Source organism: Primulina tabacum, chromosome 9, assembly GCF_025594145.1.
Source record: "Primulina tabacum isolate GXHZ01 chromosome 9, ASM2559414v2, whole genome shotgun sequence".
Classification (NCBI taxonomy): Eukaryota; Viridiplantae; Streptophyta; class Magnoliopsida; order Lamiales; family Gesneriaceae; genus Primulina; species Primulina tabacum.
The window spans coordinates 27,102,168-27,246,346 of NC_134558.1; the positions used below are offsets into that span (position 1 = coordinate 27,102,168).

The 144,179-nt window shown below is 36.0% G+C and overlaps 6 protein-coding genes and 1 non-coding gene across 15 annotated transcripts; 4 read left to right on the forward strand and 3 right to left on the reverse strand.

The window, feature by feature from the left end:
• Positions 1 to 2,550: 2,550 nt before the first annotated feature.
• On the forward strand, positions 2,551 to 11,913 carry LOC142555063 (uracil-DNA glycosylase, mitochondrial-like). Its single transcript, XM_075665713.1, is given in 8 exon segments — positions 2,551 to 2,942; positions 3,066 to 3,283; positions 3,748 to 3,906; positions 4,420 to 4,450; positions 8,269 to 8,297; positions 8,299 to 8,405; positions 10,394 to 10,477; positions 11,497 to 11,913. Coding segments are annotated over 8 exon segments (981 nt in total). The 5' UTR covers positions 2,551 to 2,656; the 3' UTR covers positions 11,564 to 11,913.
• A 4,771-nt stretch (positions 11,914 to 16,684) lies between these two features.
• On the reverse strand, positions 16,685 to 18,373 carry LOC142504569 (uncharacterized). Its single transcript, XM_075617426.1, has 3 exons — positions 18,238 to 18,373; positions 16,890 to 18,110; positions 16,685 to 16,809 (listed from the first exon to the last, which is right to left on the reverse strand). The coding sequence occupies exons 1-2, from the start codon at positions 18,323 to 18,325 to the stop codon at positions 17,479 to 17,481; spliced, it is 720 nt and encodes a 239-aa protein (XP_075473541.1). The 5' UTR covers positions 18,326 to 18,373; the 3' UTR covers positions 16,685 to 16,809; positions 16,890 to 17,478.
• Positions 18,374 to 48,791: 30,418 nt separating this feature from the next.
• Positions 48,792 to 62,002, forward strand: LOC142555065 (uncharacterized). 8 transcript variants are annotated; one of them, XR_012822316.1, is made up of 7 exons: positions 48,792 to 48,935; positions 49,020 to 49,289; positions 49,994 to 50,137; positions 50,456 to 50,512; positions 54,005 to 54,139; positions 61,471 to 61,587; positions 61,710 to 62,002. XR_012822316.1 is itself a non-coding variant. In XM_075665714.1 (6 exons), exons 1-6 carry the CDS (start codon positions 48,873 to 48,875, stop codon positions 61,534 to 61,536), a joined length of 735 nt encoding a protein of 244 aa, XP_075521829.1. In that variant the 5' UTR covers positions 48,792 to 48,872; the 3' UTR covers positions 61,537 to 62,002. The 8 variants fall into 8 exon arrangements, 6 of the variants coding, with proteins under 6 accessions (XP_075521829.1, XP_075521830.1, XP_075521834.1 ...); XR_012822317.1 differs by lacking the exon at positions 54,005 to 54,139; XM_075665714.1 differs by having other exon boundaries at positions 61,471 to 62,002.
• A 24,138-nt stretch (positions 62,003 to 86,140) lies between these two features.
• On the forward strand, positions 86,141 to 86,548 carry LOC142504343 (uncharacterized). The gene has a single exon (XM_075617220.1). It carries the CDS (start codon positions 86,141 to 86,143, stop codon positions 86,546 to 86,548), a length of 408 nt encoding a protein of 135 aa, XP_075473335.1.
• Positions 86,549 to 88,096: 1,548 nt separating this feature from the next.
• Positions 88,097 to 99,362, forward strand: LOC142555066 (uncharacterized). Of its 2 annotated transcripts, XR_012822318.1 has the most exons (13): positions 88,097 to 88,649; positions 89,714 to 89,830; positions 89,940 to 90,126; positions 90,310 to 90,476; positions 90,567 to 90,741; positions 91,226 to 91,287; positions 95,201 to 95,282; positions 96,738 to 96,795; positions 96,984 to 97,084; positions 97,438 to 97,521; positions 97,598 to 97,668; positions 98,951 to 99,282; positions 99,319 to 99,362. XR_012822318.1 is itself a non-coding variant. In XM_075665721.1 (12 exons), exons 1-12 carry the CDS (start codon positions 88,318 to 88,320, stop codon positions 99,075 to 99,077), a joined length of 1,563 nt encoding a protein of 520 aa, XP_075521836.1. In that variant the 5' UTR covers positions 88,097 to 88,317; the 3' UTR covers positions 99,078 to 99,362. The 2 variants fall into 2 exon arrangements, 1 of the variants encoding a protein (XP_075521836.1); XM_075665721.1 differs by having other exon boundaries at positions 98,951 to 99,362.
• Positions 99,363 to 100,296: 934 nt separating this feature from the next.
• LOC142555067 (uncharacterized) lies at positions 100,297 to 111,399 on the reverse strand. Its single transcript, XM_075665722.1, has 3 exons — positions 109,899 to 111,399; positions 102,342 to 102,781; positions 100,297 to 102,032 (listed from the first exon to the last, which is right to left on the reverse strand). The coding sequence occupies exons 1-3, from the start codon at positions 111,348 to 111,350 to the stop codon at positions 100,562 to 100,564; spliced, it is 3,363 nt and encodes a 1,120-aa protein (XP_075521837.1). The 5' UTR covers positions 111,351 to 111,399; the 3' UTR covers positions 100,297 to 100,561.
• Positions 111,400 to 142,438: 31,039 nt separating this feature from the next.
• Positions 142,439 to 142,544, reverse strand: LOC142504671 (small nucleolar RNA R71). The gene has a single exon (XR_012804296.1). It is a non-coding gene; the product is annotated as a small nucleolar RNA R71 (small nucleolar RNA).
• Between the last annotated feature and the right edge of the window lie 1,635 nt (positions 142,545 to 144,179).

Here is a 144,179-nt window from a genome sequence, read left to right on the forward strand (position 1 = left end):
CCCTTTTTTTTAAACAATAATGCTAATTTTTTTTTACAATAATGCAAATTATTAATGGAAATGTGCAAATTATCAAAAAAATAATAAGGGAAGTCACTTCTTTACAAAAATTAGTAATGACTAAAAAATCACATAATTATTAAAATTGAAAAAAAAAATTAAATAATACTACAAAATTAGTCTAATATAAATAATAATTTCATTTAAAAATTTAATATTTAAAATAATAATTTATGTTAATATACATACCTTAATATAAGTTGGAACTAAAATGAACCTGCAAAACAAAAAAAAATTAATAAAAATCTGCAAAAAGTGAAAAAATAAATTCAAACATTTACGAGAACTTACCGATGAAAAATATGAAAAGAATGAATAAAATGAGAGAATCAAGTATTCAATTTATAGAAGAAAATTTATAATATTGCAATGAATTCGAAATTATTAAAATTATGTTGTTGCAGCTTTTAATACATGTGTTGAGGTCGCGTGCAACTCTGAAATAATCAAAGTTCACAAGTGTATTTTGTTTTTTTTTTTAAAGGTAAAAGTAAGTTAGTTACTTTAAAAAAAATTTATAGACGGCGTGCAACTCTTAAATAATTAAAATTCACAAGTATATTATTTTTTAAAAAAAAAAGTAAAAGCAAGTCACGCCTGTTGAATAGGCGTGACTTACTTTAAAAAAAAAAATTATTACGCAAATAATTTTTTTTTTAAAAAAAATAGGCAAGTCACGCCATCGATTTGCATTTAAAAAAAAATATATGTAAGTCAGAAACGTTAGTTTGTCATATATTTTTTTTTACTTTATTTTATAAAAATATTAATGTGCGGTAAACGGTTAAAAAACGGTTCAGTTCGATGCTAGCTAAGGGGGCAATGCATCATTCCATTAATTTCTTGACACATGTCAATTCATTTTTTTTAATTGCACAAACCTTCTCAACCCCTTCCATTAATATTTTGACACGTGTCAATTAAATTTTTTTTATTCCACAAACCATGGTTGAGTAATTTCAAATCTTGACTATTCTCTCCCTCTCTCAACCGTGCTTTTTCATTTCGAAATCTTCAATTCTTCTCTCTTCCCCTCTTCTATCTCGGCGTCTACTGTTCATCTTTCACAGTAGGGAATTGAGCTCCTCTCATTGAATCAGGCAAGATGAGGTTTTTCACGCCACTGCACAGTTGTTTTTATATAATGGAGATAAATGTGTTTGTTTATTGTAATATGGGATTTGGTGCTTCTTATTTATGTGAAATTCAAGATATATGTGTTTGTTCATGGTAATATGGGATTTGGTGCTTCTTATATCTTGAATTTCACAGAAATAAGAAGCACCAAATCCCATATTACAAGAAACAAACACATTTATATCCATTATACAAAAACAAATGTGCAGTTGTTATGTCTCTTTGTTACTTTCAACTTCAGATGTTCTATGTGATAAGTATTGTTCTGATTCTGTGTTTGAAATTTTTAGGTGTGGTCTCTGCCAGTTTGTGGTTCCTGTTGTAGAACAAGTCAGCTCTGAAATGGAGGGTAAGATCCTAGTGGTGAAAATTGACTCAGAGAAATATTCCAGCCTTTCAAATGAGAAAAGTATAAAGGCGTTACCAACTTTCATTCTGTTTGTGAATGGAAAACCAGTTGATCGCTTTGTATGTAGCATTTTAGTTACCTTAATATTCTTCAAATATTTGCTTGATGCTTGCAAGATTCAGCTCTGTCTTATTATATTATTGAATTTTGACTAAGCCAGAGAAGACATTTCCACATTTTCACATTTTCGAGTCAAATAATAAAATCTTTAGGCAAAACAAAATAAGAATCATTTTCCATTATCTTGAATTTCACAGAAATAAGAAGCACCAAATCCCAGTATTACAAGAAACAAACACATTTATCTCCATTATACAAAAACAACTGCGCAGTGGCGTGAAAAACTTCATCTTGCCTGATTCAATGAGAGGAGCTCGTTTCCCTGCTGTGAAAGATGAACAGTAGACGCCGAGATAGAAGAGGGGAAGGGAGAAGAATTGAAGATTTCGAAATGAAAAAACACGGTTGAGAGAGGGAGAGAATAGCCAAGATTTGAAATTACTCAATCATGGTTTGTGGAATAAAAAAAATTTAATTGACACGTGTCAAAATATTAACTGGAAGGGGTTGAGAAGGTTTGTGCAATTAAAAAAAGTGAATTGATATGTGTCAAGAAATTAATGGAATGAGGCATTGCCCCCTTAGCTATCATCGACCGAACCTTAAATAACCCTCATATTCAGTATCTGACTTGTGAGTCAGAAGATACGTAAGGACGAGCTCGGTCCAAGTCGAAAATTCATAGCATGGGTCAGCTTAAATTATCGAAAAAAAGAATGTCTGATTTCAGTGAATATCAATTAGCGTCGTGAAAAATAACTAAAAATTATATAAAAAAATAGAAATTTAATATAAAAATAATAATAAAGAGACGAATATATAAAGAAGAACTTTGCAATTTTTTATTTTAAATGTGTGAACGGTTCATGTTACCGTATGGTAGGATGTATTGCAATAAAGGTTCTATTTTGTACTTAAATCCCTCAAAAATTTCGATGGTGGAGGGAAAATGATGACCGTTTATATCTTCTCCCGCCTTTTCGATTTATTATGCTCAATTCATTATTGGTGATTGGGAAATCCATTGGACCGCAGCAAAAAATGGCAGCTTCTGCGAAAACCCTGATGGATTTTCTTCAGCAACCAGTGGCGAAGCGAATCAGGAGAGCCTCCTCCTCATCGCCCCCCCTTATCCGGCCAGTTTCATCCCTAGACGACGCCACCGCCTCCATTTCCCCTGATCAGAAGCTCAGAATGGACTTCAACAAAGCCCTTGCCAGATCCAAGCGAAACCTCAAACTGTGCTTGGATAAAGTCTCCAAAGCTATTGACGCAGGTCATTTCCCTGCTCCCTTTCTTCTTCTCTTCTTTCTCTATCCTTATTGCCTTCGGTTATCTTGAATCAAATTTTTATACGTGTGAATGTGTGTTTAAAACCCTGTGAATATGTGTGCCTAAGGAACGAGATATGTGGAGCTGGAGGAACTTTTAGTGGAGGAGACATGGTTGGAAGTGCTACCAGGGGAGTTGCAGAAGCCTTATGCAAAGAAACTGTGTGAATTTGTGGAGAAAGAAATTTGCCATGGCTGCATGCCAGTTTACCCTCCTCAACATCTTATTTTCAACGCACTCAACACAACCCCATTTGACCAGGTTAAAGCTGTTATTATTGGACAGGTAAACACTTGTTTACATTGAAATGGAACCTCACGTCATTAATTTGTATCCCATCGGCCGTGTAATGTTATATGAGTGGGTAAACAGCTTTGATTTTATACTCAAATGTGTTGTTTTGCAGATGGCATGTACATGAAATGAAATGCACTGTTGAATAGTTGTTATTATTTCTGTATCTTATTATCGTTGTCATTTTTTCACCATGGCTATCTAAATTCTGGGGAAATTAGCTCGTGGGAATTATCTTTCGTACATATGTATTTAAAATTTCTCTATAAGCTTTGTCTACTTTCATAAATTTACATTATTCCTGTTCTATAAGGGGAAAAGTAATGCATGACCACCAGTTCTTGGAGTTTGTTGGACATAAACCGCAATGATGTTTTAATACTCAACTTTCTATGGTCGGGATACTGTTATCTTTCTCATCCAAGTGCACCTTAACCTTAAATTGCATTTTTCAGGACCCATATCATGGACCAGGTCAAGCAATGGGCCTTTCTTTCTCAGTGCCGAATGGTGTCAAGGTGCCTTCCAGTCTTGCAAACATATATAAAGAGATTCAACAGGACCTGGGCTGTTCAACTCCGTCTAATGGGAACCTGGAAAAGTGGGCTGTGCAGGTAACATTTGCACTCCCTCTTTTTGGTATTATGTGTTTTCCAACCCGCATTCAGGCTTGTCCAGTGGATTTGAGTTGTGGCCATTTGCACCTGATTATTTCCACTAAGTAGTTGGAACTTCATTTTGTCTTTTTTCTTCTATCCAATGCCTGCATGAAGTTGAATATTTTCAAGTGAAAGATTTTGGTAGCATAGATTGTATCTCCTCTTTGCTTTTTATGAAGTACATAGCTGATGGTAACGTGGATCTGAACAAGTAATTTTCTTCAGACAGAGGACTGAACTATTATGTGTTCTCTGAGATTTTTTGGTGTTTATTTATATTTATAGATTATGTTAGATAGAATAACCCAGAGATAATACAATATCCAATATGCATCTTAAATATAACAAACTAGATTTCATCTTGCTTCTTCTGATAGAATTCTATAGTTTGTTTCAATTGTTTAATGCAAATACCTTTGTTTGAATTTTCTCAATCTTGACAAATTAATTCCTTGTGTAATTATGCAGGGTGTTCTCTTGCTAAATACTGTTCTTACAGGTATATCACCATATCTTTCTGTGTACATGTCTAATCCGTAATTTCTCTAAATACTTGGTAACTTTTCCTACCAAATATAAATCGTAAATGTTTCAAAGACGAATGGTGGACTAGTATAACATGTTGATAAATTTCGAGTTATTTTTTTATTTATTTCATTTCTGGGAGGAGGAAAGATGGTGGCATTACGAGAATATGATGGATGATGTATACTTCATAATACGCCACAATTTGTGCTACATCCCTTTCACTCATTCTAATTTGGTCTGGGAAAGGTAGGGATATACTATAAACGGCAGAGAATGTCCAATTGATATTTGAATAATTATCTTTGATATTCGCTTATTCAATCAATCGTTTGAGGCCTTGCTTGATAATTCTCTTGCAACTCTAGCATACATCTTACACATCATCATCATCATCATCTTACTCGCTAGTTGCGTGGTTGGTTACATGGATATTAGTTCTCGAAACTAAGCAATTTTCCCATATATCATCTCTTAAACCAATATCTAAGATATTATCCTAACCATCTTTATCAAGTTTTCAATGGCGTACCATCTTTCTACTCTTTTCATTAACCTGTCAATCTAACATACGTCGGATTGGAGCCGTGTTTGGGAAGATTACAAACTTGTGACACTATACAGAATAGACAACCAACTCATATTCTATGTCCACAGTGGTGCATCTTGTGCAAGAAAAATGAGGAAAATCAAGATCATTTACTGATACACTGTTTTTTTATGAGACACATTTGGATCAGGGTTATGCAACACTTGGGATTCGAGTGGATTTTTCCAGCATCTTCGAGAGAGATGTTTGTCATGGAGAACGGAATTCTCAATGGAAGGGGAATTAGGATTTTCTGGTACATCATTGTTCATTGTATCTTTTGGTCGACATGGATGGAGCGCAATAACTAGAATTTTCAGCGACAAAGAAGACTCATCGGAGGAATTATGGGAGAAGATTAGATTCAGAGTAGCAAAATGGACGACTAGTGTGCCGGTGTTTCAACATTTACTTTTATCCGACCTAGTTAGGGATTGGTGTTTTATTTATTTATGAACTTCTACTATTTGATTATTCAGTGGGTGGACTGTGGATCGCTCATCCACTGGCTTTGTAAACTCATTTATTACTACTTTAATAAATTTATAGTTTCCGATCAAAAAAAAAAGATACACTTAACACAGCTCAAGTGTTTAATGTTTCGATCCCTCATTTTCGTTATCTTAAAAATATCTCTCTCTTTCTTTTGTGCCTAGTCAAACTGCTGAGTCTCTTGGCTTGTTTATATAGCTCATACGATCCCTGGTCTCTAGCTTCTTGCCAATTCTTGAACCTTATTTTCTTTTCGTTAATGGCTTGTTGCACCTCATTGTTCCACCACCATGTTTCCTTGTCCTGTCGTCCCTTCCCTTTAGCCTCTCCAAGTACTTCCCTCACCCCACTCCTTATACGGTTAGCCATGAGTTCAAATAACTCAGAGGTATCGGTTTTATTCTTACACCTTACATACTCACGTCCTTCGAGGACTATTTGATTATCTAAACTCTTATTCATAAGAGTTTGACATACATATCCCATCATAGTCCACCATTGATTCTCGGTCTAATCTGACCTTTGTTTACTTTGATTCTACTCTAAAGGCAAATATCTAAGATTAATAATATATGTTGGGCTGTCAAGTATTCTCCTGGTACGACCTTACAATTTTTACAACTACCTAGGTCTTGTCTCCTTACAAGAATGTAATTGATTTGACTTATACTATGTTCACTCCTAAAGGTTACTGAATGACTCTCACTCTTCTTATAGAAAATGTTTACTATCCCAAGATCACTAGATAAGACAAAGTCTAGAACAGAAACCCTTGTGTTATTTTGAACCTCAAAACCTTGACCTCCATAGACCCCCTCATACCCAACTCTATCTTTACCCACATGGCCATTTAAATCTCCGACTAAGAAAATTTTTTTCCACACAGGGGATTATAACTATATCTCCTAGAGAGTCCCAAAATTCCTTCTTAGTCTCATCATCTAATCCCACTTGTGGTGCATATGCCTTAAAAATATGAACAATCTATGGTTCTTAGGCTAAAGTGATGCTCATAATTCTATTTCCAAACCTCTTAGCCGCAACAACCGCATCCCTATAGGCTTTATCCAGCATTATTCCCACTCCATTTCTAGTTTTATTTGTTCCTGAATAGAAAAATTTGAAACTTTCTCCTAATTCCTTAGCGTTGCTTCCCTTCCATTTTGCAAATTGAAGATAAGCTATGTTTAGTTTCCTTCTTCGCATGACATCCACCAACTTTATTGACTTGCCCGTCAATGTTCCTATGTTCCAAGAGGCTAATCTAATCTTCCTAATCCTAGTCTGAACTAGCTTCTTTACTCACCCTCGTCCAGTAAGGTGCGATAACTCTTGCCTATTTATCACTGTAACCGGGTGCCGCTGCAGCGCGCCTAGCTTATTGACACTACACCCAAGCGTAGTTGAAGCGTGTCGCTTATAGCGGTCGACGACCTAGCATTTCACGTTAATTCTGTTATAACTAATATCCATGTGAAGAAGTGTGACACCATGCATGTATAACTTTATTTAGATGCAACACTTCTTTGATCTAATTTAAAGAATAATGCATTCATCACAATTTTGTCGAGCACACAAAGGGCAACAAAGCAATAAGCAGTATGCAAACTGGAAAGTTCAACGCCTAAATCATGATCATCAGTTCATGAGCATTCTTCATGGAAAATTCAGAAAAACAAAGTAAAAATAATATTAATCTTCTTTATTAAAGCATCCCTTATTTCTGGATTTTCTTTTTCAATTTATCCTTAAATGCCACCCACTCCAGACGCCTCGGAAGTCAATTATTAACCTATACTGTCTTTCATTCCTTAAAGACACAAGTAAACAAGGAATTGAACAATTCTTGTGAATTGGGAAAGTTGAAACCATCCCTACACCATGGAAAAGCAAAACCTTGCTCTTCACTGCCTTAGCCTATATCACTTTCCAGTTTCTTCCTGATCCTCAGTTTTCCGTCTTTTTTCTCAATGGGGGTTGTGGCAGCTCCTTTCTCCTTGCCTGGTAGTGATTGTTGCTGACGGTTTTCTTTCTTTTTCACTGCGTACTTTATTGCCTTACTCCAATTCCACCCCTTGGTCTGGTATGCAAACTGGTGTATATAAGCTTATGCAAGGGGTTGAGAGGAGAAGAGGCTACAAACTTAGGAAAACTAGAGTTATATTTTTAAAACGTGGTTTTACAGTTACTGAGAAGAATGTTGAACAAATTGGAGGGGCAAATTTGAAATTATATTGTGTTTTGTTTCTTCACCAAAAAGGAGCTGGAATTATGAAAAAAATGGTATGGACACTATTTAGAGAAACTGAAAGGTAACTTCTATCCTAGACTTAAAGAAGCCTACATTTTAAAATGGATTTATGAAACACAGTAATTGTGCTTGTTCGTTTTTGCAGGTATGTGCTAAGCTTTGTGACATGCTTGATTATGTACCCCTCAGACTGCAGAAATGTATTACATTTACTAGCAGTTGATGTGGGGGAAGATATGTTTTTATGAAGTTGGTGTCATTGAGTTTTGCAAACTATCATATTCATGCAAACATTAGTCCCTGATTACCAAATGATTGGCAACTTATACCAAAGGAAATTTATTGATGCTATCTATTTGTGTTTTGGGTAGTAATTGATGCTTTTAGAAAATTGGAGTGTTGTTTTGGAAATTCATTTGGAAGAGTTGAATTCTGAAAAGAACTGTAACTTATTTTGCAGTGAGAAAAAGTCAGGCAAATTGTCATGCAGGAAAAGGGATGGGAGCAGTTTACTGATGCGGTTATTGGAGCAATTTCACAGAAGAAAAAAGGAGTTGTTTTTATTCTTTGGGGAAATAATGCTCAAGCCAAATCTCGGTAATCTATTATTTGGTGATTTTTTAAATTATCAGCAAATGGTGTTATTCGATGACTTGTAGTTTACAATTAGAAACAGAAACGCCCATAAATTATGTGGACTAATGTTTTTGTACTTTCGCTGTTGGAATAGTTCATGTTTGACTTGCGTGATGGGAGACGATTTTTTACTAGTCGTTGTGGATGAAGCCAAAATCAATTGTGAAATTAAAGCGATCTTTTTCCCTGAAGCAACAGGTGTCGTACTGGTTTATTCTTTTCAAATGTTCCATGCTATGCTGGATTAGTTGAAAGAGCAGTGAATATGGCAGTGGAATGATCTATGAAATAGTTTGAAAATTTCTTCCTAGATCATCGTCTAAGGTGTAACTGGCGTTGAAAGATTAGCGTTGTGTAATTGTGTAAATTGAACAAGATGTAAGATAGAGAAGCACATCCCTCATCCAAAAGATTTCCTCTTCTTTATATTGTTTGCACGTCCTTGTTCTTATATATATACCTAATTCATTTACATTGTGAAGAGTTCTTCGTGATCATTTAAATTTTTTTTACGCACGTTTTTAACCTTTAATTGTATGGAAGAACGTTCATTACGAGATTTAACAATCCACAGAGAGGATTTTTCCTCTATCAGGAATCTCTAATGCAAGAGTCTCGAAGATTTCAGTTCAGGACTTTTAATTTTTATCCAACAGAATTAAATAATTTAATTAGTTTGTTTCCTATTCAACTGTGTCAACAACGGTTGTATTTTAGTTATCTTTCCTGTGTTCCAGTTGGCAATTTTGCACAGGCTTAGGGAATTTTCGTCATGATTGTGATTTTCATGTGTTATGAATTGTTTGTTTAACCGAGACAACATTTGTGTCTGAGTATTCAGAAGACTCGTCGTAAGAGGTCAGGTTACCGTAGAAAAACTCTGGTTTTGATGTTAATATCAAATTTATCTGGTATCTGAATGTTTTGTAGTACTGTGGGACTACCTTTTGCGATTGAAACAAACAGGTGCTAAACACTTGCCAGTTTATGAGAAAAAGATATCAAACTTTTTTGGATCGAAAGATTTCATTTAGGCAAGGGATTTATAGGCATTAATTTGTAATTGCTTCAGTGATAGAAAATTTGAAATGTGTTGACATATTGAAGAAGTAATATAAAATTGTAGATAAAGGTTTTGAAATCCATGAAGTTAAGAATCATTGAAAGACTATATTGTGCTTACACTAATGATTATGAATATTTGGATTTCAAATCCTTCAGTTCAAACATAATCTCAATGAATTTGCTTTTCAAGAAGAGATTTTTTATTATAATCATGTGGTGGTCTTTTTTGTTGCTGAAGTAGGACAAATAAGTCATAGAAGTCACTTAATCATCGCTCGTAATGTTTGCGGAAGTATTTTTGAATTTTCAATGGTCAGTTGTAACTAATAGTTAGAAAATAATAGATCAATTTATCTGGTTTTATTTTGTTATCAGATATTTTTGTTTTTTAAACAGACATTTTTTCATATGCGTAGATTATTAATGGTCCAGACAGGATCAATTGGGGGTCTGTTTTGTGTTACTATCTTACAATTATGTCCAAAGGCATGAGTAGCTGCAGCATGGAACATCTTGTCCATTTTTGTTATTACCTTAGTCCTTAGATTGGTTTGTTAAGAAATTTTAACATCCAGTATTTGCAACCACAAGACAAGCTTAACTTCACGACATGAAAGTTCGGTCATATTGCAGTATAATTTCCAACTCTATATAATCGAAAAGTAATTCAGAAAAACTTATCTCGTAGTTGGCAGACCAATTTTCCATGCTATGTCTGCCAAATTGCCAACATATATCTAATGACACTATAGTTTGAGCTGAAAGTTTAATTTTGTTAACTCAAAATTGTTGGAATATATGATGATGTTCACATATGGAATTATGGAATCAATACATGAATCATGATCAATTTGTTGCATGTTTCTAATGACGTCATTGTGCAGGTTGATTGATGAGACAAAGCACTACGTTCTGAAATCAGCTCATCCTTCTGGTTTATCTGCAAACAGAGGCTTCTTTGGATGCAGGTTTGTCTTAGCTTCATTGGATGATTTAAATTGTATATACCTTATTTTTCATTCAGAACTAAAAACGAAATTATGAATTGTATTTAACTTTTTTTAATTGCTCTCATAAATAATGGATCTATGAGAGTCCTCTCACTGGAAGGATCTCTTGGTAACAAAGTCACTGAATATGTCGATATGCAACACACAGAAATTGGTTGGCAAATCTTTCCGTCCCCCTTTGAGAATTTCGAAAAATCTCTAATCCGGCATTGTTATGAATAATATGACAGATAGATTCTTCTACATTTACCTTTCCAAAATTTTTTGGAGAGCGTTGACCTATGGATGGATTATGTACTTTTCAAATATATTGCTAGTCAAGTGCCATGCTTTGTTGTGCGGAAAATCAATGGCAGTTGTGCATAAATCTGTTCTAGGGCCATTCCATATCTTATGGGGATATTATCTGCTTAAACACTTTAAAATTTAATGTATGAAAGAAAAATTGAGATGATTATTGGTTCATTTACTGTATTCATTTGACTCAAGTACACAAGAATTATGGGTCACCTTTTCTAAATAAAAAATATATGTATTGAACGTGCTAATAATTCAACCACCAAATGTATCAAAGCCAAATAGTTCAACTGCATAGGGAGATTACTAGTCAGATTTTCTCTAAAAGAAATGAAGATTTGTATTCTATCCAAATGCCCAAAAAATCAAGGAATCCTTGGGTCAAATTCCAGTATGTTGTCTCATCGTGATTAATGCAATCCCTATGGCACAAGTTTGGCATATTACCCATCCTAGAGAGAAACATTTGATAACTCAAACATGATCCTGTGATTGTTTGAATTATGGATAACACATACAAGTGAGTAGTTTCTTCTGATACATTATTCTTCCTGGAAAGAGTCATTTATGTTACGGTTTGAGGAAAAAAAAGAAAGCCAAAGTTATTGAATCGAATACATATCAACCAGCTGAAGGAGCCTTTTCATGCCCTTAATCGCCACTTACAACTGTTGACGCAGGCACTTTTCTCGTACAAACGAGATCCTGGACGAAATGGGAATACCTCCTATAGATTGGCAATTATAGGACAACGGAAGGCCGCTCCCATGTTTTGTAGCTCCATCTTCGAATGTTGTTCGTGGATGTGTCTATATGCGTTGTCAGAACACTGTCAGTTGTATATAATGTGCTCGATCTATTTTGCCTGTAGTTTTGTGGCTCTAATTATCAATATCAAAGCATGCCGCTTTTGGTGATTTGGTGTATCTATCCTCTTCCACAAATACTGCAATTATGATATTGCAGCATTCATCGTGGTTGTATTCTCTATTGATTCTGATGCTGTTTCAAGTTAGACAAATTATTGATTCATGTTGTTTCCTCCATCACCCATGCAGTATTTATGTGTTCCCTCTTTTCGCCTTTCGGTAGTATTTTATAACCTTTGTATGGAACTTATTTCAGTTGTTTTGTATGTAGTGATCAACGAATGTTGTCCACCTTACGTGAAAATGTTTCTTTAGTGGAAATCAATACATTGTATTACTAAGGAGATCAATTATTTTCTTTGATGTTTTGCTTGAGTTTCTCGTTTTCTTTATTATATTTTATCCGATCTTTCATTCTTTCCAATATTCGGTTCTGCCTTTCGCCTCTTTCCAAAATAACATTTTACTTATTAAAATTACGACATTGTTGTGGCTTCCTGTAGTTTTTTTTTTTAACTTGCACTCGAACTCACGTTTCCCTCAAAAGAAAGATATTTACGTCACTTCACCAAAATTTTAGTGATGTCAATAACATTTTGTTTTTGCAACATGAGGATCGTAACTCTAGCTGTTTAGCAAATTAGACGACTTTGAATCTTTGATATTCTTTTTCTTAAAATTGAATATGTTTTTTAGTCTATTATTTCTAGAAATGTAGTTAGAAATTTCACCGTAGAGGGTGAATTGAATTTTTTAAAATAATTAATTATTAAAAGTATAAATATAGTGTATAATATTTATTCACGCAATGAGGATATTAATGATAAAAATAATCTCTAACTTATAATAATGAAAATAAGAAAATTAAGAACTATTAAATTACTAATTACTAAAAAAGAGAAATAACCATAATGTCATGTATTCAGTAGTTTAATATTTTAATCATAGCAGAGCGACTGGGGGCATTTTTCAAAAAAATATTATTATTTAAAAAACAATTAATTAAAATATTGTACAATGGAGGATGTTGTATAAATATTACAATCCTTAAGTTTCTGTGCCGGATTTTTTTTAATTTTTGCGGATTCCTATAATTCGTGACATATAGAATTCGTGACTCTTTGTCACAGATTCTAAGGAATCCGTGTACACTCCATGTCTTCTCCCTTTAAATAAAATGACATTCTCCTTGAAATAGCGTGTATTCCTTCCATTTCATCTGCCCAAAATATTCCTTCATCCGATTCATTCTCGCAGATTATTTCCTTCCTCCGATTCATATGCGTAAAATCCACATTTTCTCCTTCGACTTTGTATTAATATTATTTATTGATTTTATCATCCATTTCATTCGAAGTGATATCAAGAGGTAATGTTTAATTTCGTTGATAATATTATGATTATATATTAAGAAGTAATATTTTCTTTTGTGTAATATTTTTTTATAATACTTGTCATTTACTTTAGATATTAGCATCGTCTGTTGATATTATTACAAGTGAGAAAGTAATTTAAGTAATTTTTTTATGTTTTTTTTGTATTATTTATATTATATTAATGTAATTATAATTTTGTTCACTAACATTATATGATTAAGTATAATTTAGTTAAATAATATATTTTTAATATTAATTGCAATATTAAAAAATAGCAGGAATATTAAAAAAATAAGAAATATGATTTAATTACATTTTTGAAAATATTTCAAGGTTAGTATATTTTTAATATTAATCGCGATATTAAAGTATTTTGTTACCTTTTTTAAAATAATTTTTAAGAATTTATACTATGAAATAGTGTTAGTTACTCTATAAATTTATTCACTTTAATAGAATTTATATAATATTATAAATATGTTTATGTTAATGCAAAGTAATATAAGAAAATAATAATTTTAATTAAAATATTTTTATCCAACTATATATTTTGAAATAACTTACTTAAAAGTTTAATACAAGTAAATTATTTTTATTGTCAAATTAATTTATGTGGTTATATAGAAAACAATTTTGAAAAATATTACTTTATATCGTAAAATAAGTTTTCGTAACATATTTTTTTATCATAAATATAAACATATGTTTGAATAAATTTATTTTGTAATTAAATTGATTTGACATTATTTATTTTAATAAAATAATAGTAATTATTTAAGTGATTCTTGAAATTTAAGTCAATATAAGTTTATTATAATATATGTCTAATAAACTCATAATTAAATTTTTTTATGATTGTATGACCTTATATATTAGTTTTCGCTCCAAACATGGATACTGTGAGGACCTTACTTTACGTAAGTAGCTATGTGATTATTGAATATTGTAGTGTTTGATATAGTATCCCTGCGACCATCTCCATGAAAATACCACGATCTATTACATTTTCTCAATTGGTGAACTATGTGCATCGCATGCTGGAGATGACCCATCAAAATTCTACATAAAATTGTCAACGAAATATTCTTATAGTACTAGAAACGTCTGCTTATTCATTTTCTTAAAAAGTACTAGAAATTTTTTTTCTTTTTAAAACCTCACATAGCATCGGCCGAATTGCATACACAAACTTAAAATATTTTTGACATCATTTTAAAATAAATCAACCAACTAACATTTGAAAAGTATAGCTCATATTATAACCTCTCAAAAACCACTCATAACATAAATAAAAGTAGTAAAAATATTCTTAACATAACTTAAAATCATAAATCATAACTAGTGCGGAAAACTAGCGTCGGTCCTCGGCATGGTTCGTTGTCAGCGGTCGCGGAGATCGGAACGGATGCTACCGTTCCAGTTACAATGAAATTTCGCGGAACGATCGCGGAACGGGTATTTAAAAAAAATATTATAAATATATAAAAATTTAAAATTTTTGGAAAATATTTAGAAATAAAAAAATTAAAATAAATATCATTTAAATAGAATATTTGATGTAAATAAGAAATTTAAATATTTTTAAAATTTTATTAACAATTTATTGAACACAATTTATATCGTCATTATATTTAAAATATTTTCAATCATATCAAAAATTAAATATACTATTAAAAGTTATTTGTATTTAATTAATTAAAACATTAAAATATTTTCGATTGGATATATATAAGTTCGCACAAATTTGAATCAATTTAGAGTGATGGACTAATAATAACCATCAAATCTTATATAAAGTGATGTTACAAATTATTTAACATCAATTAAAATAGAAAAATTTTATAATTAACTTAATTTTTTTCACACTTTGTAATGAAAATTTCTCAATAGAAATAGTTGACTTGCGGTCTCTTCTTTATTAGTCTTTCATTGATGGATGCAGCGGGAAGAAGACTCAAGATTCACCATCTCACATCAACCGAGTTGCTTTGCTTTCCAATGTTCATAGTGAAATTAATGTTAAGCTTATTAAATTACTCATATCATATGATAATAAAATAACAATGAGAAATGAAATATAAGTTGATGAAAACAAACATTTATATAGAAAGGTACATGTAAATGTTATATCATCGAGACTAATACCATGAGGAATGATGTGGAGGAACAAAATCATTAGTGTATTCTTCTTCGGGATTCCGTTGAGAAAATTGATCTCCACCATATGGTTGCTGATATAAACCAGTGTTAAATTGTCCTGGTGGATATGCATTGAATAGTGTATTTGAAACTGAATGTATATGGTGTAATGAGGGAGAATTTAATAATGTATCGTCACGACGATGGTAGTCTCCAAATTCTTGATGTCCAAAAGAATTACTGGCCTCACTTGAAGATATAGAACCATGACCTTCATGTCTAATACCAGTGGCTGCTAGTGCTTGAGGATTATGATATCTATTTCGGCAACTATTAGAAAATCTCTCAAATTGATTATTCCTAGAACCATGAGAATACCCAAAGTCTGGTTCATTATATCCAATGGCACCACGACCAAAATCTTGAGAGCTCCAATGGTAATTTCTCGAATCATCTCCAAACTGAAATTGATGGTGACCCCCCAAGCCCAAATTTTTTATTTCCTCTTCCACACGCATATATGAATCTGAAGATCCACTAAAATGTTCATCATCTTCAGCACTCGAGAACCCTGTCAAACTTGCTAAAAAGCGACGTTGTTCTTCTATCCCAGGACGATACCCATGATCAGTGTCTTGTGTTGCATAATAATTCTCTTTCCCCCGTGCCCATGACATGCCAGCATCATATTGATCATCTTCACATGCTTGATCAGCGTCTCCGTGTTTTTTGCCACTTTCCCGATTGTTCCCATCACCACTATCATCATTGTCGTCACTTTTATCGTCATTGTCAGTTTCATCACTTTCATTTAATATGTTTCCTTTTCCTTTTGATAATCTTGAGGTGCCCTCATTGTTTTTGTTCTTGTTGCTCTCTTGGGCATTTGATATTTCATGACCTTGATCTAACCATTCTAAGTCATCGTCTTGCAACACAGAGGGTTCATTATCTCTAGTCCATTCATTTAAAATATCATCATCTTTGAATATGTGATCAAGATCTATAGGACTATAGTAATCATCATCTCCACTTTTTTGCATCAAATTTCTTACTCTTAACCGCATATTGTAATGGACATATACCAATTTATGCAATTTTTCAATCGCCAAACGATTGCGAAGCTTAGTATGTATTAAAGACCACTGTGCTCCAATTTCTCTCACAACTAGAAGATGAACATGTTTGACTAAGAACTTTAATTGCAAGTTTTCTTAGGTGGGGAGCTTCTTCACCATACTCATTCCACCATTCAGCCGAGAAATGAAACATATGATATATATTGTATAACTTTAATATCTATGAAAAAACATAAAGAAATTCAAACCTGGAAGACTTTTTTTAACCGCCATTTTTGCAAGTGGAGATCCAAACTCTCCAATTTGTTTAGTAAACAATTTAATCTGGGAAACATGTTTGATAAAAACTATAGTATACTGGATATAAAATATGTTAAGCAAAACTTATAAATATCATACCTCATTAATCATTGCAGCTTGTGTATTTAAATCGGGCTCTAGTCTTTTGATTACTGTCTTCAATCCTCGTCTTACTTCATCAGTGTAAACACATGTTCCAGAATATTGGAGCATTGGATTGAGAAAATATGCTAAAAACACACAAATTTAAAATTATATAACGATAACCACAACAATCGATTTATTTTTTGTAAATATAATCTAATTTTACCTGCAGCATGTAGGTGTTGGTGTAATTGATTATACCAACGCTCATCAATCACAGCCCAGTACAATTGCCAGTCTTTCACACTTTCTTTTATAGATAATTTAGCTCTATCCATTGCTTCATATATAATCGATAGCGTTGGCTTATTGTCTTGATCAACCAACTTCAAAACTTTGACGAGAGGTTCCATTGCTGTGCATATATCACGAGCCGACTTCCAAAATTTTGTGTCCAAAATGATCGCTGTAATTTTTTCGACATCTTTTCTTCTCTTGCTTGTATTGTTGTACTCACGCCACTCAACTGAAGTGCACAATCTCTTCAAATCTTGACAATACCGGATGAGACTTTCTAAAGAAATAAATTCGGTAGCAAAGCGAGTGATTCCAGATCTCAACAATTCACGATCATTTGTGTAGATTTTCATTAAGTTCACGATTTTGTCACTATTGTATATAAAACTTGTTATTTGCTTTGCTTTATCAATGCACCTCTTTACCTTTGTCATCTTACCAATATCTTCAAGCATAAGATCAATGCAGTGTGCAGCACAAGGTGACCAAAACATGTGAGGTCTTTCAATCATCAATTTCTATCCAGCAGCTTTGTTTGCACTTTCACTATCTGTAACCACATGTACAACATTTTCTTCTCCAATATCGTCAATAACATTATTCAGAAGAGATAATATAAAATCGGCTGTCTTTCTTTTGTTTGTGCAATCCACTGAACTATGAAATATTATGTTGCGATCGCAGTATATCATAAAATTAATGATAGGATGCTTGTTGCGTGTGCTCCAACCATCACACATTATTGTACATCCATATTTTGGCCATTTGGATTTTAATGTATTCAAATATATAGTGATATCTTCGACCTCCTCTTCCAGGAAAACACCACCTATTTGACGTCCCGAAGGACCTTGTACTCCAGGTCCAACATTTGCGATGGTATTAATCATTGCTTGGTAGTATGGACCACTATCTGCTGCATGAAATGGAATTGCATTGTATATAAACCATTTTGAAATAGCCTTCCCAACATCTTTGACCTTTTCAGGAGCAAACCAATTTTTTATACTCTTTCGTTTTGATGAAAATATGTAAGAATCAATCCCTTTCGATGGTAACTGAGCTCCCTCTCGTACGCTAAAGCTACGAGTCATCTGTTTTCTTAAATTGGGATTTGCACTTGGTGATGATGAACTACCACCAACATTTCCTGAAATTAAATAATATAATCTAATCAGAATTTTTATATTACTCCATTAAAATTAAGTTTTTAAAATGATACATTAATTTTGAACCATATCGGATATGCATCAACTATAAAAAAAATATTTATTTACCTGAACCATATCGGTTTTGCATATCTTCCTCAAATGCTCTTGTTCTACGACTTTCTTTCATTGCTTTTCGCAGTGCCCTATTTTCCATATCTTCTAAAGTTTTTTCATAGGTATTATCAAATTTATCATCATCTCCACTGTCATTGCAATTATCGAGTCCATGTATGCTCTGTTGAATTGCATTAATAGCAATTTCTTTCTTTTTTTTGATTAAATTTCTCTCGTTCTTAGTATCTTGAAGATGTTTTCGGAACATCAATGATATTTCTTTTAGAGTTTTAGTGCATGACTCAACATTTCCAGCAATCATGAGCAATATGTTGCTTTAATCTTGTAATTTTCCACCAGTTATAATTTTTCCACAAAGTTTGCATTGTATTGTCTTTCTATCACCTCCGATGGATTTACCAAACTCCCAACCAATATCGAGTTTTGGAGCCATTGTTCATAGGATTTACTGATTTGCACTTTAAAATAAAGAAACTGATAAATTGTATCGACAAGATGATGATAAATTGGGTAAATGTGTAAGTACATATTTTATAGTAAACAAAATTATTTTCATTATCCGTTGTACATAATAAATCGTAGATGATGATGAATAATTGGTAAATGTGATAAAGATGATTAATTAATTTTATAAATAATTAGTAATTCATAATACGTAAATAAAAAATATACTAATATTAATTAAATTTTCATTACTAAAAAATTTAAATATATATTACTTTTGTAGTGGGATGATATTATATGATAATAAAATTTAATAATATTATTTAACAATTAATAAAATAATAAGACAAATATTTAATTTACCAAAGAATTTTAATATAATACGTAAACAAACCTGTGATAAAGATGATTAAGTAATTTTATAAATAATTAGTAATTCATAATACATAATTAAACAATACACTAGTATTAATTAAATTGTCGTTACTAAAGAATTTAAATATATATTAAATACTATATATTTAAAGATTTTAAATAATTAAATTGTCAATACAACTCTAGGTTTAAAAACTAGCTCAAATAAAATTCAGTCAATAAATTTTAGTTCAATCAATCAACGAACAATAATAAATATTATGAACAAAAATAATAACGTTACCTTTTAAGATTCCTTCGTAAAATCAACAAAGAATATTATTACCTGTCAATATTAAACATTTTTATTAAAAAAATTATAAAACAGAATTATTTTAATTACAATAAAAAAATTAATACCTGTGAAATTTGGAATTACACAATATCTCCGGACCAGTAAAAATTAAAGCTGAAAAATAGCCGTGGAAAAATTGAAGCGACAAGAAACAATTCACGCAAATGAATCAAGTGTGCACTTTACTCATGCTGCATTCATCAGCGGAGAGGACGCAAAAGAAATGATTATAATGAATCAAGAACAATATTCACTCATGCTGCGGAAATGAGCAATTTCTGAAGGAGAGACGGACGCACTTTATAAGCGGATGACGGTTAAATAAAACCGTCGCTACATACATAAAACCGTCGCTAGTAGCGACGGTTCAAGACAAAACCGTCGCGAATTGCGTTCCGGTTCCGTTCCACCGTTACATCTCCGTTTTATACCGTTATATCGCCGTTTTCGGTTTACGAAACGCCGCTACAAGCCATCAACCTACCCACCCCGGAACTTTGGAACAGCAAAGGCCGTTCCCGTTCCGGTCGCAACACGGCCGTTCCGGCGAATCATGGTCCTCGGGTTATGTGCACCTCCAGTCCAGTCAGATCAACCATCAAGACCTCCATTAACATATTATCATAATCACCTGCATCAATCACACCTAGTGAGTCTAAATACTCAACACATCATATCCTTGATATCAAGTAATACGTAATACAGTTAACATATAACAGTGAAAAATACTTGTACTTAAAATACCATTTTCATGAAGATGCATAAATTTAAAACAAAACATTTTCGTAAACATTTTCATGATGCATAAACTTTAAATAAAAACATTTTCAAAAGACATAAACATATCACTTAAACATATTCATATTCATATCCATATTCGTGTCCATATTCATATTCATATTCGTGTTCATGTTCGTGTTTGTTGAATTCAGATCGTGATTGTGACTCGTATTCTTGATTGTATTGGGCGATGGATCCATCTAAAAAAACCACTGTACTGGGCAGCGGAGGACACCAGCAACACTCTCACCGGTCAACTGGGCCCTGACCTACGTATTAACATATTTGTATTCGTATCCGTATCCAAGGAAACACGATCGTCGGGCTCCCACTAAGACTATAACTCTCACGATATTTCCAACGTGTAGTAGTCACAATCCCTTCACATCCTCCAACATGTCGTATTTCTATCACTTAATAAAAACATGTATATAATATCATTTTATTTTGAAACCAAGCATGCAACATATCTTTTAAATGTCTTCCTTAAATCATAAAAATCCCATAGACATTTAAAAATCATAATTTAATCATGAACATTTTATTAACATTTAGAACGACATCTTAACCTCGAAACATTTAAAATAACATTTTGACATCTTAAATCATAAACATATAAAATTCCATAAATATTTAAAATATCATTTTAACATAAAAAAATTCCATAAACATACATAACTATAGAAAATAATCATATTAGCACATAAAACAGCATTCAGGACACTGCCATGACGTTTACTAATTTTTTGGTGTAAAAAGACCGTTTTATCACTAGATGTAAAATTCCACGTTTTTGACTTTTTCTTGAATTCATTGACTCTAACATGTCTTAAATAATTATTTAAGCCTAAATTAAAATTGCCACAATTTTATTTAGCCTAAAAACTAGGCTTTTTAAATTAATTCTTAATTAATCGTTTTGACGATGTTTTAATCCCGAAAAATCCCAAACTTTAATATAAAATCCCTAAATTCTAAATTTAGTCTTTTTATATTATTTTAGCCCTTATGAACCACGACTCGACCCCTGTGAGCCGTTTTTCAGTTTTTTTATTAGTTAAAAGGACCTGATATGACACCTAAACTTCGACCCCGAGCCATCTCTTGATTTTATCGAGTCACCACCGAGCCATGTTGATCCAAACCCTGAACAACACCCTAGAGTACCCTACTGGACCTAAGTAACTCACGGAAACCACCCCAAACAGAAAATCGAAGCCCTCACACACCTACCCTAAGCTGGCCGAGAATTGCATGTGCAAGACCCTCACGTTTTTGGTGCCTAGGACTCTAGCTCACGACTTGGCTCTCTAACCAGTCTCTACAGCCCTCGCCAAGGACCCTTAGGACGCACCTTGACCCAGCCGAGGCTCCCTGGACCGAGTCCACAAGTCTGCAACATGCACAGAACCTGCGCACATCTCCCTTGCCTTCTCTCGGGTAGGAGTCCTTGCTGTCAAGGACTCCTCCCATCCCCTTAGCTCAAGTCCTACCATGGCTAGGACTCTTCCCTTGAATCCCTTGTGACCCTGGCTAACCCCTGGAACCAACCGAACCAAGCCCAGGCATGTACCTCCCAAAACCGTGAACCAACAAGACACACAGGCCGAGTGTGGTTCCAGCTTGTTTCTATTCGTGTTGCAGCATTTTGTGTGTGATTCTAGGCCCTTAAACTTGTGTAAAACAATCCATATTACTTCCTAATCATGGCAGCCCCTTTATGCACATAAACAACACAATTTGGATCAAAATCCTACTTTAAAATTTCATGTTACATGCAAAAACGAAAAGTACATAAAGTGTCACTTGTTTTGTAAAATTTTCATGCATAAAAAAAATACTATGATGTGATGATGGTTTTGAAAGAAAGAATAGGCGTGCTTTTGCGTTTTATACGCATGAAAAACCGTTGACGACGTCGAAGAACGGAGCAAGACCTTGGCTTTGAATTCCCTTGAGCTTCTCGCTTTTTCCCCTCAATTATTGTAGATGTGTGTGTCGTGTGTTGGGGTGGGGGAGAGTTTCCGAATCTTTAATGAGTGTGGGGCATGAGTTATGAGATTTGTAGGGTTTTGGGGTGCTAATCATATATTATATAGCTTAATTAAATACTAACTAGGCTTTAGGCCTATTAAGCCCCTAAATTAAGCTCATTAGTCTTAATTAGAATTAAATAAAATATTAGCCAAGTTTGGTAAAAATAGTTTGTGAATTAAATAGCCGGATTGCCAAGAAGTTCGTATTTTTGTTGAAAAACCAACACCGATAAAATTTACGTCCCGGCGTATAAAATCACCTCAAAACTCCTTTTTTTCAAAAAATATGAAAAACCCACAATCATATCTTAAATAATTAAAAAAAATTATTTAATAAAAACATTTTTCATTTTTCAGCCATCGGTCTCCGTTCCTCGATCGCAACTTGAATAATCCTTAAAAATACAGTTTTATGCAAGATGACAATTAAATCGTATTTAGCATAAAATCATGCATGTCACACAAATAAATTTAGCAATTAAATCAATTAATTACCCATTTTCATATTTTTCCTAGATTTGCATGCAGTTGGATTACGTCGTCTTAAATTTGGACCTTACAGTATCCCTGCGACCAGGTCCATGAAAATACCACGGTCTATTACATTTTCTCAATTGGTGAATGATAAGGCCAAATCTTACAAAGATTTTAGGGATTTGATTTGATAATATTTGCCCTTATCTAGACTTTTTATCCCTAATTATGTGCTTAATTGAATAATAATTGTAGATTTGAATAAAATGTGAAAAGTGTTTAAATTGAGAGATAATATAAATTTACTAGATTTCAAAGGGAACAAAATATCAGAAGAAAGGAAATTAAATACTCTTATATTCTATTCCTTGATGATATTGAAATCTTGGAAAAATCTATGTAAATCTGTATAAATATCTTATCTACACTTTCTTTTACAGAGATAGGCTTAAAAAGGAAAGGAAGGAGGAGGCCCATTAAGAAGAATAAAAGGGCAGAAGCGTACAGAAGAAAAAAGGAGAGCAGCCGATAACAGAAGCACAGGAGCAGCAGACGGAATAGCAGAACAGCGCGGAAGAAGGAAAAGAAGAGAGGAAGACAGAAGACTTTTGTTGGAGGAATTCCTCAAACATGCTACAAATCACAGAGAATCTTTTTCCTTCCTTCTTAATCATGTTTTCTGCATTAAACTTAAACACTGATTTTGACTTTTATTTTAAGTTTATGGAATAGATTTTTATAGACTAAGGCCATGATAGGGCCGAGACATATTATTTTTGATGTTTTGAGTTTAATTCAATTAGATTATTTATTTTATTCATTGATTGATGTCGTTTATCACGTGTTCTTTTAATCTGGCCAATTAAATAGAATATTTGTTGGTTAATCTAAAACCGGAAGGCGATAGATTAATATTTGCTTCACACATCAATCAACACATGGTTAAATTGACTAGAAATAGTATTCGATTTCAGTGTGCGACTTTAGGTTGAAAAACTGGAATTTCACAGCAATCTAATGCGGTTGAATCTAATTAAATTCAGTTAGAAATAATTGGACTGTTAGATTTAATTAGGTTTATTAATTCGAGGAATCGTTTAATAAATAATTTTGGAAATTCCGTCGTGAATTAAATAATTAATTTATTGAATATGAATTTGACACGTAGATTATAAATTGTCTCGGTACCGTTGTGCGCCTTAATCGTTTTTAAATAATTTGAATTTTCGTCTAGTTTAATAATTTGGATTTTTTTTGTTTTAGTTAATTTATTTAAATTGTTTAATTTAGTTTTGATTAATCTATCTTTCCCATCATTTGAACTTTATTTAGCATAAATTAGGAAAAATAATTCATATTCTAGTAATTAAACATCGATCTCTCTGGGTACGATACCTGGACTCATCTCCAAATACTATAACTTGACCTAGTTCGCTTGCTAGATTTATTCCCAACCGAAATCGTCGGTCAAGTTTTTGACGCCGTTGCCGGGGATTGAATTGTCTAATATTAGGATTTATTATTTTCTTGAGATCAGGCTTTTATTTAATTTTGTTGATTCTACACATATTCGTACGTTTAAAGTTTGTTTATTTATTTTCAGGGATTATCTTACTGTGCATGAGCCGTGTTAGAGGAGAGACAGAATTAGAAACGTTTGATCCAGAGATTGAGAATACTTTTCGACGGAGACGTAGAGCACAAAGGGAGAAATCCTCAGACTTTGACGTGGAAGAACAATTAAAACAAGAGGAGAAAGTTGAAACAGCAGGGATGGAAGTAATGGACAACGAGGAAGATGATCGCACTGTCTATGATCTTACTAGACAAACTACTGGAGGTTATGGTTCTAGCATCACTCGCCCTACTGTGGAAGCAAATAATTTTGAGTTGAAGCCATTCATCATTCAAATGATACAATATCAAGTGAGATTTGGAGGATCGCAGACCGAGGATCCTAATGCACATCTGGAGGGATTTCTATCTATCTGTGACACAATCAAGTTCAATGGAGTGAGCACGGATGCCATAAGATTGAGACTATTCCCCTTCTCTTTGCATGGTGAAGCAGCAGAATGGCTTAGAGATCTACCAGCTGGTTCTATTACTACATGGAATGGTTTGGTGGAAATGTTCATGAATCAATATTTTCCACCCACCAAGCTAGCACAACTGCGTATGGATATATCATCTTTTCGCCAGAAGGATGGGGAGACATTACATACAGCTTGGGGAAGATTTAGAAAGATGTTGAGGAGGTGTCCTCAACATGGTTTCTCTTCATCTGAACAAGTTCAGATTTTCTATAACGGAGCAGATCCTTCTGTGCGTTCCATGCTAGATGCGGCAGCCAATGGTAGCTTATACAAGAAGACTCCACGAGTTGCACTTGAAATAATTTCAAATATGGCTTAAAATAGTGCGGGTTGGACAGATATTAAACGAGAAAAGAAGGCTGGAGTTCTTGAAATGGATGTGTTGAATGTACTTACTGCTAAGATTGATGGGTTGGCCCATCAATTCTCTCAGCTGAAATCAAATCAAGCAAATCAGGTCCAAAGAATAGTCATCGAGGAACAACCCATTTTTGATGAAGAAGCAGTGAATTTTGTGGGGAATCAATGGAGACAACAATCAAATCCATACATTTCCACATACAATCCAGGATGGAAGCATCACCCTAATTTGTCTTGGAAGAATACGGAGAATTCCCTTAATCCAACACATATTCCTCCACTGCCCATTCCTCAACAAGTGAGACAACAAGGATTATTGGTACCTGCAGCACCTCCAGGATTCAAGCAAGAAGATCAACGACCAATTTATGAGGATTTTATGATGAAACATATTGTGGGAATGGAGACGAGACTGCAGAATAATGATGCTATCTTACGAAGGTTGGATGCTCAAATGGGTCAAATAGCCAATCAATTAGCAAATTGATCCCTTGGAACACTACCAAGTGATACTGAGAAAAATCCGAAAGGAGTGAATGCAGTGAGTACAATGGTCAAGGCCGAGGAAGAGGAGCCAAAGAGGCAGAATTCTACAGATATGGAGGCAAAGAATGATGGAGGAATGAAACCAAAAATGGAAGATGCTAAGGAACAGAACACTCAGACTACACGGAAGACAGGTAAGAAAGGTAAGGAATTTGATTCTAATGATAATATTGATATTAATACACTTCCTTTTCCTCAAAGAGCAAGGCAACTACAATTGGATCAACAATTTTCGAAATTTCTTGAAGTTTTTAAGAAATTTCACATAAATATTCCTTTTTGTAGATGCTTTGGCTCAAATGCCTTCTTATGCTAAATTCTTGAAAGATATTTTGACTAAAAAAAGAAAACTTATTGATTTTGAAACTGTTAAGCTTTCTGAGGAATGTTCAGCTATTTTGAAAAATAAATTACCTCCAAAGCTTAAGGATCCAGGTAGTTTCTCCATTCCTTGCACTATAGGTAATTCTAATTTTAACAAAGCATTGTGTGATCTTGGTGCTAGCATAAGTCTTATGCCTTATTTCTGCTTTGAGAAATTGGGGATGGGAGAAGTTAAACCAACCACTATTTCCCCTTCAACTTGCTGATAGATCTATTAAATATCCTAGAGGGGTTATAGAGGATGTTGTGGTTAAGGTTGATAAATTTATATTTCCAGTTGACTTTGTTGTGCTAGACATGGAGGAGGATCGTGAGATCCCCCTAATTTTAGGTCGTCCTTTCTTAACTACTGGAATAGCTCTCATAGATGTGCAAAAAGGTGAGTTAGTTTTGAGGTTGAATGATGAGAAGGTAACTTTGAATGTTTTTCGTAGAAATATCCTGGATCTTCTGATTGTTATAGAATAGATGCTATTGAAGATATTGTTGTGTAGTGTGCAGGATACTTTTATTGAAGACCCACTGGAAAAGCTTTTGGTGAACCCAAAGTCCACGGAATCAGACAGAGAAGAGGTTGAGGAATGTATGAACTATTTGGAGGGATCAAAGCCTTTACCAAGATCGTTGAATTCGAAGATTGGGGAGCTGGGGCATATTCCAAAATCACTTAAACCTTCCATAGAAGAAGCCCCATTCCTCAAACTCAAACCATTTCCTCCTCATTTAAAATATTTATTTTTGAAGGAAGAAGAATACTTCGAGGAATTCCTATGCGAAGATGAGGCAGAAGAGAAGTTGGAGGATGTAGAAGAACACAAGTCGAAGGATTTGAACTCATACATGGTCTTAACATATATTCCACCAGCATATTATTTATTTCCATCAATGCAAACTCAAGAATATTACATCTTCTACGAGCTTTATCATAGATTAGATTGTTTTTCCCCTAATAATCAGTCTTTGCCGAGTGTTGTTGGAGCGACGAGCGTGCAATGTCAATATCATGCCAAGCCTGAGGGCACATATAATCAAGACCCATATGTAATATTGTATGATATTTACTATGGGCGGAAGCCGCTATTTGATGGATGCTTCTCCGTGGTCAAGCTATAGACAATGAATTTAGCGCTTGCTGGGAGGCAACCCAGTGATTTATTTTATTTCATTTCATTTTAATTTTTTATTTTTTTACTTTTTTACTCTATTAGGTTAATTCTCTGTGATTTTGGTGTGTGTAGGGAATATTGGAATGAAGGAATATGATTTAGATTCTGGAAAATCTAAACTGTTGAAATAAAAAATTTCCAGCACTGAAGAATTCTACCATCCCCATGTAACAGTCCATGGAATTTAAAGCAACACTGTCAGGGAAGTGTTCTCTTGCTATTCTGCATCCAACTTTTATATTCTTTTTGAATGGCATGACACTGAGGGCAGTGTAAATCTAAAGTGTGGGGGGGGGGGGGATTTGATTTGTGTTTGTTTCACGTCACCACACTTAGCATGTGCTTCAATGTTTAATCCTCGAGCATGAAATTTTTTCTGGTTATTCTTTGAGAAACTGCACTTGTGATTACATGATACACTAATTGACTTTCTAGATTTTTGATCACTCGAGAAATTACATCACACCTAGAATTGATTGAGATGATCTTTAGTTGTACCCGAAGGATTTGAGTACAAACTAGTTTTGTATCATGTTTTGAGACATCATATATACACTTTGAGTCATACTTATATGAATTAATTGTGAATTAGCAAGAAGCGAGCTCATGAAAAAAAAATGAAAAAAAAAGAGAAAGAAAAGAAACAATCTAGAACTCTTCTGATTATCTTTCGAGGCGAAAATACGGAGGAGAATGACTTAATGATGATTTAGACGATCATTGGACCGTTTGAGCCTTTCGAGCCTATCTAATCCATCATTCAAATCCCTAGTATTCCCTTTTGAGCCTAATAAATCGAATGGAGTGTGTCAAAGGCATACAATTAGCCACCATTCGTATTCCTTCAAAAGCCCACATCAACTACCCAATTTTAGCTCATACACTATTCCTCTACCTTAATTTTGAGAGAAATAAACTTTTTAGCGCTTTAAAATTTTCAATAACTCTCGTGTGCTGATTGATAATAAAAATTGGAGGAGTTTGAAAAAAAAAATCATGAAGAATGAGAAAGGAGTTGATGAAAAGATATATATATATAATTATAAAAAAATGAGGATTGAACGTTGTATGATGTGGTGATTGAAAAAACCTAAAAGGGAATGTTGTTGAAGATCGAAAAAATATGGGGGAATATGAATGAAAGTACAAGGAAGATGAAAAAGTTAGGTGGATGAATGATGAAATTCCATAAGGGAAGGAAGATAAGAGATGAAGGAGTGCGCTGTATGATTAAATTGTTTATTTTCTCTCGTTTTGAATCTCCCTACCTTTATTGTAGCCGTGAGCCGTGGCCTAACGTTATAAGCTTAAAAAGACCTATTGACCGGGTCTTATTCTTCCAACATTTAGTGGAGGAAGATATGAAAGATAAGCTTATGGAGAGTTTCTTTATATGAAAAAAAATCAGAAAATATGAGCACTCCTTGAACTAAAACACCTTTGAGGAATATGAGTTTTGACTTCCACACTACACACGTCTCATTATCTTGATCTTTTCTAGTGAATACTTGAGTTTTAAAGTTGCAACGAAAGTGAATTTTACGATTTTCGAAGTGTGATCTTTTGATTGAGTGTGACGAAATTTGGTATGTTGAAAAGTGTTGATTGTGTCATTTTGTGTGGTAAATCATTGAATATTCCTCGATTATATTTTTATTCTCTGATTTGCTCGAAGACGAACAAAGGCTTAAGTGTGGGGAGATTGATAAGGCCAAATCTTACAAAAATTTTAGGGATTTGATTTGATAATATTTGCCCTTATCTAGACTTTTTATCCCTAATTATGTGCTTAATTGAATAATAATTGTAGATTTGAATAAAATGTGAAAAGTGTTTAAATTGAGAGATAATATAAATTTACTAGATTTCAAAGGGAACAAAATATCAGAAGAAAGGAAATTAAATACTCTTATATTCTATTCCTTGATGATATTGAAATCTTGGAAAAATCTATGTAAATCTGTATAAATATCTTATCTACACTTTCTTTTACAGAGATGGGCTTAAAAAGGAAAGGAAGGAGGAGGCCCATTAAGAAGAATAAAAGGGCAGAAGCGTACAGAAGAAAAAAGGAGAGCAGCCGATAACAGAAGCACAGGAGCAGCAGACGGAATAGCAGAACAGCGCGGAAGAAGGAAAAGAAGAGAGGAAGACAGAAGACTTTTGTTGGAGGAATTCCTCACACATGCTACAAATCACAGAGAATCTTTTTCCTTCCTTCTTAATCATGTTTTCTGCATTAAATTAAACACTGATTTTGACTTTTATTTTAAGTTTATGGAGTAGATTTTTATAGACTAAGGCCATGATAGGGCCGAGACATATTATTTTTGATGTTTTGAGTTTAATTCAATTAGATTATTTATTTTATTCATTGATTGATGTCGTTTATCACGTGTTCTTTTAATCTGGCCAATTAAATAGAATATTTGTTGGTTAATCTAAAACCGGAAGGCGATAGATTAATTTTGTCTTCACACATCAATCAACACATGGTTAAATTGACTAGAAATAGTATTCGATTTCAGTGTGCGACTTTAGGTTGAAAAACTGGAATTTCACAGCAATCTAATGCGGTTGAATCTAATTAAATTCAGTTAGAAATAATTGGACTGTTAGATTTAATTAGGTTTATTAATTCGAGGAATCGTTTAATAAATAATTTTGGAAATTCCGTCGTGAATTAAATAATTAATTTATTGAATATGAATTTGACACATAGATTATAAATTGTCTCGGTACCGTTGTGCGCCTTAATCGTTTTTAAATAATTTGAATTTTCGTCTAGTTTAATAATTTGGATTTTTTTTGCTTTAGTTAATTTATTTAAATTGTTTAATTTAGTTTTGATTAATCTATCTTTCCCATCATTTGAACTTTATTTAGCCTAAATTAGGAAAAATAATTCATATTCTAGTAATTAAACATCGATCTCTGTGGGTACGATATCTGGACTCATCTCCAAATAGTATAACTTGACCTAGTCCGCTTGCTAGATTTATTCCCAACCGAAATCGTCGGTCAAGTTTTTGGCGCTGTTGCCGGGGATTGAATTGTTTAATATTAGGATTTATTATTTTCTTGAGATCAGGCTTTTATTTAATTTTGTTGATTCTACGCATATTCGTACGTTTAAAGTTTGTTTATTTATTTTCAGGGATTATCTTACTGTGATGAGCCGTGTTAGAGGAGAGACAGAATTAGAAACATTTGCAAATATTCCCACCCCAATTACAGAACACATGGCTGAGCAAGACGATTTCTTTGGGGACAGTTCTCATCATGTCATAAATAGTGATGACGATTTGTATACTACATCAATTGACAGAGAAGATGATGACCACGTTGACAATGCAAATGAAAAAACATCGTCGCGTGTCCTGATGTCTGGAGCTACCATGACAGAGAACTTTCCTAATGCCCCAGAGCAACATTTACGTGAAATTCCCTAATTTTTCAATGAAGTATATGACCAACAAATTCCAGATTCATTTAGTATTCCTTCAGCATTACTAACAAAATTCTACAATCCTGATAGGCCTGAAGCTCGCTGTGAAAATGGTTTTTAAGAGCAAAAAATATTTACTAGCTTCAGTGAAGGATTTTTCTGTACGGGTTTTGAGACGTGAATATATCGTTGTGGAATGTTCTCCGACAATTTGGAAGTTCAAATGCAAGAACGGGTCAGAAGGTGGCAATTGTGGGGGGGGGGGGGGGGGGGGGGGGGGGGGGGCTTCGAGCATCAATGAAAAAGAAATTAGGCTATTTCACGATCTCAAAATATGGTGATGAACACACATGCATATCTAGCCAAGTGGGTATAGATCACCACAACCTTGATGTCAACATGATAGCCAGTACATTTTTGGGAATCATGCGATGTGATCCCGCATACGAGATCAAGTATGTGCGAGAAAGTATTAAAAAAAATATGGATATTGTAATGCCCGGTTACTCGTACAAATGATAATAATGCGTTTATGTCGTTTATTATGTAGTTATTTAGCTCATTAGATTTCACGTGATGATTGATGTATCAATATTGAGATTGAACATGATTTTTATATTGTTCATGGTGTATTGAGAATGAATATATGTCTAAATAGTGATAGTAAGATGTGTAGGTAGAAATAGTGTAATGAAGTTGGTAGGAAATGAGATGAAAATATAGCAGTTTTTACGGGTTTTAGCATAATGATTTGAATATTGATCCAAATTGTGTGAGGTCACCACCATTAGAAAGCTAAGATATAATGCTACAACTTTTATGTTTTGGGTTTTATCCAAATCATTGTGGAAGACAAGCCAAAAGTGCCCTGAAGTGTGTCGTGTGTATCGTCATTCCTTCACTGACACATGTTGGGAGAATAAGCATAATGTTTCACTCAGACCTCCAAATGACATGAAACTAGTTGGAGATTCAAGCCAAGACATATGGCTACAACTTTTATGTTTACTACTTTTTAAATAATGAAGGGAAGAGACGTTTCGGAGCAATCTTTGATGTGACTGTGCGCAGAGCGGCGCCCGAGCGGTAAGAAATGACCGCCCGAGCGCCACTGGTTCTGGATTTTTGGTTTTAGACAGAATGTTCCGCGCTCGAGTGGTAGAAAATGACCGCCCGAGCGCCGCCTTGCATAGAAAAATATAAGTTTCGACTTCCTTGAGCCATTTTCACCATTCCTTCATTCCTTTCTTAGCAAGACTCGAGAGAAACCAAGGTAACTTCTTCCAATAGCTCCCTTCTTTATTTCCTTTCATTAGTTTGAAGTTAAAAGTTAGTTCTCCATCAGAAGAACCTTATAAGGGTGTAAGTTTTCTTCTCCTTTAGTTGTTCTACATGTAAAGGGGTAACTTTCACCTTGTATAGAAATAGTAACTGAACTATTGGTTTATTGACAGCATAGGACTGATAAATATCGTCTCAAACAAGTATTCGTATGCTTGGACTGTAAGTTGGCATGTTCTTGAAGTAATACATGAGTAATATTATGATATCAAATACTTCCCATTGATTATTGCTATATGTACCTTGTTAGTATCTTATTGTTGAAAACATTGCACCATATTCCATTGTTATGTATTAAATATGTAAGAAACTCATGAATATTGATGATGGGTGCTATGTTATGAATATGAACATGAACATGAAAGGAAAAGGACTGATTTTTACATGATATAGAGCTTGTTGACGCCATGGGTGGTTTTAAGTCCACCAAACCTATTGGCCAATATATGTTCATGAGGCGTAGGGTTGCCAAAGGTTGCTCCCTGACGTCTAACACAGTAGTAGCTATATAATAAAGCAAGCACAGTAGTACAGGTCAACTAATGAGGCTCAAGTACAAAAATGAACATGAATATACGATATGATATAACATTGTTTAAAGTTCCATTGTTGATCACGACTTGATATATATGTTCTTTCTATGCATATTGATACGTATAAGTGCCAACTTATTGAGTTTTATAAACTCACGTAGCTCATGTATTACAGGATCAGGAAATGAAGATACATAGGATGCCGATTCGCCAATAGATGCTTGTGACGTGCCTCACCTCGACAAGAACCTGGACGTCTTATTGTATAGCTTCCGCATATGTATTATAGTGGATTGTCTGTCAGGGCAGGGTTTGAAACAAGTTTCACGACGTTTATGATTATATGTATAACAATACAGTGTATGTTTGAGTATGATTATATGTATGTATAGATATTGTTGCTTGAGTTTGGATTTTACAAATTGATATCCCTTGTTTGAATTGGTTCATATTATAGGTATATCATTCAAATCCTATTTTGATTATGGTAATCATGTAAAGTATAGAATAAGGGTGTGACATTTTAGTTGGTATCAGAGCCCACAGTTCTTCGACAGGGAAGACACTGCACTTATTTCATACCTGGGGAACTCGGCAAGTAAGTATCTTTGTATCCCATAGTTTATGCTAAGTTATGTGTTTCTATGTGACCTATATGTAGGTTAAGATAAAATACCATGCCACCTAAATGCAAGGTACATGAAGGAGAGTCATCTAAGGGCAAGGCCCCAGCAGTCGAACGTGAGAGCAGTGCGCCACGACCTATAGATGATTTTGCTCAGCTGCTCCAACAACAAGCGAAAGTCCATGGGGAGCAGATACAACAATTACTTGAAATGCAGCGGACAACACATGAGTAGGCACAGGTACAAGCCATGCTACCCAGACATGTGTCTGTTCAGACAGATGTATATGATCGCTTTCGACGTCTGAATCCTCTTGAATTCATGGGAAGCACTGATCCGGCAGTAGCAGAAGAATGGATTAAATCATTGGAGTCCATCTTCTCCTACCTTCATATGGAAGATACTGACAAAGTAACTTGTGCCATTTTTTTGTTAACAAAGCATGCAAGAATATGGTGGGAGAGTGCAAGGGTGGCATTACCTGTGATACCATTGACATGGGAAACTTTCAAAACCGTGTCTTACAACAAATATTTTAGCAAAGATGTACGAGCCAAGAAAGCCAGTGATTTTCCTTAATCTGAAACAAGGAACCATGTCAATTACTGAATACATACAACAATTCGAGGCTGGAGTCCAATATGTACCATATATTGCAGAGGATGACACAAGTAAGGGCGAACACTTCATGCAGGGGACTTCGCTCTGAAATTAAACGAGATGTACGGATGTCGAAAGTTGTTACCTATGGGGAGATAGTGGAAAGAGCACTTATGGCAGAACAGGATGAACAAGATATTGACAGAGACAGACAACAGCGAAGGCAGCAGTACTTTCAAAGGAACCAAGCAACAGGACAAAGCAAAAAGACCGATAGTAAAGGTACTCGACCAGATGAACCCCGTGGTAAGGGTCCCCCTCCACGTAAAGAACAGGACAGACCACCTTGTCCTAAATGTGGCAAACTCCATGGAGGTGAATGTATGCAAGGTTCCAATGTTTGTTATCGTTGCAAAAAGCCAGGGCATCTCGTCAGGAATTGTCCAGGAAGTTCTGAGAAAGTACATGGACGCATTTTCTCCATGACCAAAGAGGAAGTGGATGCGGATACATCGATGATCACTGGTATGTTCTTGATTTCTGGTATTACTGCTATTGTTTTACTAGACTCAGGAGCCATGCATTTCTTTATTTCGAAATCGTTTGTAAGGAGACTGGGCATTACAGCAAGTACAACAGAGACACAACTCGCCATAGTCTTACCTTCTGGGCAAGACTTACAGACAGATCAGATTGTGCGAGGGTGTCCAATATATGTCCAAGGCCATCAGATGTATGACAATTTGATAGTTCTGAACATGACTGATTTTGATGTGATACTGGGAATGGATTGGCTCTCTAAGTACAGAGTTACTATTGATTGTGGCATGAATGATGATCAAGTTTGCACCAATAGGAGCTGAACCATTCACAGTAGCAAGTGCAGGTATATCCTTACCTCTTCGGATAATATCTTGTATGAAGACTTGTAAATTACTACAGAAGCGGTGTTAAGGATACTTAGCATCTGTTTTAACTATTGACCCACCTGTTCATGAATTAAAAGATACAGATGTTGTTTGTGAATTTCCAGAAGTATTTCCTGATGATGTAAGAGGCATACCCCCAGATAGAGAGATCGAATTTTTGATTGATGTTGTGACGGGAACTCATCCGATCTCAAAAGCTCCTTATCGATTAGCCCCTACAGAAATGAAAGAATTGAAAGAATAGTTACAAGAGTTACCTGATAAAGGATTTATTAGACCGAGCTTTTCACCGTGGGGTGCACCTGTTTTATTTGTGAAGATGAAAGACGGTACCCTTCGTCTATGTATTGATTATCGGGAGTTGAACAAGGTGACAATCAAAAACAGATATCCACTCCCCAGAATTGATTATTTGTTTTATCAATTACAAGGAGCTGCTATCTTTTCGAAGATTGATTTACGATCAGGCTCATCAACTAAAAGTGAAATCAGATGATATCTCAAAGACTGCCTTCCGAACCAGGTATGGGCATTATGAATTTCTTGTAATGCCATTTGGACTAACGAATGCACCAGCTGCTTTTATGGATTTAATGAACAGAATTTTCAAGCCATTTCTAGACAAGTTCGTGATTGTGTTTATATATGATATTCTCATCTACACACGAACTGTAGAGAAGCATCGAGAACATCTGAAATTAGTTCTGTCGACTTTGAAAGATAAATATTTGTATGCCAAATGGAAGAAATGAGAATTTTGGCTTGAACAAGTAGCATTCTTGGGCCACATCATCTCAAAAGAAGGCATATTAGTGGATCAAAGTAAGATTGAAGATGTTAATAACTGGCTACGACCAACTACTGTTACTGAGGTACGTAGTTTTCTTGGGTTAGCTGGTTATTACCATCGGTTTATAGCGGGATTTTCTAATATATCATTGCCTTTGACTGCTTTAACACAAAAGAATGTGAGATTTGAATGGAACGAAGCATGTGAGCATAGTTTCCAAGAGTTAAAAATAAAATTGACGTCAACACCGGTCCTTACTATAACAGAAGGACCGGGAGATTTTGTGGTATATAGTGATGCTTTCAAAACAAGGTTTAGGGGCAGCTGTTAATGCAGCACGGGAAGGTCATTGCTTATGCATCAAGACAATTGAAGGAATATGAAAAAAATTATCCCACACATGATTTAGAACTGGTAGCAGTGGTATTTGCGTTGAAAATATGGCGCTATTATCTGTATGGCGAACGATGTGAAATATATACGGACCACAAGAGTTTGAAATATTTATTCACACAAAAATAATTGAATATGCGTCAATGACGTTGGTTGGAAATAGTGAAAGATTATGATTGTGTTATTAACTATCATCCAGGTAAAGCCAATGTTGTTGCAGATGCATTAAGTCGAAAGTTCAGTTCTATTGCTGCAATGCAAGTACAATAACAAATTTTATGGGATTTACAGAATTTAAAGATTGATTTTATGCCAAAGGGCACTGCAGTCCAATTATCATCTCTCATGGTTCGACCAACACTTGCAGACAAAATTAAGGCCGAACAAAGTACAGATAATGAATTACAACAACTGAGGCAGCGAGATGAAGAAAAAGGAAATTTGAACTTTGAATTGAATGGGGAAGGAATATGGACATATCGAGTATGTGCGAGAAAGTATTAAAAAAAAATATGGATATTGTAATGCCCGGTTACTCGTACAAATAATAATAATACGTTTATGTCGTTTATTATGTAGTTATTTAGCTCATTAGATTTCACGTGATGATTGATGTATCAATATTGAGATTGAACATGATTTTTATATTGTTCATGGTGTATTGAGAATGAATATATGTCTAAATAGTGATAGTAAGATGTGTAGGTAGAAATAGTGTAATGAAGTTGGTAGAAAATGAGATGAAAATATGACAGTTTTTACGGGTTTTAGCATAATGATTTGAATATTAATCCAAATTGTGTGAGACCACCACCATTAGAAAGATAAGATATAATGCTACAACTTTCATGTTTTGGGTTTTGTCCAAATCATTGTGGAAGACAAACCAAAAGTGCCCCGAAATGTGTCGTGTGTATCGTCATTCCTTCACTGACACATATTGGGAGAATAAGTATAACGTTTTGCTCAGACATCCAAATGACATGAAACCAGTTTGGGATTTAATCCAAGACATAGGGCTACAACTTTCATGTTTATCACTTTTTTAAATAATGAAGGGAAGATATGTTTCTGGAGCAATCTTTGATGTGGCTGTGCGCAGAGCGGTAAGAAATGACCGCCCGAGCGCCACTGGTTCTGGATTTTTGGTTTTGGACAGAATGTTCCGCGCTCGAGCAGTAGAAAATGACCGCCCGAGCGCCGCCTTGCATAGAAAAAGATAAGTTTCGACTTCCTTGAGCCATTTTCACCATTCCTTCATTCATTTCTCAGCAAGACTCGAGAGAAACCAAGGAAACTTCTTCCAATAGCTCCCTTCTTCATTTCCTTTCATTAGTTTGAAGTTAAAAGTTAGTTCTCCATCAGAAGAACCTTATAAGGGTGTAAGTTTTTGTAACGTCCCCGAAAATTTAAAAGTCCACGCAAACCACATGCATGCAATTATTAAATTCTCTTGTATTTTAATTGTTTTAATTGCATAAATTAATTATGTTGTGCATGTTGACATGTTTAAAATATATTTTTCTACATGGTTGCATTAAAATATATTTTTAAAAGGTTATTCGAGTTGTGATCGAGTAACGGAGACCAAGGGCTGAAAATGGAAAATGATTTTATTAAATAATTATTTTTAATTATTTAAAATATGGGTGATGCATTTTATTATTTTTGAAAATAAGGGCTTTGGAGGTGATCTTATACGCCGGGATGTAAATTTTATCGGTATGGGTTTTTCATTTAAAATGCGAGCTTTTTGGCAACCCGGCTAATAAATTCACAAATTTATTTAAACAAAAACTTTGAAAATATTGTATTAAATTCTAATTAAGACTAATGGGCTTAATTTAGAGGCTTGATAGGCCTAAAGCCTTGTTAGTATCTAATTAGCTATTTAATATACTAATCACCTGAAACCCTACCCTCTTTTACACGCCTCCCACCTTTTAAAATTCAGAAAACTCTCCCCAAAAATCACAACACACACGGCACACTCTCACCTCAAAGTGGGAAGGGATTTTCGAAGGATTTAAGGAGAAACAAGCCAAGGTTTCGCTCCGTTCTTCGTCGTCAGTGTTATTTCGTGCATATAAAACACAAAGGCACGCCATACATCTCCTTTTCTCGTCTATCACATCATAATATCGTTTAAAACATTGTTAATATGGAAAGCATGATATTTATGTTGTTATTTTCGAAATATTATCCATGCATAATTTATACTCATGAATTGTAGTTCGAAATCTTGTTCTTTTGCGTGAAGGGGCTGCCATGATATTAAGTGATGATCAAGCAAAGTTCTTATGTGAATTAGAGTCCCACACACACACCCAACTCACGGCAGAAACAAAAGAAACAAGGGAAAAGCCGATTTGCTGTCATGGGGTTTAGGGGATCGGGTTTCATGAATAAGGGGGAGGGCTGGCCTTGGCGTGGGTTCAGGGCTGGCTAGGGGCTTGGTTGAGGCTAGATTAGAGTCCTAGCCAAGCTAGGACTCGGGTTTGAGGGCTGAGAGAAGTCCTGATACACAAGGACTCCTACCCGAGAACATGCACAGATTTCGTGCACGGAGCGCACAGCTTGCTGGGAGGGAAGGGCTCGGTCCACGGCTCAGGGTCTAGTCTAGGGCAAGTCTTTAGGGTCCTAGGTAGGTGTACTAGAGGGTGGTTCGGGTGCTGGAGCGATGTCTTGGCCCATAGGTTCACAAACTTAGAGTCCTTGCTAAGTGAAATTCTCGGCCAGCTTAGGGGAGAGTGAGGGGCTCACTGTTTTTGGGTTTTGGGGTGGTTTCTAGGTGATTTAAGGGTCCAGTAGGGTACTCTAGTATGTTGGTCAGGGTTTGGATTGACTTGGTTCGGGGGTGACTCGAGAAAATCGAAAGATGGCTCGGGGTCGAAGTTTAGGTGTCATAATAGGGTTTCTAAACTAAAATAAATTGAAAAACGGCTCACGGGGGTTCGATTCATGGTTCATAAGGGCTAAAATAATATAAAAAGACTAAATTTTGAATTTATAAATTTTACATTAAAGTTTGGGATTTTTCGGAATTAAAACACCGCCAAAACAATTAATTATAGAAAAATGAAAAAGTCTAATATTTAAGCTAAATAAAATTATGAGAAAATTAATTTTGGCTTAAATAATTATTTGGGACATGTTAGAGTCAAGGAATTCAAGAAAAAGTTAAGATCGAGGAATTTTACGTCTAGGGGTAAAACGGTCTTTTTACACCTGCTCTGAATGCTGTTTTTTATGATAATATGATTACTTTTAAATGTTTATGAAATGTTCATGATTAAATTATGATTTTTAAATATCTATGAGATTTTTATGATTTAAGGAAGACATTTAAAAGACATGTTGCATGCTTGGTTTCAAAAGGCAAAATTATATGTTATGCATGATTTTTATAAAGTAATGAGAATGTAAACGTTGAAGGAAGTGAAGTAATTGTGACTAATTCGATAATGTTGGAGATATCGTGAGGGTGACGATCCCAGTGGAGCCCGATGATCGTATTTCCATTATTACGAATATGAGGTAACGGTATGAGGTAACGGTAAGAATGAGAATGTCGTGAGGGAAAAAGGCCTCAGAGGGAGCCCATTTATGGGAAAAGGCCCCAGAAGGAGCCCCGACGATCGTATTCTATTCGAAAGAGGATAGGCCAGGGCCCAGTTGACCGGTGAGAGTGTTGCTGGTGTCCCCCGCCACCCAGTACTGCAGTTTCATGTAGATGGATACATCGACTTTTGAGGTTTAAGGAAAGTCACAATTAACGATCTGAATTCAACAAAGGAAAAGGAAAAGGAAAATGTTATGATCATGATAAAAGGTTTTATGTTATGTTTTGAGGAAAAAGAAAAAGGTTAAGGTTTATGCTATGCATGTCATGAAAATGTTTATGCTTAAAGTTGATGCATCATTATGAAAATGTTTCTATTTAAAGTTCATGCATCATAAAAAGGTTTACGAAAATGTTCATGTTTGAAATTTATGCATCTTCATGAAAACGATATTTGAAGTACAAGTATTTTTTACTGTTGCTTGTGGTTTTATACGTATTATTTGTTATAAAGATTATGGTGTGTTGAGTCTTTAGACTCACTAGGTGTGATGGATGCATGTGAATTTGAGGGAGGTCTTGATGGATGATTTGACTGGACTGAAGGTGCACACAACCCGAGGACCAGCGCTTCTACTTCTTCCGCACTTACGATTTATGATTCATGATTTACGTTAAAGATTTTAAGACTATTTATTTATGATTTTGAGAGATTTTTTAGAGGTTTAGTATGTGCTATACTTTTCAAATTTATTGCTTTTTAGGTTTGGTAAAACATGCGATGATTTCATTTTTATGACTATTTCACTTGATTTTTAAAATACTAGTTGGTTGAGGTTTTATTTAAGGGGGAAAATATTTTATATTTTCATAGGGGATATGTTTAAGGCCGAAAATTGAATGTTTTAAAAAAAAATTTCTAGTACTTTTAAAGCATTAAAAAGGGCAGACGTTTCAGTTTTCTTCTCCTTTAGTTGTTCTACATGTAAAGGGGTAACTTTCACCTTGTATAGAAATAATAATTGAACTATTGGTTTATTGACAGCATATGACTGATAAATATCGTCTCAAACAAGTATTCGTACGCTTGGACTGTAAGTTGGCATGTTCTTGAAGTAATACACGAGTAATATTATGATTTCAAATACTTCCCATTGATTATTGTTATATGTACGTTGTTAGTATCTTATTGTTGAAAACATAGCACCATATTCCATTGTTATGTATTAAATATGTAAGAAACTCATGAATATTGATGATGGGTGCTATGTTATGAATATGAACATGAACATGAAAGGAAAAAGATTGATTTTTACATGATATAGAGCTTGTTGACGCCATGGGTGGTTTTAAGTCCGCCAAACCTATTGGCCAATATATGTTCATGGGGCGTGGGGTTGCCAAAAGTTGCTCCCTGACGTCCAACACAGTAGTAGCTATATAATAAAGCAAGCACAGTAGTACAAGTCAACTAATGAGGCTCAATTACAAAAATGAACATGAATATACGGTATGATATGACATTGCTTAAAGTTGCATTGTTGATCACGACTTGATATGTATGTTCTTTCTATGCATATTGATACGTATAAGTGCCAACTTATTGAGTTTTATAAACTCACGTAGCTCATGTATTACAGAATCAGGTAATGAAGATACATAGGATGCCGATTCGCCAATGGATGCTTGTGATGTGCCTCACCTCGACAAGAACCTGGACTTCTTATTGTATAGCTTCCGCATATGTATTATAGTGGATTGTCTGTCAGGGCAGGGTTTGAAACAAGTTTCACGACGTTTATGATTATATGTATAACAATACAGTGTATGTTTGAGTATGATTATATGTATGTATAGATATTGTTGCTTGAGTTTGGATTTTACAAAATATAGGGACATCATGCCAAAAATTTTAAAAACCGTCAAATTGATATCCCTTGTTTGAATTGGTTCATACTATATGTATATCATTCAAATCCTATTTTGATTATGGTAATCATGTCAAGTATAGAGTAAGGATGTGACAGGTATGATATATCGTATGCTAAGACATGGCAGAGTTTGAAGCGCGCGGTGGAGATCGTCTATGGTACTTGGGAAAGCTCTGTAACTTTGCTTCCTAAATATATGGGTGCTTTGTCGAAATAAAATCCAGGAACTATTGTAGAGTGGAAGCACCTTCGACTGTATGACCAGCCACATAAAATTTTGAACTTTGTATTTTGGGTCTTCAAACCATGTATAGATGGTTTTTGACATTGTCGCAACATAATCAGTATAGACGGTACCCATATGTACACCAAGTATAAGCACAAAGTACTCATAGCAGCAGTTACTTTGGATGCCAATAACCAGGTCTTGCCTCTAGCATTAGCGCTTGTTGATGAAGAAAATTACGAGTCTTGGCATTGGCTCCTAAGTAATGTTGCACGACATGTTACTAGAGGGTGTAGAGGTGTGTGCCTTATATCTGATAGACATGCGGGTATAACAAATGCAGTGCAAGATCTCCCTGACTTCAAGCCTCCCCGTGGTGTTCATCGTTTTTGTTTGAGGCATGTTTGCTATAATTTCAACAGTAAGTTCAAAAACATTCATTTGAAGGACTTACGTTGGGAAGCAGGACGCAACACCAAATAACAAAAATAATGCCACAATGGAAGCAATCAGAACGAATAATGCAGCAACTTTCACTTATTTGTCAAAAATCCCAAGGGAAAAATGGTCATTGGCCCATGATGGTGGATGAAGACGAGGGATAATGACAATAGACATGTCTGAGTGTATTAATGGTGTGTTGGAAGGGGTTCGACGTCTCCCTATAACTGCAATAGTGGAGTTGACCTTACAGCGATGCGTTCACTATTTCATTCAACGCCGAACCCGAAGTAATAAAATGATAAAAAAATCAACCATGGACTGATTATGAATACTCTAAATTTGATACGTGGTCAAAAAAATCAATTGAACATCGAGTAATAAAATTTGACCAAAGGGATAAAACAGCATCCGTCGCGATAGGAGCAAGACCAGGTCGTCAGCATCACGTACAAGCTGTTAACATTTCTACACGTGATTGCACATGTGGTAAATTGACAATATTTGGAATTCCTTGTTCACATGTTATATCTGCAGCAAAATGGTTTGGATTAAATCTCACACAGCTTGTACAACCATGGATTACACTGACCGAATACGTGAACACATATGATGGAAGATTCTACCATGTTCATGATGAACAATCCTGGGATGAACCAACATTCCAATTACAACACAATAGCGTGAGGCGAGAAAGGAGGCAGGTTGGTAGAGATCGCAGGACACGCATAAGAAATGAGATGGATCAACCATCATCGAGGGAGAGACAACTGTGAGAGGTAAAAGATCTATAACAACGTATTCTTCATTATTTTTACTTTATATAATTGTTCTCCATTGAATGTAGGTGCACGTGAGAAGGTGGAGTTATGATGGCAAATACTTATGGTCGCAACGCCGATGTCGCATTTTAATAAAAGTATTAAATAAATTTTATTCTCTCGTGAGTTTCAGTGTTCAATTGTGTTATAAATATTTGGATATCAACTGTTTTGATTCATTTGCTTCATTAAGTGTTGTATTATTTTAATTTTGGTTTATGTTAAAAAATCATACCGTTTCAATATAAACTTACTATATCATGTAAAAAATCGAAGACATTTAATTTCAATTATCACAACAAGTACGAAAACTACTAACGATAGGATAAATGTGTAATCAAATCTTGCATAAAATACATCAAATTAAAATATATAAATTAGGTAGACGTACAATTAAAAGACATAAGTAATTTTGAAGCTCGAAACAATTAGTTAATGATGATGGTAACGATGCCCCCCAGTGCCGCACGAAGGTCTTCTAATAAATCTACGTCCACGACCTAACATCTCCTCAGCTTCTCCCTGTGTACGTGTTTGTGCTGCAGATGTACTGGTATCAGCAATGTTCTCACCAACCTCGTATCCTTCTGTTTCTGAATATTCTTGAAATGTTATGGGCGACGTGTTTAATGTGGGGCGACCTTCATTCATAAACGGTCGAAAGTCACTTTGTAAAAATTGTGTAAAACTACCGGTAAAGGGAGTGTGGTAACCATACTCATATGATGGAAAGGTAGAAAACACAGGCGGAGTAGTATATACAGTATTCGAAGTTGATGGTCCGGGGTCATACTCATTTTGTGTCCACATCGGTGGAGGTTGCATATGATCTGGGCGTGTCTGTGATATAGATGCATATATTATGTCAGTTATATTTAATACACAAAAATAAATATATGTACATATATAAATAAATTGAACATGTCTTACGATAAATTGTCGGTAGTTTGCATCTACATGATGATAGCCAATGACATTAGAAAGTACCACCGATGGAGAGAGAAATATATGTGAAATGCGATGATACCAACCAATATAATCCATTGTGATGCCGGGTGTACCAGGAATTACATAATCACCACTAATCACAAATATTATCTGTCATTCCACATATCTACAAAATGTTTGTGATATGTCTGTCAATCACAATTGTTCCGCCCTTGTCGCGTCAATTTATGGAAATTATCGAAGTTAGTAGCAGGTGGCGGGATACCCTGACGCATTCCAAATTGTCGAAGACACTGCTTTGGTCTATGCATCTCAACTATATAAAAATTGATCAATGCACATGCCGACCGACATAGATGAATTCTATTTCCATCAATAATTCTAGCAACCTCGGGTGACTCCATATCGTAAACGGTCCATAGAAACTGTAGCAAATAAAATAAAAAATATTATCAAGTTGATAATATAACTTTTAGATTATATTTCAAAAGCATTAAAAAATGTAAAGAACTAAATAATTTGAATACCTGCCCTTCTACCATCTTATCAAGCATATCTCTCATAATACGGACTGAATGAGGCGTCGTGTGTGTCCAAGAGAATCCATGTTTCCACCGTGCATCGTATGGTGGGAATGGTAAACCCTGAAGCACATCTCCAGCCTGCTCTACTGACATAGATAGTTGTTGCGCTCTATCAAGGCAAAGAAGAGTAATTCTAGACCATACCCAAATCTGTAATACCATACAACATAAATTGTCACATCATAAGATAAATAAAGTAGAATAAATATAATGACCGTAAAAATGCAAACATAACTGCAGTATCTGAACAGGCCCACACAGATCGACCTTTAATATCATTGATGTGTCGCACAACTTTCTGTAAATATATGCCAACACAGCAGAACCCCAACTAAACGTATTAAGCATTTCTATGTCCTCGAAAAACTGCAAATACATAAGTTTCACAGCAGCACCTTCGGAGTCCGGAAACATACAACCACCAATGATCATTAATGCAACACAACGGGAATATTGTGCCACGTACTCTTCAAAGCTGTGATAAATAATCATATTATTTAGGCAGTGGTCTCGCAAAACGGTCAAATAAAGGTGTGCACCTTTAATTTGTTAAGATGTAGGCGTCAAACCCAACCAAGTTGTGCAGCGCTGTTGTAATGTATGTTTGTCGTACGCGGTATATACACCAGTGATGGGCATGCTATCGATATTCAAACCCCAAATAAGTGCAACGTCCCTTATAGGGTGATTGTTGCCTCGCCAACTGTAAGGTGAAATGTGTGTGTCTCGCGACGCCATCTCTAAACTATGGCTGTAAGCAAGTGATTATCATAAATTTTAATATGACCACACTGAATTACACCATAGAGACCCATGCGTGCTAGACATAGGCAGACGCGGAGATGAATCCCGACATTATACAATATCCAAATACATTTGTCAGAGCGACGTGGAGGTATGAGCGCATCCATGTTTTCAGCATTGATATTATTTGAAATGTGTCTATCCCGCAAATACAACACATTATCGGTATTTTCAGCCATCTTGCAAACAAAAAATCAGGATATAACAAATTTTATATTTTGTATCAACAAAACGTAACTACATATTTTATATTAAATAAAATTATTTTGTTTTTCTGTTGTAAATAATAAAATGTGGATGCTGATGACGAATTGATAACTGTGATAAATGATATTAATTTATTTTAAATTTAATAAATACATCAAAATATGTAAAGAAGAGAATTATTTTGTAATATTTTTTAAATTATCAAAAATATGTATATATATATATATATAATTTTTTAAAACAATTTAAACCTAAAAAACTATCTACATTGAAATATATTAATATTGGTTAATATATTTTTTAAACAATTTATAACGAAATATATTAAAATATACACGAATTAGTCATTTTTTAAAACAATTTATAAACACAAATTTATAACGTAAATAATAATTTTTTAAAATATATAACGTTATTAATAATATTTTAAAATATATTAAAACAATTTTTAAACAATTTATAAACCTAAAAAACTAACTACATTGAAATATATTAAAATATATACGAATTAGTCATTTTAATAAAAATATTATAACGAAAATTTAAACGTAGTACATTTTATAATTTGGTGTACCACAACATAACAAATAATTCGTTTATTAATCGTGTATGAATGAAAATCATGGGTGATTGACCCATATATTGATATTGGTTAATGATGCCTATCTCATATTGCAAACACAAAAATAAATCATTAATAAATATTTCTCAAAAAATAATAATTTTTCTCGTACATTTTACAACTAGCTAATTAAAATTTTTATTGCTCTCATAATAACAACAACAATAAATACAAAAATAATTTCAATATTATCAACAAAAATAATAACGTTAGCTTTTAAGAGTCCATGGTACGAAATGACAAAATCAACAAAGTAATGTAATCATCTAACAATGTTAAAACATTTTTATCAAAAAATAAAATTATAAAAAAAATTAATTTAATAATAAAAATATAATTAATACATGTCAAATATTTCAAAATTACTGATGATCGATAAAATAAGGCAGTGTAGTTCCGACAAAGCAAAGAATTGCTTTAACGACCTTTAAATTTTTGCACAAAAAAACCAGGACAAAGCAAAGAAGTCGAGGCTGAGAGAAATGAAGTAGAAGAATTGCGCAACGAAGTCGAGAAATTGCGCTCAATTTAACAAAAGTAGGGCACGGATTCCTAGAATCCATGACAGTCTGTCACGGATTCAAATCGACAACAATAATTTGTTTCTTTTTACGAACTTGATGTTGATGAATCGGCGAGTTTAGAAATTCATTTGACAAAAACCAACGGATTACAATATTTTTACACTATTTTTCGTTTCACAATATTTTAATGAATTGTTTTTTAAATAATAATATTTTTAAAAAAAGCCCGAGCGACTGGTCATCTAAAAATATAAAATTACAAAAATTAGTGAAAAAACACCATCCATTGACCTATTTGTCATATTTAGGTATTTTAAGTTGTGTCTGATACATTTTTTAACTTCAAACTCATCAAGTTAATATCGAAAGTTTAAACACAATAGTGTTCAACAAAAACTCATAATAATTTATCTTCATGTTGTTGAAATCCGGGATGGTAGCTGGGAGGTCGGATCTTCGCTTAGGGAGCTCGGATCAGACCTTCGAAAGATAGCTGGGAGGTTGGATCTTCACTTGGGGAGCTCGGATCGGTCCTTCAAAATCTGGAAGCACAAACAGGAGTGTTAGAAGGGGGCGGAAGGTTGTTCCGGCGTAACACCTCCGACGCTCAAGTCAGAGAACAGAAAACTGAGAGAGTAATGTGTGTGCTGAGAGAATGTGAATATATAAATGAATAAACAATGAACGAAAACTGGTATTTATAGGAGAACGATAGAGTTTTGATTTGGTAGGTTTAGATCCTCAGAATCTTAAAAGATTTGGGCATATCTCGTGCCAGATTTGGTTAGATTTTGTGCCAGATTTGGTTAAATTTTATTGGGCTTGACTCTCTTGGGCCTTAATTCCGTGGGCTACCCGTTAAGGTCTGCATCTAATCTTTCCTAGGTAAGAACCTGTCCATATTCCGACCATGTGGGAGCTCCGCTCGGGAGTTCGGCCAGAACATGTCCAATCGGTGCGATGACATCATGTGGGAGGTCGGCTCGGAAACTCGTGGGAGGTCGGGATGGGAAGTCGGCATTGGAGATCGGCCCTGTCTTTTCTGCTGTGATTAAGGGTGTTATGGGAGGTCAGCCTGGATGACCTCCAGGATGCCTCCATGTCTGGATGACCTCCTCGTAGATGTCCTGCTAAGAGTTTCGGAACGCTGGGCTGCTAACTATCTGGGCTACCGAGAGTAGGCCGGGCCCATCCTCGATCCGAGGGTATCACGAGTCCCCCCCTCAAGTCGAGCTGACGTCATAGACCAGAAGCTCGTTGTTGTCCGAACTCTTGGTGGCCCATGGTTTTCCCGAGCTTGGAGGCTTCTAGCTGTCTTGAACTGAAAGGTGATACTACTGGCCAAGCTGAGCTACGAGTTCTTAGCTTTCCCGAGCTTAGACAAAGTTCTAGGAGAGCTGAGCTGAGGCGTGAAGTCCCTAGCAATGTTGGTTCTTGCCCTGAATACGAAACGTCGCTGTCACCTGTCAGTCAAACAGCTAGTTTCACGCATCTCGAGATGATCTTAGCCGTTCAACCCATTTGAAATCAACGGTCCGATCTCCTCCTGGTCCCTCTATAAATACCAGCCACCCCTTTCATTCATTTTTTTACTTTTTCCATCGTTTCACCTCGGCTCCGACCTTCGAAAAGAATCCCACCTTTTCTTTTCCAACTCCCCACTCCCGCTCTCCCGATCTCCATTAGGTATTGTTACCATGACCTCCCCCCCCCTTCTTCTTTCCCTGTCGACCTCCGAGGAGATTTTCCGAGAGGTGGATTAGTATGATCCCCTCACGTAGATCGTCTTGGGGTTAGGTGAGTGTCTTGAGACTGAGGGGGTCAGCTCCTGCCTTACAACTGGTGATGACGGCGCAGTCCGGAACCAGCTTGGTCTCAGTCATCCCGAGGAGCTAATCAGGACGTCTGATCCTTGGTTCGAGCTCCATAGTAAACAAATAAAATTATAAAAAAATATTTATTTTTTTAATATCATTTTGATTTTCGTTTAAATATCGTTCGAGCTTCATAATATGGATGATGTGTACCATTTAATATCGTTTTGATTTTCGTTTAAATATAAACAAATAAAATTATAAAAAATATTTTACAAATATGCAACATAATAATATTATTATTTTATTATTATTATTATTACCTACTCGATAAATTAATAAATAAATTAATTGAAAAATATTATTATTATTACCTACTCAATAAATAAATAAATAAATTGAAAAATACACGTGTACAATTTAACCGATAATTTGAGGTCCTTCCTTCTCCATTGAATTGATTCTCTCCAACGCTACGTTTCCTTCGATGCTCATTCCTCTATCTTCACAGTGGAAGTCGGGGAGTTGTCGAATTCTCTGCACGGGTGAGGTTTGTGTGTTTTATGGCTCAGATTACGCCAATTTTGATTTGATACGATGAGAGTGTGCTTGCTTGTTGGTGATTAAATTTCAGGATATGACGAGTATTGCGTTGAGAAATCCGGGGTCTTGGTTGCTGGGAATCTGGGGGCATAAGGGAGCTTGTACTGATTGTAGCAACAGGATTCAATGTTTTGTTGGGTATTCGAATCCCGACTCTCAGCTACTCAGGGCCTCCAGCCTGCTTGCTAATCGGCGTCGAGTTCGTGATTCTCCGGCTCTTTCTGCTGGTAAGTTAGAAAATACGAGTGAAGATGACGATGAATCTCGGGACAGTGACGAAGAAGAAAATGATGACATACCGGTAAGTCCGGTTCTCCATTTTTTAAAATCGAATTTCTTTGTTATTCTCCTTTTTGTATACATACAGTAAACCTCTGGGTAGGAGGCGAATAGCGAGCTTAACGCTATAGTGCAAACAAAGTTAAGTATATCTATTTTCTTGAGAGCTTTTCTGGGGTTAGTAACAGGGTTCTTCTTGTAGATTTTTTAGGTTGTGACTGTGGAGCACAGTATGCAAATGGTGCCAATGTTATATTTAAACCAGAACGATAATCATTTGATGTCATCACATGAGTAAGAATAGTTTCCTGCGTAACTTAAAGGTTGACTTTGAGTTTCAGAATACTGCCCTCCCAACAGCAAAAATGCACCTTACGAGAAACACGAATGGATTTAGGTGTGTAATTTTTAGCATTGTGTAGTATGTGTACAGGTAAGCATCCATCATACCCCTGTTCTGTGCCACCTTTGATATTCAGCTCCTGTAATAGTACTCGTGACGCAGTCGTAAACTGAGAAAGGTGTGTTTAGCTCAAGTGTATCATGGTAGTTACTGATGTAGGTATGCTTTTCGTTGACTTTAGAGATCTTGAAGTCTACAGCCTCCTTATTTAAGTACATTCACTTTTTCTTTATCAATTTTTCCTATTGGCCTTGCACAAAGCTCTCATATTTTTCCAGTGTTGGAATGGGAAGTGAAGTATCTGCTCAGTGATATCATTTCAGATTTTCCAGGTAAATAGCTCCATGATAAGAGAAAATCTTGAAAGAATTGTTGGAACGGATGACTCCAGTTTTAGCGGGATAGATCTGGCAACTCTTATAAGGAATAAATACGGGAGATCATATGATGTTCAATTAATCAAGAAGGTCCCTAGTTTCTTTCTTTCTTCCTTTTCCCTTTTTTATTTGCCTTTACACGTACTCTTATTTGTGGTCTCTTGACTATTTGATGACTATTTAGCATTTTCCACATGACTTGACTAAACATACTTACCAATTGTATAGTTGATATTTTTAATGGTTCTTCATCTAAATGATATACCTAAGCCTTATGAGTTATCTTTTCTCTTTATATTGCTCTTGGGTTTGTGTTTTTTACATAACATTTGGCTTTTAATTATGCACACTATTATCTTTAGCTTCAACTTTATATTGAACAATTTTTTTCCTGTTTGAATGATACAGGAGTTCATGGGCAGGAATCTCCTTGCTTTAAATGTAATGTGGAAGTATATGGAGCAGGTGAACTAGTGCTTTCAAATGCTTATTGTGCTAGCTTGTCATTACTCCATTATATCGCAATTTATAGCAAGACTCAGAGCATTCTGAATTGGGCCACCGGGAATTAAACCTCTCACCATCTTACGCCTAACGACATTATCTCAAACTTAACTAGTGTGGAATTTAATTATTTCAAACATATTTTTAATCTTTGGAATTGATTAGTCTTTTGATGATAACGAAACTTATATTTTAATTTTTATGTATTAGGTTTGTATCAATCGTGCAACGTGCAAATCGAGCAATCGAAGTTTGATAGAACTTTTCGAACCAAAAATATTTCGAAAAACTTTATGTACCCCCCCGGGTCTCTATCCATGTAGCGCCTTACCCGAGCCACTACTAAACAGACTAATAAGCATACAAAATTAAAATTGATAACAACAATTAAACAGCGGAAACCAAATAACTTAATCATCTTACAACCCTAAACGAAAACAAAACAATAATCTCACTCTTAAACGTTAATACAACCATATCGAAAGCATTATCCTACACGAGAATACGATAACTAAATAAAACCCCTACTGGATCACCACCGAAAACCCAACTGTTCTAGCCACTACCCTAGCCGTCCGAATCGTCCAACCAAAGACCTGCCTTGTGGAATGAGGTGCTTAAGATGAAAATAAGGACGTGAGTGACAATCGCCCAATACGAGAATGTACGAGCATACAAATTGATATGATGCATGTGAAATGCAATATGATCAGATATCAAGGATCAAGTCAAGAATCTAATGATCACTCTAGAAGCGCCCGAGTGTGTAATCTCTGATCTGGCCTAGGCATGTTTTGGCTCCCATACTCATCATCAAGACGTGTACCTACAATGTCCAGGGTTTTCAGAGCCCGCGGGTCCTTTCAGACACTATAGTTCTTGATGTCCAACCGTCCATAATACAGAACAGGGCTGATCGGCCCCAGCAAACGAGGTATATCTCAAAAGATATCAGGCCCAACATGATATGTCATGCATAATATACCAAAGCAGTAAAACATGTATCATGCAATAGATAAATATGCAGCATATAAGTGTGTATACTACGCTTGGATATCTCAGTCAGTACATCAAGACCTCACTAAAACAATCTGACAAAAAGCTTATTTGTCTGAACCTGGACAACACCAACATAACGAAATCACTATCAAGCCAGATTCTGAATTACCATACATGCTTAAAAGTTCTTCCTAATGATACTTAAATCACTATTTAAGGCTTTAGGATTATACCTGCGTCTGTCGTCAGCCCAATGATAATGTCTCGATCTGCGTCCCGGTTCACCGACCCCTTCTCGAGTCGAGACAAGCTCCGAAACTTCCCGACACTAAACTGCCCTAGAAACTGGATAGAAAACCTAAGTTATATGGTTAGAACTCAAGAAAGAGTTGCTGAAAGAAGCTGTTTAGGAAACAAATGAAATCAGCTTTCATTTATAGGCTGGATCCGACTAGTTCAGAAGATTCGAAATCAATCTTATCTGCCACGTGTTACAATTTCATTAGTCTAGTTGGATTTCTCGGGATAATATAATCTGAAATAGATTGGGTTGTCCATTAATTATGAATTCCTTAAGAATGCTTGATTAACAACCCTTTAATCATCTCTTAATTATTATTTCATTCAAAATAAAGATTCGGGTCATTACAATCCAACATACAAGCATGGCTGAGAACATCTGAGCCGCAGCCTCAAAAGCTGCCGAGTGACGTGCATGGAGTGCTTGGATACAAGGCCAACACTCTAGGCATTGCCTTGATCATTCAAGGAGTTATATCAACACTCAACCTACACATTCAACAATTTTCAAAGGTGTTTTTTTTAAGGATCTGGCGTCCTAGATGTTGAGCCCAGCTAGTTTTGCGCCCAAGGAACTGGAATTGGCGTGTCATGCATCATGTACAAATTTTCAAATTTTTTTATGTTAGAACATGGACTTTACGCTAAAAGTCTTGGACATTGAATAAAGATGTTATATGTTAAATGATGAAAAGTAGTTTGCAATTGGAGAAATTTGGGGGGTTGAGAATCGACATTTTGAAGGCCAAATTCACTATTAATAGAGGCAGTGGAGCTGAAGAAAAAAGAAGAAGAAAAAGGCTGATACAATTCAATCTAGCTCGTGTCATTTTTGTTATCTAAAGTTCATCCAGTTACATTCTTTACAAGTGTAAGTTATTTATGTAAGTCTTTGTTTAAATTTTATATAACACAAGAAATTACAATTTCTTGCCTTCACAAGTATAAAAAATGTCGTAAGGTCTCCCTATACCTGCTTAAGTTAGAAATTTATATAAGTTATTGGAACGCGAAGTTGATGTAGTTTGAGAAAAGAACTGCGTTTTTTTTTTAAATAATGTTTGTTTTTTAAATTGAAAGTTGATGTGATATGTATAAAAAAGGTATTGTGTGATGACTGAATGGAACAAGGGAAAATATATAATGTTTCTTTGAAAAAAAGCAAAAAAGATGTGTTTATTAATTGTGACTTATTTATTTAAAATGCAAGATAAGGATTTGATTGTAAATTTTGAAAGAATATTCTTAGTTGATTTTTAAATGTTGAAATTTTAAAATTTTGGAGCTAAGTTGAGAGCCAGGCATACGAAGCCTTATTTTTTTAGCATGAGAGGAAAATTATTGATCTCAAAGCATCATATTTAGCTCTATGCGGGGCTTTTAAAATGTAAAGGCTTGTGAGTTGCTTTCTAGTTGGCAAATTAACAAGGATCTAGCAAAATTGAAAAGACGTCCATGTAGTACTTGATTTATGTTCAAATCGAACTACGGCACAACACGTTAAGCTTTATCTGCTTCTTTTCTGCTACTACTAAAAAGATATCTTGCACGTGATCATAATATTTGTATTCCTGTAACTTGGTCTTATTTTATCTAGCTCTTTTCATTTGAGCCTGTATTCTTTACCTAGTATGTCCCATGGTATGCATGCCGTGTTGCCTATTAGCTTGAATTTCTGGTACTGTTGACACCAGCAATGAGCTGCGATTAGATTAGAGTGACTTTTGCTACCTGTGGGAAGTGATTAAAGCAGCTAGTGTCCCAGACAAGTCACTTTCTTTTTTTTCATGTTATCAAATTAGGTTTAGGTTTTAGATTTTGTAATTGGATTGCCATTGTCCAAATTGTATCCCAAGTTGAGTTATAGGCATTCAAATTTGGTTATACTTTAATGTAAGCCAAACTCAGGGCCATCCATGTTGGATTATTTTCTTCTCTTTGACCAAATGATGTGCTCTTGCTATTGAATCGTATGTACCTTGTGCGGCTGCAGACATAGTCATTTCTTGTCAACATAAATCAATTTCATGGCTGATAGTGCTCTTCTCTGACCCCTTTACAATTAATAAAAATCTGCTAGTAGCAGTTCGTGCATTATCTTACTTATTTTCTTCATTTTACTCATCTTCGCCAATTTTTTCGGAACGTTGATAGAGATCCTTTCCACTTACTGAAGAAGAATATATATTGAGGCTAGATAATGTGGCCAATAGTTTGAAATGTTGGGGAGCTGTCTCACACATCCGAAACAGCCTCGAAAAGTTGAAAGAACGGCCTCGTATAGGAAAGGTAAATCTATGACTTTGGTTTTGAATTCTTACATCCTCATTAATGGTTCACAGGTCTCTTCACCATATAAGTATATTAGTTTCCAATCAAGTCAGTTTCAAATTGATATATTTTAATGTCAGGAAGTTAAATGTAGTCAATTATTTATATTAGTACAGAGGCTGTGCTGGCTGTGCATTGTTTCCAAAAAGTTAACTGGAATGATTACCTTCTACATTTTTGTTTCATACAAATGAATTTGAGTGCATATGTTTCTCTATCCTTCATGTGATAATAGAAAAATGTCTGTAGTTTGGGTTCTGCTAATCCTTTGATGCTCACCGCACTTGTGCGTTGATTAAAGAAAAACTGAAAAATTGGATGTCAAAGTATGCACGGAGGTAGTTTTATTCTTTAATTTCTGTCCAGAAAGAGACTCCAGAGAAACCATATTTACCGTTTACTGCCTTAAAATCTTGCTTCGTAAATCTATGTTTAAGTTTTAATGACAGCAAAAGGAAACATTAAGGTAAAATACTTTTCTGAAAAGAAAAAGCAAGGATGGAAGAAAATATATGAAGAAAATAAGGTTTTCGCGGAGTTCTGAAATTTGTATTGCGTTGAAAGGTCAAGAAATTAAGGTTCCTGGAATATGTGGTTGCGAATACAACCATCTCAGGTATCCCACTGAAAGATGTTATGGACCTGTACTAGAGGCCAAAGCATGGAGCGGTGGGACGAGGAGAGAAGTAGGGTAGTGTAGGGTAGAGAAATTTTAATTTTAATAGGCAAAAAAGAGTGGTGATGTAGTGACCTTACCGGATCTACTACTAAACAGAATAATAAGCATGCATAAATAAACTTAATAACAACAATTAAAAAACGGAAATCAAATAACCTAATTATCCTAGAACTCAAACGAAAACAAAACAATAATCTCAGCCTTAAACGTTATTACAACCATATCGAAATAATAATTCTGCACAAGAAATACAAGAAACCAAATAAAACCTACATTGGATCACCACCGAAAAGTCAACAGCTCTAGCCACTGCCTTGGCCGTTTGAACCATCTAACCTAATACCTGCCTCGTGGAATGAGGTGTCAAAGATGAAACAAGGACGTGAGTAACAATCGCCCAATACGAGATTGTACGAGTATACAAACTGATATGATGTATGTGAAAGACAATATGCTCGGATATCAAGGATCACGTCAAAAATCTCATGCTTAGTCTAGAGGCGCCTGAGTGCGTAGTCCCTGCTCTGCCATAGTCATGTTTTGATTCCCACACTCATCATGAAGACGTGGACCTACAATGTCCAGGGTCATCAGAGCCTGCAGGTCTCTTCGGACACTGTCGATAACTGTCCACAATACAGAGCAGGGCTGAGCGGCCCAAAAAAACGAGGTATATCTCAAAGGATATCAGGCCCAACATTATATGTCATGCATAATATGTCAAAACAGTAAAACAAATATCACGTAACAGATAAATCTGAAGCATATAAGTGTGTATATTACGCTTAGATATCTCAGTCAATACGTCACGTACCTCACTAGAACAATATGACAGAAAGTCTACTCGTCTGAACCTAGATAATATCAACATACTAAAATAACTATCATGTCAGATCCAGAATCACTAAACATGCTTCAAAGTTCCTCCTAATGATTCTTAAATAACTGTTTAAGGCTTTAGGATTATACCTGCATTTGTCGTCGGCCCGCTTATGATGTTTCGATCTGCGTGGTCTGGGTAACCGACCCCTACTTGAGTCGACATTAGCTCCGAAGCTTCCTGATACTAAACCGTCCTAGAAACTGGCAAGAAACGTAAGTTATAAGGTTAGAACTCGTGGGAAAGTGGTGTAGTAAACAAATGGAATCAGCTTCTATTTATAGGCTGCATCCGACTAGTTTAGAAGATCCGAACCCAATATTATCTGCCACGTGTCATAATCTCATTCGTCTGGTTTGATTTTTCAGGATAAGGTAATCTAAAGTAGATTGGATGATCCATTTTAAATTTGTTGGATCTCAACATGCTGATCCTCAATTAATTAATTTATTAATAATACTTAATGAACAACTCTTTAATCATGTCTTAATTAGTAGTTCATTCAAATAAAGATTCGGGTCATTACATTCTCCTCTCCTTACGAAGATTTCGTTATTGAAATCATAACTGAAGTACAAATACAACTCATGGTTACAACGATACAACTCAAAACAAATGCTGATACTCTGAGCGTTTATGACTTTCTAACTCCTACGTAGCCTCTGCGGTACCTCGGCGTTGCCATTGTACTAGAACAAGTGTGATGATCTTGTTTCTGAGCTTTTTCTCTTTCCTACTTAGAATCAAGAGCGGTTGCTCGACATAAGTCAAGTCTTCTTTAAGTTGAATATCTGTCGGGTCAAGAACGTGTGATTCTTTTGTTACATACCATTTTAACAACGATACAAGAAAGACACTATGAATGATGGACAGATACGGAGGTAAAGCCAATCGATACGCCAAATTTCCAACACGTTCCAATATCTCGAAAGGTCCGATGAATCTCGAGGCTAACTTTACCTTAAGTCCAAATCTCATAACCATGCGGACGGTCCACAACTACCCAAATGACATCACAATTCTTGGAAGACAACGACAACCGGGTGACAAAATCCACCATCACAGGCTCCCACTTCCATTCAGGGATAAGAAGATTATGAAGTAATCCTCCTGATCATCGATTTCAGCTTTCACTTTCTGACAAACCAAACACTTGGTTACAAACTGGTAAACACTTCTCTTCATACCTTTCCACCAAAACCTGGTCTTCAAATCTTTATACATTTTTATGCTTTCGAGGTGGATACTCAACTTACTCCGATGGGCTTGAAATAAAATCTCATATCTCAAATCAGAATCCTCTAAAACTAAGATTTTCCCGGACAGACACAAGGTTCCATCTTGTTAAAACACGAACCCATATATGTTTTCTCCATTAGCCAACCTTGCTAACTTTTTCACCTTCGGGTCAGAAAACTGAGCTTGTCTGATTCTACTGTTAAGATAAAACGCACGTTACTCGAATGCTTTTAATTCCTTTCTTACCATGGATGTGAAATCCCAGAGAACAATAATCTTGAATTTCACTTGAGTTGAGACTTATCTAAAGTTCATATAATCTCACCTTGCGATTAAAAGCGACTAAAAGTGTCTGCTGTGAGATTTTTTGATTCTGGATGGTACTTGATTTTGTAATCATAATCCTTTAACAAATCCATCTATATTTTTTGGCGTATATTTAACTCTGCTTGAGTGAAGATATACTTCAAGCTCTCGTGATCCGTAAAAATCTCAAATTTCTCTTTGTAGAGATAATGTCACCAAATCTTCAAAACAAACACAATCTCTGCCCATTCCAGATTATGAACTGGATAGTTTTCTTCGTGCTTCTTCAACTGTCTAGATGCATATGCAATTACATGACCATTTTGGATTAAAACACACTGAAGTCCTTGAAATGATGCATCAATGTACACAATGTACCCTCCTAAACCAGATGGCAAAGCTAAAACTGGTGCAATTATCAAACATTGGCGTCAGCTGTGTCAATGGTTTGGCAATCTGATAAAATCCTGAGATGAATCTCCGGTAATAACCAGCCGAACCTAGAAAACTTCTTATCTCTTGAGCTGATTTCGGTCGTGCCCAACTCAATACTGCTTCGATTTGCAAGGATCCAATGATATCCCATCTTTGGATATTACATGTCCCAAGAAGACAACTTTGTCGAGCCAATACTTACACTTGCTCAACTTAGAATACAGTTGGTGATTCCTTAATGTTTGCAACACAATCCTTAAATGTTGTGCATGCTCTTTAAAGCTTCGACAGTATATGAGTATGTCGTCAATAAAGACAATGACGAACTTGTCAAGATTATCTTGGATACTCGGTTCATCAAATCCATAAAAACTGCTGGAGCATTTCGGCAACCAAACGGCATCACTAAAAACTTGTAATGCCCATACCTTGCTCAAAATGTAGTCTCGGGGATATCACGTTGATGAACTCGAAGATGATGATATCCAGACCGTAAATCAATCTTCGAGTATACTGAAGTCCCTTGTAGTTGATATAACTAGTCATATATCTGCAATAACATATATTTATTATTGACTGTTACTCGGTTCAACTTCCGATAATCTATGCAAAGCCGCATAGACTCATCTTTCTTCTTGACGAACAACACTGGTGCTCTCCAAGAAGACACATTGGGTTTAATGTATCCTTTGTCAAAAAGATCTTATAACCGTTGCTTCAACTCTTTCATCTCCAATGGTGTCAATCTATAAGACACTCTGGAGATAGTTGCGGTTCCCTGTACCTATTCTATCTCAGCTTCCACTTCCCTCTCCTGAGGAAGTCCATGACTTTCATCTAGAAAAAGACCAGGAAATTCATCGACAATCTGGAATGTTCTTCACGTTGATTACATCCTTCGATACGTCTACAATATAGTCTTCCCCTCCTTTCGCTAAAGTCCCATGTGCCTTTACAGCAGACACTGTTAGCACAGGAGGTTGAGCTCCCTCACCGTAGAAAACCAATTCTCGTCTTTTTCTGGACGAAACTGAACGAGACGTTGATTACAATCTACGGTCGCTCTATACTTATTCAATAGGTCGATTTTTATAATACAATCGAAATCTCCCATAGCCAATATCAGCAAATTGGCATACACAGACTAGTCGCTTAGCTAATACTTTTTGTCCCATAGGTGTAGACATCGACATTAAAACATTTAATGACACATAGGGTAGTTTATACTTCTTAACAAACCTTGATGCTATGAATGAATTCGATGCCCCAATGTCAATTAATACATATGCAGGAATACCACAAAAAGAAATTACCTGCAATGACTTTCTTGTTTTCCTCCTCAGCTTGCTCTTGGTTTAAGGCAAACACTTTCCCCTGGACTCACGGGCGTTGCTGAGATCCTTGCGATGTCCCTCCACGACAAGAACCTTGGGCAGGAAAACATTTCTGCTGCACAGTGGCTTCAGACTATTTTCTATTGTAAGACCTTACCATTGAGCCTCTGACTTAACTCTGATCCTCCAAGTTAGGGCAATCATTCTTCTTGTGACCAAAACCACCACAATTGAAACAAGCACATGTCGGCTTTTACCTTTCGACATTTGTCTATCTGGTGGTTGTCTTCGCAATGGCCACATTACTGCTTTTTCCAAAATTGTGCACTCTTCCAGAACCGGAAGAAGAAGAACCAGACTTCTTGAAAACGGTCCCAACGAACTAGAACTCTTGCTAGCTTGCAAAGTCTTTCTCCAAGCAATAATGATCTCGGCTTGACGACAACTATTCACTAATCCTTCGCATGAAGTCGGATCGTCACAGACAGAAACTCGATAAAAAATCTCCTGGTTTCAAACCATATGAATGTGAGTGCTTCTTTCTCTCTGAAAGGAAACCAAAATGGACCTCTAAATCCTCAAAACAAAAATACTGATATTTCAAAAATCTTTGCATGCTTCGATACCACTAAATTAGCTCCCTTACCTGAGCCACTACTAAACAGAGTAATACGCATGTATAAATAAACTTAATTACAACAATTAAATAGTGAAAACCAAATAACTTAATCATCTTACAATCCAAATGAAAACAAAACAATAATCTCAGTTTTAAACGTTAATACAACCACATTGAAATCATAATCTTGCACAAGAAATACGAGAAACCAAATAAAACCTCCACTAGATCACCATCGAAAAGCCAATTGCGCTAGTCACTACCCTAGATGTCCGAATTGTCCAACCTAAGACCTGCCCCGTGGAATGAGGTGTCCAGATGAAACAAGGATGTGAGTGACAATCGCCCAATACGAGAATTTACGGGTATACAAATCGATATGATGGATGCGAAATACAATATGCTCGGATATCAAAGATCCAGTCAAGAATCTAATGCTTAGTCTAGAGACGCCTGATTCTGTAGTCTCTGATCTGCCATAGACATGTTTTGACTGCCATACTCATCATGAAGACGCAAACACACAATGTCCAGGGTCATCAGAGCCCTGCGGGTCTCATCAGACACTGTATCTCTCGTTATCTAATCATCCACAATGCAGAACATGGCCGAGCTGCCCAAAAAAATGATGTATATCTCATAAGATATCAGGTCCAACGTGATATATCATGCATAATATGTCAAAGCAGTAAAAAAAGTGTTATGCAGATAAATATGCAGCATATAAGTGTGTATATTACGCTTAGATATCCTCGGTTATAATCACGATTCTCACTAAAACATTCTGAGAAAAAGTCTATTCGTCCGAACTTAGACAATACCAACATACATAAATCACTACATGTGAGATCTAGAATCACTAAACATGCATCAAAGATCTTCCTAATGATCCTTAAATCACTATTTTAAGGCTTTAGGATTGTACTTGCGCTGATGACGCCTCGATCTGTGTGTCCAGGGTCACCAACCTCTCTTTGAGTCAACACTAGCTCCAAAGCTTCTCGACACTGAACTGTCCTAGAAACTGGCTAGAAAACCTAAGACATAAGGCTAGAACTCGAGAGAAAGAAGCCAAAGGAATGCATTGCAGAAAACAAATGAAATCAGCTTCTATTTATAGGCTGCATTCAGACTAGTTCAGAAGATCCGAACTCAATCTTATTTGCCACATGTCATAATCTTATTTGTCTAACTAGATTTCTCAAGAGAAAATAATCTGAAGTTGATTGGGTGATCCATTTTAAATTCGGTGGATTCCAACGTGTTGTTCCTTTAATCAATTCTTTAATAATATTTAATTAACAATTTTTAAATCATGTCTTAATTAGTAATTCATTCAAATAAAGATTGGGTACGGTGGTAAGCGCAGGACTGACTGTATGGATGAGAAATAACAGTATGAAGTCAGCATGGTAGTGAGAATATCGAGGGAAGAAAGTAGAAGAAATCAATATAATTGGTGAAAAGTTTTAGTGGGGATTCACTTGATGGAATAACAAAAAATATCTGTCTAATGGTTTATGGAAGATGGAAAATGGAAGCTAAGACAATATTGTTTGGAAGATTTGTTCTTTTGCGTTTTGCTTGTGGCCATCGTACCTCTTTTCTTTTTCTTAGAACTGTAAACTTTATTTCATGAAAAGCTTTCCCCCTTGTAGTTTATTGACTATAAATATGAACCGTGATTATTGAAATACGTGGAGTGTTCCATTCCTTTAAGATTGATAGGTTTTGTAGGCAGACACCGCTAATTTGAGTTGGTTCTAGTAAATACTTGTTTCCTTATGCCCGTTGCAGGCAGTAAGCATTTTCATAGACATGGATGAGTCAGGTGGTCGCGCAAACGAGTGGATCTACAAGTAGGCAGGCCGCATTCTATGAGCAAGACGGCAAGCACTATATGTTTCGGTAATGGTACTTCATGTTCTGTTGATAATCTCAACTGTATTCATACTTGTTACGCCTCATCTGATTAGTCAACTCGATCATTTCAATATCATCTGCTCTGCCACCGGGGTGTCCGAGGGTATCTCTAGCTAAGATTGGGAGCTGGGCTGGCTTCCGTATAATAACTCGGATGGTGGCAACGATCTGAAATTCCTAGGAAGATTTACTATACGAGCTGCTGATCAAGTGGCAATACGATTTCATGTAAAGTTTAATCAACATTTTAATACGAAGAAATTAATTAGTACTTTTGTGTGAAAATGACGTTAGTGTTGACCCCATAAACTGTGATAGTGGTGTTTCATTTGACATGAAAAATATTACATGTCGTTGTAAACTTTTATGCAGTCGCCTCTGTAAATCTTATGTTTGTTTTATTCTAGTTAAGTACATTACAGATTATCAAAAAAATATAAATAAATAAATAAATAAATAAATTGTGAGGAAAAGGAAATTTTTTGTTTTTTGAGGAATCATTTTCCTCGTATATAATTAGCAAGGTAGGTGTGTAAGCTAAAAGTGAGATTAAATTAAAAATGATTTTTGTAATATTGAATTGAAAAAGAAAATAATAATCTAAGAATAAATTACGTGAGATTTACTCTGGTGATTTATACATAATTTACCGTTATAGACTTTGTAAAAATTTATGTTCAAAAATGAAAAGAAAAATACTTCTCCCCACCCACTTATCGTGTGTGAAGTAACTATTTGGTCTTTACGTATATTAGTGTTTAAGTGCCTGTGTTACGAATTTGTGTAAATTTTATTTCAAAATTAATTTATCAGGCAATTATTAAAATTGATGAAGGGACAAAATGGTATTTTATTATATTGTTAAGATTAAAAATGTAACTGATTAAAATTGTCAAATGTGATGTTTGTGAAAATTGCTGAGAGTTGAACTCATACTTACAAAATGAATGGAGGTGGTTTGCAATTTAATATGAAGCCATGCATGTCAAATCTATCAAAATTTCGTAAATTTTGGATATTTAAGTTGCAGCTTAAAAACATACTTAAATAAGTTCAGTTTTTTAAAATGTTTTTTTTTTTGACATTTGGAGAAATATTAAAAGTTGTTTTTGTTTTTATTTTTAAATAGAAGTAGAAATGTAAGTTAAAAAACCAGAAATTCTAGCTTGTAAAACCAAAAATTTCAAATGCTTTTTTAAAACAACTTTTGTAAACAAACCATATGTTTTTAAGAAAATCATTTTTAAAAAATAAATGCTTTTAGTTCGTTGACTTCTTCAAATAAGTGCTTGATAGTCATCCCTGCCTTGATTGACCCAAACTGACCCATGAAAATAGTAGATACTGACGGGTCGTTCCATCTCAGGTAGTCTTACAAGAAATGTACTCTATAGTATATTCTATGAATATTATTTATTGTCATATCCTTACATCGTTTTTTTTATAAAAAAATTGCCTAATTAAATTGGCTTCAGTTTTCATTTTCCTGAAGCGTTGTCTCAGCTGCTCTGTGTTGAATCTCTCACTTCTCACACTCCAAATTCATTCTTCTTCTCTTTTATTATCCTCCGCACTGTGATCATATAAATTTGTTGGAGTAGATATCATGTAAGCCAACAGTTGGCTAAAGAATTTATCGACTCAGTTGCAATAAACAATCTTTATTTTAACATAATTTACATTTCATTGTTTCGTTTTACTTTATCTAGATACCCATACAATCGACATAGATAAAAGCCTTGATTATACTTTAATACAAATGAATTGTACTTCAATCTTGAAACTCATTTGTAAACATTGTATATTCTGAATTCGTTCCTAGTCGATTCAGCCACCAAAAAACAAAGATGAAGGCCGCTTGAGCTTGAGACTAGCATATGTGATGTGTACCGTGTTTCATGGTAAGAGCATAGAGATGTCCAATCACGTAGATATGTAATCATATGATGATTGTATCGAACAACTCTCCCTCGAATTTTCCAAGTAGTTATTATTCATCGAGAGAAAAAGTCTGTGGTTATGATTGTACATTATTAGTCCATACGACCCGGGACAACACTGAGTCTCTACATACTTGGATTGTGCTTTTACTCGTTTACCGACTCCGCGAGGTTCACAAGATGGCGAGGTTGGGAGCAATTGCGAAATGTGTAGGAGCCAGTGCATTGTAGTCGAGAATTCATCGCTCACCTATGGGTGTGAATATCCTATATGATCTGATGAAATAATAGTGCATGAAATCTCTGACCAGAGTGTAAGATATACATTAGGGACAAGGGTTCTCTAGTTGAATGTATCACATAGATATCGAATCTAGTATACAACCCTTGATGAACCAATGGTTGCAGATTCGATTGGGATATATGAGATGAAGAGACTATACTGTACATTAATCATAACCGATTGGTGCATGGAATGAGATAAATTAGGGTAAGCACGAATAAAAGAAAAAGTCTCGAACCACAAAGAGTTGTGAACTCACGGCTAACTGGATCATTTGTTTTCGTTGAGAGAATAAATTCAAATAATTTAATTTATATAAAATTATGAGATAGTAAATTCAAAGATTTGAATTTATGATGTTAGAATATTATAAGTTTCAGAGTTTGACAATTAAATTCGCAAGAGAACTGAAGAATCAAACTGATTGGACAAATCATAACTGAAAAATGATTTAAAACCGATGACAAAGTTCAATTCATGAATTGATAATTAAAACTGAAGAATTCGTTTAATTGAACTGGAAGAATCTTCATCAACATAAGTATTCCAAACTGAAATGACATCAGTTTGAACTGAAAATGTCGAGCTGAATTGATTCGCCGATCAATTGACTCCTGATCGGTTAGCCACAAAATCAGTTGTATTATTAGCCGACAGACTGACAATTCGTACAAAAGCAGAACAAATATAATAGAGCAAAACAGTCTGATATTTCATACCACTGTCAGAGAAAGTCAACAACTTGAACTAAATGACTATTCAACAAATATTTGTCATTAAATGCATTCAAGGTGAAGAATATATATATCTGATCAACTCAGTTGAAGAATGTTGGTGGACATACTGAACACACTATCGTCGATCATCAATCAATTGCGATACTTTCTTCGAGAATTTTATAAATATACAAATCGCACACTCACGCTCTTATTTTCATTGTATTAATTCGTAACATTCATGCTACTTCTTAACAGCGAATCAATTATTTGTTGTAAGGAATTTGAAAAACTAAGAATTTCAGTTTGGCAATGTATAAGTTCAACTGAAGTTGATTATTACAATATCTTGTAATACGTCAAAGTTTTTTAGTGAAAAAACTATCAAAGTATTTTAGTGAAGAAACTATCCTTGAGATAAAATGGGTGACGTATGAGCATTTGAAGACTCTGAACATCCATAAAATTCGTGTGTTCTAGTTCATTATCTATTCAGTTTTTGCAATATCATACTGGAGAAACTCTGAAACTGACGAGGATTCCAGCGCCTGCCACCACAGTTTTCTGTCCAACAATTCTTCCACAGGCACGGCCGAAAGGTGTGCTAATCAGTAAGTGGTGGACACCACAGGCTCAAGAGTGGATCTTCCTCACGCCCTAACTGATCCGAAGGATAAGGGGAAATTGATCGAAGAACCAAGGCCTAACAATTCCATTCAGACTCAGATAGACCTAATTTTAATGATTGAGTTTTATTAGGATACTCCAAGCCTAATCTATAAAAAAATTAATGATCATGGTTTCATTATAATCCCGATATATGACCAGATATCACCGATGTGAAAGGGCACAAAGCTCGTTCTAATGAAGTAAAATAAAATTTTTTGAAAAACAATTGAGTTAACATCAACTGTCCAAAAGTTAACTATTCACTTACTCAATTTTAAAAGGTGCCGATTTTGGAACTCCTTCACAAAATTTCAGATAATTTCACTCTCATTACATGTTTAGTTATCTTGTTAACTATTACAATTTTCAGATATGAAATTCATTTATAAACACTTTATAAGCCAAATATTTGATCTCAATCAAATTTAATCACCAAATTCAACCACCCCTTGAAGTTGACTATATAAACGAAAATAGATAATTTAATATTTTTGTGACCCTTAATGGTTCAGAGATAAAGATAGTTGTGGGTTCACTACTCATATGATTTGAGGAAAACTATGTCCCTTATATAGGCTTTTCTTTGTTAGCCTCATTATATGAATCAACCCCTTGATCACAAGAACGTCAAAACTCATTTATGATTGCACCCATAGAATCATAGTAAGAGTATCTAGTAACATCTCCATATGATTCCCAAGGTATTGCTGACAGAAAATAATATGTTAGAGTTAACATACAATATGGTTCTTTCAACTCCTATATCTCGATCGAATCTGCAACCTTTGCTTTATCGAGGGTTACATATGAATCAATAACAATGTTATGTATATTTAGTAATCGTAGCAGATTCTTATGGGCAACTAGGGAATCACTTTATGCTAAAGCATATTTCTTACTCTGGACCAAGATTCCATGCATTACTAATTCTTCATATCATATAGGATTCCTACAAAAATAGATGAGTGGTAAATCTCCAACTAGGCACAACATCACCACCTGATGACCATCGTGAAGATGGCAAACTAGTCAAATTGTAGCACTAGTATGTAGAGCATCTATATTGTCCTGAGTCATAAGGACTAATGATGTACATATATAACCGCAGACTTATCGACTCAATAAATTATAACAATTTGGAAATTAGGAGGGAGAGCTGTAAAGTGGCTCATCATATGAGCATTAATCATTTATGATTAAACATATCTATGTCTCTAACAATGAAACATGATATATAACAACACATATGCTAGTATCGAGCTCAATACATTTATCTTTATTTTAGGTGGGCGAATTGACTAAAAATAAATTTAGAATATACAGTAACTTTTAAATGAGTTTCACGATCTCCATGACTTGTACGACCTCATTATACCTAGTATATTTAAGATCTTTATCTATGCATCTTGCATGAATATACAGATAAAATAAATACTATAATATATTAAACAAAAAATTATTAAAATAATTTTTTTCATTACATAAGAGTCAATAAAGTTCAATCTACAAGTTGACTTAGTAGACACCTACTCTAAAAATTGCAACATTTGACATGTATGAAGGTTATATCGATGAAGGGAATACAATTTATTCTCCTACGGTGCGTAGTAAACTAGGGCATAGAAGGTCTAAGAAGATCCCTTCTCATCGATGTAGGAGACTTTTGTCTGTATTGACATTGATTGATTTTTATGAATTGTGTACAATATTTAAACACGGGTAACAAAATTCTATGTAAACAAAACCATGAGAAATCACAATGAAACTCCATGTCCAATTTTTTCCATGTAAACAATTATCCAAACACCAAAACTTTTGCAAAATTCCATCAGAAATCAAAGTGCATGAAACATAAACATTTTTAATTCTTAAGTTCATCAGATATAGTAAAGGGATTATTAAAGTTACAATATTCATTGGTTATTACACTTTAATGCATCAACGAATTATCAATACAAAAAAAGAGTCATATATAAAAAAGAAACACGTGCAAATAAAACTTGCATGCCGACTGATAGGTTGTCAAGTTCTTTTTTTTTTTAAGTGAGTGATCATGCTATATGATGTGATCTCGCTGAAATGGGTGAGCCGGGTTATGAGCTCCAACGGATCAAATCAACAATTTATAGTTTTTGGGAATTTTGAGTGAAGATAATGACTGGGATAGCACCTGCAAACAATGAAAAGAACTCTTGAATGGGCGCCGGAGGGGTGTCCGACGTGGCCACTCCGATGCTAAAGTCAGCAGGTTTTCAGATGAACACAAGCAATATTTTGAGAGAAAATATGTAAGTGCTTTAGAGTTCAAAGATTTCAGAATCATTAAATGACATTAATACCTGCTATTTATAGTAGAAAATGGGGTAGGTACCTCGATTCTTGTGCCACCTACTAAGTATGGCAAGTCGGCTGCCCATACTTGTAGCTTCTGATGACTTCTAGGACACTCCAAGCCCAAGTTGTTCTGACAGATTAGACTGCCTGTACCAATCACACTCGAGTATGGTGCAAGTTTCGAGGTGGCTCGGGTAATAGGTTACCCGGGTAATTGTATGAGAGCCCGGACTATGATGACTGCTCGGGAAGAGGAGAAAACAGCCCGGGAAGAGGAGATCTGTCCGGGTCCTCGGGAAAATGACCAGCATATTGGCTCTAACCTGGGCTATCCAAATAGCAAATTGGGTTAATGATGACCCGCACCCTTATGGGGGTATCACTATATATAAACAGTAGGTTGAGCGGATTTGCGGTGTGAAAAAGCTGATGATTGCTCAATTACTATGATGTCAAGATTTTGTTTCGTGTGAATACCACCCCTACATTCTGAAGGTGTTTCTATTGTTTCCACTTTGTAATCTTCATACCAAATAAAACGATTTGAATGATGGAGATCTGCAGGACATATTAATGTAGTAGTAAGATCCTGGATGTGTAAAACATATCCCAGCTTTCCAGAGTGTCATTTTCCCTTCCCCACATTGGCATTTATGTGTTTTTCATTCTTCCGAAGAGCCAAAAAAATATCTGAAAAAGCTATTGAGTAACAGTGTAAACTTGCCTTTGTTCATTTACTTGAAAGTAAACCCAGATGAAAGTTGATGTTGAAAGGAAATGTTGCTCTTAAACGTATATGAAATTAAAATAAAATATTGCGTGTATCAGAAGTTAGTGTTGTGCTCTGATGTTGTCAACACGAGCACACAACATGCAGCGCAAATTGATTATTAACACACACGTAAACTTTAATAAATAAACACAAGATTTAAATTATGCACAAGTACGAATACTTGTGCGATGCCTCACGGCCAAAAATTCACTAGAAAAATTATGTAAATCGTTTACACCAAAATAATACTAGTGAGTATAACAAAACTAAATTCCTTGACACTCAAAGAAATTAACATGCATCAAAATAAACCACATAAAAACTAGATGCATAAACCGAAGTTGCTTAAAACAAATAAAAGAACACTTTTTGATCAACACTCTGCGTAAGTGTTGTTCGTGAGTGTTGTCAACACCAATAAGCAACACGGAAATCAGCCTAGCTGGTTCAACTGGTCTTCAGCTGGTCTGGTTCAGTTTCAGTTGGTCAGCACCTGGTTCAGTTCAGTTGGTTGGTCAGCTGGTCAGCTGTTGGTTCAGTTGGTTCAGTTTCAGCTGGTGTGCTGAAATCAGCCTAGCTGATTTCAGTTTGTACAGAACAAGTAACTTCATCGTCATTTATCAGCATCTTAAGCTTTGATTCAGACTTTGACTTCTCAGGATGATTTGTAGATCATCGTCTTATCTTTCCAACGCATAGTGATTCGCTTCATTTCGATAACCGAGCTGAGAGATATGACCAAACTACCGCAGCTGCTCAAACTCAACTGATTGCTGTTTTCGTGTGATCAGTTTGGTAATTGAGCGATCAGTTAGACCATGATAACATCCGATTTTGCCCAACTGACATGAAATACGACTTGTTCCAAATTGAGTTTTCTAATCAGTCCAGTTGGCAGATTGTCATTTGGATAATTCAGTTGAGAGATATCATCAAAATACCAAAGCTCGCCATAAATTCAGTTTGTGCAAAATTCAGTTTCAGCTTGCTTCTTGTGTTTGCAACTTCACACTTGAGTAAATATGTTAGAAACACAATAACAAGTTTTGTTAACATCAAAATCAAGATTGCGAACTTGAAAAGTTCCAACAATCTCCCCCTTTTTGATGATCACAAAACTTGGATAAACAATCAACTCAACTAACATATTTCTCCCCCTTTTTGTGTGAATCAAAAAGTCATATTTTCAAAACATTTTAAACAAAATTTTCTCCCCCTCAATATTTAAAAATAATAACTCCATTAAAATTACAATGAGTTCTCCCCCTATATTTTTGAAATTTTGAAAATTATAAAAGAAGAAGGATAACTAACCAATTTTCTCCATGGCTCATTTTCTGCTACAGCACATATGCTCTGCCTTCAACGAATAAACTGTATTTTCTCGTGCATAATTAGGCTGCAAATTTTATACCGTTGTAAACCTCTATGAGTCTAGTTTGCAACGCAAAAAACGGTTTGTCATTTGGACACTCAAGCAAGGAGATATGCCATTTTTCCTACGGTCGCTGCAAGCTGCGCGAAAATTTAGTTTTGCATATATATGTGTAAAAAATCTGAAATTTTCGAATTTTAAACATCAAAATCAGTTTCAATGTTCTTTCAAGAACAACCCGCTCTGATACCAATTGTTGGGATCGATTGGGGGGAGCATCGTGGAGCTACAATAGCTCGGTTCTTGAAATATTGAACACCAATTAATTAAATCGAGTTTGGTTAAAAACCAAGCGGAAGATACTCGAAATAATCCTTCGTAGAAACCGATTAAATATTTTGTTAACCATTTAAAATATATGCAAATTGAATGAGTAAAAATATTCAGTTGAAGCATTTTATCAAACACTTGATATGCAACATTTTGGTATTTGAAGAACACATAAAATGCTTCAATAATGCTTCTTTAAAACTATGAAAATGATGAGTAAATGCAATAAACAAATAGACACGAATTTGTTTATGGATGTTCGGAGATTTCAAACACTCCTACGTCACCCCTTCTTCCCCTTGGGAAGGATCCACTAGAAGACTTTGATTCATACAACTCTTTGTACAAACCCGATCCGGAAGGGCAGCACCCAACTAGAACTCCTAGCACTCAAGATTGTAGGCAGCACCTCACAATCAGCATATTGTTTAATGTCTCATATGCAAAGACTACATACAGAAGTTTATTGTCTTTGTGCAAGACTCACTCAACTAATCTTTGAAGTTCAACTCTCTTGTATATGTGTGAGTGATTGTGTGTGAGGAATTTATCATTTACAGTGTATATCTCAAATGTATCCTCACACAAGAGCTTGTGCTCTCAACTAGCTGATATCTTCATGCTAACTGCCCATGCTTTGAATCCACTTCAAAAGCTGTTGTTTGATCTTCAATATGTTGTATTTATAGGCTCCAACACTGATATATACGTTAGACACAAGAATATGACCGTTGGAAAGTTTCTGTACTGTTTCTGGAATTGCAACGGTCAAATTCGTCTTGCTGGATATTTTCTCGACTGGTCAACTCTGGTCAACTGGTCAATCAGTTCAACTGGTTCAGTTGGTCTGGTTCAGTTCAACTGGTTCAGTTGGACTGGTTCAACTGGTCTTCAGCTGGTCTGGTTCAGTTTCAGCTGGTTCAGTTCAGCTGGTCTGGTTCAACTGGTCTTCAGCTGGTCTGGTTCAGTTTCAGTTGGTCAGCAGCTGGTTCAGTTCAGTTGGTTGGTCAACTGGTCAGCAGATGGTTCAGTTGGTTCAGTTTCAGCTGGTGTGCTGAAATCAGCCTAGCTGATTTCAGTTTGTGCAGAACCAGTAACTTCATCGTTATTTATCAGCATCTTAAGCTTTGATTCAGACTTTGACTTATGAAGATGATTTGTAGATCATCGTCTTATCTTTCCAACGCATATTGAATCGCTTCATTTTGATAACCGAGCTGAGAGATATGACCAAAATATCCGCAGCTGCTCAAACTCAACTGATTGCTGTTTTCGTGTGATCAGTTCGGTAATTGAGCGATCAGTTAGACCATGATAACGTTCGATTTTGCCCAACTGACATGAAATACGACTTGTTCCAAATTGAGTTTTCTAATCAGTCCAATTGGCAGATTGTCATTTGGATAATCCAGTTGAGAGATATCATCAAAATACCAAAACTCGCCGGAAATTCAGCAAAATAATAAATGAATAAAATATTCTTTTTAATCTCCCCTTTTTTGGCTTTCTGGACAAAACATCCAAAAATGATAATTTTGGTCATTTGTGCATTCTGTTAAGTTCAGTTAAGCTCCCCCTGCATTAGAGTGTATCTCCCCCTAAGTCAAAGTTCATGTCCCCTGAATTAAACATGTTAGAGCACTGGTGTTGTTGACAGTATTGTCAACACCATCGTTAGAACACCTGAAAACATAAGAAGACATATGAAAGAAAATTTCAATAATCATGCAAACAGATATAAGAGCAACCCAAAAATAGCATTACAGACAGAGCATAAGTATTCATCCTTTATCTTCTTCTGTGTCTGTAAGCTCATCAGTCTCAGCAACTCGAGATGCTTCAGCACCATCAATAGCACCATCCATATCATATGTCATTTTTGGTTCTCCTACTCCCCCTTTTTTAACCAGAATGTAAGCCAACTTCCAAAAGCACCATCTACTCAGCCACATGTTCTTCTTAGTAAGCAATGGGTTCTTTGGCCTTTTGAATCTGCTGTAGATCAAACTCAATTTGGGCCTTTAAGTGAGAAGCATAGAGCATGACAAATATATCGGGAGTGGAAGTGGATGAGGACGTCGTGTTGCCAACACCAGTGAAAACACCAGTAGCTGACCAAGGTAGGTCCAGTTTCCTGTTACCATTAAAATAAGGCGAAGCGATCTTGAGGGTTTCACTCACATAAAAAAGAGTCTCGTCAACTTCTTTGAGAAACCCCTATAACTACAGTATTCCAAAGATCAGGGAAGAAAGAGGAGTACATCAGTGATAGCATTAATGTCTTTCGTGATTTCATTTTCTTCATCCGCGAGCGTATTGTAGAATTCATTGATGACAGTCGGGGAGAACTTGAAAATCATAGCAAATAGTCCCTGATCTTTGAAGAACTTAAGTCATCAAATTTTGTTGGTCATACACCTCCATGTCAATGTTCTTTTTTTCAATAAATTCTCTATTCACATAGAGAAGCCATAGGACTAAGGCAGCTTCAGTGTAGAACTTGGTGGAGACAAAATGACTCACATCATAATCAAAAGAGTCAATGTTGTCAGTGGTGTTGACAACATCGAACTCAATATCGGCAGTATCTTCAGCCACCTGTAAAATGTGAGAGAAAATTATAAAGGTATATCAGGAGTTACGCACAAAAACCCACAAAGAAATCACGAGAGCAAGGAAAGATTGTGAGGGTAAATGAGAACAAGCAAGAGTAATTATCAAGCATTTAACGACAACAAAACATATTTACGCTTACAAAAACAGAAAAATACACCGATTCAATCTTTCAGCTCTGAAAAATCCGCAGAGTAATGGTAATAAATTGTAGACTTGATTTTCAGTTTCACGTAACATCCTCATTCAATCGTAAAATTGATTCAACCTCATGTTACGACTATTTCAGAAGAATATCCAATGAAAACCCATGTCGATTATAACCCAATGACACAAGTAGTCATATAAATTCAAAATCTGGGTAATTAAGGTCTTCATCAACTGTCATAGGTCAACATTGATATGTCACTGCACATGATGAATTCACGAAACAAAAATCAATATGCATGTCCTAAATATGCCTCCATGTCAGGTATAAATTGTGTTGTGTCAGAACTTGGTGTTGGCAACACTTCCTGGCAACACCACTGAGTTTTATTCAAACTTCCATAAAATTTTTTTTTTGATTCAGGAATGGTAGCTCCCACACTAGAAGAACGGTCTTCAATGGACTCTCCTAAGTAGCTTTTTCCATTACTATTTTTACTTAGAAGTGATAGCTCCCACACTAGAAGAACGGTCTTCAATGGACTCCTCTAGGTAACTTTTTCCATTTTCTTCTAAACAAATTTTTTTATTATTTACCTCTTTTATGTTTTTCTTCTTATGCTCGCATTTTTCAAATCACTTTTTCACATTAGACAAGATCAGGATCTCCATGAATATCCTCAACTACTCGATGCCTTGGATTGAGCATAATTTACTCCTCAAAATTTGATTGGAAGTATGAACACTCAGAGAGTACCTTTCAGAAATTGCTTTAACTGTTCAGACTTTACACAAATAAATAGGATGGTTATGATTATGCAGTAGGCCTAGCATCCTAAAAATAGACATGCAAAAATGGTGTTGTCATCGGTGTTGGCAACACCAATGACAACATGTGTGTGTGATTATTGTACGCACATGCTGAGAGACTTCTGAAGATTGGAAAATATCTCAAATTCCAAAGGTTTCGTGAATATATCAGCCAGTTGATTATCAGTCCTAACAAATTTCAGTCGAATTATGCTTTTTTCAACCAAATCTCGAATAAAGTGATGTCTTATGTCTATATGTTTTGTTCGAGAGTGTAACGCCCTAGATTCGACGACTTTCCTCACTGTACCAAGACGAGTCTTTCCAGCGTGCTTATGTCCTCACTCACACGCACCCTAGGAAACTTCCCAGGAGGTCACCAATTGCCTCAAGTCAAGCACGCTTAACTTTGGAGTTCTTATGTGATGAGTTACCGAAAAGAAGATGCACCTTCGTGATATGAGTAGTACATATCAAATCTTTTAAGCCCTCTTCAACTGTACAGTCCATTACATTGAACAGTCTCGGAATCCCTCTCATTCCGGTATCGGATCGGTTCATTCATGTTCCCTCCACCTAGAAGCCTGCCAGGAGCCGCTTATTGTCCGTGCAACCTCATGGCACCGGCGATCACCCCCCGCCCTCTTCGGCCCCGGACCTCACATGCCCACCAGCTTCCACTTGGTTCGTCCCCGAACCACACCGTACTAAGATAGGTCGGCTCTTATACCAACTGTAACGTACCGTATTTTTAACTACTTAAAATTTGCGGAAAAATTAAAAATTTTCTTAAAATAGATCGTGAACCTTCAAAATTCGAGAAAACAACTGTTCATCTCAACATAGTTGCAACCAAAGATCTCAAAAATAAAGTTTGCCAAAAGTACTTGTTTAAAATCTCATAATCAGTAACATAAATCAGAGTATTTTGAACATTTCATAAACTCTTAAAAATTGGGCGGTCCTCGGGTCTAGCCTCCTGCTCAGTCAAAGCCAGCTCACTGGTCCTCACCCCTCGTCTCCTCAAATGCATCCTCACCTGCATCGATCAAGTCTAGTGAGTCTAAAGACTCAACACTTATAAAATTGAAGTAGCAAGTAATACATAATAAAATCACATGAAACTTTAAAATAGAACATACATACTTGAACCTTAACTTGCGTGTAAAAGCTTGATCTTACATACATTACATAAACGTGCCATAACGTGAAATTTTTCTTAAACATGCTTGCATACTTGTACATACTTGAACATACATAGCTTCATCATTTTGCGTAGAGGCATGTTTCAAAGAAAGTGACCCATACATAAATTCGCCTGATCAGACTAAACCACAGTACTGGACTGACAGGGAAGATCCACTGCCACATACATGAGATCCCCGTTCATGCTTTAACGGGTGGATTGGTCACTGGTCATGCTTTATCGCTTTCCAATCCTGATCTAAACCCGTTCATGATTTAACGGGGTGGATTGGTCCCTGGTCATGCTTTACCGTTTTCCAATCACATACATAAATTTGGTCACAAGACATTTAGCATACCTCAAAAACTTAAAAGTATTTTCTTTGAACGTCGAACATACTTACTTACTTGACGTTGAGGGATTCGTTGGATCTCGCTTGGGGTCACTGCTGCACATACTAACACATTCTCAAGTGCTTAGCTTTCATACTTAGACGTACTACTCGTACTCAACCCCGAAGTACAAAAATAGCTTATGACATTCTAGATCACTCTGGACTTGACCTCGTTAAATCATCGTACTAACCCATGACATCGAAACCCGAACAATCTCTAAAATGATGTGTGAACATTTCCCAAAATAAAAGACATGAACTCACTATTGTACTTGAAAAGAAGAAAGAAACCAAACACTCTAACAGATGGGGCCGCGCTCGGGTGGTAAAACTTTACCGCTCGAGCGCTAGGTCTACTGGAAAGAACATTCGGACAGAAAGAGTAGCGCTCGGGCGGTAAAAAGTTATAGCTCGGGCGCCGAGCAAACTGGACTCCGCGACTCAGAAACTTATACTCTCCAATTTCGATTACACAGACAATGACCAACGCCTCGAGACTCATCCTAGGACGCTATGTCACTGATTCGACTCCACAAAACGTCCCAAACGATGACGCACACAAAACAAGCAACAAATCCGTAAACTCAAATTTTGACACCAATTGTTTCCTATGATTTCTAATGCAACCAACGACTATCGACACGAAACGAAGCATCAAAACTCATCCCAAACTCATACTCCATATACTTAAACACAGCAGTGATCACCCGACAGTTCCCAACGAAGCCTGCAACAAATAAACTTCAAGAACACATCAATAACATATTTTCAGAAAACGCAGTTTGAGCAGTCCCACAAAAATCACCATAACTCACTCAATTTTTATCCAAATATTTAGAATTTTATATCAAATCGAAGGTATCAAAAATTTCTACGATTTTAATGTTGAAATTCTTCTCAAAATCACGACCGAAAAATCTCAGTAATTCAAAGTACAGTAGGGTTTGAAATTTCAGATCTAAAAATTTCTTCAAAACACATCCAATAAATTTTCTGCTCAAACTACTACATAACATTCACATTATTTCCAACAAAACACAATAAAATTTGTACTATGACAAGATCGACGCAGGAAAAACAGAATATACATGTCTTTTGATGTGAAAAACTTATGATACGGTGATACTGAAGCGGAGACGGTGCGAGGCTTGATCCGGGACGATCGTGGAGCAATTTTCTTGCAATAACAATCACCGAAAACTTGTTGGAAAATCAAAGGAAAGGGGCGGCTGCTTTTCTCTCAAGAACCCTAGGTTTTTGTCTCTCAAAAATTTGAAAAATAAAATGTGTAGGTGTGTGTTGTGTGTTTTTACGTGTGAGTGTGTGCGTAGGGGTGTGTGTGTGTGTTTTAGAGTAATTTAGGGAATTGATTTGCTTAATTAAAAATTAACCACTAAATAAAAGTTAATCAAGCACTAACTTAACAATTCCCTTAATTGAAAAAAAATACACACTAATTTTATTAAATTCTCATTTCTAACAAAATAAATTGCACAAAGCCAACTTTAAAAGTTTTAAAATTCTAAACTCACTAAATAAATCAATTAGACTCGAAAAATGCTAAAAACATAATAATTTATTTAAAATGCCCCAAACTCAACTTAAAATAAAATACCACATTTTAAAATTACCAAAATCGTCACTGATCTCTATTCCTCGGTACCGCATCGAATAATCGCCTGAAACTCGAGAAAACATTTTAATGTGCATCACATAAGCATACATAATTTAAAATAATGCAATTTAAACAGGTCGTTCATCATTAAAAATCATTTTAAATTTAAATAAATTATTTAACAATTAAATAAATGCATGGGTTTTACGTGTACTGATTTTTGGGCTCTACAGAGAGTGTTGAACATTATTTTTAGAAATGTCTATAGCACTTGAGTTGTCACAATATACCATCATTATGTTACTGTGAAAACCATAATCCTCGATCATTTGATTCATCTAAACCAGTTGTGAGCAACAACTAGCAGCTGCTACATACTCAGACTCAGCTGTGGACAAGGACACACAATTTTGCTTTTTACTATACCAAGACACAAGGTTATTCCCTAGGTAAAAAAACCCACCCAATGTGCTCTTCCTATCATCTAGCTCTCCGGCCCAGTCAACATCAGAAAAACCTACAAAATTTGTGTTTGTCTCTTGTGTGTACTACCACAATCCTAATTCTAGTGTACCTGCAATGTATCTAAGTATATGTTCACAGCTTTCAGGTGTGATATTTTTGGATTTTTTTGGTACCTAGCACACAAACACACGCTGAACATGATATACGGGGCGAGTAGCAGTTAAGTACAAAAGGCTACCAATGATACTGCGGTACATGGTGTTGTCAACACCGTCGGCAACATCATCTTTAGACATTTTTTCGCTTGACCCCATGGTAGTTTTCATATGCTTAGAATTATCATTTGAACTTTTTAACCAGATTCTTAGCATACTTGGATTGACATAGAAATATACCATCATGCAATTGTTTAACTTGCAATCCAAGGAAGAAATTCAAGTCTCCTACCATGCTCATTTCAATTTTTGAAGACATGCACTCAACAAAGTTATCAACAAGTTTTTGTGATGAAGAACCGAAGATAATATCATTTACATGAACTTGACAAATCAGAATATCATGCTTCAATTTTTGAAAAAAGAGAGTTTTATCAACCTCACCTCGTTTAAAGCCCAAGTTGATCAAATAATCAGCCAACCTACCATACCATGCTCGTGGAGCCTGTTTCAATCCATACAGAGCCTTCTTCAGCTTGTAGACATGGTCCATATGATGTGGATCTTCAAATCCTTTTGGTTGACTTACATATGCTTCCTCATTCAAAATTCCATTTAAAAAGGCACTTTTAACATCCATTTGATACAACTTGATGTGCATATGGCATGATATGGCAAGCAATAGTCAGATTGACTCAATTCAGGCTACATGAGCAAAGGTTTCATCAAAATCCACCCCCTCAACCTGCGTATACCCTTGAGCTACCAACCGAGCCTTGTTTCGAACAATGTTACCAAATTCATCCGTTTTGTTCTTGAAAATCCATTTTGTTCAAATAACATTGGTATTTAAAGGTCTAGGCACTAAATCTCATACACCATTGCACACAAATTGTTGAAGTTCTTCATGCATTGAATTGACCCAAAATTCGTCTTTTAGTGCATCATTAATGGTCTTAGGTTCAATGTGAGACACAAAACATGAGTGACTTACTTGGGAGTACTCGGAGCTCATGCAGATTAAACCAATCATTTTGCGGTAGTCCACCTTTTCTTTCTTTCTTGTTTGCACATCATCATGTACTTCACCAATGATTTGTGATGATGGGTGATTTTTCTGAATATTGCTGGGAATATCTTTTCACAATTGATCACCATATCATCATCATCATCGTTATCATTATCCGCAGTTTCTGTTCGGTTCAGAGGCGGTGTTGTGCTTGGAGTTGCCACACTGGTCTCAACACCAGACTCAACACTGTTTCTGGTCAGTGGCTCACATATATCCAGCAATTCTTTCTATATCATCCTCCAGTGTTTTAACTTCCAGATCTGCAAGATCATCAAACACAACGTTAATTGATTCCATTGTAGTCCTGGTTCTTAGATTAAATACACGATAAGCACGTCTATTAGTAGAGTATCCAAGAAACATACATTTATCACTTTTGGAATCAAATTTAGCTAGATCTCTATCATTCAACACATAACCTACACATCCAAAAATATGAAAATATTTAAGGTTGGGTCTTCTTCCCACGATAATCTCATATGAGGTCATTGTAGAACCACTCCTTAAATATACATGGTTGGAAATGTGACATGCTGTATTTAAGGCTTCGGCCCAAAAACGTTTTGACACATTCTTGGAACTAAGCATGACCCAAGCCATTTCTTAGAGGGTTCAATTTTTCTTTCAGCTATGCCGTTTTGTTGAGGGGTCTTCGGAGATGAATATTCATGAGTGATACCTTTCTTATCACACAAAGAAATAAAATGAGAATTTTCGAACTCTTTACCATGATCTGTTCTTATTTTGACCACCCTCATGTCATACAGATTTGTTATTCTAGCATGCAATTTCTTAAAAGCATCAAATGTATCATATTTTTCTGTAAGAAAACTTACCCAAGTAAAATGCGAAAAATCATCCACACAAACAAACGAATATTTCTTACCAACCAAGCTATCAACATCCATCGGACCCATTTGATCCATGTGCAAGAGTTCAAGGCACCGTGTTGTCCCAAAGTGTTGCAACACCGGGTGCGCAACACGGTTTTGTTTACCTTTCTGACACGGTCCACATACATAAGCATTACCTGAACTCAAATTTGGCATACCTCTCACAGCATCAAACTTACATAGATTCTTCAAGGTCTTGAAGCTAACATGTCCCGGTTTTTGATGCCATAGGTCTAAATCACTCACCTTGGCACTTCGGAAACCATCACCTTCTCCCAATTGATAGCAATTGTCAGCAGATCGAGTACCTGACATTACACAAATATTGACATCATTAAAAACTTCACAGTTATTTTTATTGAACTTAACATGTAAATTATCATCACAGAGTTGACTTATGCTTATTAGGTTGGAGTTAAGTCCTTCAACGTGTAGAAAATTATGGAGTTCAGGAAGCCCGTCAATATTCAAGGTTTCTTTGTCTACAATCTTCCTTTAGCACCACCACCAAAGGTTACACGCCCACTTTTTACTTTAACATAATCTGTGAGGTATTCTTTAGATCCGATCATGTGGCGTGAGCACCCACTATCAACGTACCACGTACATGCAATGTTAGTTTTTAAAGAAGTATAAATGACATTGCATAGAATAACAGTTTTGGGTACCCATATTTTCCTCGTTGATGAAATTTGTTTCTGGCATTGTGCTTGGTGTTATGCAACACCAGATTTGATTGCCAATTCAGTAGTCATTTCTTAGTGTGTAGAAGAAGGATTTGATGTGCCCAGGCTTATGACATAGTCGCTTTCTTTGCTTTGGTTTAGAAGTTGACACTGGCATCTTGATTCCAGACATCTTCACTAACGGGTCAACTTTCAAAGGAGAGGAAGAAGCTTTGTTGTGTTTCAGCTTTTGTTCCGAGGCTTGCTTTGAGATTGGCAGATACTTCATAGGAGGGTTCACTATTAAGGGGACAGAGCAGTCTTCACTTGCCTTTACGAACAGGGTTGATTTTGATTCAGAATTGGAATTTTTACCATGTTCATGTGCGCTTTCAACATATCCAAAACCAGTTCTGCTATCCTTTCCCATAGTTGGTATTGAGCCAAGTTTTGATGAACTTGAGCTGAATTTAGCAAGAGTCTTTGAGGCTTTCTCAAGATCATCCTTGACTTTGCACAGTTCGAGGTCCTTCATACTCAACAATACTTCCAGTCGAGACAAACTACTCTTTAACTCAGTATTTTTCTTTGAGAGCACATAATTTGTTTCATTTCTTTTGATCCAATCTTATGTAACTCTTCATACATAGCATGCACACCTTCAAGGGTGAGTTCATCAGAATCAGTATCCTGGATTGCATGATTACTAGAGTCACTGTGAGATTTAGCATTGAGACACAATGATTTTGAAGTGGTGTTGCAGCCCGGTGTTGCAACACCGTGCGGGTTGACTTGCAGCCAGCATTTTTCCTTCAAAACAGCAGTGTTTGTAGACAGTAAGTCCATTAAATTATTTTAAATTTCCTGTAAAGACAACAATAAACTAGAATCAATCACTTATTGTATCAAACGTTGGCTCTGATACCACTTGAAAGGAAATGTTGCTCGTAAACGTACATGAAATTAAAATAAAATATTGCGTGTATTAGAAGTTAGGGTTGTGCTCTGATGTTGTCAACACGAGCATACAACATGCAGCGGAAATTAATTATTAACACACACGTAAACTTTAATAAATAAACACCAGATTTAAATTATGCACAAGTACAAATACTTGTGTGATGCCTCATGGCCAAAAATTCACTAGAAAAATTATGTAAATCGTTTACACCAAAATAATACTAGTGAGTATAACAAAAATAAATTCCTTGACACTCAAAGGAATTAACATGCATCAAAATAAACTACATAAAAACTAGATGCATAAACCGAAGTTGCTTAAAACAAATAAAATAACAATCTTTGATCAACACTCTGTGTCAGTGTTGTTCGTGAGTGTTATCAACATCAATCAGCAACACGGAAGGGCAGTGACTCAATCACACAGTCTTCACACGAAAATATTCAATATTGAACTATGAGTGTGTTCTGAGAAAAACTGCAGCAGCTCTCCTGCGCTGCAAAGTGATCAACCGATCACACGAAAACTTCTCATAAAAAAGGCTCGGCTCTCCTATATTCTTTTATGAAAGAACTCTCCTGTCGACCTCTACGTGCACTCCGAAAACCTCCAGTTGATCCTCTGCACAACAAAGTGATCACACGATCACACAAAACTTCAGCAGCTGCACAATAATGTGACCACCCGATCACATAAAAACTGCAGAGCAAATATATGTTGGACTCTTATAATTTCTTCTCTATGAAAAGCTCCCTAGTCCAACTCTCTCCTCAAAACCTGTACTGCAGCCGTGAAGTTCTTCATATATATATAACCATTGCTTGACTTAAAAACTATTCCATAAAAGAGTTATAGAAAAAATGAAAAAAACAATAGTTTATTAGGAATAAAATTCTATTAAACAAGGATAAAATATCAAAGAGATAAAAACCAAATTAAAAACAAATCTTATAATATCTAGAGATGGATCAACCAAGATCTTATCATTTAGAAATAAACTAAGCAAAATCTTATAATCTAGAAAGACAAAAATCTTAAAATGATAATATCAATTTAGCAAAATAATAAAGGAATAAAATATTTTTCAGATGTCATCAACGTTTTTTGTGATGTAGTGCAGGCAGAAAGATAAGGGACTGTGATATCTTATCCAATTCCAAGACAAGGGAAATTTTTACATTTTATTTGAATTAGTTCAAAATTTAATACTAATTTATATCCCGACATACTTAATATTTAATTTAAAATACTAGTTTTTGTTATAAAATGTACTTTATTGATCATAAATGGTACCAACTAAAGTTTAATTAATGATAATATATATTCAGTAGGGACCATGAACGATATAATACTACATAACGAGTGCTGAATTCATCGATTAATATCCTATATAACTATATAATGTATAAAATACTACTCATGAATATCAATTAATATTGATTTACCCAATCAACGTCCATATCATCCAAAGATTAAAAAACTATATATATGCAAAATTGTACTCATTTACGATTCGATAAGACTCCAATTAAGCCCAATTGTACCTAATTTCTGCATGAAAATGCCCAGTTAACATGTAATTACTTAATGAAAGAGAGGAGAATTAGTGAGATGATTTGCAAGTACCTAATAACCGTGAAATATTGCTTGAGTATATTATTACAGAATCAGCTCTCATAATAAAAGTTGTTTTTTTGTAGTTTGTGGTAAATGTTGTGAGATTCATTTATCCTGTTGCTCTACAAGTACTACTGATATCCACACTGTAATTGATCATTGACATACAAAATATATAAATTGAGTTCTCACATGTGCATGTTGCTTCAAATGACATAATAATGTCTTGTTTCGAAATTGTTTTATACATATTTGATTGGTTTTGGTCACGAAATCGTTCGTGAACATCGAGTTATATTGATTTAATAGATTTCACTTCTTTATTACCCGATACCGAAGATTACTCCCTGATTACAATCCAGTAAGACTCAAATTATGTGTAAGTGCCTACCACATTGTCTCACTAATCAAGTAACCAAGTTCCTTAATACTGTCTATTACGGTATATCCAATGTAAAGTTCAAAATGCGATAACATAATCCAACTGCATGCAAATCTAGGAAATAATTGAAAAATGAGTGATAAAGTTATTTTAATTGCATTAATTAAATGTGGTAGACATGTTTACATGTTTACAATATGGTTTTCTATTAGAATGCATAAAACTGTATTTTAAGGGCTACTCGAGACGCAATTAAGGAACGGAGACCGAGGAGTGTAAAGGAAAAATACTTTTTAAATGATTATTTTTAATTATTTAATATATGGTAGATTTAATATGTTCTTTTCAAAAATGGTGTCTTTCGAGATGTTTTTACGCGTCGAGTCAGTATTTTAAACTGACAATCGATTTTTTACGAAAACAAGGATTTTTTGGAGGCTCGGTTAATATTTTCGAAAGTCTTCCTAAATGAAATATTTTACCTACATTATAATGAGCCTAATGGGCCTATTATACTAAAGTTATTGGGCCTAACTTTCTACCCAATTATTTATATCAAAACTTGACCTTTATTCAAGCCCTAAACTTACAAAAAACACACACACACAACAATCTAGACTCCTAGTTTTCTCTCCATCAGCACACACATACACACTTATTTTGAAGGATTTTCAAATGAACTTCGAGGAAGAAAACGCAGCAAGGCTCCCACGTCTCTCCGTTAACGTTCTTCGCGACTAGAATCAAGTTTCGTGCGTAAAACACGCAAAGACGCGCCTTATTCCTTCTTTTCTCATCATTCATACCATATTATGTGTGAATATAATTGTTGAATGAAAAATCTAATGTCCCTTCTTATATTTTCGTTTTTATGGCATATACATGGGAAAAAATTGATTTTGTCCATGATTCTTGATGTTTCTTGATGGTATGAAGGGGTTGCCAGGTTTCTATGGTTAGAAGGACGAATTACAATAGGTTTAAGAGTCCTTAGATGCATGGTTCAGGGCTGTAACGAGGCAAGAGAAGGGCTGCACGATTTTTGGGTTTAAGGGAACTAGGGTTTCAAATTTTGGTTTCTTGAAGGGCGTGGCTAGTGTGTCGGCTAGGTGCTATTTTCAAGAGTCGTGAGAGGGTTGTATAATGGTTTTAGATGGGTTAAGGAGTGGCTGGTGCAAGGGAAAGGGGAGGAGCTGCACGGCTTGGCCACACAACCAAGCGGCACACAAGGTTCGATCGCACCGTGCACGTTCTCGTGCATGGCATGTAGGGCTAGAATATGAAGGGTCTAAAGGGTTTGGTCTAGGTCCTAGTATGGTGAGTGAGGGGCTGGTCACGTCGTTTAAGGACTAGGCTTGAAGGAACATATGGTTTGTTAAAGCTAGGGTTTGGTTGACATGGGCCGAAAATTCAGTAGGATTTCTAAGCATTTCCAAGGATCTTAAATGGCTTGAATTGGGTTGAAAAACGGTTGGTTAGGTGTTAATAAGATATAGTTAAAGTTTGGTTAAGTTTCGAGTTGATTCGGGTTAAAATCGGGACTTCGGCTCAAGTTTTTAAACGAATTGCGAATTTAGTCAAGAAGCTTAAGTTTACGTCTAAGAAATGTTTATAGGTGTATTTTAAAGTGTTATGGTAAGTTTGGATGGATTCGGGTCGTCGTTTTAAGGTCCAAAGGTAAAAAGGTCAAGTTAGGGTTTCAGGAGCAAAATGGTCATTTCGCGCCTGAATTACATTAGCAGTCCTGTCAGTGTCCTGAATGCAATAACAAATGTTAAAATGTATATTTGGAAAGGTTATGAAATTTTTTGATGAAAATTGTAAAATGTTAAAGAATAAGTTGCATGCTTGGTTTCAAAAAAATGTTATATGCATGAAATTTTATAAGTGATGAATATGATAAAATGTTTTGAAGGAAGTAATTTGATTGTGACTAATACAAATACGAAATGACACGATGACATGTAAGGCCATGGCTCAGTTGATGGGTGAGAGTGTCGCTGATATTCCCGCCGCCTTGGTACCATAGTAATACGTAAGACTGATCAATCAACAAACAGCTGATACAAAATTCACAATTAATGATCTAACTTCATCTAAGGGGAAAACATATATGTATATGTATATGATGAAAAGAAAAGTATATGATGAAAGAAAAGGTTTAAATTTATGCATGTCATGAAAATGTTATTTTTATTAAAAGTATTTTCATTGTTGCATGTGGATGTATACATATTACTTGTTACTATGGTTAAGGCTTGCTAACTCAATAGAATCATTAGGTGTGAATGATGCATGTAAGGATTTTGAGGTTGATAAATGAGGGTTGAATGACTGAACTGGCTGGGCGGATAGCGCATTAACCCGAGGACCTATGTATTGCTAGTTTTTCCACATAGTTATTAATTTTAAGTTACTTTAAAGATTTTCATGACTTTTTTGGAGTAAGAGCAGTTTTTTAGAGGAGTTTTATGTTTATGCTACTTTTGAAAAATACTAGCTTTAGGTTTGGTTGGACGTTTACGGTTTTATAACTTTTACTGCAATTTTTGGATTTTTGAGTAAAATAAATGTTGAGTTTATTTGAATGGTGCAAAGTATATATATTTATAAGTATGGTTTGACCTTTTGGTTTTAAAAAGAAAAAAATTCTAGTACATTTTAATGAAAAACGAGTTAGATATGTTTCAGTAGGGTATCTGAGTAATGTTCTTGTAAAGGGTTTGTGCGACCGCCAGTTCCAGAAAGCTTCAGTCGTCAAGCCTTAAGTCTGTAAGTTTAAATGTTTTAAATGATTTTTAATGATGACGCCTACATGTTTACGTGATTTATATGCTTAAGTTACATGATTAAATGATTTTTAAAATTAATTAATATTTATGCTTAAGTTGCTTGATAAAGGATTTTTATATGATGCATGATTAGAAGTTTAGATTTAAATGCATGTTGGTTACATTTAGAATTTGGAAAACGTTCCTATATAATACCTTCTAGACACGCACTTAGTACTGATAGGCAAGCCGATACTCATGAGGACCGTCAAGAGAATGCACCCCACCTCCTAATGGGGATGTTGCTACACGTGTTCTAGAGGGCATGACATGTTTGTTTGATCAGTAGGCACAACACGCTCCGAGGCCACAACACGATATGTATGATAAGTTTTGGAGGCTGGGTCTGAAGGAGTTTTCAGGCACCACCGACTCATTTTTTGCTGAGGGTTGGATTAGATCTCTTGAGGTGCATTTGCATTATCTGAATATGGGGGATGCTGATCGAGTTAGGTGTGCTACTTATATGCTGCGAGATGATGCTTCTCTTTGGTGGGAAGGAGCTGAGCATGATGTCAATCTAGCCACCCTCACTGGAGTGCAATTCAAGAACATTTTCTACGAGAAGTATTTTATTGGTTATGTCAAAGGACGCTTGGAGAGGGAGTTTATGACTCTCCGTCAGGAGGAAATGTATGTGGCTGAGTTCATTAGGGGTTGTCGCTTTGTGCCCCTCATTGCGAGAGACGCTGCTGAGAAGTTGAGGCATATCTCAGATGGCCTTTGACCTACTATACGCCATGATGTGTTGTTGATATGACCGACGGATTATGCAGCTGCCACTGCTTGTGCTTTCCAAGCTGAGCAAGCCTTAAAGGATATTGATTTTGAGATGCAGTGCAAAAGGCAGTAGAATCAGCAGAACTTTCGGCCAATCAAGAGGCAGTTTACGAGGCCTCCCAAAGCTCAGGGGCAACAAAAGCCCCAAGGACAGTGGAAGAAGCTAAGGCAGTAGAAGCCACCGTAGAATTCAGGTGCCTCAAAGCCTGAGGAGAGGCAACCGTGCAACCAATGCAACAGTTTCAACTTTGGCAAATGCATGTGGGGATCATTTAAGTGCTTCATTTGCAAGGAGGAGAGCCATAAAGCTGCGGATTGTCCAAGGATCAAAGTTGATAGGCTCGATCACGGCAAGGTCAAATTGAATTCAATTGTTCAATCTCTTTTTGAAGCGATTCATCTTCAAAGCTTCGTCTGCCATGATGGATGGAAAGTAAGTTTTCAGTGAGTGGAACTTGGCTGAATATTCCGGTATTGTCATGTCTGCTGCTTGGGCCAAGCTTTCAAATTTTGACAGCTTCTAAACCCAAAATTACGTCGGGAAGTACTGCTTCAAAAATACATCACAGGAAACTCTGCCAAGTGATAGGTCTCGCTCCTAACATAGATGGTGAAACTCTTTCCCACCACTTTTCAGTTTTGTCCACAAGGAAATGTGTAACAACGTCTACTCTGATGTCTTTTGACACTTCGAGCAGTTGAAGATGGTTCTGATCTATCTCCTCCATCCAGTTCTATCCAACTTCAAGATCAGAGTTCCCATTAAAACTTGGGATTATGGAATGGGGGAGGACTCATATTGGTGTTGGGCCCCTTTCTAAATTGGAGGTGACAGTGGTGGCTGATTAGAAATAAGGTAGGCAAACCCTTGCAGCATGGTTGCCACTACAGTGGTTATGGCCAAAAATATGATTGACTTAGGGCAAACCATGGAGGTGGTGGTGGTGCATCTTAATCGTTGCGATTGTGATTGCGAGTCTATCATCTTAATTAGCTTCACTAACTGTTAGCCTCCAAATGATGGTCATTATCTGTCATTATTTTCAATGATTTCGAGTCAATGCATCAATTATAAGTTTAAATCAGCAAGTGTCTGTTGGGATGGTCTGCTGAATTTCGTGACGCTTGAACTAGGCTACTAACTGAATTTTGAATTGCCAGCTTTGCATGACTATTGAGATTGCTAGCTCCACTAAAATTAAGAATTTAAATATTAAATTTCAGATTCAATTATTGCCACTTGACCACGTCCCATTTTCATTTATAATCTAAACTAAGAAATAAAACGTATCTTTAAAGGATAATCAACATATGGTTTCCTTTATTCTAATTTACCTTTCACGAGAAATTGGATAAAATAAGGGAAAAAAAACATTGAAATCGATTTTTATTGACCAATCCGAATTCTCTCCCTGTGTTTATAATGGCCTAAAAAGGTCCCCAATATATACAATATATTGATATATTTATTATTATATATATCCTTGTTAAATTTTCGAGGCGGCTTCGGTTTTCCTTTTTCCTGATTTTCTCTCGCGAAGTGTCGTCATCTGCTGCTTTGTGTTGAATTTCTCAATTCTCACACTCCAAATCCATTCTTCTTCTCTTCTATTATCTTCCGCACTGTGATCATATAAAATATAGAGAAATTTGTTCTAATTTCGGAAGCTATATCGTTCTACGCTGTGATTTTAGACGTGCGAACTGTAGCAATCGATGGTGACGATGTTGCAGAAGCATAATCCGAATCCGAATCCGAATCCGAATCCGACGATTAGGTCCCCGAACAATCACATTCTGGAAAATGATCTCGCCAGGATTCGTTTGTCTGACCTTTTGGCGTATGATGGGGCTCCTGTGGGGCCTTACTTGAGGGCCGTCGACGCCTTGTCCGCTTCCCTTGGCAGGATGAACGCCGCAGTTATTGTACTGGGATCAGATGATGCTGCCTTGATCCGCTGCGTTATCGAGTCTTCACGCTTCTATTTTCGGACGAGGGTCCAAACTGGAAAGGGCGCTCGAGGGGTTTATACCTATAGGGCTGGAAGGTAATGAGATTAATGTTTTTCTTTTATTCATTTTTTTTTTCAATTTGCTTTTTCATAATCCTATCAGTTAGTGTGCTTGTTGGTCATGGGTACTAGCTGTTCTGGTTAAATTAAGGGAATTTATAAGGCTCTGTTGGAGATTCTCAGGAGCTCAAAATTTTGGAAGGATTACCGATGTAATCACTTGGGTTTTACTTTTGGGTTAATCTTCCTGGCTTGAGTGATAAGACATCATAGAGATTTATGTCAATAAGCTCTCGAATTTGCTACAATTGTGAGATTACACTTCACCTTATATGAAAGGAGGAAGTTATAACCATTGATGAAGAGACAGCTGTGAAGCTTAGATATTGAATTTTTAGAAAAAATGTAATGTAGCTGAACTTCTTGCTGCATTTGATGGTCTTTGGCAGCATCCAACTGGCTCAGTAGCACTAGAGTGTGATGCAAAGCAGAGGTACAGGGGTTACTTTTTTGCCCTTAGTAGCCATTTATAGAGCTTTCATATTGCTAAAAAGTATGGACTTTGTTACGATTCGATGGGGATATCTTATTTAAAAAGAAATCATTGTAGATTCCATTTTATATTGAATGTGAGAAAAACTTGAGTGAGGTATAAGTGTTGGTAAAGGAACATACATGCAGAATTGAATATTGAGTTCTCTACAATTTTTAAAATAGTTGAATATATGCTTTAACTTTAGGGATGTGAGAGAACTTGTTGGAAGATGAAGACATTGTGTTTGATGACTTTGTGAAAAGTTATGAAAAGTCAAATGTGAACGGAAAAACTTATATAACTCATCTTACATTGAAAACCTTTAATGACGTGCTTGCTCTGTAGTGATGGAGTTCAGCAGTTCAACCCATTGGCATGTCAGTTGATTTTTGAAATTATTGTTCCACATTCCATATTTGTGTACTCAAGCTGTTAATAAGTTGCATTTTAAATTTGACATATTAGCTTTAAGTTTGCCAGCCTTTTTCTCTTTTCCACATGTTCGGCTTGTGTCCTTTGGGTCGGTGTTCTGACGCACTACTGCTACTACTATTTTATTCAATAGGCCTTTGGAAGATGTGGACTCATCTCCTCCATGCATGGCTGACATTTTTAGATGCATGGGAAGGGTGGCTCGGGCTGCTTTATGTGCAATTGCAAAGCACCTTCGATTGCGAAGCGAGTGTGAACCATGACTATGATCTCTTTTCTTTTATTGTTATTATTACTGTACAACTGTTATAAACATCCCCTTTTCGCTCTGTACTTACCACTTTATGCAATATCTGCAGTGCTTTTAATCATTTGCTTGATGATAGCCCGTTGCCTGCTAATGAGCCATCATCATCAGTTCTTGTCGCGACATACTCTCAATCATACTCAAAAGGAAGATGTGCTGTCAGTGGAGGGAGTTCATTGGGTTGTGAAGTGGAGAAGGGTTTGTTAACATTAATTTCTTCAGATTCCTCTGGTCTTCAGGTTTTCTTTTATTTATGCTTATGAGCTAAAAACATACTTAGTTTTGTTAAGGATGTAGTTTCAGATCTTTCTATTATTTGTGTTGGTTCATGGCCTTTTCATATTTTCAGGGCCTCATTGTATTTCGTGGATTGAAAGTGTTATGGTTCTTAACATATCTTTTCTTTCCTTTTTTTATCATAGGTGTGTGACCCCAAGGGCCGTTGGTATCAGGCAGATAGCGGCTTAGCACCTGGTGAACTTCTATTGCTTACAGGGAAGGCTCTCGGCTACGTCACTGCTGGCCTTAGGCCCGCTGCTTCATATAGAGCTGTGCTTGATAATTCTCTGACGACATCTTGTGGTGGAAGGTATACTTTTTTTTGGAAATGGTTAGATTGTTGATGTGAGTTTCTACTGGAGAAATTTTCTTACTGAGAGCCTGACTAACTACCATCTAGGACAGCACTGGCATTTAGGCTAATGCCACAATGCAATGCAATATTGGATTGCTCCTCCATTGCAACAGCGGGGAATGTAATTCCTGAACGCTTTGTGCCAATCTCTGTAAGCCGATTTATGGATGACCTTTCTGCCGAGGACGATGTTCCACATAACCATATTGATGATGTTTGTGTAAGAACTGTTCCTAGAATTTTTTAAAAGCAGTCTATTATTGTAAATTAATTAAACTAGTTTGTTTATTTAATTTAGGCTGGTCACATTGCATCCTGTCTTCGTGTCAATTTTAACACATCAGAGAATTTTCAAGTTTAACAATCTGTTAATTGTGAGACATAAGTCGTTGGATCTTATATGTAATTCATACCATATTATTAGCTTTGAATATTCGATGTATGTTCTGCCTCCAATTTTATTTAAGACATTCAGTAAGTGTATTTGACCCAAAAAGATATTTTATTCCTTATTTCAATTTTTATTGATGCTCATGGCAACCACTCCCTTGATTGTAATCTAGTTGTCTAGCCTCATCTGTGGTATACCGCTACTGTTGCCAATATTCGTTCATGTCAACCTTCGCATTATTATATGGGAACCTGATAACACCTTTTGAACTATACAATATGTGATTGGTTCTAATTTCTCTCTTCGTTGACAGATTCCTAGAGCTAATTCGAACAGGGAGCCATCGCTGAGAACTGTTCTGTCTGATCCATTATCGTAAGTTAGAATGACTATGTTAGAATTTGTTATTTTCTTTTTTTCCACTATAAATATTTCTTGGTAAAAAAGTTTCATCCTTGGAATTCGAATAGTTTTGATTGTGTGGTGCGATTTGGTAGGATTTTCTTATTTTTCAATTCATTCTAGATTTTTAATTTATAATTTGCCTAAACTGAACATATTCACAAAACTTTTAGATTTACTATGTTTGCTGGTTGGAGAAGTTTTAGTGGTTTGAGTTTACCTCAAACTTTATCTGCTACTTTTATTTATGTCATGACCAATGAACACATGGAGGTCATGTGGTAGTTTTCTATTTTCGAGTTGTCTATAGACTATAAATAAATTTTTTTCCTAATAGGCATTGAATTAGGTACTAAAAATGTAAAACAATAAATAACGTTATCCATATCTTATATTATTATTAACTTTTAAATTTACTTTCATGTTTATTGTATATTAGCAAAGTTCTAAAAAGCGTGAAGCCCGAGGAAGCGGCAAGGTCAAGCTTGAAGCTTTACAAGTTTAAGCGGGAATAGTACGAGATTAATCGTGAAAATTTTTTTTTAACTATAATTTTAAATTATATCAAGTCAATCAATAAATTTAAAAAACAATAAACCTACAAAATTTAAGAATAAATGCGTAACTTTACTATCAAAAGCAGCCGTTAAAGAAAATATAAGTGTCTTTATGGTTCTTTTATTTAAAAATGTTACATTATCAAATATTTAATTTTTAAAATTTAAAAGTTAATTTATATATATATATATATATATATATATATGTTAACTTTAGTTCAAAATAGAAATTTAGATTTAACTTAAATTCTTTTCTAAAAAGCTCACGCTTAATCGCACTTTTTTCTTTTTTGACGTGGCCACCTTAGATTGACCGCTTTTACCATGCTTTTGCCTGAATCAATAGTGTTTCTTCGCGCCTCATGCTTAATCCACACTTTTTCGCGTTTTTTAGAGCATTGTATATTAGGATCACATTCCGATATCATTTTATGTATAATATTATAGATAATATTTATGTGAGATTTTACATCTGTATTGTCAATATTTTGTGTACTTAAGACTAGTTAATAATTCCACTAAAATAATTTATGAAGTGAGAATATAAAATTTAGTGACATGTCCTATCAAATCAAACTAATATATTTATATCATCGTAAAATTTGCAAGGAATTGGAGAATTAAGAAGAATATTGATTGCCATTATCTTAATTTAAATACTTAATAACATAGACAACTAGGTGTGATTGAAGTTAAGCTCTCACTTTAAAAATGAGAGCATCCAAAACACATTAATGTTATTGGAATATCTCCTTTCTAGGCACCAGGTTAAAATCTTGGAAATGCTGGATTAAAAATAAAATTTTGGTGTTCTATATCTGATCAGATTCGAGCTGGGGTTCCACATTTAGATGGCTGATGGGCCTTCTTATTACTTAGCATATGAAAACGTAGCCTGCAACTTGAGAAGATAATATCTTTAATAGTTCAGATCATTTAAGCATGCCTGGTTGAATTTACGAAATTATATGTTAATGAGGATCTGGAGGCTGATATTGGCACTCTTTTAATGAGTATCTCGTGTTGATATTGATTATGGCGATGTTCTTTTATTATGTGTATCCCCACATTTGGCTGCAAGAACTGAACTTTAGGTAGAATTTGGTTTGTAGAGTACGGCAATGATTTCCTTGACAAATTTCTTCTGTTTTTGAGACGTACTCTGTATATATCCACATATGGCTGGAAGAACTGTTCCAGTTAGCACTTGAAACTTATGGTTTTCAAGCATAACCATCCTTCAACTTTCTTCTCGTTGTACCTCTTCCAAAACTTCCATAATACGAAGAAGTCTGATTTAACATCATCTTATGTCTATCAGTAAATTATTATTGCTGTAGGATTCTAAATTAGGACAGTCATCTTCTATAAATGATGACAGTGAATATCTAATCCACTGTTGTAATCATTTTTAAAAAAACTTCATTTATAAAATATTGTTTCCTATCAAAAAAAAAATATAATCTTAGTACCTACTTATCATACTTAAATTCGTGTCGTTTTTCTCTTCATAAAGTTGATTGCCCAATCCGTGAGTTTGGTTTTTTGGCGTCACATTATGCAGAATTGCATGTGGCTGAATCTGGCATGAAAACCACTTTGGTGAGGTGTCCAACCTAGCTTTTCCATTTCATGACCAGCAATAGGGGTAGCCTCTTGTCTTGCAAAATTACTTCTGTTTTTGGGTTGGGTGATTTGTAAGGCGGGTGTATAGAATCATGTGATCTTGTCTATTCCTATGACTAAAAGATGATTTTACCACCAAAGTTATGCTATACAATTAAATCAGTAGCTCATGTATTAAGGGTCAAACAAATAAAAAAAATTGCACACCATTTGGTGCTAAAAATAATATACTTTTGTGGCTCAGTTCTACAATAGTTTGAGCTTAAAATAATTCAGTTATTTGTATCTATCAATTTATATTCCATCATTTATCATCTCATCCTGTCATAAGCCAAGCGAGGACGGGAAAATTGTGTTCACATCGAAATGAAAAGTACTTACTTTTGAATTGGAACAAAGTACTAGAGTTTTATAAATATTTCATCAGATTAATCTTTAATGTTTTGCCATAATATTAGGTAATTGGCATTGGATTCGAACTATAGAACTTAGAATCAGCTGATTATCTTCCTAGATCTGATAGAAAACCTCAATTTTCTCATTCTTTGTTAATTTCATGTATAGCGGTCCTAATCACTAGATATCATACTAGAACAATAAACTAATGGTGGAAATAAAATCAGAGACTAACCATGCATTGGAAAGTTGACCTACTAATTGAGGGGAAATGCCGAGAATCGGTTCTTCCATCAAGGGATTTTATTATATTTTTTTGAAGAATTTTTATTTTGGAATCCTGTATGAAGTTGTTGTTATTTTAGATACTTCTCGTCTCAAGTATTAAAAGCGTGCGCTTGGCTGTGCCTAGGCGATAGGCCCAGCCGGGCGCACCCATTGCGCCTTGGTTATTACCCAGGCGAAGCACTTGAAACAAGCGCGCTTAAAGTGTGTGCCTTTGCCTAGGCGTGAGGCTCCGAGAGGCGTAAAAGCGTGCGCTTTAAAGAAGTGGACTGATATTTTGTAGATGAATAAAAATTGACTCGAACTCAACCAATTTTAAAGTCCAATTAGCAAAACCCCGGCTATTCAATGATTAAAAAAACCCTATTGTCACTCATTTATGCAAGACATTTTTAACAGAAAGTTCATAAGTCGTCTATTCAAACTTTTACTGTAATCTTCCTTCTGTTACGATGATGATGATAGTTTAGCAGAATGATGAAGAATTTGATGATTTAAATGATACTGTAATCCTTTATTCTAACCTTTAATCTAATTCTTCTACCCTCATGGCTCATCATTGTTTTCGACGACGACGACGACGAAGACGATCATATAGTTGCAGGCATTAAAAAAGAATTTGATGATTTAGATATTTAAAGTTTTTTTTAATATATTATGAATTGATGATTTACTAATGAGCTTTAGATGATTAAATTTTTTTTTCTGGTTATATTAATGGATTTTTATTTATAATGTTTGTTATCTTTGTGAAAAATATTTAATTTATATAATATAATTCATTTTATATATATTGAATTATAAAATTTATGTTAAATGTGCTTTACTTCGATAAAGCGTGCGTTTTGTCTTGCGCCTCAGGCTCCAGGATACCCTAGCGCTTTAGTGTGCCTTGTGCCCTAAATCACTATGTCGTGTTGCCTTTCGGAATTATTCATCAGTCGATCATAAATGTTATTTATGATGGGACCCTTGCCTTTGCTGATTATAAACTTTCTATTTGAAAATCGATAATTCTCCAGTGGCTCATTCCTTGATGATGCTATGCTTGTGTCTTGCGGACATTCATTTGGTGGTCTGATGCTGAGAAGGGTCATTGAAACTGTAAGAGAAATCAACTGTTGATCTTTCCTTTGGTTGGCTGCTTAAAGCATCTAACAATTTATGTTCTTGGGATGAGAAGCATATAATCATGATGCAAAGTTGACAAGCATAAATTGAAGTAGTTACTGAATTGCTAACATCAGTATTTACTGAAGTATGTGTTGATTGAAGCTGTTTCTACTATTCAATTATTTTTTCACGTGAGTAGGCTTTGAGGTTTATCCTTCGCTTCGCCTAATATGTAGCTTATGATGTGGAAATTTCAAAGATAAAAGACTTTTAATTTTAGAAGTGGATCTTTTCCTAACCTTTTGAAATATGCGAAATGGTGCAGTTACTTTTCATTATTTTTCAGTGTTTGATTAGTTTTTCAGGCAAGTGGGCTAGTCGTTTATGCAGTAATCATGTACCTCTCAAGAGTACCTGAGGTTCTTAAGTAATTTACTCAATTTGAACTAATTAAGTTTAAAAAAATAGTTAAATTAGTGTTAATATGAAATGAGCAGTGTTTTGATTTTAAAGCAGCTTGCTGCAATTAACACTTAAAAAATCCATAACTTGGGCAACTAGAAACTATGTGGTAGCACTATGTTGTAAAATTTTCTACTTTAAAATCGATAGGAATTTAATTAAATCATGGCAGGATTCTCTAATGCATTCATTAGCGGCAGTTAGCATAACTAGGTGTGAACAAGTTTATTTTATTCTATTTAATAACTTCCCATATTTCTATGAAAGTTTAACTGAAAACACATTATCCATTTGTGAAATTTAGATTTTGCCTAATTCCATGAAAGAAAATGAATTGTTTCTTTAATCAGTTTTACTTAATTATATAAGATAGTTATGGAGCACTTCTAACTTTGTACTCTCATTTTCAAGGCCCGTCATCAAAATATTTTAAATAAATGGTTAAATTATTTGTAACTTGTGCCGATCAAATACTAATCAATGGATTAAATTCGACGGATTCAATCATATAGAAAGATTGGAATTAACATCATCGTGATTGATAAGTGTAGCCGATAAACTATTGAATAAACATGAATCTGAACTGAAAAGTATTAGAAATTTTTTCAAGATGACAATATAATGCTCAAGCATTTTCTTTTTTTTTGCTTCGAGTGATGCTCTAAATTTGCCAGTATTCTTTTATCTTTAAGATTCTAACGAAAAATTAAAAGAAATAAAAAAGGAAGAACTTCAAAAATTCAACTGCCATCTCTATTTTTTACTGAGGTTTTTGGTGGCGCTTTATTTGGGAACAACACCTCAACATCTTGAGACTTTTGAGAGCTGATTAGATGAATCTTTAACTTCATTTTATCTCCAATCGTTTTCTAAAATTGTACCACAATAAAGGCATTCACATTGTATTTGGAATTTTTTTTACCGTCTTTTTCCTTTTAGCTTTGGACAAGAAAGAATTATAATTTCACCATCTTTGTATTACAGTCCAAATGTACACTCTGCAATACTGAAATCGATGCTGCGTCACTGATCCCAAATCATGGTATGACCTTTTTTTTTTGATAGGAAACATAATTATATTATAAAGAAATTGTTTTACATAAAGAAATCATGGTATGACCTGTTTCATTATCTTGACCTCCTCTCACTCACCATGACTTTCAAACATTTGATCTTCAAAATTTCTCATTGTTTCAAGCTCAAGATGGTCTCTGACCCATATTTTGGCAGCATTGAGAGCTGCAGCTCTTGCAGTGAAGCACGAAGATGATCGAAGACTGTTTCATAACGCGGCTCTACGCAAACGGAGGAAGGAAGTGAGTGAGCACAGGGTAAGCGTTAATTGCTCACCTGCTTGTACTAACTTGTTTCACTATGCTGGAAACAATTGCTCAAGTATTTAAGGATCTGCCTAGTAAAGCCACTTGAAGTATAGCTTCTCTGTTCGTGTATTTATTTATGTATATCAATCCACTGCTTGTTCTCATTACCTTTGTTGCTTAAACATTTCTTTCTGTGACAACTATTGTGATAGAACATTTAGAAGTATGCTGAACGAAAATCTTGGGAATATATTATCAAACTTTTGTGATGGAACATTTAGAAGTATGCTGAACGAAAATCTTGGGGATATATGATCATCAGAAATTTACAGATATCGATGCTCATTTCTTCTACCCTTCAGGAAAATGGTGAAGTTACTGTAGAAAATGGATCACCTAGAGCTCTACATTATCCCTTCTCGGTAAATGAAAAAGTCGTTATTAAGGTAAATAATTCCCAATCTGTTTGCATTAATTTTTTTCCGTTTTGAAACATATTGTTGAAAGAACCAGCCATTGCAGGGAAACAGACGGACTCCTGGTAAGCTTGTCGGCAAGGAAGCAGTGATCACATCACAGTGCCTTAATGGCTGGTTAGTTACTTAAACGGGCACACCCTATAAATGAGACTGATTTATGTATCATTTTAGATTGTTGAAAATGATTTGTTCACGTGCTATATGCATGGGCTTAATTACTTTACCTACATTCAGTTGCATATATTGAGTCTCAACTAACACTCTTGATGGAGATGACACCTTGGTTTTTTTTTTATCGGTAAATGTAAAATATATTGACCAAAATGTTTAATTACAAAATACTCCAGGCATACTCGGGCTAATCATCCAAATCAATCCATATCAAGTGCAAACAAAAACCCACCAAAAGTATTGCCTAAGCTAGCGCACTTCCAATCGAACTAGTAGGATGACACCTTGGTTCTGCTTCTAATTAGGGAGACTACTAAACTAGCCTATTGGTGGCATATGTGAAGCCTTGGCAAGCTTCACAATTTTAAGCTCGAATACCACCAAAATGCAAGTAAAGCGTTGATCCTTTACAAAGAATTAACTTGTGATTGTCATTTTTATTGAGAGGTGACCTAGGTATGGTCCATATGATATTTAAAGCAATCTTTTACCTATATAAACTCGGTATGCCACAAAAAGGTACAAATTCATTCACTCGGCACTTTCGAGAAAAAAGTTATTGCTGTTAATTCCTGTTTTCTTTTTCTGGTTTTATTCTCTTTCAATTTTCTCTTGTGTTTGTTGGTTGATATTATGTATTTACGTTTTGTTGCTTTGTTTTGAAGTTCCTAGTTATTAATCACTGCATGTGTTTAACTAGGCTAAAGAGCACTTCGAAAGTAGCCTCTCCGAACTGATTCCTTGTTATTACTCTATCTCTGCGTAACCTTGTTTCTGTTTGCCATGTGATATCCTGCCACAGGCCACAAGTCGAAATTTTCTTGCTTTAGCTCATGAAATATATGAAGATTTTCATATTCTTTCTGCTTACAATCAGTCGTTAAACAGAACAATGAGCATTATGAAGAGGATGGAATCGGGAAGGGAGGACTGGCTGGCTCCTTGTTGATCAAAATCATTGTCTGAAAATTCACATTTAAAGAATAAAATGCGATTTAGGGCTATAAATGTCAGCCTTCTTTAGAATCTTAAGTAATTCAGATGAACTCTGAAAATATTAAATTGTCGACACTATATCAAATTGAAAAAATGTGAGGTGTTTGTGGTTAAAGAGGAACATAAGCGGATATTTTTTGTGGAACTAAGTTACTGAAGAACTGTGGAACCTGCGTGAAAACTACTATTCGAGAAAATTTGAAGGATGCCATATTGCTTATTGTTGCAGGTACTTGCTCAAGATTATTGAGAGTGGTGAAAACGTTCGACTACAATATCGCTCTTTAAGAAACATTCTGACCTCCCAAGATTCAGAGGATAGACGTGACTTACAACCAGCTCAGAATAGCAGCTGATCTGCCTTAATTTCGAGATAACCTCTCGCTTGAGGTTGGAAGATATGATGTATAGCTATATTTATTGAGTGCTACATAATCTAGGGACAGGAAAAAGTCATGGGAGAAGCAATCCTTTTTTGAATTAAAGGGTTGGTTATATTCATGTTTAGGTATTGTTGTGGTGGTTAACAATCAATAGAAGTAGAGTTGGTGACATTGCCATGTCGCGGATTTGCTTTTGCTTTTGCTTGTTGGAAAGTTCGCAAAAACTAACAAAAAGAACAAAAGAATCGAAGCATCCGACAACTCCAGATTCAAGTTAATTAAGGTCTGTACTTTTGGATAAAAATTTGTACCGAAAATATAGTTGTGCTATGCCCCACCTTCCCCTTTACCCACTCCCTCCAATATTTGAATTATATCCTAGATTGGTTTTTTTTTAAAATAAAAAAAATAAATGTAGCTTCATGAACAAGCAACTGTGAAATCTTAAAAAAAATAAATAAATAAATAAAGCAACTGTGAAATCTTTGCTTACAAATACACTGATAAATCAAGGAATGGATTCAAAATATTCCATTGTTTGGTTTGAAGAAAGAGCATGTGAAACAATCGCATGGGCTGTTCCATTTGCAGATTGTGGATTATATTTTACTGAATTTGCACTATGTTGGTTGCAACAAGTGTTTGATTAAATTCGCTCATTTCACTGAAACCCAGTTCGCCATCGCACCTCGATCGCTTGTAATTTTCTCCTTTGATGAAAGTGATGCTCTGCCAGTGTAATCACTGGGGGTGTACGAATCAAACCGATATGAAAAAACTTTTAAACTCTAATTATATATATATTTAAGCTCGAATTTGATTCGAAACTCAAAAGCTTGAATATGTTTTGCTCGAACTCTGTTCAAATTAAGACTTATGTTTGAGTTCGACATAAAATATTTAAACATGTTTGTGATTTATTCGAAAATAAATACCAAAAGATTCAAAATATGTTTATTTAAGTTTAATAGATAATAAGCCATACACGAACCAAACGCCTGCAAAACAGGCCCACAGGCCCATGTAAGCAGATACCCCAACCACGTGTGGATCTTTATGGATGTCACTGGTTTGGTCAAAGGAACTATACATAGGAGAATCAAAAGGTATTAAAGCATGGAGTGGAGGGTTATTCCATTATTAGTGTGCTGAGAAAGAAGGGTGAGAATTTGCATTAAGATGATTTCTTGTCCTCAAAACAACGGTTTCATTATCATAAGCAAACATCATCTCATTAACAAAAATATGATACAATCAAAAATTATCGGAATGATTATGTTATGAAAATCCTATCTAATACGTCAAACTTACATTTGTGGCCAATTAAAATCCAAATGCAAGCACAGGAATGTCCTGTCTATTATACAAGGCTAACAACCAGAAAAAAAATATAAAATGAAATTCAAAGGCAGTATATCAGCAAAACCAGAATCCATTTCCGAGGTATGAAACATGTTTCAATCTAAAAAGAGAGCTTCCAAATAGTCATCAACGTAAGCTAGACATGGCCAGTGATCAGTTCTAATCCGAACAAGAGTCGAAACATCGTGTACTTCCATTTGGAAAAGGAGGTGGAATCTTGGCGGAAGGAATATCAAAATGTCAAAGACACCAATATTTTTCCTACCAGGGATTTGATCCGCACTCCCATCATCATCACCCACATACTTCAGATAAAGAGGGCCAACATTTGAACTAGATACCTCAAATAGAGGATCCGATCTGAAATCTTTCCACACCGTATCTTTTATCACCCCTCCAGCTCTCACCATATCAACAAGTCGTTCACCAGTAACACAAACCACAAAAGGTGCGAGGCACCGTTCAACAGCTAAAACTAGAGATGTCATAGGGACTTCAAGAAATTTTACCGATTGTGTTCCCTTGACTGCAGTAACCCCTTTGTCTCCTTTCAGGACAAATGTCTCCCTACCAGTGCTCGATGTTGTCTCACAGGCCTCCCACAATGCAGTAAATAGGTTCAAATAATAACTAGGTATATCATCATCTCCTTTCATATCATCTAGAAGAATAGCCCTGAGAAACATGTCTTCGATTCCCACTGGTATACTGCTAAGCTGTCCCCGGATAATCTGGCCATTGTCTGTATTAGTTTCAATAAAGACATCAACCAGACCTGGCACTGGTTCCCGCGGCTCTAATTCTAAACATACAGGAGCTTCGAATGTTTCTCTATGATCGTTATCCACTGGGACAATAGCTAATGCATCGGCTTGGGTCAAAGAGGAATCAATTTTAGTTGTTGAGCCAAGAAGAAATGCATTATGAAATGATGGAATTGATCCATATGGAGAAGAAGAACTGAACTTCAGGACAGTAGCATAAATGGCTGGTAGTTTATCCACTTCATCTGAAAAACTGTCAGTCGTAGTAGTTCCCCATACACTACAGAATGACTCAGCATCAAATTTCAAACTACAGGAAATCTTAATCTTGAGCCCAGGCATATGTCTATAGTCTGGAATGCATGAAAAATGCCTTCTCAATACTCCAACAATCTCTGAAACTTTAGAGTCCGTCACTCGTAGAGGCTCTTTTTGCTGTTGGAGACGTTCACTATCTGGGATAATTTCCATTCTTGCACCTACTGCAAGAAGTTCCTTTTCCTCGCTTGCTGGTTCATTATCCCTGATGCCTTCCAAGAAACCAGGTTTGTCAGGATTGATATCCAGATTTGGTAAAGACAGGGACCAAGACTGCTTTACCAACGAAGGTGTCACCCGTTCCACCTGAATATAGGAAGCAATATTGCTGGATTCTTTAAGGTCCTGTACAGTTTGAGGAGACTGTTTATTAAAGAATGAGCTAGGACGAGTGGATGGAGTTACGCCAGGCAAATTTTCCTCCGTGTTCAGTATTTGTCTGAGCTTCTTTCCCGGTATACAAACAAGTATTCGCAGGTAGAATCTGAAATCACCACCTTAAATAAGAGAAAAATTCATAACGTGTATTACTATGGTAAACTACAGAAACAGGGTCTTCAACTGCTTTTAACATATCTCCATTAAGTGAAGGTTTAACCCAAGTTAATCATATTAAACTGAATGTACAAATAACTAAGGGAAAGCTGCAGCAACAGAGTTGTTAAAACTGCATAAAATTATTTCAATAGCAGAATTTAGACATAAGTTACAGATACTTCGAAGATCATTCGTAAGCTAAGAAGTTTATGTATTGGATAAAATAGAGTCGGGAGGTAGGAAATCCGGATAATACCTTGCATTGTCACGAACCTCCAAATCAGGAAAATAAAGACATGTAAATGCAAGAAGACGAGATAATCCAGTAAATAAGTTAGAGCTGTGGTGGTGAACCAGCATTGTTCGACAAATGCCAAGAACTTTACTGCCATGATACCAAGATTTCAACCCTGTATTAGGACCATGTTTCCTTACAAGGAAAAGTATGAACTTCTTGAGGAGCTCTAGTAACCCACTCGGTGAAACTTTATCGTTTTCAGATATTCTTTCAAATATAGGGAAGTAAGATCCCAAGCTGTAGTCAATTTTGAGTTTTTGAAGCAGAAGTTTATCAAGTGTTTTAAGAAGATGCTCTCCCAACCAATGGTGTTTCTGGCATCCCAATAAGCGATCAATGCATGCAACAGTGACCGGAACCAATCCCTGAAATTCTGAAGTTGAGTCCACTAGCATCTTCTGCACAATAATAAAAGAAAAGATAAGCGTGTCAGTGCAGGTTATGTAAACAAGCCGCACATGGAAAACTTTGCTCATACTTCCTAGCAATAAAAAGTGTTGAAGATCTTGCATTAAGATAAATAAGATTTGTATTCAAAGTTAAATGAGGACGACATGTTGAGATAAGGATTAGACAGTGATTAGATAAGGATAAATAGTTATTTCTTTTTATTATATATATGTACTGTACGTTAATCAATAATTAAATGAGAATCTGATTTTCCTCTCCATTATTCAGAGCACATACCTCTTCTACAAAAAAGATAAAAATATTGAAGGCCCAACTACAATGCTATTAACACACCACCATGTGGTCAATGTCCCTATCCAGGTGAATATGCATCAATCGCCTGGTTTTGCACTCTTGAATTTATTTCTTTGTTATATCATCCAAAATAATACATAAAAAGGCGTAAAAACATTCAGCAAACCACCATATTAAAGTACGTAGAATATTGGATTATCATCAGCTTATTAAGATTGATAGGATCTTGTTTGCATTATCTTTTATATTTGAATTTTTAGGATTAGAATTATCAATATCTAGGTATCCCTAGGATTTAGGAATTTAGTTAACTTAGGAGTATATAAATTCATTGTATCTAACCATTATTTTTTGGAGCAATAATACAAGTGAAGCATTTTCTTTCACTGTTACTCTCTCAAACTACATGGTATCAGAGCCGCCGAGAAGAGCAAATTACTACATGGCTTTCACCAACCGTTTCTCCCACTTCCGAGGCCACACCGATCGCATCAACAGTGGCCGAAACCTCTTCCATTCACATAACGAACCACAAATTACATGGAGAAAACCTCATGCAATGGTCGCAATCCGTCCTTATGTTCATTCGAGGAAAAGTGAAAGAGTTCATCTCTAGCGCAGCGATATGCCCTGCTGCAACAGATCCAAAATTCAAGGTGTGGAATTCAGATAATAATATGATTATGTCGTGGCTAATCAACTCGATGACGACAGAAATCGGCGCAAACTTTTGTTATGCCGAACTGCGAGAGAGATATGGGATGCGGCTCACGACACCTATTCTTCCAAAGACAACACATCTGAACTATTCGGCATTGAAAGCACCCTTCATGACCTCCGACAGGGAAACTCCTCTGCCACGACTTATTTCACTGCCCTTACTCGACATTGGCAGCAACTCGACCTCTTTGAAGTCTAGGAGCGGAAATGCCTAGACGATGAAAAATGTTATCGGGCAATAGTTGAACAAAAACGAGTCTTCAAATTCTTACCGGGCCTTCATAGCATACTTGATGATGTGTGTGGTCGTATATTGGGGAGCAAACCACTACCTTATCTCCGTGCACTGTTCTCGGAAGTGTGCCATGAAGAAAGTCGCAGAAAAGTCATGCTAGGATCTCAACAACCTATTTCTACCACAGAAGCTTCAGCTCTTACTGCGCATAGGCCTTCATTTCCGCATAATGATCACTCGGGTGCTGCACAGTCTTCACAGCTCTTTAACAACGGCAGGAAATTCAAACAGGGACGCCCATGGTGTGAAAAATGCCGAAAACCCAACGACACAGTGGATACTTGTTGGAAAATCCATGGGAAACCCGCTGACTGGAAACCGGTTAGAGAAAGCCGAGCAAATGCAGCTGTAACAGAGAATTTGCCCCATGAACCCCAACCTTTCACAAAAGAGCAACTCGACATTCTCCAGCAAACGCTCAGCCAAACTAATTCAACACAAACCTCATCACTTGTTAGCACTGGTAATGTGGTACATCGAGGTATATATTCCATTGCTTTAGTTACACAACATGAGTTATCAGATTGTTGGATTGTTGCTTCTGGAGCCTCGGACCATATGGTGGGAAATTTGAAATCCTTTACACATTTTAGTTCTTGTAAGGATTCTCATTCAGCACGCATCGCAAATGGCTCATGCTCCCAAGTGACTGGTTATGGTTCTGTTCAGCTAACTCCTGATATTTTCTTTAAATCTATGTTATTTGTACCTGATCTAAATGCAATCTCTTATCCGTGAGTAAGCTCAACAACGATCTCAAATGCACAACTAAATTCCTTGATGATTCTCGTGTTTTTCAGGATTTGGCATCGGGGAAGATGATTGGCAGTGCTGACCTTTGTGGTGGATTGTATCTCCTAAAGATGAATGTTTCCAATAGAAGCTTGAACACCAATCCGCCACCACCTATTCCTTCATGTATTGTTTCGACTTTCAATTTAAATAAAGATAGTGAGATCATGTTATGGCACTATCGTCTATGACACTCGAATCTTTTGTACTTAGACAAATTATTTCCATCCTTGTTCAATAATAAGAATTCTAATTCTTTCCAATGTGATATTTGTCAATTGTCCAAACATACACGGTCCACCTTCACACCACAAAGTTACAAACCATCAAAACCGTTTTCACTCATTCACAGTGATATTTGGGGTCCCTCCAATGTGACAAACATTAAGGGTGCACGTTGGTTCTTATTGTTTGTCGATGATCACACACGTTTGTCGTTGGTTTTTCTAATGAAAGACAAATCTGAAACCTCCAACCTATTCAAACAATTCCACACCATGATTCAGACTCAATTCTCTACCAAAATTCAGATTTTACGTACAGACAGAACTCGTGATTATTTCAACACAGTTTTGAGAGAATACCAGCTCTCTCATGGGATTATTCTCCAAAGCTCATGTGTTGACATTTTCCAATAGAATAATGTGTTCGAAAGGAAAAACCGTCATCCCTTGGAAGTTACACGATCATTGTTGTTCACGAAAAATGTTCCTAAATGCTGTTGGGGGGATGCCATTCTCGCATCCGTCTATCTCATCAATTGAATGCCCTCACGAGTCCTAAAATTTCAGACACCTATCCAAACGCTCCTTAAATGTTTCCCCAACTCACACGTAGTTCATTATATTCCTCTCAAAGTGTTCGGATGCTTTGCATTTGTTCACATTCATTCCCACAACCGCAACAAACTCGAACCACTTGCAGTCAAATGCATCTTCCTCGGGTATTCCCCAAACCAAAAAGGTCACAAAGGTTACTGTCCTATCTTAAAGAAGCTGTACACATCCATGGATGTCACATTCTTCGAAAATGATCCCTTTTATCCTAATTCTACACTTCAGAGGGACAAGTCAAATATAGAAACGCCAAATTGGGATCCCATCACAGAATATCTCGAACCAAGCACACTCCATACTGAACCAGAAACACTGCCTCTCGTGACCAGCAACCCCTCTATCTCTAATGACCAAAATCTCATCCAATCGATTTAGGTGTACTCTCAACAGAAACAATGCCATCAAAAGAGTCAAGATCCAACACAAACTCAGCCTGCTCATGATTCTTCCACGACATCAGATTCACGTAACCTTGAGAACGATATTCATACATTGGAAAATGATTTGGATGATAGACCTATTGCTTTAAGAAAAGGAGAGCAGAAGAAACAAACAGTAGTTGCTCATAGCACATGGGATTTGTGAAGGAATGTGGCTCAAGAGACTACTGTATGAACTAAAGATAGAAGAAAATCACCCCGTGGAGCTTATGTGTGATAATCAAGCAGCCATCGGTATATCCAAGAATCCAGTCCATCATGATCGAACCAAACACATTGAAGTAGATCGACATTTTAACAGTGAAAAGATTGAAAACAGGATAGTTGTGTTGAATTATATCCCCACTCAATTACAAGTGGCAGATATTCTAACAAAAGCAATTCATAGACCAATTTTTCAAGATTTGTGTTTCAAGCTAAGAATGATGAACCTATATGAGCCAGCATGAGGGAGAGCATATAATATTGGATTGTCATCAACTTATCAAGATTGATAGGATCTTGTTTGCATTATCATTTATATTTGAATTTTTAGGATTAGAATTATCAGTATCTAGGTATCCCTTAGATTTAGGAATTTAGTTAACTTAGGATTCTATAAATTCTTTATATCTAACCATTGTTTTTTGGAGCATGATACAAGTGAAGCATTCTATTTCTCTGCTATTCACTCAAACAACAAAGTACTTTAGTATTGAGAAGACTAGGGCATGAGATTGCATCAACTAAAAAAATTGCAAGACCATGAGCCCTCACTACCTCATCATTTGTATCCTCCCCATACATGCACGTGCACAAACAAAAATTAATGAACAGAGCACGATCAAAGGGAAAGAAAGGAACAAACTACTTCTCCCTCATTTCATTTTCCCTTCACCGTCTATACAAATAGAAGTGCAAGTGCATGCATGAACACACTTTTATGGATACCAATGATACCCCCACAATTAATTGATATCACATACTCATTTGATAAATTTAAACATATGAGAAAATTTTTCAAGGCAAACTTCAAAATTTCCAAATTTTTAAGTATGGTGAAACTTTGTTATTATCAGTTGGGTTTTATTTTATACTGGTAAAAATAATGAGAACATAGGTTGACAGGCATAAATTTGTATATAGATAAATCAAACAACATCCTAACATGCAAGAATCCTAATTAAGTTTGACTAAATCCCTTTTGGAATATCCCTGCTTATGCTATCACAACCTTGTGAGTTGTATTGCACATGTACCTGGGTATTATACAGCCTCTAATATATATTTTGTCATGGTCAGTGCCCTGGGACAAAGATTCTGACAAATGCTCTTATGAAGCAATGGTTCTAAATGAAAAATGGATTACACTATTCAATGCTTGAACTGCTCCACAAATTCCATGCAAAAAATACTTACACAGTAGTTTAATCTCTCTTTGAAATCAACTACACAACGTACGACATCCAAAACACACCATTGAAATTTTTTTAAGTCGTTTATAAAAAAGTAAAATACAATGTTCAAAATTTGCTTCCAGAAGGCCCATGGACCCAGACAAGGATCTATTCCCAAGTCTATGTGCTCTACAACCCTCAATATGCACAGGGCATATGCCTGCGTGCCATGTTCAGTGCGTCTTCTAACATCTTTACCAAACATGGATCTGCTCATGGCAGTAGACATGTCTTGTGCTATATTTCATTTATTAACCCAGTTGATAGCCAAGGACCGTGCACGGAACCTTGGGCTGTGCAGTGTGGTTGATGGGCTTGCCAAGTACCCAAACAAAGAGAGTTCCACAAATCCGTGAAACTTTGGCTTTTAGAGTGCACAACCCCATGCTTTATGCAAATGGGTTCGCATGACATGGACAAAAACCATAGGGATAGTGGTGCTATCAAATAAATTTTTATAACTTTTGAAAAGTAACTTTTTGGGTAATTTAATGACTATATGAGTCTTTATGTTTGCATTTCAACCACGAAAACATATGAAAGGAAGAAGCAATAATTCTTAAACCTTCATTCTAAAATTTTAAGCTCCAAAAATGCTTCCAATCATTAATTAGACTATAAATTCAAGATCCTCCATGTTGACAGATTTTTCTATCATCCTTCGAACTTTATTTTGAAGCTAGGTTGATTATGACTTCCCAAGCCTTAAATTTAAGTTGAATTACCTTTTAAAGGGAAATTTATACAAGTTTTATGAAAGAAACAAGCTTATTTAGTGAAGCTGTGACATTGTTTGTCCACCATGTGTATTTTTTGCTTGATTTTACAAATTTTTAAGTGTTCCACAAATAATATACCAAGAAATGGTTAAAATTGGATTTGGTGAGTCTAACAATATCCCAAGTCTTTAATAGTACTTGATATTGTGGCAAGGTTGGTTAATGGTTATCATGTTCATTTGGTCATTGAAAATTGATTTCGCTCGATGTACCTGATTCTCCTGACCCTGTACATGCCTCGATAAGGTATGCCGAATGTTACAGCCATTTAACACGTCACCTATTTTGTATTAGATTTATATGCTTACGTCGCCTGACGAGCCTATGAGATTGTTTTTCATGTTGCTATCCGTGCTTACGTCATGTTATACATGCTTAAACTAAAATATGTTTTGTTACCACAATTTTATCATTGCATCGTCACCCAGTCAAATTGTACATGTTTGAGCCTTGAGCCTTGTTCGGACGTGTATTCCTTCGGATTGAGGCAGATTTTGAGACTGTACGGAGGAGACATAGATGTTGGTCTATAAGGCGTAGTGGGACCACAATCATAGTTCAACAAGGCTCTAGTATACAGTAGTGGTTTGGCAAAGGATGGGCACTGCACATGACACCAACCCTTGTATTTTGTTGATACATAATATCGAAGGTACTATAATCTTTATTGGCTTCTGTTACTCCTCAGACTCGATCCACTGTTTTGACTACATAGCATGCACCACATCACATTTTATTTCATCCTATACATTTATTCATCTTTTTATTTTGATTGTTTCATATTGAGGTTGTACCTACCCCTTCGGAACTATTATTTTCTTTTTGAGTGGACGTGACAAAGAGCATGGGCGTAAGTGAGGGAGCCTCTGGAGGAGAACATGGTCACATTCATGTGGATCTCATGTATTTTAAATGCATTGTCGTTAAGCACAGGTAAGGGGCCGTCTCTGGAGGATAACATAGTTGCATTCATGTAGATTTCATATTTTTTTTAAACACGTTGTAGTTAACCTGGACTATCGTTGTAGTTAACCTGGACTATTTTGATATTATATGAGAGTGTTATGAGGATTTTATAACATTACTAGACATGCATGATTTGCATGGATTTTATTATATTTTTTACGGCTGTAAATTTATGATGATGTTTGTTACAATACTACAATAGTACTATTTTCAGTAATCAAAACAACTAGCACATTTTCGAACCCGTGTAAAAGATGGTCCAACTTACACTAATTTCTAAAAGGACCCAAAGGCCCCATATAATAGAATAATATTCTGTGGTCCAAACCTTTGCAAATAAAAACCTTCCATAATCAGCTAACTTATTATGTTTAATGAGCAGACATGCTAGTAGAGCCATGACATTGGTTACGAACTTTTTACTAATCCAAAAAACTAGAAACTTCGACAACGTTTAGAAATTTAACTAAACAAGTTCAATAAAGTAAATAAATGAGAAAAGAAAGGAAATTAACATATAATCATATATTCAATCCTCAGGCATACCTGAGCCATGACAAAGGTGTTAGATTGAGCAAGAGTACCGACGCAAGTTGAACAACCATCAGAATGCGGAGATGCGCCAACAAAAAGCTTGTGGAGTGTCCGGAATGCCACTGCATTTTCGGTGCTCCATGGAGGCAACAATTTGAAAGCTGATGTAGAAACAAGGCCATCTTTGAATAGCTTCACCTCGTAACTCTCTTTGCCCGCCTCCACACCATCTGAACCATCTTCATCTCCAGGACTACAGAGCAAAACAGAACAATATGCAATCAAGTCGAGCTTCAAAGCTTTCATAGCCAACGAATCAAAAATCGTGGGATAAAAACTTTTGCTCATGACGATAGTGCTTTTCTTTCTCCCTAAATCCTTAGTAGCAATCAAACCAAAGAAGCCTAGCAACCAGTGAAGCCCCAACAATCTGAAAACCAGATGATGCTGGGAGTCTTTTGACAACCACAAAAGGCGATGTGCAACCTCTGCTTCTTGCCCTTGAAAAGAGTCCAAAAACTTCAAATACATTCCCAAAAAAGCATGGCAAAGCAGTGGTTCATACGTGCTGAGAAGCCCTGAGAACTGCACCCTTAATAAAGAAGCCTGAAGTTCTAGTTCTTCAGCTACAGGAAGTATAGCAACCATAAACTCCATCAACCCAAAGGGTGTCAAATTGAGCGGCCACTCGAGCAAAAATGCCATAACTCTCCTCAACTCCCTATAAGATGTCTCATTCTCCTTCCACACGAAATCACAACCACTCCCATCAATCAAAAACTGTGGAACGTTAAATGGGATCAGAGGGATGGAAGCATTATTAATGGAGGCGAGAAAGCTAGCACCGGGTTTCAGCTTTACAACATTGAGTAAAGTTGTGGACAATAGCAGGACATAACACTGAGATACATGGGTTCGTTCACTCTGGCATAAAGCCCACAAGTGGGGAAGCACTTCGGAAAGCAAACAAGGGAATGCCAATTCCAGCTGCCGCAAACACTCACAGGCGATGCCCCGGGTGTGACTATCGACTCCATGATTGGGCCGATTGATAATAGTCAACAACAGCTCGACGAGATCAGTAACAGGAGAGATGATGGCTTTTAAACCATCGCCATCATGGTCTGAGGTGTGTGAGATGAAGATGGTGGTGGAGGAGATGAGAAATTGATCTTTGAGAGGAGAAGGGTGAACGACAGAGCGAAGGGAATCGAGGAGACGAGAGAAAGAACGGGTAGAGAAGAGGGAGGCGGAATTCTGCTCGACGAAGGTGAGGAGGTTGAGTTTGAGCTGGAGAGAGAAATCCTTGCGGAGGAGGGAAGAGAGGCCGAGGTGGAGGAGAGGAGTGGAAGAGTAATTGAGGGAGGTCCACCGGTGCATACGGGCGGCGCCGCCGTGGTTGTAATCGTCAATCAGCGACTCCCATTCGACGGGGGACAGGGGTTTCAGGGACGGCTCCGACATACCTTAGCCCTCATTCACCCTTCTCCCATTTATTTGAACGAAAACTTTATTTATTTTTTAGATAAAATATATATTTTACAGGTTTTTTTTATAATTAATTTAATTTTTAAAATATATTTCAAAAATAATTTTAAAAAAAATTCAAAATTACTGCAATCCGTGCTTACGAAGCACGGACCATGAAAAAAATTTCAAAATTACTGCAATAAGCACGGACCATGATCCATGTGGATCATGGTCCGTGCTTGCTCCAACGTGGAGCGTCCACGCTTACAAAGCGCAGACGCTCCATCGTCCATTCTGGCACGGACACTTGTCCCATCTCTTCTCTCACACCCCTTATCTCTCCGTTCTTCTTTTTTCATTTTCTCCTACTTCCCCTCCTTCGTTTACCCTTCCATTTTCATTTCTTCATTTCTCTGTCTATCTCAATTTCTCCCTTCGTCAAGATCGACAATTTATTTCAGAATGACAGATAATCGAGGTCCAGAAAATCCCAGTGTTCTTTATTTATAAGCGACACATATGTCATCAACAGTTTCTTCATTAACCGTTGATGATATTGTCAAAGTGAAGAGGTCAGATAATTTGATTTGTAAGTTATACACTGATAAAATTATATACACAATCGTGTACTTGCATATTTAAATCATATGGGTTTCTATGGAGTTTTAGAATGTGGTTCACAAGTTTTTGATAATCATTTGATTAATGTTCTTGTTGAACGTTGGCGACGCGAGACACACACATTTCATTTTACATGTGGTGAAGCAACAGTCACGTTACAAGATGTTTCAATAATTTGGGGTCTAACAATTGATGATGAAGCAGTCACTGGAATAGATGTGTCACATAAAGTTGATGAATGACAACACATCTGTTTAGATTTGTTGGGATTTGTGTCATCATCATAAGATTTGAAAAGTGGTAATTTGTCTATGACTGCACTACACGATCATTGCATGCCTAACCTTGTTAATGATGATATTTCAGAAGTAGATGTTGTGAAATATATCAGTTGTGTAGCGTTAATGAATATTTGAGGAATAATGTTCCCTGACTATCAAGGAGGGTCTGCTAGACTAATATTTTTGCAACTGCTACGGGTTATTGATAACGTGAAGTCTTACAGTTGGGTTAGTGCAGTTTTAGCATTTCTGTACCGTGAGTTGTGTAACGCAGTCGCATATAGAGAAGACTACAATGGCTGGATCTTTATATATCCTGCAGGTATAACTAATGTAATGTGATTATTTAACACAATGTTTTTGTTAATTTTGTTGATCTATTTTTATTATTATAAGCAGATATGGGCATGGAGCATGATAAAATGTGTTAACACCGACCGAGATGGGTTAACATTAGTTGTATCTCTCATTGATCCAGATGCTATTATTCCAGTTTCTCCATATGGTGCACAGTAATATTTAAAAATTATTGTGGTAATATCAAATATATCTCTTATAATTTTTTTATATGTAATTGTTTTTGTTAAATTGTAGGTGGAAAATTGAATTTAGTTACACACATTCGCCAACACATGCTGTAAGAATTATAAGGGATTCTCTAGATCGTATGAATTATAATGAGATATTATAGAATTTTAATATTTAATAGTGATTAAATGAAGATTATTTTTGTTTTGATTAAATGAATTTTTAATTTGAACATTTCTATTTTTTAAAGTTTAATTGGATCGTTTACCAGAAGAATGACATAGATGTAAAGACGATTATTGATTCATACGACAACAAAATATGGCGATGTGTTTGTCTCCTTATTTGCTTTGACATCAGTGGAGATGCATCGTCCTAATCGGGTGATGCGATAATTTCGGAGACGACAATCAATTCCAGTGTCTACCGTCGACAATGATGATATGCATAATATCACGAGAATAGGTCATCGAAACATCAATTGGAGAGATTATCATAAAAATTCAATTGAGTTGTGGAATAGTAGGTTGATGTATGTTGATAAAGGGGTACGACACGGGCGATCGATGCAAACTGACGAAGACTACTTCCAATGGTATAATCGAATAATTGTACGCACCATATCACATACAGTTAATGTCGTTGGTTTTCAACCATACACGTACAATGCTTTTGCCGGACAATTTAATGTCCAACAAAATTTCAGCACGCTTTCTCCTTTTTCGCATCAGTCATCATTCGGATGGGGAAGTGATATGGTTAAGCAACCAAGTGGGTTTGCAGGAACCTCTACTATTCCGTCAACTAATTTGAATAATGCAGGAACCTCTACTACTCAACCTGGTGTTTTCAGTGATTCAGGGATTGCTGACTTTCGTTCGTTTGGTCAGCTGGATTTTCAAACTCCGTCTTGGTTGAACATACAAAGTTTTACAAATTTGCTTAATGTTGGTCCTCAGCATCTTTGCATGACATTCGACCACATATGAATGTTATTTCACCTATCACTTTTCCAGGTTACTCGAATGAGGAAAATCCTGAAGATGTAGGATTGCGTAGAGGGACGAGAAGACGCAATCCACCTGATTGTGGAACAGGAAGACATTTGTATCATTGTAATTATGACGATGATTTTTCTATTTAATTGTAACTATATCATTTCTATTGTTGTACCATTTGCATTGTTGCATCGTCTAAATTGTATTATTTCTACAATATAGTGATCATAAGCGAAAGATAAGCGAAAGATAATATGAAAAAAATCAGAAGTGCCGAATAAAAACAAAGATACACAATTAAACAAAGCTGAAATCAAAGATAAGATGGAAAAAACATAAGTGACGTCTATGTCCTCAAATTTTTTGTTCTTCGTTTCATGCTCATCTGCGAAAAGTAAATTAAAATTAAAGAAACCCAAACTTTAGTACATGCAATGTCTCCAATGTTCAGTAATAAACAAATAAAAGCATGAGATCACATACCTCATTCAGGTAGCATCAGGAATCGTTGATCGCGGCTCATCCTCGTCATTTTCTGGTGGTGGCACTCCCGATGCATCCCCTTCTTGTTGATAGTCATACTGAAAATGGAACGGGGGAATGAACGACTGGAGGTGGAAGGATGGTCCCTGGGTCAACACCCCGTGGATTAGCATTGTGCGCATCATGGACTCGACATAGGCGAAATGTTCATTGAAGTTCGAGTTGATTTTTTCTTGATGAGCCATGAAGGCAAGAGCCTCATCTAGTTTGTTGTTTTGGGACCCCTGTGGGGCTGTGGGCGACGCGGGGCGGCGGTGCTCGATCCACCTATATCTCCCTCATGAGTCGGGAAGTCTAAATGTCGTTTCGCGTATTTCCGCTGCAAGTCCTGTCCACAAATGGGCTTCATTGGTTGCAGCCACTCCTCATCATCACGGAACACAACCCCTGCCATCGCACACAATGCTGATATGATAGTGGGAAAGAAAAGCTCAATGTGGCTATTATGAACGCTCATCATGATTTGAGAATTGATGAGCTTTGCCACATTGATGTTGTAACAATGAGATAACGCATATAGCACCACGGCTCGCTCCTTTTGTACTTCAGTCTTTTGTGAGACCAGCATCATTCTCCTTGCCAAAAACAAATACCAAAGGGCAATAGTCGGCCTTAAGATATTTCTCATCAAAACAACTCGGTGGCTCCCCTACTGGTTTCCAGATCGTCTCTGGATGACACTTGTTTCCATCATCCCCCTGGATGACTCGGTGGCCAAATATTGGTGCGCCAAAATGTTTTTTTGTTTGATTGCCTCCATTAATGCTTCAAACTTACAAATTTGATTTTGTGTGACTGCCGCCCAACATAAATCTTTCAAATGCACGTCTTTGAATTTAGCGTTCAAGTTTGAACACACGTCTCAAACAAAAACGATGTACACCATAAGGAGGTTGAAAATATGGTAGATCTTTAGTTGCTCGCACGATTCTCTTATGCCTATCAGAAATAAGACACACACCATTTTCACCACGAACAACATGTCTTCCTATGTTCTCCAAAAACCATTTCCAAGAATCTGATGTTTCTTCATCCGCAATAACAAATGCTAGCGGTAGAACCTGATTGTTCGCATCCAGAGTGACAACGATCAACATTTTGTGCTTGTATTTGGTATACAAGTGTGTACCATCGACACTAATTTTTCGACAATGCCGAGACCCATCAACACACGGCCTGAATGCCTAGAAAACATAATTCAGTATCTTACTCATTTCAGTGTTGGCTCTGAGATGCTTCCACTCCACAGCTGTTCCCTGATTATATTTGGACAAATCACACATATATTTTGGAAGTAATTGAACGGAGCTCTCCCATGTACCATAAGCAATTTCCATAGCACGTTTCAAACTTCGTCCATGCCTTCGTATACGAGACTTGATATCCATATTTATGTTTCATATTTTCGACGATATACTTAATCTCATATGAAGGATCACAACGAACAACTCCCAATAGCGTATGTGCCACCATATCACTGTTCAAATTCTTATGGTCTATACCAACAGAGGTAGATATACATGTGTGATGTGGGACCCGGACGCTAATTCATCTTCTTAATCATTATTAGGATCAAATGTAACAATTAAATAAATTGGGTCATAATTTTTTTTTAAATGTTGAACACTATATAAACAAATGTACAAAGTGTATAACAAAGTAGGCCCATCTTATTCAAATCACAAGATCAAGTTAATATCTACAACATGATCCATAAGTACAAGTCTTGTACAAAAGTAATTCATAACGAACTACTGTTCATTCACTACATATCAAGTGATGGAAATCAACTCTATTTCTGGGTCTGAATCTCCACGCTAATCTCAATCTCTCATCCTCTTCTCGACCCTGATCGTGTCCCACCTGTTGTCATGCACACATACAAACACAACAACAACATGATAACTTCGGTGAGAAATATATTCCAAGTATAAACAACGTATACATGCAATCATATAAACAGATATAAAAGCATGGAACAATTATCAATAGCATGTATCATAATCTGAAAGACATGAATCGATATAAAACTTTAAATCAGACTCTTGACTCATAATCTCTTACTCGACTCTTCTCTAATCTAGAGATCCCGATCGAATAAGAACGCAACATTCTCCCACCTACTCTCCCAGCTAGACGGTGGTACGTTCTTATTCCCAGACTTTGGCATTCTATATTGAATCTCTACAATAGGAGTCGATCTACTCCTAAGCACATCGATATCACCAAATGTCAAGTGACTTGGCACCTCTGCCAATGACATGGCACATCTGCCATAGACTCAATACATGCTCTGCTATAAATTAATAGAATAAGCATAGCAATCTCATGAATTGTAAGCATCAATGCAATACAATAAAGTATGTGGTTTTGGGAAACTCAAGTCGAATCTAACTCAAGCCGTATCTTCCCGGTCTAACATTGATTTATATCTTTCTTTTGTCGATCCAACGAAGTCGAAATCTTGAATTCGAAGCTGTCAATACTCAATCTGGCAATGACATTCGAAATATACAATATCACTATACAATTCAACCAATACTGGATATAATCATAACTCAATCTAATTCTGTTTCGACGGCATAACAGCACAATCTCGATATACCCAGCAATACAATATCAACAGATACAAATCATAACTCATAATCGAGAACAAACATAATCTGATACAAAATCTGTATATTCTCAATCAAATCAAATCTGAAATTGATAACAATTTCATACGGTATCCGTTCTTCAATCTGATTTCGATTATACAATTACAACAATCTCCGGAACAGATAATATCAATCATATCATGATTCCTTCAATATCATATTTTCAAATCATAAAAGAAAGTAGTAAAACTTACGTCCCATTGAAGCTCTTGTCGATAGAAACACAGTACCAAACTCAGATTTAAAATCAGACGGTCAGATCTTGCGCAAATCAAATTCTAATATCAAGAACTTGAATTTTCTCCAGGGACTTCTCGTTTCTTTCTGAAGCTTCTGAGGGAACAATGAAGAGTTGATATATATATATATATATATATATATATATATATATATTATGCATGGCCAAGAAACGTGGCTCACTCTTCAAGCTGCACGTCTCGCGCATATACGCGACCATCATCGGCGCATATGCGCGAGACCTACTGTCTCGTCGCATAACATTCTATCTGCTTGCGCATATGCGCGTCCCATCTCCGCGCATATGCGCGAGACCTACTGTCTCGGCACTTGTCTTCTTTACATGCTCGCGCATATGCGCGCCCTGTCTCATGCATATGCGCGAGGTTCTCTTCCCTGATCGCGCATATGCGTGCCTCGTGTCGCGCATATGCGCGAGGGGTTCTGTCCTCGCACATACCATATCACATGCTTTACCAAATCTGATCTCAGGGGTGGTCCGTCTATAATCACATCAATTCATAATCAATAATCTCAGATTAATAGAATAAAAATCTCGGGCATTACAATTTTCCCCCTCTAAGATCTGATTTCGTCCCCGAAATCACAGGCAATCAAATTACATACAAGAAGGAGATATACAGAAGCTAAATAAGAAACTCACATCAACGAAATAACTCTGGAAACTTCTGTCTCATGTCTGATTCAGTCTCCCAGGTAGCTTCTTCAATGCCATGACGACTCCACTGAACTTTCACAAGCAGAATAGTTTTCGTTATGAGCTGCTTTTCTTTACGATCTAGAATCTGAATTGGTTTCTCAAAATAACTCAGAGTTTCATCAAGTTCTGCCTCGTCTGGCTGAAGAACATGAGAATCATCAGGAAGATATTTCCGCAGCATAGACACATGAAAGACGTCATGTATTCCAGATATAGAAGGCGGAATAGCAAGTCGATAGGCACGATCACCTATCTTCTCCAGAATCTCATATGGCCCAATATAGCGAGGAGATAATTTTCCTTTCTTGCCAAATCTGACAATGCCTCTGAAAGGTGAAATCTTCAAAAATACTCTGTCTCCTGTCTCAAATACCAACGGTCGTCGTCGAACATTGGCATATTTGGCCTGTCTGTCTTGAGCTGTTCTCAGTCTCTTGCGAATCAGCTTCACTTTCTCAGTCATATCTCGAATCATATCAGGCCCAATTTCAGGTACCTCAGATATCTCATCCCAATAAAGAGGGGATCTGCACTTCTTGCCTTACAACGCTTCAAACGGAGCCATCTCTATACTCGTCTGATAGCTATTTTGTACGAAAACTCACAAAGTGGCAAAGAATCTTGCCAGCTAGTGCCAAAATCTAGCACTACAGCTCTAAGCATATCTTACAGTGTCTGGATAGACCTCTCTGACTGTCCTGTCGGTCTGAGGATGATATGCAGTACTCAAATGTAATTTCGTACCTAGAGCTTGTTGCAAACTGTGCCAAAAATGCGAAGTAAATCGAGGATCACGATCTGATACGATAGACTTCGGCACACCATGCAATCTGACCACTTCTCTGACATAAATCTCTGCCATCTGGTCATGTCTGTACGTCATTCTGTACGGAATAAAGCATGCTGATTTGGTCAATCAGTCAATAACGACCCAAATCGCATCACAACCTAGGGAGGATCGTGGTAGCTTCGTCACAAAGTCCATGGAAATGTGATATTTCCATTCAGGAATAGATAAGCTATGCAATAGTCCTCCTGATTTCTTTCTTTTTGCTTTCACACCTGTTGGCAATTCAAACATCTGGATACAAACTCTGCAATGTCTGATTTCATCTGTTTCCACCAAAACTGTTTCTTCAGATCATTGTACATCTTTCTGCCACCAGGATGAATACTTAAATCGACTGCTGTGTGCTTCTGACAGAATATGGTGTTTCAGGTCTGAAACATCTGGCACAACATGATGATTATTCACATATAATACATTATCACAAACCTGATATTCTGATTGATGCCCTGATCTGATCATCAATATCGAGTTCTGAACATTCTGATCAACTTTCTGTGCTTCTTTAATTCGAACAATCAACTCTGGTTCAGCTTGAAGGACATATAATCTCAGAGGTTGACAGTCTGTCTCAAATACCAATCCAGAAAGACAGCAATCTTCAATCAAATTTGAAACACCAATCGTCGATAAGGATAAAGAACATGCCTTTCGACTCAGTGCATCAGCTGCTGCATTCGATTTTCCCGGATAATATTTGATTTCAAAATCAAAGTCTTCAATAAATCAAGCCATCTTCGTTGTCTCATATTCAATTTTGACTGTGAAAACAGATATTTCAAACTCTTGTGATCAGAATAAATCTCAAATTTCTCACCGTATAAGTAGTGACGCCAAATCTTCAATGCAAATATGATAGCAGCCAATTCAAGATCATGAATCGGATAGCGAGTCTCATGTGGTTTCAATTGTCTCGAGACATAAGCAATAACATGTCCTCGTTGCATCAAAACACAACCTATTCCTCTGTGAGAAGCATCACAATAAACAACAAAATCACCAGTACCGGACGGAATAGTCGAAACAGGAGCACTGGTCAATCTCTTCTTCAACTCCAAAAAACTGGATTCACACTCTTCTGACCAAATAAATGGTGCATTCTTCTGAGTCAATGAGTAATCGGCTTCGCAATACTGGAGAAATATTTAATGAATCGACGATAGTAGCCTGCTAAACCCATAAAACTGCGTATCTCTGGCACTGATGTCGGTCTAGGCCAACTGATCACTGCCTCAACTTTGCTAGGATCAACAGAAATACCATCTCCAGATATAATGTGTCCCAAACATATCACTTGCTTCAGCCAAAACTCACATTTAGACAGTTCAGCATACAATTTCTCAGTTCTCAGAATCTTCAATACAGTTCTCAAATGTTCAGCATGATCATTCAAATTCTTTGAATAAATCAGAATATCATCAATAAAGATAATCACGAAATCATCAAGATATTTCTGAAATATACGGTTAATCAAACCCATAAATACAGCTGGAACATTGGTTAAACCAAATGGCATGACTATAAACTCATAGTGGCCATACTTGGTTCTGAAAGCTGTCTTCGATATATCAGAATCTCTGACTCTCAACTGATGATATCCAGATCTCAGATCGATCTTGGAATAAACATAAAAAACCCTGCAACTGATCAAATAAATCATCGATACGAGGCAAAGGATATTTGTTCTTTATCGTAGCCTTGTTCAGTTTCCGATAGTCAATGCAGAGTCTCATTGAACCATCTTTCTTTCTGACAAACAGTATTGGAGCACCCCAAGGAGAAACACTCGGTCTGATGTAACCCTTAGACAGTAAATCTTCTAACTTGCTCTTGCAATTCTTTCAGTTCAATTGGTGCCATTCTGTATGGAGTTTTAGAAATAGGAAATGTACCTGGCATCAATTCAATGCTGAAATCTATTTCTCGAATTGGAGGTAAACCCGGAATTTCATCTGGAAAAACATCAGCAAACTCACATACCACTGGAAAATCTGCCAATGATGGGCTCGATTTCAGTACATCTACTGAATACACAAGGAATCCCTCTGCTCCTTTCTGTAATATTCGAGTCATAGACAACACAGATATCAAAGAAATTCTATCTCTAGAACCCTTACCGTAAAATTTCCATTCATCAGCCATATCAGGTCTGAATCTTACAATTTTCTGGAAACAATCTATAGTAGCTCTGTACTTGGTCAGCATATCAATACCGATAATGCAGTCAAAATCAGACAAACCGAGTACAATACAATCTAGCTCAATCTCATGGCCATCATACTGCAGCATACAATGTCTAACAGACTTCACTGATATAAGATCCTCTCCCCAAAGGTGAAGAGACAGATACTACAGCAGATAATGACTCAACAGGCAAAGCATGTATCAATGCAAATCGCTCAGATATAAAAGTATGGGATGCACCCGTATCAATCAATACATAAGCAGAGTAACCACAAAGAGAACAGTTACCTGCAACAACATCATCAGGTGCTTCCTGGGCCTGTTCTTCAGTCAATGCAAATACTCTGGCCTGCTGTCTCGGAGGCTGGCTAACAGTCTGGCTTCCTCCTGGCCTCTGCTGTGACTGAGTAGTAGTCGGTGGCTGGAAAGAGTGAACAACTGATGATCGTCTATCAGTCTGAGCCACTGATCCAGATGATTCTGCTCCCTGGGATCGCTGCGAACTTCGCTGTGGACAGACTCTGGCAAAATGTCCCTGCTGTCGACAGATGTTGCAACTACCAGATGCTTTTTGGCATTGCTCTGTGGGATGTCTCCCTCCACAAGTTCTGCAATAGACCCCTGCATTACTCTGGCTCTGTCGTGAACCACTGGAGCTAGATTAACTACTACCAAATCTCTTAAACTGTCTTCCTCTGTCTTTCAAATGATCTTTCTTCCCACTGCTGCTACTGCCACTCTCAAATCTGGGAGGGGGTTGGTGGAGTTGAGTGGGAGGTTGTTGCTGTTTCGATGCTGGGTCAACATATGAAGCTCCTTTCTGCCTGATCAGGCCGGCTTCTGCTCCTTTTGCTCTATTCAGGGCATCAACAAAGTTATTCGGTCGCCCTGCATTTACCAGCGTAATGATCTCAGGATTCAGCCCATTAATGAACTGATCAACAACAGCTTCATCATTCTCAGCTACATGCGGAGCAAATCGTAGCAAGGTAGAGAACTTGGCCACATATTCTTCAATATTCAACTGACCCTGTCTCAGATTAGCAAACTCTGCACCCTTGTCTTTCCTGTACGATACTGGGAAAATTTTTGATAAAATTCAGTCTTAAAGATTTTCCAAGTAATAACTGTACCTCGATGCTCCAAAGCCCTCTTGGTCATAAGCTACCAATTCTTTGCAACATCATGCAACTGGTGCCCAATCAGTCTAACTCTTCTTTCATCTGTATAATCAAGGGAATCAAATAACATCTCAATATCATCTAGCCAACTCTCACAGTCAACAGAATTCTCCGTGCCCTTCAAAGTCGGTGGTTTAAACGACTGAAATATCTTCAGTAGTGTTTCCATAGGTGTTGCTGTAACATCATTCGATTAGTCGAGGTACTACCCTGTTCTGGGATTCTTCGAGGAGGCATATCTGATTATCAAAATGATTAGCAACCAAATATAACAATTATGTTTCATTCCTCATCTGATCATTTTACTACTGATCAAGAATCGGTTCTGATTCATTCTCAAGTCATACATATTTCCAGTCAAGTCAGATATTCAGGTAAACATGTATTAAAGCAGTCAAACATGCTGTCATCACAAAAGCAAGGAAAGAAAACTCAATCTACCCCGCTCACTCCTTTCTAAGTCAGTCTAAGGAACCTACTGCTCTGATACCACCTGCTGTGGGGACCCGGACGCTAATTCATCTTCTTAATCATTATTAGGATCAAATGTAACAATTAAGTAAACTGAGTCATAAATTTTTTTTTTAAATGTTGAACACTATATAAACAAATGTACAAAGTCTATAACAAAGTAGGCCCATCTTATTCAAATCACAAGATCAAGTTAATATCTACAACATGATCCATAAGTACAAGTCTTGTACAAAAGTAATTCATAACAAACTACTGTTCATTCACTACATATCAAGTGATGGAAATCAACTCTACTTCTGGGTCCGAATCTCCACGCTAATCTCAATCTCTCATCCTCTTCTCGACCCTGATCGTGTCCCACCTGTTGTCATGCACACATACAAACACAACAACAACATGATAACTTCGGTGAGAAATATATTCCAAGTATAAACAACGTATACATGAAATCATATAAACAGATATAAAAGCATGGAACAATTATCAATAGCATGTATCATAATCTAAAAGACATGAATCGATATAAAACTTTAAATCAGACTCTTGACTCATAATCTCTTACTCGACTCTTCTCTAATCTAGAGATCCCGATCGAATAAGAACGCAACATTCTCCCACCTACTCTCCCAGCTAGATGGTGGTACGTTCTTATTCCCAGACTTTGGCATTCTATATTGAATCTCTACAATAGGAGTCGATCTACTCCTAAGCACATCGATATCACCAAATGTCCAGTGACTTGGCACCTCTGCAAATGACATGGCACATCTGCCATAGACTCAATACATGCTCTGCAATAAATTAATAGAATAAGCATATCAATCTCATGAATTGTAAGCATCAATGCAATACAATAAAGTATGTGGTTTTGGGAAACTCAAGTCGAATCTAACTCGAGTCGTATCTTCCTGGTCTAACATTGATTTATATCTTTCTTTTGTCGATCCGACGAAGTCGAAGTCTTGAATTCAAAGCTGTCAATACTCAATCTGGCAATGACATTCGAAATATACAATATCACTATACAACTCAACCAATACTGGATATAATCAGAACTCAATCTAATTCTGTTTCGACGGCATAACAGCACAATCTCGATATACCCAGCAATACAATATCAACAGATACAAATCATAACTCATAATCGAGAACAAACATAATCTGATACAAAATCTGTATATTCTCAATCAAATCAAATCTGAAATTGATAACAATTTCATACGGTATCCGTTCTTCAATCTGATTTCGATTATACAATTACAACAATCTTCGGAACAGATAATATCAATCATATCATGATTCCTTCAATATCATCTTTTCAAATCATAAAAGAAAGTAGTAAAACTTACGTCCATTGAAGCTCTTGTCGATAGAAACACAGTACCAAACTCAGATTGAAAATCAGACGGTCGGATCTTGCGCAAATCAAATTCTAATATCAAGAACTTGAATTTTCTCCATGGACTTCTCGTTTCTTTCTGAAGCTTCTGAGGGAATAATGAAGAGTTAATATATATATTATGCATGGCCAAGAAACGTGGCTCACTCTTCAAGCTGCACGTCTCGTGCATATGCGCGACCATCATCAACGCATATGCGCGAGACCTACTATCTCGTCGCATACATTCTATCTGCTCGCACAAATGCGCGCCCCATTTCCGCGCATATGCGCGAGACCTACTATCTCGGCACGTGTCTTCTTCACATGCTCGCGCATATGCGTGCCCTGTCTCGCGCATATGCGCGAGTTTCTCTGCCCTGATCGCGCATATGTGCGCCTCGTGTCGCGGATATGCACAAGGTGTTCTGTCCTCGCACATACCATATCACATGCTTTACCAAATCTGGTTTCGGGGTGGTCCGTATATAATCACATCAATTCATAATCAATAATCTCAGATTAACAGAATAAAAATCTCGGGCATTACATGTGAGGCCCGCCATATTTTGTTATTTTCCAATAATCAGTTTTGGCCTTCAAAGAAGCGCGAAGTCCCCATCGAAAAATGATCGTAAAAGAATTATTTTTGCAACTTAATTTCCACAAACTGCGTGTGCTATCACGATAAGGTACTCATGCCTGACCACTCTAATTGAATAATCCTTCACAGATGCAGTAAGATCATTCTTATCTTAAAATAACATATTAACGCATAATTCAACTCTATCCGGATTGTAATAGCTTGTTTGCATTCCCGAAGGTACATCGACAGAATCAAGAGGCTCTTCCCCAAAAAATTTATTGAAAAATGATGACATTTCATAAGTGTTTGAAAGAAATGGTACGGTCTGCCTCTGTAATGTGTCACGAGGTGGTTGCCGAGATGATGTCTGTTGGAAACTAAATTCCGGCGTTTGACAAAATATGAACCAACTGATACACACAATTATATTCAGCAATTGGACTTAACAACTGAAATCAGCTGATCTAATAAAGAAAACTGATCAGTTGGAAACCGATTAGTTGATACATTCAGCCGTATGCTTTTAAGCTAAGCATCCTTCAACTGAACCAACTGATACGCGCAATTATATTCAGCAACTGGACTTAACAACTGAAATCAGCTGATCTAATAAAGAAAACTGATCAGTTGGAAACCGATCAGTTGATACATTCAGCCGAATGCTTTTAAGCTAAGCATCCTTCAACTAAACATGTCTCGGGAAAGAACATTCAACCGACAAAGAGACATAGAAGACTGCAACTGAATATGAAACGCCGCACTTCAATCAATACAGCTTAGAACAACGCATTTCGGCTAAAGCAGTTAAGACGCCACATTACAATAAATGAAGCAAACAATGCCCAAGAAATAATGAAGTGGCAATCAACGGATACAAAGATTCAAATATATCTCAAGTTACCGTTGGAAGGGAAGCTTATAAATATGACAGAAGAACAGCTAAAAAAAAAAGAGAAGATCACTCTATTAAAAGCTTGCTGTTACTCTGCCAAAATCTTAGCTCACTCTTACTTGGTTTATTCGTAGCAGTCAAGGCTACAATTTGAGCTCACTAGCACTTTGTAATAATCGTTAAATTCGATAGTGCTAAGATCAGTTACGCACTGAGAACATTTTTTAATACTAAGAGTTTCAGCTTTTGGCAGTGATAAGTCCAAACTGAAGTGGGTCAGTACAAATCTTGTATTCGATCAAAGTCTTCTAGTGGAAATCCTATCCTTGAGATAGAAAGGGTGACGTAGGAGTAATTGAAATCTCCGAACATCCAGAAACAATCCTTGTGTATTTTATTTCAGTTTTGTATTCTATCTTTCAGTCAGTTACTTTCCGCAACTACTTTAGTTTAACTGATTGTCATTGACCAGCAAGATTCCGAGAATCAGTTTGTCACCAAACTGAACTCAAAATTCGAAAAGATCAGTTTTAATTGTGAGTATTTATTCGACCCCTCTTATAAACACTCTTGATACGTTAATCGATCCTATCAAGTGGTATCAGAGCGGTTGAACCTTGTTCTTGAATACTTTTGATCTATAAACTTGCTAGCATGACTTCATTCAACAAAATTCCTATGTTCTCTAGAGAAGAATTTGATGATTGGAAAATCAGAATGCAGGCTCATTTAGCTGCACAAGATGATGACATGTGGCATGTCATAACTGATGGACCCATGAAGATTCTAAAAACAAATACAGCAGTTGCCATAACAGAAGGGGCACCACAAAGAATAGAAAAGCCCAGAGATGAATGGACAACTGAAGATAAAAGAAAAGCAAGTCTTGATAATGTGGCTAAAGACATTCTGTACAAAACGCTGGACAAAGTAACCTTCAGCAAAATAAAGATGTGTAAGACAGCCAAAGAAATTTGGGAAAAGCTGATCCAGCTGTGTGAAGGAAATGATCAAACCAAAGAAAATAAACTTTCTGTTGCTGTTCAAAAATTTGATAACATCAAAATGAAAGTAGGAGAATCAATGCACGAGTATGATGAAAGAGTAAGCAGTATCATCAATGAGTTAAATGCACTTGGAAAAGTGTATACAAACAAAGAGATTGCACTGAAGGTAATGAAAGGTCTTCCCAAGGAATGGGATGTCAAGACCATGGCAATGAAGGAGTCCAAAGATCTGAACCAAATTGAACTTCATGATCTGTTTGCTGACTTAAAGGCTTATGAATTTGAGCTGCAGACCAGAGAAGGAGAACCATCTACCCCTGCAGCCACAACTGCTCTAGCTTCTGTCAGAACTGAACCAATCAGTTCAGTCGAGAAATCTGCTGATCAGTTGAGCAGTGATGCTATGTCATTGTTCATCAAAAAATTTGGAAGGTTCATGAGAAAGAATCAAGGAAACTTCCAGAAGCCATACCAAAGAAACAACTCCAAAGATGAATCAAATGCCTGCTACAACTGTGGCAAATCAGGTCACTTTATTGCTGATTGTCCTAAACCCAAGAAGGACAGTCAAGGCTCAACTGATAGAAGAAAGAAATCATATGAACACAAAAGAAGACCCAAAGAAGATAAGAAGTCCTTCAGAAAGAAATATGAGGTACTCTTAGCTGAAAAAAACAAATTAAATGGGCAAAAACTGACAGTGAGAAGTCATAACTAGAAAGCTCATGCAGCTCTAGTGATGATGAGGAAGTTAAGTGCTTGATGGCTAATGATGCAGAAGAAGAATCATCTAGCCAACAGGTATTTGATTTCAGCTCAACTAATTTCACACGAGAAGAACTCATTCTAACACTACATGACATGGTAAATGAGTATCAAAAGCTTGCATCATCATTTGAAAAAATCAAAGCAAAGCAAACTGATCCCACAGACAATAAAACCAAAACTGATGAATCAGTTGATGGGTTGAGTCTAAAAAGGGAAATTGCTGAGTTAAAAGCAGAGAGAAACAAAAATCAGTCGTTAATCCAGAAGTTGATTCTTGAAAACTCAAAACAGACTGGGCTCATTCAGTCTTGGAACAAGTCATCTACTGCACTGAATGAGATGCAGAATTCATAAAAATCAGTTTTTGATAAAACTGGTTTAGGGTTCAACACTCAAGGAGAAATGTATCCAAATGATACTCAACCAAAGCTAAAAACAGACAAAGGGAAATACATTCACTTTGTCAAAACAACAGTGGTACAATAAAAAATTGAGCCCAGTAAACTGATTGAGCAACCTACTGAGAATATGAACAAGGCTAGAAGATATGAGATTGGTTATAGTAAAAAATTCTCAACTGATTCACAAAGTCAGTCATCAAAGAGGTTTCACAAGAACTATTCGAACAGCTATTTCAATTACTATAACTGTAAACCAGTTCAAAAGAGATATAGACTGAACAATCAGTTGAATAAAGCTAAAACACATATTTTATCATCTGTACACTACACACCAAGCACACAAAAGCCGAGAAAAATCATTTGGAATACAGCTACTGGAAAGTCTGTTAGACTAATCCAAGTGTGGGTTCCTAATGGACTAATCAGTTCAGGACCCAAATAGATATGTGTACCAGTTATATTATGTGTGTGATTGCAGGTAACAGGTACAAACAAGAACTCAATATGGTATTTGGACAGTGGATGTTCGCGACATATGACAGGAGATGCAAGTGCGTTATCTCAACTGATCAAATACAGTGGTCCAAACATCAGTTTCGGGGACAATTCCAAAGGTAGAACTGTGGGTAAGGGTAAGCTTATCCATGGTAACTTTACTTTTAAAGATGTTCTATTAGTAGAAAACCTGAAGTATAACTTGATTAGCATCAGTCAGTTATGCGACAGTGGATTCTCAGTACAATTTGACAAAAACTCATGTTCAGTCAAAACTTCAACTAATGAGAAATCATACTAACTGGCAAACGTTGTGGAAACACATATAAAGTCAGTTGGAATGATCAAACTTATGCACCAGTTTGTTTTATTGCTTCCAAATCGTCTAAAAACTGGTTGTGGCATAAGAGACTAAATCATTTAAACTTTAAAACCATTGCCTATCTGAGTAAACATGAACTTGTAACTGGTTTGCCCAAAATAGACTTTTCAAAAGAAAAACTTTGCTCAGCATGTCAGTATGGTAAACAAGTACGATCCTCTTTTAAAAACAAGGGCTGTAAATCTTCATCCCGATGCTTAGAACTGTTGCACATGGATCTCTTTGGTCCTATACCAGTCATGAGCTTAGGAGGAATGAAATACACCTTGGTAGTCGTAGATGATTTTTCAAGATTTACTTGGGTTATTTTTCTCAAATCTAAAGACCATACTGCTTTGCAACTAATAAAGCTCTTCAAAAGACTTTTAAATGAAAAATCAGTTGGAATTGATCGAATCAGATCTGATCGAGGAACTGAATTCATCAATCAAACTCTTTCAAATTTCCTAGAAAATGCTGGAATTAAGCATGAGCTCTCAGCAGCCAGAACTCCTCAGCAAAATGGTGTAGCTGAGAGGAGAAATCGGACCCTTAAAGAAGCTGCTAGAACGATGCTTGCTGATTCTGGTATTTCTCAAAGATTTTGGGCAGAGGCAGTAAACACTGCGTGTTACACTCAGAACAGATCAATGATTAATAAGAATCATATGAAAACACCATATGAGATCTGGCATGGAAGAAAAAGTATAATTACTTATTTCAAAATATTTGGCTGCAGATCTTTTATTCTTGATAATGGTAAAAATTATTTAAAAGCGTTTGATGCTAAATCTGCAGAAGGAATATTTCTTGGATACTCATCAGTTAGTATAGCTTATAGTGTCTTCAACAAGAAAACCCTAAATGTTGAAGAATCTGCTCATGTTGATTTCGATGAAACTGAACTAACTGATAAGCCAACCGATTAAGTTGAGCTAGTTGATCGATTTACAGATATCAGTTTGGAAGATGATGACAAAAATGAAAGTCATGGCAATCAAAACATACTTCAAACACCTGAACCAGAAGTACTGGACCAATCAGATGTGCAGGAAGTCGTTGCTGATGATCAGTTGATAGAGCATAATGATAACATTCAAATACCAGTTGACGAAGCACCAACTGAGACTGAAAACTGTGTTCAGTTACCAACTGAAGAAATTGCTTATACAACAAATACTGAGTACAGATGGAGAAAATCACATCCACCTGAACTGGTAATAGGAAATCCATCTGATCCAGTAAGAACTCGCAATCAATTGCTAAATTTATTTATCTATTCAGCTTTTGTTTCACAACTAGAACCGAAGAAAACTGATGAAGCTCTTGCTGATCCTAACTGGGTAAATTCAATGCAAGAAGAGCTAAATCAGTTCACTTATAACAATGTCTGGAACTTAGTTCCAAGACCAATTTCAAAAACTATTATAGGTACAAAATGGGTATACAGAAATAAACTGAACGAGGATGGTTCAGTTGGACGCAACAAAGCAAGATTAGTGGCACTAAGGATATAGGCAAGAAGAAGGAATTGACTATGATGAGACGTATGCTCTAGTTGCAAGACTGGAAGCAATCAGAATTTTTCTTGCTTATGCATCACACAAGAACTTCAAGGTCTATCAGATGGATGTAAAGAGTGCATTCCTGAACGGTCAACTACAAGAGGAAGTATATGTTGAACAACCCCCAGGTTTTGTAAATCACAACTTTCCTGATCATGTATATCATTTGAACAAAGCCTTATATGGTCTTAAACAAGCTCCCAAAGCTTGGTACGAAACTCTTTCAAAATTTCTAACTGATCATGATTTTTCTGTTGGATCAGTTGATAAGACCTTGTTCAAATTTGCTAAGAATGATCACATTTTATTAGTTCAAATTTATGTTGATGATATCATATTTGGGTCAACTAATCCCAAATTATGCGAAAAGTTTGCTAAGCTAATGCAGGATAAGTTTGAAATGAGCATGATGGGTGAACTGACATTCTTTCTTGGACTGCAAGTGAAGCAACTGGAGACTGGTATATTCATCAGTCAAACTAAATATACAAAGGAGCTGCTGAAGAAATTTGGCATGGAATCATGTTCAGCTGCAAATACTCCCATGAGCTCATCAGTAAAATTGGACACTGATCAAGGGGGAATATCAGTTGAGGCGACATTATATCGAGGTTTAATAGGTTCATTGTTGTACTTAACTGCCAGTCATCTTGATATTGTATTTGCTGTCTGTATGTGTGCTAGATTTCAAGCAAATCCTAAGCAATCACATTTCTCAGCTGCTAAAAGAATTTTGAAATATCTTAAGGGTACACAAAATGTTGGGTTATGGTATTCTAAAGACTCTACTTTCAATTTAGTTGGATATTCAGATGCAGATTATGCAGGATGTAAGCTTGATCGTAAAAGTACAAGTGGATCTTGTCAGTTTCTAGGAGACAGACTGATCTCTTGGTTCAGCAAAAAGCAGACATCCATAGCTACCTCAACAACTGAAGCAGAATACCTTGCTGCTGGTAGTTGTTATGCACAACTGATCTGGATCCAGCAACAACTGAGAGATTATGGAGTAATTACAAATGAATGGCCCATATTTTGTGACAATACGAGCACAATTGCCATCACCTATAATCCAGTTCTTCACTCAAGGACCAAGCATATAGATATCAGGCACCACTTCATTAGAGATCATGCTTTGAAGAAGGACATTAGACTGGAGTATATTTCAACTGAGCAACAAGCAGCTGACATCTTCACCAAACCATTACCCGAGACTAAGTTTTCTCACTTTCGCAATATTCTTGGTTTAATTGACTTGTCTTAAAATTATTATTGATGCTGTTTTACTAATAAAATTCTTTGCAGAAAATAAGAACAAAACAACAAATTGGAAATGATACTTTATTAAGAATAAAATCGATTCCATCTTACAGAAGATAACTTAGGACCAACTGAATCTTGCCATTCTGTAATCCAATTATTCAACTCATAAATTCGGATTCTAGAAAATGATTCAGTTGTAGAAATCTTCTCAATCACATGCCATTCCTTTCATAGCATTGCTTGTAACAAAACATTGTCATCAACCAGGTCTGTAACATGCCTGACTTCAAAACGATCAACGTATTTTCTTGTTGTTGCTGCTTAAGCACGAGAAGGAGCAGCACCACTACTACTTATCCTCTGCAAATCATGAATTTTGAACCATGTTGACATCACTTTCATCAAGACATATTCCTCCATCGTTTTCTTCAACTCTTCTAAATAAGGACTTAATTGTTTAGTAACTTGAATATCCGTACTGCTGCATGCATCAGAATTACTTGAATCCGACATATTGAACTGTTATTGTCTAACATTTTATCTGTCTCGTCTTATTTATAGACAGATGACATTAAATGTTGAAGAAACCAAAGAGTCTCAAGTCAACCGAAGCGTTTTTCTCATTTACCCAGGCTTCTTATTTATCAGTTGTTCATTATCAACTGATATCAGTTTGTCACTTATTACTTAATGCTTAACTGATTTCAGTTCATAGTCAACTTATATAAGTTAGTCTTTCATCAGTTCATCTGTTTAAGTTCGCAATTCATATATAACAACTGATGAAATTTATCATTTGCAGGAAAGAGAAAAACAAAATTAAGCTCATATAAATAATTCATTCAACCATAAACGTTTGCACGGATTAGATCATCATATTTTTCCTCTACAACAATTATCCACATTTTCAACCAAGTGGATAAAAGTGCGGTAGATGTCTTGACAAAGCTCTGAGAAACAGCTATGCGCTTAAGGATTTTCAGTTCCTTTCGAAGCATTAGCTGATAGATATAACCATCCTTAAAGATGTCCACCCACACAGCTATGTTCAAGTGCTCCCGCACTCTTTTCAACTCTGCCACCAGTTCGGGAGTGGTAGCCTCTCCAGTATTATACAGGAACTCAAGCTTCTGTAACTTTTCCCAGTAGTGAAGACTCTTATAGAAGACTTCATCTTCTATAACAGCCTTCCTGGTCTCCAGAGCAAACGGCGAAGCACTCGAGCTACTCGTATCTGCCATTCTTTTTGTCTTGAATATTTTCACCAATATGACTGAAACTAACCGTGTTACTTCTATTTATAGCCGAAAATCATGGAAGCTGAAGGGCCGTCAACGTTTCAGCAAACGATAATCTTTCTGACCTTTAAATTTATTTTTATATCGTCACTTTAATTATTCTATGCACCGATTAAGGGGGAATATCAGTTTTTAAGAGGTTAACTGAGAAGACAAATGTTAGTAAACTCTCAACTGAAAGGACACAATCTTACAACTGATCGTTCAGTTGGGTATTTCACTAATCTTCTCACATAAGTTAACTAATTAATCATATTATATTCCAAATCAAGTGACGTGACTGTCTGCTATCTAATGATGAATCTTATTTAAAAAAAACGTGGAAGCATTTGAACCGTTTAAATTGTACACACGCTTACAGCACACGTTTTTATTCAAAATTTTGATGGACTGACACGTGTCCAGAATTTAAACAGTCACATACATATAAATAATTCCCCGCTTCAATTCAGTTTCTTTCTTATGCGTACATCATCTCTCAGAGCAAACTCATACACTCAGAGCTTGAATTTCGCAAAATCTCAGGTTTCCTTACTCTCAGCAATGGCAAATCAGATCCCTGCTCATATATTGAATGCTATGGCTATCAACTTTGAATCAGCTTTATCAGTCGAAGAAGTCAATGTGAAAAATGTATTTCAAAAGCTTGAATCAGCTGGACTGAGGATATTCTTGGGGCAATACTCGCAGGAGATTTACCCAAAAGAACTCCAGGACCTCTACTCAAATGGATATATCAACTCTGATGGAAGCATCATTTCCACTATTAATGGTCAGTTGATGACCATTTCTGAAGATTCTTTCGGAGAAATCTTTTCATTACCTTCTGATGGACTGGTACACCTTGCTGATGTTAAAGCATCAGATATTGAAGAAATGCAAACTGCACTTTCTGCTGATGGACGGAAATCAAAGTTTCCGATCCTAAGAAGGAACTGAAGCATGAGATTCAGTTGTTGGCTGATATCGTAGCCAAAGGGCTATTGGCTAAGGCAGGATCGTATGCCGCCCTGACTTTGGAAAATTTTCAAGCTATTACGGTTATTATGGCTGGAAGAAAATTCAACTGGAAGCAACTTATTTTCAGTATCTTGAAGAATATGTTTTCCTCCACCAAGCAATCCAAAGGATTTGCAGTGCCGCTGAGCTATTTGATGAAAGTCAAAGGGTTGGTGGCTGATGATTCGGAGCGATTATCTAAATTCAAAATTTTCAATGGGAAGAATGTTCTGCCACCCAAGACTAAATTAGATATCTCTCCTGATCAGTTCATGAAGATCAAAAAGGAGATTGGAACGCAACAGGCTGCTCCAAAATCAGTTAAACAGACCAAGACATTGGCTCAACTGAAGACAGTTAAAAGAAAACTGATTATCAGTGAATCCGATTCCGAGAAGACGCCCTCTCCAAAAGTTGCCAAGAAACCAAGAACACAAAGGACAAAATTACCAACCACAGTAGAATCTATTCCTACTGAAAGGCTGAAATCTTCGGATGCCCAACAGCCTATCAAAGCAGTTCCTCTGAAGATCATCCCACCAGAAATCTCAGCTGGTGCAACAAAGGAAACAGTTAGGATCAAAGCTCCTCTAATCCATATCAATCGTCCTGCTGTTCTAGCACCTGCCAAATCCAAAGGTATAAAGATTATAGAAGTGGTGGATACTACTCGTACTGGATTGGAAATTCCACACATCCTCAGTACTGAAAAAGGCAAGGGCAAATTGATTGAAGAGCCCAGGCCATCCAATTCCATTCAAACTCATATTGACCTTGTTTGGGAACATGTTAATAATTTTGCAGCATCAAAACTTCAATCATATGATGCCTGGACTGCTTACAGAACTCAGATTTTTGCTAAGCAGCTGAAAAAGAAATCCCAGCTGAACCAGTTTATCAAACTGGAAGCAATTGTCCTCAAGATGGTCAAAGCTGCCACAATTGTTCAGGCTTTGGAGAGGAAAACCTATTTTTTTGACCAAATTCGAGCTAAGAAGCTATCTCAACTGCTTGAGAAATTGAAGGCAAACTACATTCCCACCAATCCAACTGCTTATAATGATCGAGCTGTGATCACTCAGCTAGATACAGACCTTACTAGCTTGCAAGCTCAGATAAAAGTGTGGGAAATGGATCAGGAGTTAGTTCTTCCTGAGGAAGCCTCTGAAGAAGAAGAAGAAGAACCCTCCTCTCAGCAGAAAGAGCCACCCTCAGAACAAACTATTGTTACAACTGAAGAAACAGTTCAGGATGTGCCACAATCATCTGCTGTGGAACATCAGCTGTACTCTGAAGCCGAGTTGAATTTTGCCAACATTGATGAAATTATTCAAGCAGTGGTGACATAATCTGTTATTAATGAACCTTTATCAGTTGATCACTCCGCTGATCAAGCAGCTGAAGAGAATACCATCTTAACTGAAGAGCCAGTTAAGGCCGCCATTTCTGAACCAAATGATCCAATAATGATGTCTGCTCAATCACCAGATCACCAAATTGCTGAGAATCTGGAGGCTCTGTTGCCTACTTCTGACAATCCTCCAACTAAAGAGTCAGCTCGAATCTCAGATGACTATCAAGCAGAAGCATCAGTTCATGACTCACTAGCTGAAGATCCTGCAAACTCTCACATTCAGCAGGAAAGCTCAAATGCTGAACAACATCAGTCTTCACCTCATCTGGTCCAAGTGGCAGTAACTGAAACAGATGTTCCAGAACCGAATATTGCTGAAACAATGATATCTGAAAGAACCATGGTGGTTTTTGATCAAATCTCACAGGAAGCTAGAGCGTCGGATCAGCCAAATCTTAACTCCGCCAAAGATCTTGATTTTGTTCTTGCAGAAATTCAGGAAATTCAGCATAATATACATAGAGTGATTAATGATCTGTACAAGATTCAACATACTCAATTAGAACATTCTCTGAAGCTAGAACATTCTGAGGCATTCAACTCAGAGAAACTGAAAGCAATTCAAGAAGCCTTAAACTCTGTTTCAATCAATGGAAGCAATTAAGAAGAACAAAGGTTTGGCTGAGAGTCTCTCCATCACTCAAGACGTTATCAGCAAACGAGTTGAAAATCTAGAGACGCTTGTAACAAGAAAAATAGACTCTTCGCAAAACACAATGCTCTCTGTTGTCTCTAGCATATCCACTACTGTCAATGTTTTATCAACATATGTTCGGAAATTCTCATTGAAGATGGAGTTGTTTGACAAAAAGGGGGAAAAGATCAAAGAGATTCTAGAACAACAAAAGAAATCTTCTCGTTAAAGAAAAATCTCTACAGATTCGTGTAGTCCATTATTCAGTTGATCAATCTCTTATTTTATCTACAATGAGTTCAGACGTTCAGTTATTATTTACTTAGTTTTGTCAAACACCGTAAAGGGGGAAATTGTTGGAAACTAAATTCCGGCGTTTGACAAAATATGAACCAACTGATGTGCGCAATTATATTCAGCAACTAGACTTAACAACTGAAATCAGCTGATCTAATAAAGAAAACTGATCAGTTGGAAACCGATCAGTTGATACATTCAGCCGTATGCTTTTAAGCTAAGCATCCTTCAACTGAACCAACTGATACGCACAATTATATTCAGCAACTGGACTTAACAACTGAATCAGCTGATCTAATAAAGAAAACTGATCAGTTGGAAACCGATCAGTTGATACATTCAGCCGAATGCTTTTAAGCTAAGCATCCTTCAACTGAAACATGTATCGGGAAAGAACATTCAACCGACAAAGAGACATAGAAGACTGCAACTGAATATGAAACGCCGCACTTCAATCAATACAGCTTAGAACAACGCATTTCAGCTAAAGCAGTTAAGACGCCGCATTACAATAAATGAAGCAAACAATGCCCAAGAAATAATGAAGTGGCAATCAACGGATACAAAGATTCAAATATATCTCAAGTTACCGTTGGAAGGGAAGCTTATAAATATGACAGAAGAACAGCTAAAAAAAAAAAGAGAAGATCACTCTATTAAAAGCTTGCTGTTACTCTGCCAAAATCTTAGCTCACTCTTACTTGGTTTATTCGTAGCAGTCAAGGCTACAATTTGAGCTTACTAGAACTTTGTAATAATCGTTAAATTCGATAGTGCTAAGATCAGTTACGCACTGAGAATATTTGTAATACTAAGAGCTTCAGCTTTTGGCAGTGATAAGTCCAAACTGAAGTGGGTCAGTACAAATCTTGTATTCGATCAAAGTCTTTTAGTGGAAATCCTATCTTGAGATAGAAGGGATGACGTAGGAGTAATTGAAATCTCCGAAGATCGAGAAACAATCCTTGTGTATTTTATTTCAGTTTTGTATTCTATCTTTCAGTCAGTTACTTTCCGCAATTACTTTAGTTTAACTGATTGTCATTGACCAGCAAGATTCCGAGAATCAGTTTGTCACCAAACTGAACTCAAAATTCGAAAAGATCAGTATTAATTGTGAGTGTTTATTCAACCCCCCTTCTAAACACTCTTGATACGTTAATCGATCCTATTAATGTCCCCTCATCAGGATTTGTAATTTTTCTTCTTCATACTCGCTATATGATATATCGGGTTCAGAATCACTCCTACAAATATCATCATTAGTGGCCATATTCGGACAACGAGCACTTGTATGTAATGTTGGATTCGGCCAATATGGAGTAGTATTTTGTACCGATGAGACATTGATATATTGATCCCAAGACCCACTTACATCATCGAAATTTATATTACCGAGTCCTTCAGTAACCTGTGGAACATAAGATTCTAGATCCTCGAAACCACCATATGTAGAAGTACCGGGTTGGTTATTGAAACCTGAATCGGATGCATGTGGAACGTAGGATTCAGGATCATCAAATCCAACATGATGCTCAATTGAATTTGCTTCCACGTACAAATGAAACATATGCATATTGTCACATTGCATTATAAACTGTAAAACATCATCATCAACAAGATTGGCTTGAATTTCATGCCAATATGATCTCTCCATAAATGAATATTTGTTGACAACTTTAGAGAAAAATTCGTTGGATCGATTCCTAACATTTTATGCACAACTTCAACCAACTCCAACAAATTAATAGATCATAAGACACGTATCGGTCTAACAAATGGAATGATATATTCAACTGATCCATTATCGATAACTACATGACCACAAAAATATAAAAGTACATCGATGTTAGACATTTTGCCGATGAAATTTGAGAGAAAATTTATGTAGATTCAAAGAGGAAAATGATAACTCATTCGTCGAAGTTCACAACAATTATATAGACGAAAAATGCTGAAAAATATTTAGATTTCAATTATTGAACTTCACGTGAACATTCATAAATCAGAAATTCAGAATTCACGTGAAAGATAAAAAAAAAGAAAAAAAAATTACGCGAAAAAATAATATAATATACATAGTCCGTGCATTGTCGCACGACCATGCTCCACGTGGATCATGGTCTGTGCTTCGTAAGCACAGGATTGCAGTAATTTTGAAAAAAAAATTAAATTATTTTGAAATATATTTTAAACATTAATTTTTTTAATAGTTACTGGACAATTAATGTTGTATCATTTTCTGATCATATTTAGGTTTAGGGATGCTCATTGGGTCGGATTACTCGCAACTTACGGTTTGATTCAATTCGGTTTGGTTCGAAGTGAGCTAATAACATTCCTAATCACGGCGTGTTGGTTTCCATCAAGTCAGAACTGTAAGAATTTAAAAACATGCACATAACTTAATTGAATGCGAAATATGGATTGAATGTTCTTTCCATTTATTGAGTTTGAATCACGTCTTGAGCACTTTTTTAAATATCTTCTAAATATTTGAGAGTCCTTTAAGTGCTCCAAACCTCAGCATGGATGATGTTGTATAACGTTTAGGTGTGCGTTTGAGGACTCCAAACGCCACTATTAGACAACTTGTACAATCATCGAGTAAGTTTGAATTGAATGTACTCATCTTGATTATATCTATACGAGATATCACAAATCAAATTACAAGATATTTATCATCTTAATCCAAATATTATTCTTAATCTATCCTCTTTTAAATATGATACATCTCTTATATTTATCTTAATGAAATATGTTGATCACAATTAAATTATTTTATAGACTTTAATAAAATAATCTAACATTCTTTCAATTGATCCAGATATTTCAAATAACTGAATAATCAAGAATATTCCAAAGTTAATAAACAGATACATGAATCATTAATTATCACATGATCCTTGAACATATTAATTTGCATGTCTTAGGTCAAACATCAATTAAATGATAAAGCGTTCAATTACCACTTTATTTTGTTTAACACGTTCTTCAACGACTAAAGTATTTTATGTCGATATGCATAATTTGACTATCTTTTTGGTCAAAAAATATAATTGAATTGTCGTAATTTAATCTTAACGACTTAGACATAAAATCACAATTCTAAGCCCAAATAAAACTCCTTAAAATACACCATGCAATAGTGCTTCAAAATAATAAACGAATTCAGATTCCACAATGAAAATAATAAATTACTTCTAAACTATCAATACGTCTATAGATAATAATGTGATATTCAGTACCATAAGGTAACTCAAATATTTTTCAATTTTCTAGTGGTCAATAATTAGATTTCTCTGATAATTTATCTAATAATTCAGCTCTCACTAACCTTCTGATTTACATAATAGTCCATAATGTTCTCGACAATATTCAATGAAGAGATAACATCGTGAAACTTTAAATACAACTAATGTGAGCATGTTTGTTTCAATATATGTAGCTTTCTTATTCTTGCATACTAAATGCTCACATCACTAGATAAGAAACATTGATGTTATTTCATTTAACATTTTTACTTTATATCACTATTGAGGAATTTTGTTTTTACATCCATCTAATGCAAATCTAAATTAAATTGGCTAGTAATATCATGGCCACATGAAAAAAAAATTAAATACATGAGAAAATATTTATATATAGTTATTTCTATTCTCTTGAGTGAATTTCTTGGCATCGATTCTAGCCTTATATTGTTCAATGTTGCCAAATAAAAATTTCTTTGTGTTGAAGATTTATCTACAATAAATGGCAATTGAACCAAATTTTTAGACTCCATTATTTTCTATTGAGTTACTTATCATTTATGAAATTATACCACAAATCAGATTTCTCATGCTCATGTCTTGTGAAAACATCTCAAAATCATTTTCAGCTCAAAAATAAATAACCAGATTCTAGATACACAATATAATCACTTAAAATTGTTGATCTCTTAATTCCACTAGATCTTTCTTAATGTTGCATAAATACTTTTCAATGATGCTATATTGTGTTGTTCAATTGAATGCTAGATATCTTGATGAGCATGAGAATCCACATGATATGATCACCAATTTGTGGAATCTCTATGACTGGTCCCACAACACCCTTTTTAACTTGATGGATATTCTGAATAATAATCAATATCTAACTTGTGTAGATGGATGAGTATCATAATGATCAATTTTTGAATTTATTGCTTCAACTAATCAAGTCATTCTCAAGAAATTTTGCATATTTTGATTCCAAACCTTATGATTTGTGGTGGACAGTAAATATATATTTATTTAAAACTTTTGATATATCGAATGAAATACCTATTAATGGTCCCCAGATGTAATTTGTTTTTTTGTGGATTATCAACTCTTACCTAAACACATACTCAAACATGTATATGTCTGATATAGGTGGATTTTACTTGTTTTTCATGTCATGTGATGTCCCAGTATGTTGCATTTATCGTTTAGATTGCATACATTTTGTGTTATTTTGGCATAATTTATGTTTTCTTGTTGCTCATAAGGCTCTTGGTTGAAAATGCAGGCAATTCGTGAATAAACTGCAAATAATGGGAAACTTTCGAGAGCTATCCGCCCGGGCGCACATTTACATCCGCCTGGGCGCCTGCAAGGTGTGAGAAAGAAGAATTTTCGCGAAAGTCATCCGCCCGAGCGGAAACTTATGTCCGTCCGGGCGCGTCGATTAAAAATTTGAAACAATATTTGCGAAAGCCATACGCTTGGGCGAAAACTTATGTCCGCCCGGGCACGTTTGTAATTTTGGAAAGATTCTTGGCCGATTTCTTCCCTTATTTCTGAATGGAGAAGGATACGGAAGGAAAGGAGGCACGAAAAATTGGATTCATTCAGCAGCCAAGGAGTCTAGAGAAGGAGAAAAGCTTGGAGAAATTGCTTGGAGTTGAAGATTCGAAGATTTTCGGGCACAATTCTTCGCAGATCTCGTCTAGTCTCGTCTAGTATTTCTTATTTAGTATTTATCGTTTAAACATTGTGTTTTTTATTTTCACTATGAATTCGAGTAGTTAAACTACATTATTTGTTGGGATTTAAGGGGATCCTATCCCGAAACTGACTTAGTTAATTCGTATTTCAATTGTTGATTTGTTCTTGAGTATACTATTGTTTTTATTACGATTATTAAAGCATAGCTAACTTTAATAATAGTCTCATATCGTGAGTGAGTTCAAGAGAATAGCTTGTGATAAGATCGAGTAGTATAGTCCGTGGATCTACAATTTACATAGAATATTAAATTGGATACATGTCGATAGTTATAGTTCTAAGGGTCGAAAACTAGGGGATTTCATATATCGATATGCGATTCACTCTTGATAAATAATTAAAGACATTTAATTATTTCACTGAGTAGAATTAGTTTGACATAGCTTGAGAAGGCGTGTTCAATTGAATAGGAAATCCTGTCGGAATCATAAATCACTATCGAACGAATTAATTAATTAACGAGGGGTAGGTGAACTGAAATTCCCAACAAATTCATTTCTCATTGAAATTTAATTAATTGGTCTAGATTCTATATCTCATTATTTAATTCTTGAGTTTTTTCTTTGAGTTTTATTTAATTTTAGTAGGCATAAACAACCATCCAAATTTTGTTGCTAAAGATTTGATAACTGGAAATAACAATTGCAAAATACAGTCTCCAGTGGAACGATACTCGTACTCGCGTACATTATACTATTACTTGACATCGTGCAGTTGCGATTAATTTTGGAGCATACAAAATCATATTTTTACTAAGGATTCCACAGTGCAAGTTTTGCTCGATCAAGTTTTTGACGCCGTTGCCGGGGATTGTTTTTTTCAAAATTTTATTTTTAGTTATTTTCTTTATCATTGTTTTATTTTTCTTGAGCTAACACTCCATATTCTATTCCAAATATCTTTTCCAGTGCATGCCAAAGTCACTCGACGTGGAGCTTGAGCTGTTTGACCCTGAAATTGAAAAAACTTTCCGCAGAAGAATACAGCAGCAGAGACTGAAGAAACTGATGGAGAGACACGAGCACGAGCTTGAGGAGGAACACCATGAAGACATACATGTTGAGATGCCACGCCGCATACCGATGCTAGAATATGCCCAGTCTTCTTTGGATGGTGCACGCCCCAGCATTGTGAGGCCGATTGTGCGGGCAAACCACTTCGAAATCAAGCCAGCTATAATTCAGATGATTCAGAATACCGTCCAGTTTGGAGGATTTGCAGTAGATGACCCAAACACGCACATCGCATGTTTCCTTGAAATTTGCGATACTTTTAAATTTAATGAAGTTTCTGATGATGCTGTTAGGTTGCGTTTATTTCTTTTCTCCATACGTGACAATGCTAAAGCATGGTTAAATTGTTTGCCTGTAGGTTCGATCACCACATGGGAGGAGATGGCGAAAGCGTTTCTCATTAAATATTTTCCTCCATCTAAGACCATGAAGCTGCAGGCAGACATCACAACATTTTCTCAATTCGAGCAAGAGTTTTTATATGAGGCATGAGAGCGTTTCAAAGATCTATTGCTAAGATTCCCTCATCACGAACTGCCACTCGAGTTAGTCGTTCAAACCTTTTACTATGGCTTACTCACTCCTAATCGTACTATGATAGATGTTGCTGCTTGTGGGAACCTATTGAGAAAAACTGCTGAGGAAGGATACAAGTTATTGGAGGAGATGGATGCTAGCAGCTATCATCCTCAATCTGAAAGGAACAACCAGCGAAGAAGTGCAGGAGTTCTCCAGGTAACTGACCTTTCCACTATTACTGCGCAACTTGATGTCTTAAACAGGAAATTGGACGGCTTGAATATGGGTGGCACGGCTATGCGTCTTCAAGAGATATTCTGCGATAAGTGTAGAGGTGAACACTTTGCGAAAGACTGTTAAGATGGCAATCCCTTTTATGCGCAAGAAGGGGCACCAGTGAATCAAGTGGGAGTCCAGAACCGTCCAAGGAATGATCTGTATTCGAACACATACAATTCTGGATGGAGGCAACATCCCAACTTCTCATGGGGTGGCCAAAACAGTCTGAATCGACCACAGAGAGGACAACCATATGGGAAAAATCCAATGTAGAGATCTGACCCTCCTAGAGAAGAAAGTCCAATTTGGAGCAGATGATGTCTAAGTTCATCTCATCTACCGAAACTAGACTCCAAAATCAAGATGCATCGATAAAGGGGCTAGAAAATTGAAACGTCTGCCCTTTTTATTGCTTTAAAATTCATGTTTGCATAAAAACGAAAATACATCCAAGTGCAACTTATTTTTCATGCAATCCAATTTTAAATAAATACTATGGTGTGAATGATGAGTAAAAGAGAGAATATGGCGTGCCTTTGCGTTTTAAACGCACGAATAAATGTTGATGTCGAAGAACGAGGCAAGACCTTTGGCTATAAATCCTCCTTTTTAACTCATGATTTTTCTCCACAAAATTTATGAAGGTGTGTGCCGTGTATGTTGATGGGATTTTGGGGAGAGTTTCTGAATTTTTAAAAGTGGGAGGCGTGAATATGTGTGTAGGGTTTTAGGTGATTAGTATATTAAATACTAATTAAATTACTAACTAGGCTTAGGCCTATTAAGCCACTAAATTAGGCTCATTAATCTTAATTAAGATTTAATAAAATATTATCAAAGTTTTTGTTTAAATAAATTTGTGAATTTACTAGCCGGGTTGCCAAAAAGCTCGTATTTTTGTTGAAAAACCAACACCGATAAAATTTACGTCCCGGCGTATAAAATCACCTAAAGACCCCTTATTTTCAAAAATAATAAAAAGCATCACCCATAATTTGAATAATTAACCAATAAAAACATTTTCTATTTTTTTTCTGCCATCGGTCTCCGTTCCTCGATCGCAACTCGAATTCCTTTTAAAAATTACATTTTAATGCAACCATGTAGAAATATATATTTTAAACATGCAAATATGCATCACATAATTAATTCATGCAATTAAAACATTTAATTAAAATACACAAAGAATTTAATAATTGCATGCATGTGGTTCGCGTGGACCTTCGAATTTTCGGGGCGTTACAATCTTCCCTTCTTAAATTGAATTTCGTCCTCGAAATTCGCTTATCCTTAATAACCCCAAGTTTAGACTTAGTTCTAGTATCCCAAAAGTCCACGCTTCCGCTGCGCTACTTTGATCAAACTTATGTTCT

Bases quoted from the DNA above. Each gene is read 5' to 3' on its own strand.
- LOC142504569 (XM_075617426.1), bottom strand. From the start codon at position 18,325: ATGGAAAATAGGGCACTGCGAAAAGCAATGAAAGAAAGTCGTAGAACA. The intron at 18,111-18,237 runs GTAAATAAATAT...ATTTAATTTCAG, and splicing joins GCAAAACCGATATGGTTCAG to GAAATGTTGGTGGTAGTTCA.
- LOC142555065 (XM_075665714.1), top strand. From the start codon at position 48,873: ATGCTCATTCCTCTATCTTCACAGTGGAAGTCGGGGAGTTGTCGAATT. The intron at 48,936-49,019 runs GTTTGTGTGTTT...ATTAAATTTCAG, and splicing joins GAATTCTCTGCACGGGTGAG to GATATGACGAGTATTGCGTT. The intron at 49,290-49,993 runs GTAAGTCCGGTT...ATATCATTTCAG, and splicing joins AAGAAAATGATGACATACCG to ATTTTCCAGGTAAATAGCTC.
- LOC142504343 (XM_075617220.1), top strand. From the start codon at position 86,141: ATGTATGATAAGTTTTGGAGGCTGGGTCTGAAGGAGTTTTCAGGCACC.
- LOC142555066 (XM_075665721.1), top strand. From the start codon at position 88,318: ATGGTGACGATGTTGCAGAAGCATAATCCGAATCCGAATCCGAATCCG. The intron at 96,796-96,983 runs GTATGACCTTTT...ATATTTTGGCAG, and splicing joins GTCACTGATCCCAAATCATG to CATTGAGAGCTGCAGCTCTT. The intron at 97,669-98,950 runs GTTAGTTACTTA...TTATTGTTGCAG, and splicing joins TCACAGTGCCTTAATGGCTG to GTACTTGCTCAAGATTATTG.
- LOC142555067 (XM_075665722.1), bottom strand. From the start codon at position 111,350: ATGTCGGAGCCGTCCCTGAAACCCCTGTCCCCCGTCGAATGGGAGTCG. The intron at 102,782-109,898 runs GTATGCCTGAGG...ATTATTGTGCAG, and splicing joins ACACCTTTGTCATGGCTCAG to AAGATGCTAGTGGACTCAAC. The intron at 102,033-102,341 runs GTATTATCCGGA...TGGTGATTTCAG, and splicing joins GAGGTTCGTGACAATGCAAG to ATTCTACCTGCGAATACTTG.